This window comes from Talpa europaea (assembly GCF_964194135.1).
Source record: "Talpa europaea genome assembly, chromosome: 16".
NCBI classification, from domain to species: domain Eukaryota; kingdom Metazoa; phylum Chordata; class Mammalia; order Eulipotyphla; family Talpidae; genus Talpa; species Talpa europaea.
The window spans coordinates 45146927-45268640 of NC_140084.1; the positions used below are offsets into that span (position 1 = coordinate 45146927).

Below are 121714 nucleotides of genomic sequence, written 5' to 3' on the forward strand. Positions count from 1 at the left end.
GTGGGGGCGGCTGGCGGGCGCCCTCTTTCTTCCAGGGAGTTGGCAGTTGGGGAGACCCCGCCTCCCGCCCCACCAATCCCGGCCCGGGCTGGCGTCGCCAGGAGGCGTGGCCGGGCTGGGCGGGGCCCACCAAAAAGGCGGGCAGCGGGAGGAGCGCTGATTGGCCGGCACTTTGGCGCGGGCGGCTGTTACCAGGTGGCGAGGCGCGAGGCGCAGAGGGCGCGGCGCTGGGAACGCGGGCTGCTCCCGGACGCGCGTGCGCACAGCCACCTGCTCCGTGCGCTGTCCCCAGCACCCTTTGGCGGGAACTGCTGGGGGGCGTGGCCTGCCCTCAGGAGCCTCAGAACTCTCCTCAGCCGGCCTCGCGCTCCGAAGCCTCGCCCAGGCGACCCGCGCCCACCCCACACCGGGTCGCGAACGTGGCAGCCGGGGCCCCCGGGGGCTCGCGCGCGCAGCCCGACTCCCCGCACCGCCGCGAGCCGCTGTCTGATCCTGCTCCCCGGCGTGGGATTGGCGTGAAACCAGAAGGGGGGCCTCGCGCCACTGTGCACGTCCGGAGGCGGGTGCTGGAGGCCCAGGGAAGTGGGGCGGGGACCTCGCGGGCTCTAGCCGGCAGGAGGGGAGCCCTGGCCTCCCCTCAGGGCTTTCGGGGCAACAAGAGGGCCGGGGTGCCCCTCATGCAGCTCTGGGGGCGAGGGCGGGTCAGCAGAGCCAAGGGTTTGGGGCTGAGGTGGGGCCTGGTTTGAGGGATCCAGGCTCAAGTTTGAGGTACAGAAGCTTTGTTTGAGCTGTGTTGGGGACCTCAAGTCCGGGGTCTCAAGGTAGGATCTAGGCTCTTGGGCTTCGTGTCTGTGTATAACGGAATCTGAGAGACTTGGGTTTTGTGACTGAAAATATTCCTCTTGGAATCCAAATCGCCGCATCTGGAGATCTAGACGTCGTCGTTTTGCCTTCTGGAGTATCGTGGGGGCTGAGGGGGGCTTCTGATTTGGGCAGATTGAAGCCTCTGGATAGAGTTGGAGTCTAGAATCTCAATGTAGAGTGGGAGGTAGGAGATTTAGGGTGTGGGGTCAGTTTGGGGGTTTGAGTATCAAGTTGTGGAGCCTGGACTCCCCACACCCAGTATTTTAGAGTCTGGGTCTGAGAGGCACATGTGAGATGAGATTTGGGGCAGAGAATCTGAAGTGACAGTTTGGGGGGTCTAGAAGTCTTTGTTTTAGGATGTGAGGTAAATTTGGGGGAATTGAGGCTTGCTTTGGGGAAACTTGGATTTCTCATTTCAGGATTTTAGTTTCAGTGTTAAGGTTTGTGATCTGTGACCCTATGTTTGGGGTCATTTGGGGATCAGAAGTTGACTGTTGGTGGCATCTAGAATCTCATTTAGGGTTTAGGTTTGGGAATATCCCTTTTGGGGTTCTAGGACCTTTAGGTGTTTGGACTCATCATTTTCATATCTTACTGTCAGGGTTTACAGATCCCACGCCACAGTTGTCAGGCCTGGTGGTCTCTATTTCACAGTCTGACATACTGAGGCCAAAGTTCTGAAGTTGAAATTGGGGGATTTAGTTTTAGGTCATGATTTAAAAAAAAAAAGATTTATTTATTTATGCATACAAGAGCTGGAGTACAGGCCAGAGATGCGGGGGGGTGAGAGGGGTCACCAGAGACAGCGGGGAACAGAACAGGCAGATTGACTGAAGTACACTGCTGAGGGGAGCAGCGGGCGAGTCAGGAGAGGTCTGCTGCGCCATGTGGGTTGCTCCCTGGCGGGCCGGGGAAACTCATGCTGCAGAGGCTGCGGATTGCTTCATAGTGCGATGCTTAACCCCCTGCGCCAGCAGGGAGGCCCCCAGGTGATGATTTTAGGGCACACATTTACAGTTTGGGATTGATGGGCTTCAGTTTCAGTGGTCATGGTTTAATCTGGCCTCTGCTCCTGTATTTGTCGGGGTTTGGGCCTCGTCAGGATCTCAGGATGTTCTCAGGAACACTAGGTGGGAAATGATGCCCAGGCTGCCCATTCCTCTTGGAACCTCAGAAGTCACTAATAATTCTCTTTCCCTCTTTTCAGATGTGGGGTTCCAGCAGACTCTTGTATTCCCCTGAATGGCCCAGAGCCAGCCCCCTGAGTCCCAATGACAGGTAAGGGCTCTCCCCAGCCCGTCTCCCTATCGGCTCCACTTACCCTGGTTGAATAGTACTAACAGTGTTCACTGAGCAGTTATTGTTTGCCAGAGTCTGCAAAGCCTTTTGTTTGCATGGTATCTTCTAATCCTTCCACAACTCCAGGAAGTAGGAGTGAATATTGCCAGCATTTTCAAGATGAGATAACGCTGAGATGGTTGGTGAAGATAATCTCTAAGCCCTTGCAGGCTTTGATTCTAAGTTTCTGATATGTCCTTTCTCCCTTTCTTTTATTTACATAGTCAGTCATTCAGCCACCTAGCACTTACCAAGTGTCAGGAATTTTAGAAAGGGGATTTTCACAGCAGATTGAGAGTTCAATCAGATTTCTCCCTTCCTTCAATGTCTGGATAAAGAAAACAAAGCCAGACTTCATCTTAACCTCTGTCACCTCCCCCTGGTGACTTTGTGTCCATCCATCCATCTTTCCTTCATTTTTAACTCCAAAGTTAAGCATCTGCTTTGTTCAGGTTCTCTACTTAGGTACTGTGCTCAGAAGGAGCACCATGAAAAAAAAGAAGAATGCCCTCCCCTCTGGAAGCCTGGAGATCACCAATACTGCATCTGTTGCCCCCCTTTCTAGATTTGGATTTGTTGTATTAAATAAAAATGCTTAACTGCAATGAACAGACACCTGTTCATGCTAAAACTGGCTTAAGCATAAAACAGAATCCTTTTTTTTTTTTTTTTTAAAGAGGCACGTATTTTATTTATTTATTTATTTGTTTGTTGGTTTGTTTTTGTTTATACATGCACTGGGTACAGTCAGAAGCGCAGGAGGGTGAGAGAATTCACCCGAGCCAGAGCGGGGAGCAGAGCAGGCAGAAGGACTGAAGTACACTGCTGAGGGGAGCAGCGGGCGGCAGGAGAGGTCTGCGCGCCATGCGGGACCCTCCTCCGGTGGCCGGGGAGCAGCCGGGGATCGAACTGGCGCCGCAGAGGCCACGGGCAGCTTCGCAACCCAGCGCTCAACCGCTGCGCCACCGGGGAGGCCCAAAACAGAATCCTTTTATAATTTATAATTTGAATCCTTTCAGCAAAAAATTCAGGGCCATTTGGCTTGGCTGGTTCCAGGGTGGGGGTTAAATGATGGTGCCAGGAATCTATCTCTCCTTGGCTCTGCTGTTGGCTGTGTTGGCTTCCTTCTCAAGCAGGCTTTGGCTTTGTGGAGACAAGATGGCCCCCAGCAGCCCCAGGTCCATATCCTGCCAACCCCAGCAGTAGGGATCTCTTTCCCAGATCCACTGAATCTGCTTGACCAAACCCACTGATCTGGGTTGGGTGCCCCCTAGTGGAATGGGAGACAAGGGTCATCCTCTCCTGGATTGAGAGTCGGGGGAGGGGTGGTTTACAAAGGAAAATTGAAGTACTGTAGTCAGAAAATATGGGGTTAGATGTTGGTCAACCAAAACAATACTTATCAACCCCAGCCTTCCAATATAATACTTCCACCTCTTTGTCCAACATTGCTTATTCCTAAGTCGTTCTGACGGATGACTGTCCACCTTGCCAGTTGCTGTGCTAAACACCTTCCAGACAAGATCAAACTTTCTAGCCATCTCCATTTTATAAATGACAGAAAAATAGACTCAGATTTGAAAGTATTTGCCCAAAGTCAACAGCCAGTGGCAGAGCTGGGATATCAGTCCAGGTCTGTCTGCTTCCAAAGCTGATGCTTATAACCAGCCATTATGCTGACTCTTGGGGTTGCCTCCTGCTTTGTCCCACTTAGGGGCTGCCCCAATTCTTAAATTCTTAAGCATGTTTAAGCAAATTAGGAGCTGGTTTTCCTATTTGTGGTATGAGAAATGCGGGCCAGCTCTTGGATAAAAAGGGACTAGGGAGAGTTTGGGCTGATTAGCCCTGGGAAGAGGAAGAGGAATCAGAGTCATTTGCCCTTTCAAAGCCAGAAGGCCTTCACAAGGTGGAAGGAGCCCTCATTAATGCCATCATTATTTTGTCGAGCACCTGCTAAGTGCCAGGCATTACTGGAAGAGCTAGGGGGTGCAGCCAGGTCTCCATTGTGACTTCTGTGACTGTCGGCAGTTTTAGCTTCTTGGTCCCTTTTCTCCATTTAAAAATCATAGTTTAGGGAGCCTCCCCGGTGGCACAGTGGGTTGAGCGCCACACTGTGACGCTGTCTGTCAGCCTTGGCATTGTGGGATTGATCCCCGCCGGCCAGTGAGACTCCCACATGGTGAAGCAGACCTCTCCTGTCTGGCCCACTGCTCCCCTCAGCAGTGTATTTCTTCAGTCTTCCTATTCTGTTCCCCGCTCTGTCTCTGGTGAATCCTCTCACCCTCCCACGCCTCTGGCCTGTACCCCAGCTCTTGTATAAAATAAATAAATAAATCTTTAAAAAAATAAAAATAAAAATCATAGTTTAGGGCTTCCCTGGCAGTGCAAGGGGTTAAGCACCACACTATGAAGTAATCTGCAGCCTCTGAAGCACGAGTACGATCCCCGGCAGCCAGAGAGCAACCCACATGGAGAAGCAGACCCCTCCTGCTCACACACTGCTCCCTTCAGCAGTATATTTCAGTCTGTCTGCCTGTTCTGTTCCCCGCTCTGTCTCCAGTGAATCCTCTCACCACCACCCCCATCTCTGGCCTGTGCCCCAGCTCTAGTATTCATAAATAAATCTTAAAAAAAATAAAAATAAATAAAAATCATAGTTTATGGCAGCATCAGCGTATGATGAATATACTAATTGGATTAGATTCCTGTTTTTCTCTTCTGATTTTAAAGAAATTGAAACATTCTCATGAGCCCCTAAAAGTATCAGAGGCCCTAGGAACTATGCTCACTGTGCCTGAGATATAGCAATAAATAAAAAAGACAATCCCTGCCCTTGTGGAGTTTATAATAAAGAAAGATGTCAGATGCTGATAAGCAATAGGAGGCTGTGACAAAGAACGTAGTCTGAAAAGGCCTCTCTCTGAGGAGGTAACATTTAAGCACAGTGCTGAGTGGCAAAAAAGAAGCCAACTGTGTAAAGACCCAGGCAAAAGAACATTCCAGGAGCAGGAATAGTAAAGGCCCTGCAGCAAACACAAACCTGTCCATTTAGAGAAACAGAACCAGGACTGGACCTGTTGCCTGCAGACCTACAGGGCACAGCTGGGTTTAGTGGGAAAAAATGATAGAGACTGGGGCCTCCCCAGTGGCGCAGCAGTTGAGCGCTGGGCTGCGAAGCTGTCCGCAGCCTCTGCAGCACCGGTTTGATCCCCGGCCACCGGCGAGGGTCCCACATGGTGCGCAGACCTCCCCTGCCGCCCGTTTAAAAAAAAAAAAGAGAGACTGTTGGGAAAAAAATTGGCTAAAACCAGAACCATCCAGCAAGGGGTCACCCGTGGGAAGGAGTGCTGACTCCTGGGGGCCTGTGGGTGCAGTCCAGGTCACACCTATTTTATTCGGGACTGCTGTCTGGAAATGCCAGGATTTCGATTCCTAGTCACCCTTTTTTTCCTTTAACTTCTTCCTCTTGAACTTCTGTGTTTGCACAGCAGTTCCCCTTGATGCTTTGCAAAACCCAAAGTAAACATCTAGGGACTTCGGTGGGTATGATTCCCTTTTTCTCAGACACAGTCAATCAGCATCTTGAACTTAAAGAGAACTGGACTGACACTTTCTGCCTTGCTTTGTGTGTTATTTCTCACTGGGGCTTCAAGGGACTCCTCTAGAACAGAAGGAAAGTGGTAAATAAAAGACCTGGACACAGAGGTCAGCCTACTCAATTTTCCCCCAAGGACAGAATTCTGTTCCTCAAAGTCATGGTTTCCACCAGGAGGGGACTAGAGACCACTTGATTCTTTTTTTCTTTCACTCAATGACTAGTATGTACAGCCTCCGGGGTCATAGCAGGCTTGAGGGGAGGTGCTACTAATGTCATTCCCTGCAAGGAGCTCTTTAATGGCTTCCCCTTGGTCTTAAGATAAAGGCAAAGCTCTTCTGTACTAAGAGCCGACAAAACCCTCCCTCATCTGACCCCTCTCTCTTTCTCCAGCCCCATCTCACCCCAAGGACTCCTTGTCCCTTGCTCCAGAAACTCTGGCCTTATTTTTTTTTAATTCCCCATGCTCCCTGGTGCTACGGGGCCTTCACCTCTGACATGTTCTCTTCCCTCTGCCACTGATCCCTCAGAACAGGTTCTGGCCAAGTCCACCTCCTCAGGGAAGACCCCATTACATCACAGCCCCTTATGACAACCTTGTGTATCACCACCAACCTTCCTCCTTTGCCCCATCAGGGCCAGCTTCATGGGGTGCAACCCAGGCCGTCACGGGCCTTATGCTTAAAGAGTCTGGTGCTTCGTTTATTGCTCTGCTCTCACCATCCTGAAGTCCTTAATTTTTGAACAAGGGGCCCCCCATTTTCATTTGATCCTGGCCCACCTTGCAATTTTGTTTGTGTGTGACAATTTGAGAATAATGGCATTATCCCTGACTAGACGATGAGCTCTGATGGGGCTGTATTTCTTATACTTTTATCCCTGTCACCTATCAGTTCCCAGCACGTAGAAGTGCCCAACGAGTAACTGCCGAATGAGTAAATGAGAAAGTATCTTTGGGGCTTCAGGATTGGGTTAGAGAGCTAAGTGTGTCTCCCACACGACCCTCTATCTCCTCAAAGGAGACTGACTCCTCACCCTCCCCATGGCATCCACACCAGAACTGGCAAAGAGGACTCCTGCGGGTGTGAGCAGGGGCTGCGTGTAGAGTAGAGTAAATGCACGAAATAAAGAGCGTGCTTGTGTCTGGTCCGATGCAACGGACACAAAGCGCCGTGGGCACTCAGAGTGGGGGAGGAAGGTGAGGAGGCCAGGGGAGACTTCCTGGGCACATGGCAGTGAACTGGGCCCTGAAGGAAGGAGAGACGAGGGTTGGGGGAGACAGACGTGGTGGGCATTCCCAGGGGAGCAGCATGAGCAGTGCAGTGGCATGTAATCTGGGAGAATCCAACTCTGTGTGTGTCCATCTGGTAGGAGCGTTGGGTGGAGGTACATGCGCATGGATAGATAATGAATTATGAATTCAAGGCCCCGGAAATTCTACAGCTGCCGAGGAGTCAGCTTCTTTCATGCCCTTGTTGAGTCTTTCCTTTAGCAAATATGCATTGATTTCCTTAAATGGACCAGACCCTGGGGTAATAGAGATACTGTGGTGCCCCGCCCAGTGGACAGCCCAGTGCAGGAACCACTTGGCGGGCCTTAGCAGAGGTAGCTCACTGTCCTGTGGAGTTCGACTCCGCTGGTGAGAGACGCCAAGAAAGTAAGAGATGAGAACAGAATGGTCGGCCAGGCCAGGCCAGCAGGGGCTTTGTCAGCCACATTGAAGGTTTGAAACTGATCCTTAATAATGAATGACATCAAGAGGTTTGAAGTGCTCTTTAGACAACCAATGTGTCAGGCTCAGTGTGGCTGAGTTTATACACACTAGTGTGTTTAGTCTGTTTGATCATCTCTGAGCCTGAGGAAATGAGAGAAACTGATCAGATTTGCGTCAGATAACATCTTCAACTTCAGTAGACCCTGATATTTTTCCTTCCTTGCTTTCTACCAGATCACCCTGACTGGAGTAGAGTATGGCTCTACTCCATGCCTCTGAGGCTGGGGCGGGATGGAGGGAGTGGACTAGGACGAGAAACATGGACTTGGGCCTGGGTGGTGGTGTTAGGGGGATGGGACTGGAGGCACAATGGACAAGGTTTGATGACTGACTGGGTAAGCGGCTAAGGGAGAGCAGTGAGTCCAGCCTGGGATTCTGGCTGGGGTAGGCAGTGTTCCGAGATGAGGATGCTGAGAACAGGAGGTTTGGGAGTCAGAGGCCAAATACCACGTTGAATGTTCGAACCCAAACCAGCCTTTTCCCTAACAACAGGAAGCAGAGAAAGAATCACACCAGCAAACTGCAAGAGCTGGCACTGCTGCTCCCTATGGCCCTGAAGAATGGCACCAAGAAGCTCACCAAGGTATGGGGACTGAAGGAGGGGGGGCGATTGGGGAAACACGCAAGATGCCAGGCAGAGGTTACCGTTTGGGGAGTCAAACGGCCATGGGCTTGAGCTCCCCGGCTGCATACCTGCAGAGCTCTGGGCAGGCCCCTCTGCGTAGCTCTTGAGTCTCAGTTGTCTTATCTGTAAAACAGAGAAAAATAACTGTCACTTCCCAGAGATACTGTGAAGTCAGAATGACACAATAGCCATGACTGGCCCTGAATAAATGTCACTTGCTGCCTGGGTCCCTTGTTTTGTGACTCGTAGGAGTCCTCTCCAGAGGTGAGAGTAGATGAAGCTCTATGCTTGTCCCCGTGGCTACTTAGATGTATCTTCCTGCCGAGCCATCACCCTGCTCCCAGGGGAACACCTGGATAGGAGACTCAGCGGTCTGGAAGGCTGGCGTGCTCTTGTTTTGCTGTATTTCTTCTCACTCACTTATTCATTCATCAACCATTTGTGGGGAGATTATTGGCTATCAGAAATTTGTGGTCACAACAAGGGGAGGCAAAGAATTCTTGGGTATCTCTTACAGAGCCCTCTGAGAGGGGGGCCTGCTCTGAGATGACCCCCAGTTGCCTTCTCCGCAAAGCCTTTACACCAGCAACAGTAACCAACGAACGTGTCACGTCACCTCCCAGTTTGCAGTCGTCAGCCCAGGGAGCCCCAACCATGCGCCAAGCATGTTGTTGGAGATAATAAGCCAAAAAAACAGTGTTTGCTTTCGAAAAACCCACAGTCTGGTTATCAACATTTAGAGGAGGTCCCCACGTAATCCCTCGAGAACCTGGTGACGGGGGTCTTGGGCGAACATTGACTAAGCATTTCTGGAGCAACTGATGTGTCAGGCTCTGTGCTGGGCATTTTCACACACATTTATTTCATCCCAATAATGGTCCTTTCTGCTTTCTTTGACTGGGAAGCCGGGGAGAGCCCCATGGGATCTGGTCTCCCTCCTCCCATCTTCCCTCTCTCGGAGCCCCTCAATAAAATGGCTTGACCCTTAAAAAAAAATCTTCTCCTCCTGAATATCCTCATTCCCAGTGCACAAGTGAGAAAACTGAGGCTGGAGGAAGTCACATGACCTGCCCCCAGTAAGTGGCAGAGGGGCCCAGGTCCTCTAACTAACAGAGGCTCAGCTGTCCCGTGAGTCCCTGAATGACAGGAAGACGCGCCCTCCTGTGGATTGGGGCATGTCGGTGACATCCTTTCTGATGTGGGGATCCAGCTCAATCCCAAACCTCCCTCCTGGCGCTCCCCCCTCACCTCCATCCAGGCCAGCGCCTTTCATTCTTTGGGCTACTTTTTTTTTTTTTTTTTTTTAATTTACACAAGCACTGGGTACAGTCAGAAGCATGGGAGGGTGAGAGAACTCACCAGAGCCAGAGCGGGGAACAGAGCAGGCAGAAGGACCGAAGTACACTGCTGAGGGGAGCAGCGGGCGGCAGGAGTGGTCTGCATGCCATGTGGGACCCTCGCCGGTGGCCCAGGATCAAACCGGTGCTGCAGAGGCTGAGGACAGCCTCACAGAGCTGTGCTCAACCACCTGTACCACCAGGGAGGCCTCTGGTCTCATTTTAATTGCTGCTTCAGAGCACCCTTTGCAGATACCAAGTCTCATTTCAGAGTCTCTCGTGACACTCCTTTATTCATAGTGCTGCTCACGCAGCAGGTGACTTGGGTGACATGTGAATTTATTAAAGTCTGTTGTCCCGAGTAGACTATGAGCCACACAGGTGACCCCAATAGGCTGCATCCCGCTCCGTACCTGGTCCTGTGTGAGCTGCAGTCTCTTTAGCGTAGCCTCTCAGGACCAGTTCAGTTGGCATTTGGTGGCCAGGTGGTGATGCCCGCAGCAGCAGAAGGCCCCATGCCCACTGCCAAGGCATCATCCCTTTGCCATCCCTGCTAGGCTGCCTCTTGACTCCGTGTGCTTGGGACACAGAGGTCAGTGGGCCACAACAGTCTCCACCCTCACCTCATTCCCGGTCAGCGGCGAGTATCCTGTGTGAGCAGAAGATTAGGTGGCAGTGTGGGGGGAACAGGTCCAGGGCATTACAGGTGCGTTGAGAAGGGACACCTGCCCCAGCCTGGCAAGAGGGGTGGGGGCTGGAGAGCTTCTGCAGGGGAGAGCACTTTGCCGAGGTGCTGAGGCTCAGAGGAGGAGAAGCCAGTGAGGGGAACTAGGAGAGAGGAGGGAAGCCAGGCACACCTGGCTTCAGATCCCAGCTGTGCCACTTCCTCTGTCACCAGCGAGCATCCCTTCCCCACGTGGGGCCTCAGTTCCCGCCATCACGGGCCCAAGGAGGCCTGGACAGCGGAAGAGGGACTCTGCGGGGGGATGGCTGTGGTCCAGGAGCCTTTCGCTCTCTGGTGTCAGCGGCCTCACACCTGGGCCCTGCTCCCGTGCTCACTCTGCCTTTCTTTTGGGAGTAGAAGGAGATTCTGCTGCATGTCCTGCACTACATCCACTTCCTCCAGAGGAACATCGATGTGGCCAAGGCCTTGCTCAAAATCTACACCACCGATGGGGACAGTACACTTCGGGGTAAGTAGGTTCAGGCGACGCTTCCCAGTGCCTGCTCGAGCAAAGTATTGTTCTGGCTGTCAGGGACACTAAGTGCCTCACGGGAGGCCCTCCCAGACCTCCCAGCTGGTGCAGGGGACAAAGTCAGGAACTTGGAGATGTCTGGGAAGACTGGCAGGAAGGAGCTGGGCCTTCGAGGATGTTGGAAGAGGGAATCCTGCTAGGCAGAAGCATCTGGCCGAGCAAGAGCCCGCAGGAGGGAAAACACATGGGATTGTGGGCAGGCAGCTTGGTGTGCCTGGAGGCACTGCACTGAGACTGCACAAGGGCTCTAGGGCCAGGTCTGGGCTCAGACACCTGACCTCTGTGGGCCTCGCTTCTTCCTCTGCAAAACCGAGCCAGTGCCAGGACTTCTGTTTGTCGTGAGGGTCCAGAGTGGACACGTGTTGTGACATGTGCGTGGCACGTGCAGGTCTTCCTGTGCTAGGCAGCTGTCATCATTACTGGTGTGGGAAACCCACGGCAAGAGCCAGACAGGTCAGGCACGAGCCCCTGCCCGGGGGAGAGGAGGTAGAAGGAGATGAAGATGAGTCTTACTGAAGGACTGTCAGCCCCAGGAAAGCCAGGGTTTTTGTTTTGTTTTTTTTTTAAGGGATCCTGGCCTCTAGTGTGGGGGCTGGTTATTAAGTGAGGACCGAGAGTCGGGGAGATCATGAAGATACTTATCAGAGTGTTTGGGACAGGAGGCCATGAGGCCCAGTCTAGCACTGTAGCTGAGGATGTGGGCAGAAGTAGGTATGCTTGGGATGTGAACTGAGAGCCTGGGGGAGACGCCCTGGGCCACCCCAGGGTGGGCAGTGGAGCCCTCACTGTCTCAAGGCAGGCAGGAGGAGTGGGCTTGGGATGGGGAAGCATCAAGTCTGTCTTTCCTCTTAGCTGAAAACAGAATGGCTCAGGGAAACCCCAAGTTTTCGTTTATACTTTTGCTGCCTGGCTTTGCAACCTCAGATAAGTCCAATCTCCTCCCAGGGCCTCAGTTTCCACATTTGTAAAATCAGCCTGGGGACCATGGCTGGCCACCCACTTGGGGCTGGGAGGCACTGTCGGCAAGGCAGGCGTCTGGACGGCATAAGGCTGAGGGCGCCTGACCTGTCTCCTCCGTCCTGCAGGAGGAGGGCTGGCTTGGAACCCAGCGGCCGGACCCGCAAGGCAAAGACACTCCACTCCATTGAGCACCCCACACTCTCGGAAGTCCTCTCTGCAGGGAGCCTGCCGGAAACCTCAGAAGAAGTGGTGGCCCTGGGAGTCAGGTACAAGCTGCCCGAGGCGGCAGACTGGGCAGCAGGGGGGAACAGGAGACTGTCGATGATGGTGATGCCACATGCCCCCCAGCCTTCACAGTGAGCCAGCCTGGGTTTCTCTCCTGGCCCCTCCTCACCAGCTGAGGCCCCGGGGGTCACTCCATCCCTGAGCTGCGTCCTCTGGGAATGGAGTTCCCGCCACCAGGCAGTCTGAGGCATAAGAGCCTGTGTACATCCCACTGACGCAATGCCCAAGCAGACAGACACGCGGTCAGCACGCAGTCGCAGTCGATGGAAGCCGCCCTCCTACGCAGCCGTCCCTGCGGGGCCAGGGCATGGCGGGGAGCCTGGGGGAGTGGAAAGACCCACATGTGGAAGGCAAGAGTCCTAGGGGCAGCCTCAGCCTCATGACTGGGCCTTTTCCTTCATGGGCTTCAGTCTCCATGTCTAAAACGGGACTTGGATGTAGTCACCGATCTCCAGCCCTGCTGCGCGCCTGCGTCATCAGCACGCTGTAGGAAATGCCCGACGCCCAGAAAGCCAGGCCCACCGGTCTGGGCTGGTGCCCGGGGGTCAGCCTCTTTTCAAGACTCACAGGGGTTGCTAACATGTGGTCAGGGGAAGGGAGCACCCGACTCGGTGATCTCTCACTATGGACCCAGCTCACCTGGGAGGGCTGGTGAGTGACCAGGACAGGCAAAGGTTTGGAACAGAGCCTTGGAACCAGAGAAAGAGAAAAAACACACACCCACGCACGTACATCTCGTCTTCTGGGCATGCTTAGGCGCCCAGCCCTGTGTGACATTGTCTCTCTGCTCTCCAGAACGCCACAGCCGGGCCCAGAACCCCCGCCGCTATCTGGCCCCGGTTAAGCCCAAGAAGCAGGAATCCCCATACCCAGAGCAGCGAGGAGGAACTGCCTTGGGGGCCACCACCCCTCCCAGTTGCGCCTACTCCTACAGTCTCCCCCAGGCTGCATCACCTCTGCCTCCTGGCGACAGAAAGGGCGTCAGGTCCTGGCTGACGTTGCTGGATGTGGCTGAGAACAGCGTCCACTGCGGCACCTCAGGTTGGCCTCTTTCCTCACAGTTCGTGCAGCTGCTCATGTGTCTGCTGCGACTGCGGCTTCAGCTGTCCCAGGCCCAGTCCTCGTAGCTGGGGATTCAGTGTCCTGTTGGCAGGCTCTTTCCCAGTTTCCCTTCCCCTTCAGGCTCTGTTGTGGGTGTCCAAGTGGGACATGATGGGCGCTGCCCTCCTGCGCAGGCTGCCAATGACCAAACTGGGTTAGGGCCTCTCCTTGAGACTTCACTTGAAGTCATCAGAAAATCTTTCAAGATGCCTCGCCCCTGTGCAGCTTGATGAGGGGATAGCGCAAGAGGGGGTGAGCAGGTCCAATGTGCATGCAAGGTCTCAGGCCACCCTGCCCTTGCTCCCGAGCATCTCCTCCGCCCAGGCATGTGCCAGGTGCTGGCCACACTGTCCCATGTAGGAGTCACACACACACACCGCCCGGACCATCCAGAGTGATCCAGGCTTCCTGGGGCTCCAGGGCACTGTACCCAAACTGGAGACAAGGGCCTCCAGTCCTTCTCACGAGTTGTGTGACATGGGCAAATTACTTGATCAATGCCCCAGTTTACTTAACTGTGTGACAAGTAAGTAAATAATAGAGGCTCCCTTCAGCCAAGGGTGACTGAATAAGACTCTTACACCACACAGGCGTCCTCACCTTGCGTTTGTGGTTTTTAGCTGCCTTGCAGCTTCTTATAGGGGTGTGAGATTCCAGACACCTGGGGTGACTTGGGTTGGCCACAACCCAGGCCCGAAATTTTGACTAGGATGGGTTGGCGGGGAGGTGGTGGCAGGCCCTGCCCGTGAGTCTGGAGGTGACACACTCACAGGAGTGAAAGTTCTGCCTTGCTCCTTAGGCTGCTGCTGTGGAAAGAGAGCCCAGCCTGGTGGGCCTTACTCTGCCTTAGAGGACCAGCAAGGGGCTCAGAGGCTCCAGTTTCTCAACAGGACACAGCCCTTTCCCAGGTAAGGGAAACCCTAGGGCTATGAGGGGCGATGCTGAGGTATTTGGTCTGGAATGGCTGAGGGGTAGTGAGAAATGAGCTCAGTTTACCTCCTTGACTGGTGTCTGGGGAGCTGCGGGTGTAGCTCTGTAGCAGACGTCATCAACTCGGAGGGAAGCCTTGCTTCCTGTCTGCTGGACCAGGCCACAGCCTCCTCTGGGCTCCCCCTGCCCTGCCCCACCTCATCCAGCCGGTCCTCACTGGTCCAGCCACATCGAACTCATCATCCTTCACCTGCCAACTTGTTGCTTCAAGCTTTGCTTAGTGCCCACAGGCTAGGGGCCCAATGTTCTAACTAGCCTTCGAGAAACCCCCGACCCCAGTTCTTCTTGCCAACCCCTCCCCCATGAATCTTAACCTCAGCACCAGCAGACATTCTCCACTCACCACGCGACCCAGGCCCCGGCCCACGGAGCCCTGTTCCAGGCGAGCCTGTTTCCCTGTCCACCCGGAAGACCCTACCTATTCTTTAGGGCAAGTTCAGAGCCGACCTCCCTCCTGCCCTGCCCACCTTTCCCCCCAAAACAGCACTGGCCCTCTCACCAGCTTCTCATCGCCGCCTTGAGGGCTGCTCTCAGCTGCTTCAGTCTTCTGCCCCCAGTGGCCAGCATAGGGGAGCGCCCTCTGGGCTCACACAGCGGTTCCCAGCCCCTTGAATCCCGCCTCTTGCAGACAGAAGCTGGTGTTCGACTCCAGTGAGGAAGCGGACAAGGAGGACCCCAACGCCGACCCTTGGCTTCCTGCCTGGACCCGAGAGGACAGCCCGCACGGTGACTGAAACTCCCTCCTCATCGGCTGGTGTGGGGCCTCTTTGGTAGCGTCCTTCTGAGGATTCCCCGGAAAGGGGGATTGGGGAGGCCCAGGTGCCTGCTAAGCGCACGGCGTGCCCACGTCACGGAGCCACGGCGCACACCACTTCTCGGCCGCCACTCTCTGTTGAGCCTGGCCTTACCCCAGAGCTCCAGGCGGCTGCTGCCGGTCTTTGGGTCTGGCGCGCTGTGATACACTGATTTCTTTGGCGGGGAGTTTCCCCCTCACAACACCAGGCGTCTCAGTCTCCTCTACCGAGGGCTCAAAGTGAGGAATTGACAAAAATGAGGATAGTTACCTCATCCCGGCGTCTGGCACTGTCTCCCAGTATCAGCTTCATATTAGAGGGGAGAGGACAGTCTCCGACTATACCCCGAAGCCTGATGTGTGCTTTTTAGGGAGTCCACTGGCCTTGGAGCCACCCCAGATTGACGACTATAGTGTAACAGGCCACCTGAGCGAGATCCTGGGCCTCAGCCCTTCCCTCTTCAGCTCCCTGGGGAAAATGCTGCCTGAACAGATCTTGGAGGACGACACCGAGTACCTGACTCAAGGTGAACGTCCATGGCTGGCCCGACCCTTGGCTCCCTCAGAAAACTCGTGGTAACACGCACCGTGTCGGGCAATGTGGAATCCCAGGGGTGAGCCCATCAGGCCCTTGGTCCAGAAGCCCACAGCTTAGTGGGGGAGCCACCCTAGGCCCCACGTGGAAGCCACATGGGGAGCCCCCTCCTGCCCAGATTGGAGGTACCCAGGAGACCTGGCCTGTGCATTTGGCTTGAACAGGGCAGGAGATCCCAAAGCAGAAAGCCAGAGCAGGCCCCAGCAGGCGGGATGCACCAGAGGCAGGCGCATGAGAGGCCCCTCCCCGCCAGCCACCCCTCTGCTCTCCCTCCCCACAGCGCTCTTTGAGGAAGTGCTGTTAGAGCCTGTGGCTTCGCCTTTGGCCAGCATGCTCGAGGAGCCACGGAAGGTAGGCCTCTGCCCACCCCCTACCCCTCACTCCAGGACACGCCCATCCTCTTGCCACGCACAAGCCCACAGGCCTGAGCCCCTCGTCCACCTCAAGCTGGCCAGCGGCTCCCGGCACCCCCACGCCCCATCCGTCACTTGCGCTCCTCAGGCTCCCAGGTGCCTGTCCACCCTCCATGCTGTGCTGTCTTCTGCACACATGCTGCTGCCAGCCCCCTGCCCTGTGCTGGGTCCTCGGTGAACTGGACACAAGGATTAATGCTTGAGGCGACCAGGTGTCCCCGAGACACTACACCGCTCAGAGGGGCCAGGGCTCTCAAGACCCCATTTTACAGATGAGGAAACTCACAGCAGAGGGAGCCCGGGAGCCTCAGGGGGACGGACCTCCCAGGCCTCTGGGCTGACCTCCGTAGCCACCCTCTGAGGGAGACCAATCATCTGAGGGGGAGGCAGCCCCAGCTCTGGCCCCCCAAAGTGTGTGTTAGTCCTCCCACTTCAGTGAATGACCGAACTGACGGTAGAGACAAAAGCAGGCCTCCCAGCGGGCTCTCGGGCTCTCGGGCGTGGAGGCCACTACTGTTCTGTGGATGAAATTGATGTTCAGAGGAGTGAGACTTGCCCAGGCCTCATGGCTGTGGGGAAGGATAAACCTACAGGAGAAAAGACAGCGCCCCAGAGCAGGATGCAGGGGGCCTGGGCCCCACCATCTCCCACCTGTGGGGACTGGGGAACATTTGCTTGAAATGTCCAGGTGTGTCTGGGTGAGGCCGCCCGGCTTGGTGAAGCTCACGTTACACCAAGGACGGCAGAGTGGGGGCGTGAGGCGGTGAGCAGGGGCACTGCTGCCCCCTCATCCCCTCCCAACTCTCCCCTTCACCCCAGGACAAACCCTCTGAGGCCCCCGAAGACGCGCCCGGCCCCCACGGCCTGTGCCCGTCCTCCGTGTCGCTGGACCACTGCTACCTCCCGCTGAGTGGCAACGGCAGGGCGCCCGCCAGCCCCAGCTCCGCGGACACAGACCCGGAGTCGGTATGGAGGCAGGAGGCGAGAGGAGGCCGGGCCCCAGACGCGGGTTCCGCCTCTCCCGCCCCCTCTCACCTCTGTCCCCCACCCAGGACGCCCAGGCCGACCCCAAGGGCCTGCTGTCCTCCAGTGACGACGGCGACTACACGTGGACCCCCAGCCGCCGGGCCCCCGCCCTGGCCACAGTCGGGAGAAAGGCCCGCAAGGGCCGGGGCCCTGTGAAGCCCAAGGAGAGCAAGGCCGCCGCCGGCCCCACCCAGATGAAGAAAAAGTGCGTCAACGGCTTCATCATGTTCTGCAGGATGAACCGGAAGCAGTATATCCGGTGGGTGGGGGTCCCCTCGGCCTGCGGGCCCTGCCTGCCCTGTGGGCCCTGACGCATGCGCCCTTAGGGAGCAGCCACGACCCCCAGGCGCGGTCTCCCCCAGCACCTGGCCCGGCCAGGTGCCTCATCAGACCTGAGAAGGCAACAGGGAAACCCAGCCCAGGCTGCAGGAAAAGGGAATGCATTGGCTGATGTACCTTGAAAGATGAGGGGTGTGGTGGTTTAATACTGGGGTGAGGGCTGGACGCGCCGGAGTATTTGGTAGACGGTGGAGAACAGGAAAAGGGGGGTGACTGCATGCACTGCTCGGAGGTGCCCCAGGTGCAGAGGTTTGTTGCCGCTAAGAAGGATTTGGGGCTTTTTAAAATAACCTTTTGGTGGGCTTTTCTATGACTGGGGGAGCCGGACTCTACCTGTTGTGATTTGCTGGGACGTTAGGTTTTGGGGCCTCCCGCACAGGTGTTCAGGGGGTAGATGGCGTCAGATGTGGTCCCTGGGCCGGGGGCTGTGTCTGCCATCTTTGTCCCTCCCTGCCCGGCTCTGAGAGAGCCTCGGTGCACAGGGGTGCGGGCGCCAGAGCCAGGCACCCTGCGGCTTCTCCTGACCCCGCCCCTCCCCCTCCAGAGCCTGCCCTGGTACTGCGTCCACTGCTGCCACCAAGGAGCTGGCCCAGCTCTGGCGGGTGATGACCCAGCAGGAGCGGAGACCCTACTGGTGAGAAGCCCGCGCGGCCGGGGAGAGAGGCCCTGCCGGCCTCTGGCCCAGGCTCCCCAGGCTGGGCGTGGGTGGGCGCTTTGGGCGTCAGAAACTGGTGCGAGAGCTGGGGGGGGCGTGGGGTGGAAAAGGGCTGTACCTGTAGCTCCAAAGGACAGACAGCTTCATGCGGGACGTGGGCCCCCGCGGGCCTCCACTTCCCCCACCGCCTGGGCCGCAGGGAGCTCCTCAGCAGGAAACTGGGCCTTGGCGCCGGGGGCTTGGCCGCACCTCTTCCGCCTCCCCGCCCAGCCATCCAGCCTGGCCCGACACAGGTGCCAGGTGCTCACTGACCTCCCAGGAGGGCGGGGCCCTTGGCCGAGTCCACGTGTGGCCGGGGGAGCTTCCCGAAGGGCGGCTGGTCAGCCCAGACCCGGGCCAGCGCCGGGGCCAGAGGGGCAGCCAGTGAGGGCCCCTCCCGCCGCCTCTGTCCCCAGCATCAAGGCGCGCAGATTCAGCCGCCAGCACAACCGCATCGTGAAGCAGGAGAGCTCCGGCAGCGAGGACGAGGACTGGGAGCCCCCCAAGCCCTTCTACCAGCTTCTGGCGGAGAAGGCCCGCAGCGCCCCGAAGCCAGCCCTGCCGCCGCCTGCCCCCCGGGTCTGAGGGCTGCCGGCCTGGTGCTCCCACTGCACGGCAGCTCCTGTTCTGCCCTGAGCCTGTGACAACAGGCTGTGCCCCCCCCACCCCGGCCTCACCCCTGCTGGGCCTCACCCCTCTGGGTGATGCCGGCGGGGACTGGCTGACCCCAAGCCTTCCCCGTTCGCCCGCGAGCGCCGCGGGGAGGGCAGGTTGGTAAGGGCTCCCTCGCCCGTCCTCCCCACAGCCGGGAGTCAGATGGTCCCGGTGCTGTTCTCACCCTCCTCTGCTCCCGCCCCTTCTCTGTATAGGTTATTGTTTTCAAAATAAAGCACGTGGAGCCTGGTTCCCAGCAGGAGAGGTCAAGATTGCTCCCCAGGTCCCTCAGCCCCGGGGCTGACTGCAACCTGGATCCTGAGTCCCAGGCCACAGCCCCCCCCCCTCCCCCAGGCACCTCGGCCCGGTTCCCTCTGCCGCTGGGAAGGTGACCTGCCCCCGGAGGCCCTAGTTAGCAGTTAACTTTATTTTAATTGAAATGGAGACGTAACACGTCCTAGAAAAATAAAGATTTTGGGTACAAACTAGACGTGGGCCAGGGCTCCCCCTGGGGTGAGGGATCTTTGGTCTGGGGCCAGACGCAGTCGGGAGGGCTTCAGTCCGGGGGGAGGTAAGGGCACGCCGCCCGGGCCCCCACGCTGCACCCCTTTCAGCAGGAAGGGCCCGGCTGGGGGGCGTCCGTCGGGAGGACAGACGACGGACGGCCCCCCCAGCCCGGGATTCCAGGCACTTCTGAGAACACTGAGGGTGGGAGCTATTAATAGTGTTTTGGGGAGGGCGAGGGAGGGGGCTCCAGGGGGCAGGATCTCAGCTCACAGCTAGTACCAGGTTGAGGGGGGCGGAGGCCCCAGAGCCAGGACCCGCCAGATCTCCCGCCTGTGCGGGGCGCAGAGCGAGGGAAGGGCTGTAACAGGAGGCCTCTGGGCCAGAGGGGTGGTGCCCCAGCACCTCAAGGGAGCGGAGCGGCTGAGCACCTGCGGCGCGTGGGCTCCGAGGCAGCGTCCTGTCCCCCCCACCCCCCGCGAGCACCATCGTCAGCAGACGGGCCGAGGCCCGGGCTCACAGTTCCAAGGGCTCTTCCACCGGCACCGACTGGAGCTGGGTCAGGACCTTGGTCTCGGCTTCCAGCCCCTCGTCCACCTCGCCCCCCGCCGTGGCGCCCAGGAGCAGCCCCTCCGGGTCGGGGTCGGGCAGCCTCAGCACAGTGTGGGGGGCCTGCGTCCCCAGCCCCTTCTCCGCTTCGAGCAGCCCCTCTGTGCCCGCGCTCAGTTCCAGCCCCGCCGGCCAGATGGGCACGGCCGCGGGCGACAGCATGAGCCCCTCGGCGGGCGGCGCCGGGAAGGCGGGCAGGAGGCCGGCGGAGTCCGGGGAGAAGGGCAGGCTGGCGGGGGCCGGGGCGGCGGGGGCGGGCGGCGGCTGCGGTGGAGACTGCGCGGACAGCGGCCCCAGGGCGTGGGCCTCGGGGAGCGCGGGGCTGGGGGCCACCGGGAGGGCCCCTTCGGGCACGGAGACAGCCGTCTCTGGCTTCAGAGGCAGGGCCAGGCCGGGCGTGGGCGGCAGGACCTGGGAGACCAGCATGCTGGTGGGGAAGGTGGCGGTGAGGATGATCTTGCCCTGCTGCACGGCCACCCCCGTCACGATGGGGCTGCCCGACACGGGGTTGGCGAGGAGGAAGTTCCCTGTGGGGAGAGACGGCTGGGGGTCAGCTGGCCAGGAGAGAAGAGGCCAGCGAGCCGCTGTGGAAGGGCGGGCCCTGGAGTGATTCTCTCTGGACCCTGAGGGCCCACCTTGCACGGACCCGCCGGGGGGTGAGCGCCCTCCCTGAGACAACTGCCCCCCGCCCCGCCCAGCCCACACCCCAGCCAGAGAGACAGGGGTACTACCTGGGGCAGTGGCCGAAGGCAGCTGCAGGGCGGTCACGCCCACCCCGGAGTTGATCAGGTGCACGTTGGCAGGGCCCGCCGCGGCGGCCACCTTCACGGGGCTGCCCGGCCCAGCTGCCAAGAGCTGCAGTGGCCCCACAGCCTGGGGCAGGGTCACCACCTGAGAGGTGGGCACCACCTGGGGCAGGTTCAACAGCGGGGAGGTAGGGCCCAGGCTGGCAGGGTACCCAGGGGGGGGGGACAGGGGCACCACCTGTGGAGCAGCCACAGAAGGCACTGGTCCCGGGGGCAGAGGAAAGGTGGAGGCGGGTGGGGGGCCAGGCACCACCTGGGGCAGAGGCCCGGGCACCTCTTCTCCAGCCGGCCCTGAGGCAGCCACCTGGGCCCCCTTGGTTTCTGGGGCCTCACGCTGAGCCTCCTCTAGCCGAACCTCCCCTGTCTGAGGGTCCAGGACCAGGGAGGTCTTGCCCTCGCTCACCCCCTGCGGACTGGGCTGTGGCGGAGGGGCGCCCCCACCCCCCGCGAGCAGCAGGGGGCCCAGGCTGGAGGCCTCGCTCAGGGCCAGGCTGTTGATGATGACGGGGCTCCCGTTGAGGAGCACCGCGGAGGAGTTGCCGGCGGCCAGGAAGCTCCCGTTCACCAAGATGGAGGAGGAGGCCGGGCAGGGGGCAGGAGGGGCGGCCCCGGCCAGGAATATGGAGCCCTGCGCGGGGGCGTCGGGAGCCACCGGGGCCACCCCCCTCTCCAGGTCCTCGGGGCTGCGGCTCGACTCATCCTCAGTAGTGGGGTTTCCATCCGATTCGCTGGCCGGAGAAAGCATCGAAAATTGAGGTCCTGGAAGCTGCGCCTCCGCGGCCAGCGCCATGCCCAGAGGGCCGCACGGGGAGCCCAGGCTGACCCCGCCGCCCCCCTTCCCCAGTCTGCACTTCAGCGCACGACTGCGGGGGGCAGAAAACCAGCTTCCTCGGTGCACCCCCGGAGCCCGGGTGGGAGGTTCTGCAAACCTGGTTCTGATATCGCTGCCTTAGGGCCACAGCTGGCGCCCGGGGCGGGGGGGGGGGTGCAGAGGCCCTTCTTTCCCGCCCCCCTGGCCTGGGGGACCCAGCGGCGGAGACGCGACCCCCCGAGGCGCCGGGTCGGGCTGAGCGCGGGAGAGCTGGGAGGCGGCCGCCGCGCCCTCCCCCGGGGGCAGGGACGGAGCGGGAGGCCGGCGGCTCGGGTGGGAGGGGAAGGGCTTGGGTTACAGGGAAACCGGAGCCGGCGAAGGTTCACGTTTCACAACAAAGACAGACGCCGGGCCACGCCGCCGGGCCTGGGGGTGGGGTGGGGGTTAGGGCGAGTAACGGTCCGGGCAGGGCCTGGGCGCCCGGGGGGCCCCAAGAAACCCCCGGCGGGGTGGGGACGGCGGCCGCGCCCCCGTTCCGCGGCGCGTCCCCCGCGGCCTCCCCCGCCGCCGTGGCCGCGCGCGCGGACGGGGTCCGGGCCGGCGCCTCCAGGGGCGCGGGGCGCGGGGCCCCGGCCTCGGCCTCGGCGGGAGGGGCCGGGATGTCGGGCAGAGGCCCGGGCCCGAGCCCGGACCCTCGGGGGCGCCGGGGGAGCCGGGCGCGCGGGCGGCGGCAGCGGGCGCCCGCGGGGCCCCCGTCCCGGGAGAGGCCGCCCTCGCGCCCCGGCGCCCTCACCTCTTGCAGGGCGCGCCGCCGCCGCCGCCCCCGGTCCGGTCGCGCTGCCGCCGGTTCTTGAACCAGTTGCTGACCTGCGTGAGCGAGAGGCCGGTGAGCGCGGCCAGGCGGCGCTTCTCGTCGGGCGTCGGGTAGCGGTTGCCGCGGTAGCAGGCCTTGAGCGCGGCGCGCGAGCGCTCCTTGAAGCAGTACACGGTCTCCTCGCCGTCCCAGATGGTCTTGGGCAGCGGGAACTTCTTGCGCAGCCGGTACTTGTCCACGGCGCCCAGCGCGCGGCCGCGGGCCCGCTCGGCCTCGTGGTAGCGCGCGCGCAGGTACAGGTCCTGCAGGAAGGCGTGGTGCGCGGCGGGGAACGGGCGGCTCTCGAGCAGCCGGTACAGCTCCGCGTACTCGCCGCGCTGGAAGGCCACGAGCGCCCGGGCGCGCAGCAGCGGGTCGCTGCCACGTAGGCGCTCGGCCGGGGGCAGCGCGCCCAGGAAGCGGCTCAGGCGGCCGGCGTGGCCCGCCTGGAGCAGCGCCTCGCACACGCAGGCCACCTGCTCCGGCGAGAAGCGCAGGCCCGCGGGCGGCGCGGCGGCGGCCTCGGGGGGCGACCCCGCGGCGCCCGGGGACCCCGCGCCCTCCGCCGCGTCGCCCGCCCCGGCCCCGGCCGCGGCCGCCTCACCCTCGGCCGCCTGCAGCGTGCGCAGGAGCCGCCGCGCCTCCGCCTCCTCCTCCTCGGCCGCCGCCGCGGCCGCCTCCCCGCCGGCCGCCGGCCCCGCGCTCGGCTCGGCGGGCGAGGTAGCCATGTTCTCGCAACTTTGGGAAGTTCCTCCCTCCCCCTCCCCCTCCCGCGGGCTCCCCCCGGCCCCCTCCCCGCCCGCGCCCCCGCGCCGCCCCCCCGCGCCGCCCGCTGCTCGCCCCCGGCCGACCCCGCGGCTCCCCGCCGCTGCCAGCCCGGCGCTCCGCCCGGGGCCCGGCCCGGCGCCCCGCGCGCCCGGCCCCCGCGGTCGTGGTGCTGCCTTTGTTTTCCCTCCGCCCGGCCGCGCGCCCCGCCCCGCGCGCCCCGCTCAGGGCCTCAGTCTCCCCATCGGGACAGCGGGGAAGGTAACGGGCCGCCCGCGGGGCCCCGGGCGCGAAGCCGCCCCCGCCCCGAGACGGAGCTCCCGCACGCCCCCGTCGGCCGCGTCCTCGGCGGGGCCCCCCCCCCGCCCCATCGCGGCCCGCGCTCCGCCCCTCGGAATTCCCGGCTCCCCGGGGGGCGGGCCTGGCGGGGCGAAGGGGCGGGGCCCGCGCTGGAAAGTTTACAGCAACTTTTCTTGGGCGTGAGCCCCGGAACGGATGCGCGTGGCCCGCGCAGGCGCAGTGCAGGAGGACGGCCGCGCGCGCCGGCCCAGCCCCCTCTTCCCGGCGGGCGGGGGGCACAGCTGGGCCGCAGCTGGAAGGGGGAGGAGCCGCCCGGGCGCCCCCTCGCCGCCTCGCATTGGTCGGATGTCGAAGCCCAGCCCCGCCCCGCCCCGCCCCGCCCCTGCGGCGCCCGCGCGCTCGCGCCCGGCCATTGGCCCCCCCCGCCCGCGGCCCCGCCCCCTGGGCGGCCTCCCCGCCGCGGCGGCCCCGACGCCGGAGTCCGGGCCTTGGCTGACAAGGGGGCTCTTTATTCGCGAGGGCCGGGGGTGGGGTACCAGGTGGGGGGAAAACAATAAATACCGAGGAATGTTGGGGGTCTCAGTGCATCCAAAACGTGGACCGGGGTGCCGGGGCCCGTCAGCGGGGCTGAGGCCAGGCCAATAAATACCCGCCCCGCGGGGCGGGCGGGGCGGCCGCGCCCGAGAGCCGCGTCGGGGGGGCGGGCGCGCGGCGCGGGCTGCACAAGCAGAGGCCCCGCGGCGGCGGCGGGCGGAGCGCCCCGGGAGAGCTCGAAGCCGGCGAGCCGCGGAGCGGGCGCGTGGAGGTGAGCGACGGGCGGCCGAGCCCCGGCCCGGGCCTCCTCCGCGGCGCGGCCCAGCGCTGGCGCCCCCCGCCCGGGGGCTGCGGCGCCCCGGCCACACGCCTCTCGCGCCCGGCTCCGCGCGCCCCGCCCTCCCCGGCCGCCTGGCGCGCGCCCGGATCACAGGGCGGGGGCTGCGGCGGGAGCGGGGGCCGGAGCCGGAGCCGGCGCCGCCAGGGCTTTCTGGGCCGGGCCCGGGTGACCCGACCTCCGGCGGGACCCGAGCGGGGCTCTAGGGGTCAGGGGGCGAAGGAGGCTCCCCGGAGGTGCCAGACTGGGGCGAGTTGGTCGGCGCTGGCCGCCAGCCCAGCGCAGCCCACGGCGGCGGCACCAGCCAGCGCAGCGGCGAACAGCAGCAGGGAACGCGCCTCCGGTAGGCCAGGCTTAGGGACCTGCGGGCGAGGGGGCGGGGTCAGCGCGACGGCGGCCCCCGATTGGCTCCCGGGCCTCGCCCCGCCCACGCCCTCCAGCCTTCCTGTGCCCGCCCCGCCTCCCGGGCCGCTCTGGTTGGTTGGCTCCCAGGCCTCCAGTCTTCTCCCAACTCCTCATTGGCTGCCTCCTCACTGTGTTGATTGGCTGCCCGAGCGCCCCCCCTTCCCGCGGCCAGCCCAGCCCCGCAGGGGTGCGCTAAGCGGAGGCGGCTCCCGGCGCGTGGGGCGAAGCGGGGGCGCCGCGGCGGGCGGGCGGGCGTGAGCAGCCGGACGTACCCTGGCAGGGAGCAGCAGGTGGCGGCGGTGCATGGGGCCTGACCCCACCAGCGGGCATTGGCCCAGAGCCACGGCCGGGGGGCCATCTAGCTGGAGAGAGAAGGGACAGGTGACCCGATCGGAGCCCAGCCCGGCCCGGACGCCCTAGGCGGGGTCGGGAGGAGAGAGACAGCGAGGGGAGTGGAGGTCGGGGAGAGAATCTAGGGAGATCCCGCAAGGGATCTGGTGAAAAAGCCTCAGCCGAAAGATCTGGTAGCAGGGTAGCTGAGTGGTGGGTGTCTGCCGCTTGGAACCCCGAAGAGGCGGGGTGAGCCCTAAACCTGGACGGGTAGATGGGGAGGTACAGGCTCTGCAGAGGGGGCAGCAAGCTTAATGAACGGGAAAAAGAGGGGTCTTACATGGGAAGGTGGATCCGTGGCCCGGGGTGTGGGGACCCCCGTGACAGCTGGAAGGAGAAGAGAGAGGCGTAGGGCGCGTGGAGGGACGGAGGTGGCGCGGCGTGCCCCAGCCTGGGCCCCTGGCCCGCCCCCAGGTGTCCACACACACCCGCAGGCCCACCGCCCCTTGGCGCCCCAGGAACAGGAGGCGGACAGGAGACTCGCCTGCAGCTCCCTCAGCCTGCAGCGACTCCATCTGCTCCTGCAGCTGTCGGATGTGCTCCTCCAGATCTCGGTTCCTTGCCTGGGCCTCCCGGAGTTGACTGCGGGAAGGTAAGGATGTGAGCCCCTGGGCATCCTGACTAGAAGCAGACAGGCCAAGTGCCCTCATCCCCAGCCAGACCTGGCAAAGTTCTGGTTAGCAATGCGGATGGCCTCCAGCTCCTGGCTCAGGCTTTGCCGGGTAAACACCTCCTCCTCCAGGGCCTCCTGGAGATCTCCCTGCATCACCTCTGCCTCCTCCACCAACGGGATGGCCACCTGGATGATCTCTGGAGCCACCTCTTGCACGGCCTTGGGAATGGTCTCCAGAACTGCGGCTTCAGCCTGCTCTTGGGGACCAGGCTTAGGGCTGCCTGTAGCTTCTGCAGCACTGGACACCTGCACATAGGTCCCAGGCCTGGCATCCTCCCTCGACCTCTAGGTCTTTCTGGAATCCCCACAGCTCCTGCAATGATCCAAGTCCCCTCCCTCCCGCACCCCAGTCTCCCCGGGGCTCTGGCCTTTAGGCAGCTCCCTTCCCACCCTCCTTCCAAAGGGCTTTCCCAAGACACTTCAGTTAAGCCTGCCTGCCCAGCTTACCATCTTTCTAGCCTCTGTGCCTTCAGGGGAGAAGGCCTGCTGCACAGAGGGCCCTGTTGGCAGGGCCCCACCCTCTCCACCCCAGCAAGGACAGTTTGACTTCACTACCCTCCTTTCAGGCTCAAGAACACAGTAGCTGGTTCCCACCGCAGGGCCTTGACCCTTGAGGTTCTCTCTGCTGACCCCTGGGCATTTTCCTTCCCCTTCTAGGCCTCCTGTAGGGTTCCCCTCCTCGTAGAGTCCCCTACACACACACACTCACTCATTCACTCCCTCCCTGCCCTGCAGAAGTAACTTGTCTTATATGTTTTTTGTTTCCTGTGGAGTAAGCTCTCAGAGGGCTTAACAGTCCACGGCACATCCCAGAAGCCTTTGCCTTTTCTCCTGGACTCTGCCCTGACTGACCCTCTCCTCCAAGGACTCACTGTCTCCTCCAGCGGGGACACCATGGGCTCCAGGCTGGGCATCTGCCCAGGTGGCTCGAGCATGGGCTCGGCCTTAGGTTTGGCCTCAGGCTGGACCTCCAGTTCCATGGGCGTGGGGCCTGGGACCTCATCATCCCTGGGAAAGGCAGAAGGTGAGCGAACAGAGACCCAGCCCCACCACAGAGGCTGTGACCCCCCTGGGGCTCTGAGCCATAGCTCCCGGGCAGCCAGACCCTAGGCCATGGCTTGAGAGGGAGAGGGGCAGAGAGTGAGGGGCACAGATTTCCTCTTGTCAGGGGAAGGCCTGCCTCTCACATGGCCTCAGGCCCCAAGGTGCTGCCTTCTCTGCACCTGCTGCAGGAATGTGGGGTCCAGACACCCATGTTCTGAGGTCCATTTCCCCTCCTCCATGTGACCTTTGCAGACCTCTCTCCTTAGGCCCTCAGGACAGCATGCCCCCCTCACCCCAACTGCTGGAGGGAGACACCGCCCCAGGACTGAAATCGCAGTCCCCCCTCCAACCCAGCCACCCTCCCGTGGAAATGTGTCAAGGACCTGAGGGTGGGGGACAGGTGCCAGCCAGACACACCCCGCGGCAGGTCCCCAGCATGGGCTCAGCAGAGGAGGGGTTAAGTGAGCCTGAGCCGGTGTGAGGAGACTGGGCCAGGCTCTCTTGCAGTTCATTCACGATGAGAAATGACGGCAGCAATCCTTGTCTGGTGCAGAACAGGTGGGAATCCAGCCCGTTCTCACAGTTAGCGTGTGTGTGCATGCAGGAGGGGGGCCACAGCTGCCAGTGGGCTTCCTCTACCGTTACCTGTATTTTCTAATTTATCTGTGACAAGCAATCTATTACTTGTATAATTAATGTTCTTGAAAGGCTTTGTGGTTACATGAGTGATTCAGCAAATTAGTATTCTTTTCACATTGACTTAAAAAGCCTCCACTTCTCACTTTCCAAGAGTCTGAGCTCTCATCACTGTACTGAAGCCTAAGTGGGAAGATTCTGGAAGGCCAAATCCGAAGTTCTAAGGTTTTTCACATAAATCTAAAATCTCAAGGTATTATGGCCTGAGATTTTAAGGTCTGACAAATCTGAACTCCTAAAAGTCTTTGGTCTCAAGACCATAAACTTCAAGTTTCATCCTGCAGTTCTAGGGGACCCAAGTGTGCCAGGAGGCAGGACCCCTGAGCAAGCTCCCAGGACTCTGGAGGCCACACCCCACACCCATAGGCAGCACTTACCGGAGGGCCATGCAGGAGTAAGAGAAGCCCACAAAAGGTAGATGGACTCCTAGCGGCATGCCTTCCCGCATGTCTGACAGCGTCTCCTACACGGGGGAAGCACAGGCCTGGGGTGACCAGCCTGGCCCCTCCCCTCTTTCAGGTTTGGCTGAAATGCCCCCCTGCCAACCTAGCTTGGGCCTATCTACAATGGCCCTTTCATCATTTTTCCTATTGAATCCTGCTACTTCAGGGCACTAGCCACAGTATCTTTATATGTATCTCTACACGGTGGGTAGATGAGGGCAGAGCCAGGACACATGACCTGGTGCGTGTGCTTCCCCAGGAGTGCCCAACATAAGGGCACTCAGGCTGAGTGAGTACTCGGACAGCTTGACCAACAGTTGAGAGAGAGAGAATGGCCTAAGGAAGAGAGCTTCCTCTAGCCTCTCATCTTTCCAGCCCAGATATCCCCTCCTCCAGGAAGCCCTCCAGGACCTTCCATTGGGGGCATCATTGTCTGAGGACAAGGGTGTGTCCCCCACTGCACTGCGAGTCTAGGTCACTGCTGGGTTCCCAGGCCTGGGAAGGCGCACAGCAGGTGCTCTAGGGAAGGAAGGATTTCAGAATTTCTCCTGGTAGGCACTATTCTGACCCCGACTTTAAGCTGGTGGGATGGGGGGCGGAAACCCTCTGCTGAACAGTAATTGTCGGTACCTACCCCGCCCCCGCTCACCATGGCAGTGAGCCCGTCCTCCACCAAATCAAAGTTGCACGTGTCCGTGGCACCCTCGAAATCCGGTGCAAAGGGGGGCACGCTGTCTCGGAGACTGTCCCAGTCAAGACCAAAGAAAAAGGGATGCTTTCGGAAATCATCTGCTCCTTGCCTGCCCAGCCGCGTCTCGGGGGGACACAGTAGTCGCTGGATGAGGTCGCGAGCCTCCTCTGGGACCCCTGCGTCGGCCAGCGGTAGAGACAGGTGCTCCTGCTCGGAAAGTGAGGGATGTTGACCTGGGAGCACACTCGCCGAGAGCAACCAGGGGTTCCTGGAGCCACCCTCACCTTGTAGTGCACGATCTTGCCATAGGTCTCCGCCTTGGAGTCGGCATAGAAGGGCGTCTGGCCGTAGAACATTTCATAGGCGAACACACCTAGGGCCCACCAGTCACACTCGGGCCCGTAGCAGCCTGCCCCGGGCCCGCCGCCCACGGCCTGCAGGATCTCGGGGGACAGGTAGTCCGGGGTGCCGACAGCCACCAGCGACCGCACCTGAGCCAACAGCACGGGAGCTGAACTTGGCCCCGCCCCTCCAAACTTGGCCCCACCCCTTTCCTAGCCCCGCCCCAGGGGCTTAGTCCCGCCACCTGCCTGTCCTAACCCTGCCCACCCAGACACACCTGGAGCCCCTCCTCGTCCCTCCAAACCGAGCCCCGCTCCCACACCAGCGCGGCCGCGCCTCAGCCCTGGCCCCACACGCTGCATCTCCCGGCCCCGCCTGCTCCCCCTCCTCGTCGGGGGCCGCGGGGCCGCGGCGGGGCGCCAGCTCACCGTTCCGTCCGCGCGCAATTTGAGACAGGAGCCGAAATCCGCCAAGCGGATGTGGCCGCAGCAGTCCAGCAGGATGTTGTCGGGCTTGATGTCCCTGCGCAGAGCGGGGAGGGGAGGGCGGGGGGAATAAGGGGCCTGCCGCCCACCCCCTCGCCGGGCCCCACCCCCTCGCAGCACCCCCTCAGGCCCCGCCCGCGAGCGCCGCCCCTCCTCCAAGTCCCGCCCCTCCAGGTACCTCACCGAGGGTTTGCCCCCTTCGGGGATTCTGGTGTTCAACCCCACTCCTCCGGTCCTGTCCCCAGTGCGCCCCAACCCACGAGGCCCCTCTCTGGGCCCCGCCCCGCAGCCCCGCACTGCGCACCTGTGCACATAGCCCAGTCGGTGCACCGAGTCTATGGCCAAGACAATCTCTGCCAGGTAGAAGCGCGCCATCTCGGCCGGGATCCGCTCCCCAAACTTGCTCAGCAGCGTTAGCAGGTCCCCGCCCACGTAGTACTCCATGACCAGGTACTGGGAGGGGGCGCGTCATTGTGGGGTCTGCAGCCCCCCGAGGCGCCCAAAGCTGATGGCCGGAGACTCCCGGAGATGCCCCAGCCCTGGGCAGAGACCCGCAGCCGCAGCCCCAGGAGGACAGAAGGTATCTCCAGGGCCAAATCGGAGCTCCCCTCCCGAAGAAACCCCAGTTCTCCCAGGATACCGCGGAAAGAGGCTCACTCCCGAGAGAGAGAGAGAGAGAGAGAGAGAGAGAGACAGAGAGAGAGACAGAGAGAGAGAGAGACAGAGAGAGAGAGAGAACCAGAAGCCTCCCCGGGCCAGCGCAGGCCCGGCAGGAACGCGCTGCCCAGGGACCCCTCCCGTGGGCTAGGTAAGTCTACTCCGCTCCGGGCACGAGACTCGAGGACGACAGCGGCCTCTGAGCACCGTCCCCCGGCACGGCCGGGGAAAAGCCGACTGGGACATCTCCCCGCCCCGACCCCTCGCTGACTCTCCCGAGGCGCTGGAGGCAGCCCGCAGCCCGCCCCCTGCCCGCCCGCTGCCCCCTGCCCGCCCCCTGCCCGCCCGCTGCCCGCCTCGCCAGCCGCTGCGGAGCTGGCCCAGGGCCCCGAGGGGCTCACCAGGTAATTTTCGTCCTGAAAGGCGAAGTGCAGCTGCGTGATCCAGCGCTGGTCCCCGTTCACCAACACGTCCCTCTCTTCACGGAAGCAAGACACCTGGGGGGCACCCGGAGGCCTGAAGCGGGTAGTGGGGGGCGGGGCGGGCGCCTTGCACAGTCAGACCCGGCCCTCACCTCGCCTCTCTTCAGCATGTCCCACTTATTCATGATCTTCATGGCGTACACCTGCCCCGTCTGCTTCATCTTCACCACGGCTACCTGAAGGCCGAAACGGGGTGACCAGCGCCGAGGCGCAGGCGGTGGGCCCGGGACTCGCCGGGCTGGACTCCGCCCCTAGCCCCGCCCCGAGGCGGCCCTCCCAGGCCCCGCCCGTCGACCGCGAGCCCCGCGGTTCTAAACTCATTCATCAATTTCTAAAGCCCCGCCCCAAACGCCTAAGTCCCGCCCCAAATGAATAAGCCCCGCCCACTGCCAGTGAAGTCGCGTCTCCGCCCACTGAGGAGCTCAGGGCTCACCTCACTGAACGCCCCGCGTCCGATCACCTTCAGAATCTCAAAGTCATCCCTCTGCAGTCGAGCCTCCTTAAGCCTGGCCGCGATGGGATCCACTGGGGCGGGGGAGGTGAGCACCGAGTGTCACCGGGACGGCCGCCAGGCGGGGGAGTCCCACCTTCTGCCTCCTCTCCTGCCCCTCGGTTTCACCTTAGCACTGACTCCCAGGGCTTCCCCGCACAGTGTGAGGTCCTGGACACCCCAAACTGCCCCACGGCAAAGTGAGGTGGGATGCCCGGGAGTCCCTTTTAGGATAGGCATTGCGCCAGCTGGCTCTGGGGGCGCAGGCTGGAGAAGGGGTATCAAGTTTGCAGGAGGGAGGCCCTGAAGAGCAGAGGGAGAAGAAACCAGGCCTCGTTCTTAGAGCTCCCTGGGCTTCCGGTGAGCCCCCCACTGCCTGTGACAGAGAGCCAACCCCCACCCCAGGGTCTCATCTTGTCCCCGGCTGCAGGCGGCAAGTGGCTTCATCCAGGGCCTGGAGGTTCTGATGTGGGCAGCCCTGGACCGCAGTGGGAGAGAGACCACCCCTGCTTTGGGGGAAATGCAGGTGGTTCTGAGACAAAGGGGGAGACAAAGTCGGGTGCCCACTTCGGGGCTCAGTTCAAGTGTCCTCCCGACCCTGGGTGGGGGGCTTTACCCCTTATTTACAGGCGGGGATCACAGCAGAGACAGGTGAGGTCATTTGCCCGAGGTCCTGGCTGGGAACGTTAAGAGGACTGTTTGGGAAGGGGAGGCTGGGGTGGAGCAGGACACTCAGGGGCCTGGGGAGAGGGAGGCCTGGCCCTCCCCCAGGGGGTGGAAGAAGCTGGGGTGCTAGCAGGCAAGATGGAGAGAGGGAAGGGGCTGAGTAGGAACGAGGGGAGGCAGCGGGTGATGGAGGAGAGGAGCCCCCACAGGACTGGGGTTCAGGGAGAGTGGGCCAGCAGGGACGCACCAGCCCTGGCCCGGGATGGGGGAGGGAGGAGAGCGCCAAGACATTGAGCCCTTTTAAGGCAGCGGGAACCCGGGCCCCCTCCGCCTCCCGGGCAGCCTGCAGGGGAGGGGCCGCAGGACGCTGCCAGGCCAGAAAAGGAGAGCTCCTTAAGGGACAGCCAGACCCCTGCCCCCGCCCCGGGGCTCAGTTTACCCAGCCCTCCCAGCCGCAGGCATCCTCGGCCAAAAGGGGCCTGAGCGAGTTGCCCACGGCGGGGGGAGGTGGGGAGAAGGTTCTTCCAGAGGCCGAGTGCCAGGCCCCGGGCCTCCACCTTCCCATCTTCAAAATGGGAGCAGGGAGCCTGCGGGGCCTGGCTCAGAGAGGGCCTTAAGGAAAGAGGGAGAAGGTGGAGACAGGCAGCTCTGGGTAGAGGGCCAGGGCCGCACGCCACCCGGGACCACGGGCAAGCCACGCGGGGGCAGAGCAGTGGGGGTGTCGGAGGCCCAGAGCCCAGAGGGGCCGGTGTCCTGGCCAGGAGCGGGGGAGGCAGCCAGGGCCAGAGGCCGAGAGCTAGCATTTTCCCTCCGGACTTGTCTCCAGGGGCCAACGGGGCCAGAAGGGGCTTGGCAGGAGAGCTGGAAGGTTGGAGGCCTGAAGAACTAGGTCTGGGGGCCTCGGGGCCCCAGCGCTAACTCAGGTCGACTAGTAGCGACCAACACTGGGGATGGGGGAGCATACCCAGGCCCTTCCAGTTCCCCCTCCATCCAGGGGCCAAGGGGAGCTGGCCGAGGGCGCCTGCCTGCGGGCTGGTCCTGCAGGGCCGGCCTGAGTCACTGCCCTCCTAGCGCCTGGGCACCTGTTGGGCCAGCTGGAGAGGCTGGCGCCGAGCACCTGCTTGTCGGCTGCGCCCCTGGCAGCTGCCCCTTGCTGCCCCTCCCTGCTTGCCCCTGTGCTCTGGGAAACCAGGGGGGAGGCCCATCCGGTGGGGGGACTGCTGAGAGGGCCCCCTGATGTCTCCACGCATCAACTGAGTAAGGGGTGCAGGGAACTTTGGGAGCCATCCGGTCTAGCCCAGCCCGGGCTCCCCGCTCTGGCTCTGAGTGTGGCTGCCCCGGCCTTCACTGACCTCTCTCTGCCCTGACAGGGTGGCACAGGGGTAGGGGTGTGCCACCCTGAGATCCAGGCCCCAGCTCTGGGCCCCCGAAGGGAAGGCTCTCCCCATGTCCATTCTGTCCCCCAACGGTCAGCCCGCATGCCCAGCCCTATCTGTTGGCTCGGTCCTGCTACCACCCCTCAATCTGGGGAAGCCCATGCAGACAGGCACTCACCCCACTGCAAGAAGTCGGCCACGTACTTGTCCTGGGCCAGATCCGAGGCGCCCAGCTCCTGGTGGACGCCCAGGAGAAGGTCGAGCAGGGGCTCCAGCCCCAGGAAGCCGGGGTCCAGTGCCAGCTGCCGGAGCCGCCGCAGCCGCACCTCGGCTGACATGTCGGCCAGACAGCACCATGGCCCCTCCCCGGGCCCGGGGCGCAAGGTCCTCCTGTCACGGGGCCTGGCGGGCTGGGTCCAGGCCCACGGGCCCTGGTCTCATGTCCGGCTGTTCCTGGCCCTCCCGAGCCTCTCTGGGCGCTTCTCTGCTGGCTGCTGAGGCCTCCTCTCCTTATCCCCACCCCTCGGTCCGGCCCCCTCCCGCCTCCCAACCTTAACCCCTCACAAACCAGGCCCCCCAACTCCCTCCTCCCAGGGCCCCTCAGGCGCTTCGGTGTGACATGGGGGTGGAGAATGTCAACTGCACCCCTCCATAAAAAGGCGAAGCCAAGCGAAAAGCCACAGGTGTGACAGATGACAAAGGAGCCTCCCATTCCCCAGAGGGGGCCAATCGAGGTTGCATGCAAACACCCCTCCCAAGCCCTGAACTCGGGGGGAGGAGGGACCGGTGGGGCCTGGAAAGGGGGGCAGGGGCCAGGACAGCTTCACGGGGTGACTCAGCCACGGGTTCAGGCTTCCGATGGTTTAAATTTAGCCCGCAGGCCCTCTGCTCTGCGCTGACCTTTTTTTGGCAGGAGGTGGGGAAGGGGTGGTGAGAGAAGGGAGGCCCTCAGGAGCCAGGAGCCAGGGTGACCCGCTAGCCAAAGCATGGGGGAGGCAGGGAGCCCCCAAAATAGCTCGCTGGCCCCTGGCGGCATAGCCACATTCCTGCCCGGGCTAGGATTAGAACTAGAAACATTTCGGGGGGTGGAGGGCGGTGCAGGGACACCACTCCCTGCGCCTCCGGGCCAGCCAGGAGGGTTGTGTGTTCTCGCCAGGGTGGACAGTTCTCCCGAGGGTCCCAGGGTCTCCAGCCGGCTCTGGACACCTGGGTCTGGCCGAGTCAGCTCAGACTCGGGGTCTGCCCGGGGGACCCCATGTGGATGGGTTCCTGAATGTCCCTGATATGGATAATTTGGGCACTTTCACAAACTGCAAACTCCAGCTCAGGACTCTGACGAGGGGGTCCTGGCAGCCCTCTTCCCTGTAGATCTTGGGGGGCCCTTGGGACACTGTTCTGGCAATAGGGCCCGCTGGGGCTGGTGGGTGCCCCAGCCATGTGCCTTGGGCTGCCCCTCCCTCCTTAGTTTTTTTCTACTAAAAGGGGGTGCAGAGGGGGCGGTTTGGGGGAGGCAGGGCCCAGTATTCGTGTGGTCAAAATGGATGGGTTCTAAGCCTGCAGCGATGCGCGCACAACCCCTCCACACCTCTGCAGAGGGAACAGACGCTGTGAAAACAGGGAACTTTAGTATAAATAAAAGGTCTTGGGGCCAGGGAGGGGCCCCGAGGGGCTTCCATAATTTAACACTCTTCAAAAGCACAAACAATAGCAGGGTGGGTGGCCCACCCCCCAAGGCCACTGGACACCGCAGGGGCCTGTGGAAGTGGGTCTCTTGGGAAGCAACCAGTCACATGCTGGGGACAGGGATGAGCTAACACTGACATTTCAGGGGAAGGGGTCATTGTACTTGGCAGTCCCCATGTCTGGGGGACCCTCTGCCCCCCCAAATTTGTGCAGGGCGGGGGACCGGAGCAGTCCATCTGTCATGGTTAGTCTTGTGAATACGTTGATCCATGAGGTCAGCAGGGAGGGTTACGGCTAGGAGGCTGGGGCGCGGGGCGTGAGACCCCGACGTCCATGACTTCACACCACTGTGCCGCTGGGGGAGTTGCCTGGTTGGGAGGAGATGCCCTGGGGAAGATGAAAGGGGAGATGGAGGGTTAGAGACCACCCAGGGCTGCCAGTCCCACAGAGGAGCCAGCCCGGAGTCCCCAGGCTGCTGCCACCTTGGCCTTGCCCTTGGGTCCACCCCAGACCCCCAGACCGAGGTCCCTCCTCAAGGCTGAGGGGCTCAGCTCAGCTGGCCTCCCTGTCCCAGCAGTCGGCGCTCACGGGTGATGATGAAAGGCCTCAGGTGGTCCTGAGCAGGGGGTGGGGTGGGGTAGAGGTGGGGGGGCAGGAGAGACTGGGGTCCCACCTGACTGGGGGGGTCCTGAGACTCTGGCGGGGGGTAGGGGGCGATCACTCAGGACAGTCCTACCTCTACCACTGACTTGCTGGGTGACCTGGACCAGCTTCCTTCCCCTGTCTGGGCCTCGGACTCCTCATCTGTGAACTAGCGAGATAGAGGGGTCTCCTTCAGGACCTGCCCCACTCTCCAGCCCCCACGCCCCTGCCTCTGAGGCGCTGCGGCGGCGCTCCAGCTCTAGGGACTCGGACCCTGTGGCTCCCAAACCCCCTTCCGGGGCACAGCTCGAGGCCCTCGGACCCGGCACCCTAGCACCTGAACCGGAGCCCGAGGAGCTGAGCAGCTGAGACCACAGCTCCCCACTCACGGTGGCCTGCCCTCGCCTGGGGACGCGCCCTGACCCTTCTGCACCCAGGGGGTGCAGCCACGCAGCGGCCATCCTAAAGCCTCCCTGTGCTAAGAGGTGAGAGCGGGCAGCGACCTGTCCAGCGTCGCACAGGAGCAGAAGCCCGGGCTGGATCCCACAGCCCCGGCGCGACACGCGGGCTGGATGCGGGGACCCAGCTCACGGCTGACCAGACACCGAACCGTCCTCAAAAAGCCTCAGCAGCGGAAAACCCCGTTCGCCACAAAAACGCAGGCTTGACTTCAAGCGGCAAGCCGCGAGCCCCGGCGCGGCCTGAGGGCTGGAGGGCTGGCCGCGGCCGCACCTCGCCCGTGTCTCCCCCGCCCACCCCCTCTCAGCGGGCGCGCCCAAGGGCCCCGAAGCCTGTCACTGCATCTCGGGGGGCCCGGCCGCGAGGAATTCCGTCTTCCTCGTCCCCAGAGGCCAGGTCGCGCCAGCGACACCCCCTCTTCCCGGCTCGCGGCGGGCGGGCGCGGGGCTACTCACTGCCTTGCCCGGCCGGGCCCAGGTGCAGATGAGGCCCTCCTGGCAGGCGGTGATGATGCAGTCCTCCAGGAACAGGAGGACCGTCAGCCGCTCCTGGGCGATCTTCTTGCACACCAGGGGCTCGAGCAGCGGCACCTCGTGGATGCGCGGGCACAGCGCGGTGCCCAGCACCTTGGCCGGGTCCAGGCGGCTGCGGGGCGCGGGGCCGCTGGGCTTGTCCCCGCCGCCCCCGCCGCCGCCGCCGCCGCCGCCGCCGCCCCGGCTGATGTTGCCCAGGCTGTGGTAGCGCTTGTGCTCCTTCTCCGCGCCCCGGTCCCGCCGCTCCTGCAGCGTGAGCGTGGCAAAGCGGCCGATGCTGAAGGGCGTGCCGGGCTCCGGGGTGGCGCTGGGGCCGCCCGCCTTGCCGCTGCCCGCGGGGTGCGGGAGGCTGTTGGAGCGAGACAGTGAGCGGGGCAGGGGGCCGGGCCCGGGCTCGCCACCCCGGGAGCTGCTGCCGGCGGCGGGCGGCGTGGCGCCAGGCGTGCCCGGGAGGGTGCGGGTGCGGGCCAGCGGCGGGTGCGGGTAGAGCACGTCTTCGGTGAGGTCCCACAGGCAGAACTGCGTGTCCTGGCCGGCCGAGCCGAAGCGGTAGGTGATGGAGCCGGCTTTGGGCAGTGGGGAGAGCGGGGCGCCCCCGCCCGAGCCCGTGCCCCCGGCCTCGGGCTCCTCCTCCTCCTCCTCCTCCTCGCCACTCCGGTCCCCATCGCCACTGGCCGCCGAGGCCTCCTCGGCCCTCGTGGTGTAGGGGTCGAAGGCCACGGCGTTGACCCAGGACTTGTGGCCGTGGCCGCGGGCCACCACCCGGCCCTCCGTGAAGGACCACACGGTGACCAGGTCATCCTCGCCGCCCGTCACGACGTAGCGCCCGTCGGGGCTCCAGCACACGCAGAGCAGGCCCCCAAAGTAGCTCTTCATGAGCCCGCGCAGGAGCATGGAGTCGAAGTGGAAGACGCGCAGGCAGCCATCCTGGCTCACGCAGGCCAGGTGCCGGCCGTCGGGCGAGAAGGCGAACTCGTTGAGGGGCCCCTCGCCCACCGCCCACTTGGCCAGTGGGTTGCGGGGTGCCTTGCTCTTGGCAGCGTAGACGGCGAAGCCCTCGCCCTGCTTCAGCAGGCTGTACTGGGGCGGGGCCGAGGCGCACGGGTGGCTGACGTTGTACAGGTACAGGTGGCCGCTGGCGTGGGAGGCCAGGAACAGGCTCTCGGACTGGGGCAGCCACTTCAGGTAAGTCACCTTGGTCTTGTCAATCAGCCGCTGCCAGGGAGACAAGGGCGTTGGGAGAAGGCAACGCACCCCTGGAGACCTCCCCCCACACCAGTCCCCAAGGCCTACGCCCCTGGACAGGAGCTCCCCCATGAGGAAACCAGCCACAGGGCCGACAGGTCAGGAAGGGGGAACGCGGGCGGCAGGGCTGTCTCTGCGCGCCAGGGCTGGCAGGCAGCAGGCGGCATTTCCGGGACGCGTGCGGGAGAAGCGCCCCCTGCACGTGCCACCTCTGCTCCTCTTCCTCTTACCTTACCTCACAGCCTTCCACACAGCCTGTGGGCCTGAGCTCTTCTCACCCACCTCCCTCAACCACGGGCCCCAGCCGCCATCGACCCGGCAGCAGCGGCTCGTGCCCAAGCTCGGCTCTCTGCTCGGGAGCACCAGACACAAGCGTCGCTGCAAGGCAGCCCTGCTCCCGCCTCCACAGCCAGGGGGCCAGAGCGAACACAGCCCTAAAGCCCTTGGGTGGCGGGCACTCTTCATAAAGAACCAAGTCCTCCCAACCACGTAAGGCACTGCTCATTCTTGGGAGGACTGCGAGAAGCAGCCCGTCGTTTCTGTTCTGGGGCTCACACGAGCGGGGGAGACAGACTCTGACTGCCAGTCTTTCCCCTGCTCACAGGCCCGACATGACCCTCCCGGACACTTCTGAGGACTCACCTGCTAGTCGCCCCGTCAATAACTAACCGCCCCGGCCCCAGCGCCTCTCTGCCTCCTGCATCAGGGCTCCACGCCGAACGTGCTTCCCCTGCCAACTTGCCTCACCTCCCTCAGGTCTTGACTCCACTGTCACCTCCTAGCGAGGATGTCCCTGACCACGTATTTCAGCCTCGCCAAGCACTGCCTGCTGAGGTTCTCACCATGGCCCGCACTGCCCTCACACAGCACAGCACCCACAGCAGTCAGCTCACGTGCCAGCATCTGCCTGGCCAGAGAGACGGACGCGCCAGGGGCAGGCCCTGGGCCCAGTCGCCGAGAGGCGCTGCCTGCGGCGCACAGAACTTTCCACGCTCCTTAAAGGTTCAGTGCGTGGAAGACCCCATGCATCTTTCACCCCGTCACTGTTCCACTCAATCCCTCCAGCCGGCCACAAATTCCGCACATGCGGAATCCCTCCTCGGAATGCAGAGGACGAGACACGGGTGAGCCCTGCTCACGCTCAGGCGGTTTGCCCGCAGCTCCTTCTGTGCCCAGCCCGCCCAGGACTGAGCGGTTTGTGTGTGTGAGTTTACACAGTCCTGTGAGGCAGGGAGGAGAGTCCCATTTTGCAGAGGAGGAAAACTGAGGCTCCAAGAGGAACCATCAGCAAAGCCACATGCTAAGTAAAGGCTACAGCAAAGAGCTGAATCTGGTGCCCACAGGGCCCAGAATTTGAAGGGCAAGAGTTCTGGCTTCAAACAAGCCCCAACTAGTGACGAGCCTCAGTTCGCTCATCTGCAAAACAGGTCTCCCAACCCGTTGCCATGTTTCATCAACCTGTGGCCGATGAGAACGCCCGGAGCGACGTGTGCAGCGCGAGGTCTAGCGCACCAGCGGCCGTCACCTCATCCCACAGAGCTGTCAGTCCGGCCCCCGTCTCTCCCTCAGCCTGCCCCCCTCAAGTCTACACTCCTCCCCAGGCAGCTGCAGTCCCGTGCAAACTGCATGCGGGCGGGTGGCCGGGGGTGGCTGGACTGAGGGGCAGTTTGGGCCCTGGGGGCCCACAATCACCTCTTCGTTGAATAGCTTGCTGGTGTCCTTCTTGATGAGATCCAGATACTGCACCTGGCCGGCTGAGAACCCCACCAGCAGGGAGATGGTCTCCGTGGCGGCAGTGAACTGGTTGAAGTCGTGGCAGGTGGGCTGGGTGCCCTTATAGATCCGCTTGTCAATTGGCTTGTTGAGGTCAATGGACTTGAGTGATGGGAGAAAAAGGAGTTAACAGCTTCTACCACCAAGAGGAAGGAAGAGGGTGTTGAGGTTGGGGGAAACCGCTAAGAGGAAGCGGGGTTAGATCCCTGAGGGAAGTGGGTAGGTAGGTGGGTGAGTGGGGAGGGAGAGGGCAACCACAGACAGGAAGGGAGACCCAAATCACAGAGAGGAAAAAAATCAGACAAGAAGGACTCCCCCCCACTCCCCTCCTGAATGAAACCAGTCGCCCCAAAGTTGGACTCCCAATTTCAGGGACACCTCTGCCTACAGTATCAACGTTTAGGGTGCCCAGCCATGGGCTCTTTTCAGTCCTGCCTTGCAACCTCAGCAACCCCCCTGGGGCTCAGCACAATATTCTGAACCCTCCCCAAATCTCAGAGTCACCCAAATCCCCAGAACTCTAAAGACCACAATCCCAAGACTCTCTTCACTTTGGAGCTCCTAAATCTCAGGAGCCCATCATAGTTAAGGGATCCATTAAACTTCACAGCACCCTCCCCCCGCCCCCCAGACACACACATTTTAGGGCCCTTCATCACCTCTGGGGCTCTCGGGATCCCCATCACAAATCAACATTAACTCTAGGGGTCCCATTCCCGCTGGCACCTTCATCACTTTAGACACCCTGAGAATGTCCCCGCTGGACTGTCATCACCTCAGTTTCCCATGAATCAGAGATTTTCATTACCTTCAGAACCCCAGTTTTCTCTAGGGTCCCACTCACCAGGCTACCCAAGTCTCAAGACCCCCCCCAGCACCTCCAGACTGCAGTACCCCTGGGTTGTCCATCACCTCTGAGCCTGCATCACCTGAGACTTCCCAACAGCTGCAGAATGCCTGCCGCCCGGAACCTGGGTGCATTCCATACCCTCTGAGTCCCCATCACCTCCAGAAAACTGACCACCCCAGGTATGCATAACCGGGGGTTCTCACATGACCTGAAGGTTTCCCGTCACCTCTAGGTCGCCAGCACCCCAGGGGTCTCCCATCACCTTTTAGAACCCCGCCTTTCTTACGAGAACTCTGCCGAGCCCGCCCCGCCCCCCATGTCCATCATCTACAGGATGCCCACCTCGGGCCCTATTTCAATTCCGGGGCTTCCCCATCACGCCCGGCTCCCCTAAGGATCCCCACCCTCTCAGCAACCAGGGCCCCACGATGCAGGCCGCTCACCCGCTGGCTCCCGCGGCGGCAGCAGCCCGGGTAGAAATAGAGCTCGCGGCCCAAGTTGAAGCAGACGCGGTCTCCTCCCGCACCCAGCCCGGCGGGCGTGGCGGGTGGCTCCCCGGTCCCGGCGCCGTCGGGCTCCCCGAGGCGCACGAGGCTGAGGCGCACGGCGGGCAGCGCGGGACCGGGACCGGGGCCTGCGGGCGGCGGGGACGGCGCGGAGCCCGCGGCGCCGGGGCCGGCGGCGGAGGCAGGGCCGGGCGGGGGCTGCGGCGGCTGGGGCGGCGCCGGGGTCTGGGCAGAAGCCGGCCCCGACCTGCGAGAGGCGCCGTCGCCGGGGAGCAGTTTGTAGAAGCCCTCGCGGGTGCGGAACTGCGACTTGATCTCCGCGCAGTCCCCCATGACGGCGCCGGGGCCCGAGCCGCCCTCCGAGCCTCCCGCCGCCATCTTGGGCGCCCCCCCCCCCACCGGGCCCCGCGGCTGCCGGACCGCCGCCCGCCGCCGGGCCCCCTGCCGGAAGCCGCGAGCCCGCACCGGAAGGGGTGGGGTCGTCGCCTGGGCGACGCCTCTTCGATTGGCAACGGAGTCCGGAGGCGGGACGAGCCACGGCCGTCGCTCGGGTAACGGAACGGGTGCTGTGGGCGGGGCGAAGAGGTGGGCGCGGCCTTCGTAGCTGGGACCGCACGGTGATTGGCTGCGGGGGCGGGGCCCGCAGTGGAAAGGGGGCGTGGCCACTTGAGAGCCCAATTCCCTGGCAACGGCGCCTTGGGAACCGTTTGCCTAGCAACGCCAGGACCCTCAAGAGGTCAAGTCCATTTCTTGTCCTTGCCATACGTCGTGGATGATCCCAGGTGACCCCAGCGCCTCCTTACAATAGTCACCCTATTGATCTCCATTGTTTCCCACGGCTATCTTACAAGTCCTCGCCCCACGGCATCTTCAGTTATGCCTGCCCACCCTTGGCCACCCCACCCCGCAATCCCGCTGATCCCCAGTGTTTCCATAGAACTCCAAGGGTTTCATCTGATCCACTACCCATAAATGCTAGCGCCAAACGTCTCCACTTTTTCCACTAGCCCTGGCTGGGGGGAGATATGTGTAAGGAGTTGGTTGTGAGAGATGTGGCTGAAGAGAGAATCCGGATCACGGTTTAACTTTGCCCTGAGAGCATTAGGGAGCCACAGAGGGAGGGGAGGCCCCTCATCATATTTGTGCTTCAGAAAGAGCTGTCCAGATGCCAAGTGGAGTGTAGAGGAGTAGACAGGAGTCTGGGGGACCAGAGACAAGTCGGCAGGGCAAGGAGTTTGGTTGAAGCAGGGCTTTGCAGAGGGAGGAAGGAAATGAGGAAATCGGGTGACAGAATGCAAAGACAGGGGGGGGGGACCGGAAACGGGGTGAAGGGAAGTAGTACCAATCTGAAAACCCCCAGGTCTGCAGCCTGGTCACAGTCCCTCGCACATCACACCCTCTTGCCCTTGGGTCTTTGCAAGTGCGGTTCCCCCTGGAATGCCCTTCCTCACTCTGTTCTTGACCACCCAAGAGTCAGCTCAGAGCTCTCAGTCTTCCGCACTCCCCTTTTTGGGTGCTCACTGCCTGGGGGGGCCTCCTGTATCCTGTGAGCCTTGGGAAAGCAAAGCTGGGGCTGCGTGGTCACCTCTGTGTCCCAATCACAGGGCTGGGCTGTCGATAGTTGCTTGATAACTGAGTGAATGAATAAGTGACGTAACTGGGCGAGATGGGGCCCAGGAAGGCCCGTGTTCCCAGCAGAGTCCAACCGCCCTGCCTTGGGGAATTTCTCACAGAGGTGGTGAACAAATGAATGAAGCACTCCCGTAAGTGCCATGGGGAAGCTTTATTTAGAGCATCTTTCTTCCTCTTCAAACCCTGTCCTCCAGGGGCAGAAAGCAAACCAACAGTGAAAAAAATAACGTGACTACGTATAAGGGAAAACGCACTATCTACCAGCTGGGGGAAGCGGGGCGGGGTCCTCAGTCATCCAGTTCCTCCTCATCATCTTCCTCCTCATCTTCCTCCTCTTCCTCTGCTGCAGCCAGGGCCTCCTCCTGGGCAGCCTTGAGGGCCTGCTCTTCCTCCACTGTGGGGTCATTCATCTCTGTGATGTCCAGACCGCTGGGGTACTCTTGCTGAACAGGGGCCGGCAGGGGTGGGTTGAAATTTTCCGGACTGTACTTGTGGCCCCAGCCGATGTAGATGTTCTCAAACTTCCTGGGGGATGGAGGGCAGGGAGGGCAGAGAAACAATGGGAAATGCTCCTTCAAAGGCCCAAGCTTAGACTTTGATGAAGGGTGAGACCCTATCATGTGCGACAGGAACTGAGCTGGAGGGAATTAGGTTTAGTGAAATAAGTCACTCATATGTGGTAGGCAGAGAAAACAAAGGGGTGAACCAATTAAAACAAAAATAAACCTTTTGGAGGGCCTCCCTGGTGGTGCAGGGGTTAAAGTCAGAGCTATCAAGCTATTGCCAGCCACTGCAGCATGAGTTCGAACCCTGGCCAGGGAGCTGACCCACAGGCGTAGCAGACCTCTCCTGTCTCACTTGCTGCTCCCCTCAGCAGTGTATTTCAGTAGATCTGCCTGTTCTGCTCCCCACTCTGTCTCTGGTGAATCCTCTCGCCCCCTGCATCTCTGGCCTGTACCCCAGCTTTTGTATGCATAAATAATCTTTAAAAAGAATAAAAAGTGGGCCTCCCCGTTGGCGCAGCGGTTGAGCGCTGGGTTGCGAAGCTGCCCGCGGCCTCTGCGGCGCCGGTTCAATCCCCGGCTGCTCCCCGGCCACCAGAGGAGGGTCCCACATGGCGCGCAGACCTCTCCTGCCACCCGCTGCTCCCCTCAGCAGTGTACTTCGGTCCTTCTGCCTGCTCTGCTCCCCGCTCTGGCTCTGGTGAATTCTCTCACCCTCCCGCGCTTCTGACTGTACCCAGTGCATGTATAAACAAAACAAACAAGCAAACAAATAAATAAAAACATGCCTCTATTAAAAAAAAATCTTTAAAAAAAAAAAAAGAATAAAAAGTGGGCCTCCCTGGTGGCGCAGTGGTTGAGCACTTGGCTGTGAAGCTGCCCGCAGCCTCTGCAGCACCGGTTCGATCCCCGGCCACCGGCGAGGGTCCCACATGGCGCGCAGACCTCTCCTGCCGCCCGCTGCTCCCCTCAGCAGTGTACTTCGGTCCTTCTGCCTGCTCTGCTCCCCGCTCTGGCTCTGGTGAATTCTCTCACCCTCCCACGCTTCTGACTGTACCCAGTGCTTGTATGAATAAATAAATAAATCTTAAGAATAAAAAGTTTAAAAAAAAATAAACCTTTTGGACTCTAAGACCAATCCATGGTGACTGGTGACCAGAGCGGTAAATGGGGTGAGAGCGGACAAGAGTATGGTGAAGGAGAGAAATGGACTTTGAGTAGAGTACTGACTGGAGGAGAGACACACTGGATATTCAACGAGGCACTCCTGAAACTTATGTAATGTTATAATGCGATGTCATTTCAATGGAAAAAAAAATAAAAGATGGAATGACAGCAAAGCTGTGGGTGGTAGGGTGAAGGGTGCCCCCTCCAGAAGTCTCTGTTCACCTGTTCACATGCAAGATTTAATGTACAGCTACTACGTTCTAAACCTTGTCTACAGCTGCCCTGGCCAACAGCGTGGGGCAGGACTGACCCCTTGAATCATGTGACCACGATTTGTGTGACCAAGAAGTGGAATTTCTGATTTGATTTCCTTTTCTCAGCTCATGTGTGATTACTTTAAAAAAAAAAAAAGTTTTACTTATTTATGCATGCAAGAATTGGGGTACAGGCCAGGGGTGTAGGGGGTGAGAGGATTCTCCAGAGACAGAGTAGGGAGCAGAACAGGCAGACTGACTGAAATACACTGCTGAGGGGAGCAGCGGGCAAGCCAGGAGAGGTCTGCTGCGCCATGTGGGCAGCTCCCTGGCTGGGGATCTAACTCATGCTGCAGTGGCTGCTGAGAGCTTTATAGGTTGCATCTTAATTCCTTGCACCACCGGGGAGACCCCTGATTACTTCTTTGACCCATTGGGTATTGAGGATTTGGCATTTTAATTTCTACATGTTGTGGATTCCCCAAATTTCCTTCTGCTCTGGATTTCTTGTTTTATCACAGAGGACATCTGTTGTATGATCTGTCCTTTGAGACTTGAGTTAGGGTCTGGCCCGGGACCTGTCCCGGAGAATGATGTGCCAGGAAGAATGAGGTGCATTCTGCTGTGTGACAAGGTCCCACCCTTCCTCAGAGTCCGGGCTGGGACCTTTGGAATGGAGTAGAGACACACTTTGATGTTCAACGAGGCATGCCTGAGACTTACACAACGTCCCTGGGGAGCAGTTGGCTTTGACTTTGTTTTCACAGCCCTGCTATTCCTGAGGGAACAGTTCCCCTCCAAGTCTCCCTCAGAGCCTTCCTGGGAAGCCTCACCCACCCCTGCCGGCCTTGGTTTCTGTGGCCCTTCAACCAGCAGCCTCACTCAGCTGAGGTTGTGCTTGCTGGGAAGGCAGAATCTCAGGCTCTACCCCTGAGTCCTGCATCCCAAACTCCTGCTCTAGCCAGTTCCCCAGGTGAAAATGGCCCAGTCAGCTCTGGTCTGGAATGCCCTTCTGCCCGCTTCCCCAATTCTTTCTCTCTTTGCCCCAAGATTTCAGATTAAGACTTCTTTTTCCTAGAATCCCCTTGAGCCAGTCGAGACTGCCAGTGGCCTCCTCAGTCTCTCTGGTGCCCTTGCCTCAGTCTGTAACAGGATATTTGGTGAGGGAGGGGGATCTTAGTGGGACATTCGGGGGAAGGAGGTAGGGGTATCTAGAGAGTGAGCACCTATCCTTTCTCCTCTGCCTGCTTCCGTGCACATGACCCATATCTGCCTTTTTCACAAAAGGCCTGGGCAAAAGGTAACATTTAAGATCTTTATCGAGAGAACAGCGGATGAGGGGCCTCCCTGATGGCACAAGGGGTTAAGTCTCAGCACTATGAAGCTATAGGCAGATCCCCGGCCAGGGAGCTACCCACATGGCACAGCAGACCTCTCCTGTCTCCCCGCTGCACCCCTCAGCAGTGTAATTCAGTCAATCCACCTGTTCTGCTCCCCACTCTGTCTCTGGTGAATCCTCTTACCCCCTGCATCTCTGGCCTGTACCCCAGCTCTTGTATGCATAAATAAAAAAAAACTTTTTAAAAAGAAAATAGTGGATGAATGAATGCACGATGGGCAATTGAGTAGTGGGTGGGTGAGGGCAGAGCTACAAATTTGGTTCTTTTGCTGTCAGAGGGACGTTGGCAAGTAAGTGTGACGAGAAGACGGGGTTGGCAAAGGCAAGCGTGCCTACTTCTGGAGGTGAAAAAACAATAATTTCCAAGAAACTATTATGTGGTTAAAGCACCAAGATGACATGAAATCCCACCTAGACCCCAGGTGTTGTAGCCAACACCAGGCAGGTTCATCTTTGGGATGGAAAAGAAAAATCTAGGAGAAAGCGTCATGCCATCTGGTGGACAGAGCTGGGAAGTGCATCCCCCGTGGCTGAGGACCGCGCCCTCTAGCGGTGGAACACAAAGACCGGGACGCGCCCGGGGCGGGAGCCAGGACTGGTGTGTGGCTGCAGGGGCAGCGTGTAGGGAGGTGTTCAGGGGCTACTTCCCCCTGGCAGTCTTTTGGGAGCAAGTCGTTGGGGTGGGGGGAGTCCTAGTGGGAGGATTTCTGCTTCCGAGAGAGAGGACTTCTCAAATTGGTGGGGAGCTAGGGAAGGAATTAACTTCCTCAGATACCCCCGCCAGGGTCACCCCAAAGGAGACTGCTCACCAGCTCCCTGACCCATGCAGCAGGGAACCCTGGGCTAGGGCTGGAGATTCAGCTTTGAATTTTTCAAGTGCTGTGTGACCCTGGGTCTGTTCCTTTCCCTCTCTGATCCTTCATTTTGTCATCTCGGTCTGGTATTTTTCCTTTAAGCCTCAGTGGAACCCCTGGTAGCTGAGTGAGAGCCTCATCCCTGGGCTCTTCCTGAAGGGGGTCCTCCAAATCTCAGCCCCCCTGGTAAGCTACCCACCCAGTCTGGCTCTGAAGAAGCAGGGGCTTCTTCAGTTAGGAGGGACGAGGAGACCTACTTGCCAGTGGCGTAGGCATAGGCCCCCGGCCAAAGATTGGAGCGCACGACAGCCAAGGAGTACTGCGGGGAGAGGCTGCAGGACAGACGAGCGGTCCAGGGTGACAGATGCATGATTTCTGCGGGATTGGAGAGGGGCAGCAGGTGAGAGATCGCTTGGGGGCATGGCCCCTCAAGAAGAGAGGGGGGGGGGGGAGGCAAGGAAGGGAGCAAAGAGGGAGGCTCGGAGGAGCCTGAGGGAACTGTGGCAACTGACAGCGTCAACTTCAGTGTCTGAACCCTGGCTCTGGAACATTCTCTTTCTGTGTGGGCCCCAGGAAGCCACCTCACCTGTCTGTGCCTGAGGGCCTGCCCCCAGGAAACGGGGCTCTTTAACTTACCTCCCTTGCAAGGTGGCAGTGAGCCCTGGGGTCCTGAGGTGGGGCACAGCCTGATTCTCCTTCCAGGGTGCCCTTTGGCTTGGACCAGGGGGCACAGTGCAGAGCGCAGGCTCGGATCACAGAAGTCAGTTTGGAGCCGGGCTCTGTCCTCCAGGCATCAGGCCCCAACCTCAGCACACTCCTGTCCAGTCTTCTAAAATCCAGCTCAAGGCCCACCTCCCCAGGGAAGGCCTGGCGAATGAGCACTGTCCCCCAAACCCTTCTGGGGCTCAGAGGAGCAGCTCCCACATCCCGGCCACAGCCACTGCTTTGTGCGTGCGTGAGGCAGATGTGCTCCCTCAGCCCTCCAGGGAGGTGCTGGGCGATGATGACCGTCCTTGAGATGGGGGGATCGAGGCTCGTGGAGATGGCCCCCGGCAGTCTGGCTACCCCAGGGCCGGTGGTGCACAGAGGGCAGAAGAGGCTTGTTACCTGCATCTTCTGAGAGTGGTGTCAGCAGTGGGGGCCCGACCTCCTGCTCCACCTCTTCCAGGCCCTCATCGCCCTTCTCTTCCTCCTCCCCTAGCTCTTCCTCCTCCTCCGTCTTCTGCAAAGGGTTCACCCAAGTGCAACGGCCCTGGAGGAGGGGGAAGGTCAGGCGGCACCGCCAGAGGCCCAGAGGCCCCGCGAGGGGGTGACAGGCCGGCAGGACACTGGGGAATGGCCCTTTTCTCAGGGATCCAGGTATGGGCAGGAAGACGTGGTTATCCACACATGTCGGGGAGGCGAAGGGGGATCCTGGACCAAGACAGCTGTGTGCTGAGGTGGGGGCTCCCGCCTCCTGCTGGCTGGGTGGCCCCAATGTTCATTCATTCACTCATCAGTTTACTGTATTTTTTTTAGATTTATTTATTTATTTACACAAGAACCGGGGTACAGGTCAGATGCGCAGGAGGGTGAGAAGATTCACCAGAGACAGAGTGGGGAACAGAACAGGCAGACTGATGAAAGACACTGCTGAGGGGAGCAGCGGGGGAGGCAGGAGAGGTCTGCTCGCTATGTGGCACCCTCGCCGGCCAGCCGGGATCGAACCTGCGCTGCAGAGGCTGCGGAGAGCTTCACAGCACAGCGCTCAACCGCCTGCGCCACCAGGGGAGGCCCTTCTGTATATTTTAAAGAGCACCTACTATGCAGAGACACTACTGGAAGGACTAGGGATACAGCCTTGAGAAGCAAGAACCCCAAATCTCTGTCCTGGTGGGGCTGACCTTCAGCAGCCCATATGATCCCGTTAGCTCATCAGATCTGAGCCAATGAAATGGGGGTGTCATGGGTGCCTCTCACTCATGCTGATTTGTCATTGGTTCACATGAGATACAGAAAAGCCCACAAGTAGGTTGACTAGGAATGAATGGACTCAAGCGTGCTGCCTGTAGCCAGCTTCCGTTTCATCCACTGAGATATGGGAACGAGAGCTGCACCTGTCTCAAAGGAATTACTTGGATTAAAAAAAAACATTGTAGAATCAATAGATGTTAGTTGAATGAATAAAAAAAATCTTAGACATAGCAGATGCTGCTTTTAATGCAGAAATGAAAGAATATCAGGGCCTCCCTGCTGGCCTAGGGGTTAAGTCTCAGCACTGTCACCCCTACAACCTGAGTTCAATCCTGGCCAGGCAGCTAACCCTCAGCCACAGCAGACCTCGCCTGTCTCGCCCGCTGCTCCCTCAGCAGTGTATTTCAGTAGATCCGCCAGTTCTGCTCCCCCCTGTGTCTCTGGTGAATCCTCTCCCCCTCCCTACCCCTACCCCTCCCAGCACTTCTGGCCTACACCCCAGTTCTTCTATAAAAATAAATAAACATTAAAAAAATACATTCTGTAGGGCCTCCCCTGGTGGTGCAGGTGGTTGAGTGCTGCGCTGTGAAGCTCTCCGCAGCCTCTGCAGCGCAGGTTCGATCCTGGCCGTCCAGCGAGGGTCCCACATGGCGCAGCAGACCTCTCCTGTCTCGCCTGCTGCTCCCCTCAGCAGTGTATTTCATCAGTCTGCCTGTTCTGCTCCCCGCCCTGTCTCTGGTGAGTCCTCTTGCCCTCCCGCGCATCTGGCCTGTGCCCCGGGTTCTAGTATAAATAATAACTAAATCTTTAAAAAAAAAATACATTCTGCAAAGTTAAAAAAACAAGAATACCAAGTTCAGACATATTAAACATTGGGTGAGTGCAGCTCCACAATCTTTCACCCACGATTCAAAATGTGAAAAATTCTAAAAACCAATTTTTTTCCCATCTGTCCGGCGGCCTGAACTGAGGCCGGGGATGTTCTCCTGCCGCAGAAAGAAGGGGGCCCTGGAGCTGGGCTGCAACCCCCTCCTCCCGGACGCGCTGGGGCGTACAGGGCAGGTACACCAGGTGGCCCTTTTTAAAATCTGGAAAATTCTGAATTCCCGAATGCATCCGGCCTGCATCAAAGCTTCCTGACAGAGGACTGCCTGCCTGCCGGCCCCTGCCGGGGGATGGCGGGCGGGAGGGGGACCCGGGGCGGGAGGGGGGGGGAACCCCCGGCCCTGACACCTCACCTGCGGCAGGATGTGCTGCTCGTGGTGCACCCAGTTGGCCATGGAGTCCACCAGCTCGAGCACCGGGATGCCCTCGAAGTCGGGGTTCTCCTCGTAGGCGTCGCGGCCCACGCCGCCCTCCTCCTCCTCGTCTCCCTCCTCCTCGCCGAACTGGTAGAAGCCGAGCGGGCTGACGTGCGTGGCCGCCGAGATGCGCGCGATCTGGGCACGCAGGTAGTTGGCCTCGGTGCCCGGGAAGGGCGGGTAGCTGGCGACCGGCGCGTCCAGGAAGCCGGTGAAGAACTTGCGGATCTTGCGCGCCTGCACGATCTGCAGCGGCGTCACGTGCGGCAGCCGCGTCCAGGGCCGGCCCGGCTCGTTGCACACGAAGTACAGGTACTTGTTGGCGCCGCTGCGGCTCTCCTCGCGCGGGATCACGGGCGGCGGCTTCCACGCGGGCTTGGGGGTCACGTCCGGGGCCTTCTCCTCGTCCTCCTCGCCCTCCTCCTCGTCCTGGGCCTCCAGCGCGTCGCCGCCCTCCGCCAGCTCCTCCAGCTCCTCCTCCTCGGCCTCCTCCTCGCCCTCCCGGAACTCCACCTCGGCCACCAGGTAGCTGCGGCTCAGCCCCAGGATCTTGCCCCAGAAGCGGCAGGTGAGGATGGGCTGCTGCTCCGCCAGCTGCTTCAGGGCCAGGAAGATGCGGAAGCTCTCGTCGGAGCTCAGGCCCACCCCGGCCTGCTCGAAGTAGAAGGCCGTCTCCATGACGTTGGGCACCGGTGTCTCGGTCTGCGGGGGGCGGAGGGGAGGGAAGGCCGCTGGAGCCTGCTCCCTACCGGGCTCTTCTGGCCTCAGGAGTGCGGAGACGGGTCTCCCCGGTGGCGCAGACCCACCCAACCTACGGTGCTGTCCACAGCCTCTGCAGCACGAGTTCGATCCCCAGCCAGGGAGGAGACCCACATGGTGCAGCAGACCTCTCCTGGCTCCCCGCTGCTCCCCTCAGTGGATCTGCCTGTTCTGCTCCCCACTCTCTCTGGTGAATCCTCTCACCCCCCATCTCTGGCTTACACCCCAGCTCTTATATGCATAAATAAATAAATCTTTATTTTAAAAAAAAAAAAGAGCGCAGACACTGGGCCTCCCCAGTGGCACAAGGGGTTAAGATGCAACCTCTGAAGCTGTCCACAGCCTCTGCCACTAAGTTCCATCCTGGATCAGGGAGCTGCCCGCGTGGGACAGCAGACCTCTCCTGTCTCCCTGCTGCTCCCCTCAGCAGTGTATTTCAGTCAAACTGCCTGTTCTGCTCCCCACTTTGTCTCTGGTGAATCCTCTCACCCCCCCACACACACACACCTCTGGCCTATACCTCAGCTCTTGTATGCATAAATAAATAGATCTTTAAAAAAAATAAATGGGGGCCTCCCCAGTGGTGCAGCGGTTGAGTGCTGGGTTGCGAAGCTGCCCGCAGCCTCTGCAGTGTTGGTTCCATCCCCAGCAGCCAGCGAGGGTCCCGCATGGCACACAGACCTCTCCTGCTGCACCGGCTGCTCCCCTCAGCAGTGTATTTCATCAGTCTGCCTGTTCTGTTCCCCCCTCTGGCTCTGGTGAATCCTCTCACCCTCCCGCGCTTCTGACTGTGCCTAGTGCTTGTGTAAATAAATAAATAAATCTTTTTTAAAAATTAAAAAAAAAAGTGAAGAATTGTTTCAAAAAAAAAAAAATAGCAACTGCATTGCAGAGTCCTTTCAGGGACAAAATGCGACCCTTCTAGGGGGCCTGGGAGGGTCAGAATCATTACAGGACATCCTTAAGGAAAGGGGCGCCAAGCAGCGAGAGCACATTTCCCTGCCAGTCATGGAATTACATAGTCTGAATGTCGCTGGGGCACGGTGGGTGAGTCTTAATGGGTGGGTCTCAACTTACAAAAGGGGAAACTGAAGGAAGGGATAAGGATCAATTTAGTGTCGAGGCACTGAGTGTCAGAGAAAATGACCCCCAAAATGAGTTATTTTCTGGAGGCAGCCTGCAGACTCAGCTGTCTGAAAAAGCAACTGAGTTGCTTTTCCTCAGCTTCAAATCTTTCCACGCTGCCCCAGTGGAAAGGCGGGGCCCTGAGCCTAGTGTTCCAGGCCCTCTGTGGCCAGGTTCCCAGTCCACTAGACTGAAATGGCCAGTGTTTGGGGTGCTGCCCTGCTCTGTCCCCCCCAGCCTCCCGCACAGGCATGGCCCATCCTGCCCCACGGGCTCGCTCACCACTTCCTCCTCCATTTCCTGTTCGCCTTCACCCGGGCTGCCAGTCCGGATGAACAGCGCCTTCTGCCTCTCGGCCATCTCGTAGGTGGGCTGCATCTCAGGGTCATCCCGCAGGGTGTCCAGCTTGGGGTGGAACCACTCCGCCTGCGAGGTGCGGTTCAGCGACTCCAGGAGGGACAACGGGTCCTCCGGCCGCTGGTTCAGGATCTTGGTCAGCAGGTTCACCAGGTGCTCGTACCTACCTCCCCGGAGGGAGTGGGAGTAGGGGACACGGCCCACTCAGTCTATTGAGCTGGGTGCTGGGTGCCTGCTCCTCTGGCTGGCACTGGGGACACAGAGGAGAAAGGTCCCTGCCCCAGTGGAGCTGACATCCTGATGGTGGAGAGAGGCATTAACTGAGTAGGCAAAAGAGACTGTTAGTGCTGGCAATTTCTACAGAGACAAATATAGCAAGAAATACCAGGGATAAGGGGCCTCCCTGGTGGCGCAAGGGGTTGGGGTGCAACCAATGGAGATATCTGCAGCCATTGCGGCACGAGTTCGATCCCCGGCCAGGGAGATACCCACATGGCGCAGCAGACCTCTCCTGTCTCACCCACTGCTCCCCTTCGCAGTGTGTTTCGGTCAATCTGCCTGTTCTGCTCCCCACTCTGTCTCTGGTGAATCCTCTCACGCCCCCACATCTCTGGCCTGTACCGCAGCTCTTTTATGCATAAATAAATCTTAAAAAAAAAAACAAAAAAGAAATACCACGGATAGTATTTGAGATGGGGAAGATCTCATCAAGGTCACATTTAAGCTGAAATCTGCTTGAAGCCGAGGGGCAAGCCATGCAGCTAATGGGGGGAAATGTGTTTCATTCCAAGGGAACAATGTGTGCACATGTCCTGAGACATTTTATGAGTGTAATCTTGATACCAAAATCTCAAGAAAACTAGGAGGAAGGACAATTCCACTCCTGTCTCATTTTACCAAAATATAGATGCCGAGGGCCTTTCTGGTGGCCTTGGGGTTAAGTCTCAGCGCTATTACCACTAAGGCCTTAGTTTGATCCTGGGCCAGAGAGCTACCCTCATGGCGCAGCAGACCTCTCCTGTCTCCCTGCTGCTCCCCTCAGCAGTGTATTTCAGTAGATCCCCCTGTTCTGCTCCCCACTCTGTCTCTGGTGAATCCTCTCACCACCCTGCACCTCTGGCCTATACCCCAGCTCTTGTAGGCATAAGGAAAATATAAAAATAAATCTAAAAAAAAAAAATATATATATATATAAAACACCCAGTCATGATTTTTAGAAATCTAGGAAACTAAGAACGGAAAGTAATTCTTCATGATCTTATAAAGGGGCGAGTTCCAGTGACCTAACATAGCAGTTAAAGATGGGCTGTTTCCTCCGTGAGTTGGGACTGAGGGTGCCTCCCTTCACCACGTCTGGAGGTCCCAGCCGACGTGATTTGACATGAAAATAGAAAGAAAAGGTCAAAGGGCTGGGGAGATGCAGAGCTGCCAGGTGAGTCGATGATCAGATCGGGAATGATGGGCAAAGTCTGGGGCTGAGGGTGTGCCTGGCGTGTTGGGTGGGACGGTGAGGTTGGTGTGGCTGAGTGGAGTGAGGAAGGGGTGGGGAGGTGACTGCAGCGATCATTCCTAATAGCTTCCATTTGCTTGAGCCAAACACCATGCCCGGCACCTGGAGCAGTGCTGAATTCTCACCACAGCCACACAGACACCTGAGGGAAATGCTGAGCCCATTCTCCAGATGAGGAAAGTGAGGTTTAAAAAAGTTGTGTATTTCGTCAGTCTGCCTGTTCTGTTCCCCGCTCTGTCCCTGGTGAATCCTCTCACCCTCCCATGCGTCTGGCCTGTATCCCAGTTCTTGTATAAATAAATAAATAAATAAATAAATCTTTTTAAAAGAGTTGTGATCGCGAGGTTAGACAGGATAGCACAACCGGGATCTGAAACCAGGTTGGTGTGATTTGTAAACAAGTACATTTAGCCCTCAGTGGTGTGGAGACCCTTTGGCACCGTTTAGAGGTGGTAGAGGCCGTGCCTGAATTGGGGTGGGTAAGCAAAGGTGGGACTTCGGTCTGAGCTTTTCCACAAGGGCTAGCACTGCTGAGGAAGAGGTTCATTTTGACTTGACTTTAGGATCTGAGTCTGAAGCTGGCTAGAGAAGAAGTCGGAGCTGGCAGGGGCTGAATGATAAGGGGTTTGGAGGCTTGGAAGGCCCTGAACCTTCCCCTGGGCGCCAGGGAGCCATGGCAGACTGAGCATGGGCAGGATAGTCAGCTTGTGCTTCACCAACACGTTACTTCTCCAACCTCATCGTCCACCCGGAGCTGGTCACACCAGCCTCCTTCAGGTCCCTTGTCAAATGTCACCTCTGCAGACACCTCCCTTGGCCTCGGGCTACTGAGCCTTAGGCTCCCTGTCTCCCTTACCCTGCCGTAGCATTTCCCACCCTGTCATTCATTACATTTAATGTCCGCCCTCACAGCAGCATGTGAGCTTTGTGAGGATGTGACAGGGGCTGAGAGGTGTGCTGGGGCTGCAGCTGAGTGTCCCAGAGAGTGTGCTCCCCACTCAGGGATAGCGGAAGACAGGGCTTCAAGCTGGAACCTGGCCATGACCACATACATCCCTGTTATCGTGGACAAAGGCCCCAACTTGCCCAGCTTTCCAGTTTCTTGATCCGTCAATGGGGTAGCGGTGTGATTTCGGTTGGGGAAAGAAGGTGTTAACTGTTAAGTGCCCACAGAAGGCTTGTGGGTACAAAGAAATGCTGCCTATTATCAGCATTTAGCCCGACTCCTTAGTCTGAGCTAGAGGCTCCCAGAGTAGTGGCCAGTTCCACCAGGTTTAATGAGGGCCCGAGCCAAGGGCGACTGGGGGTGGTGGGGATAGCCCTGCCTGAGCCTGGTCCCATCCCAGCCCACCCCACCTTGCCCCTCCTCACAGACTGAGGTCGCAGTTGACGCTGGTCTGCAAGAGGTAGGCCTTGGCGTTCTGCACCGCCAGCTCCCGAGGCTCAGGCTCGGGCATCTCCACGCTGTAGGGCATGAAGCCCAGCTCAGAGGGCGAGAACTGGAGGTCAGGGTCATCCTTCACATAGGGCCCGTGCTGGGCGTCCTCGAGGACGTGCGGTTCCCGCCCGTGGTACAGGCCGAACTGGTCCCAGTGCTCGGGCGGCAAGTCCTGGTAGGTGGACTCCAGGTGCTCGAAGAAGCTGCCTTGGCGGAGGCGCAGCTGCTGCAGCATCTGGCTGGCGTTCTGGGTGATGTCTTTCCCGAATTCCTCCAGGTACGGCTGGGACCGTCTCCCCAGCTCCACACCCAAGGGCTCCTCGGCCCCCAGCAGCACGTCTTCCGGCGGGAGCGCGTCCGAGGGCTCGGGCGGGGGCCGGCCGTCGTCGTCCTCCGGCGGCCAGCGCGGGAGGCCAGTCTGGTTCAGCAGGAACTCCCGGCTGCCCGGCTGCCCCCAGGTGTCCAGCAGGAGTTCCCGCTCCTCTTCGGCGGCCGGGGGCTGGGCCGGGCCGGGCTCCACGCCGCGCCCCTCGGAGAGCTGGGTGCTCCTCCGGGCGGAGAGCTGCTCGGGCGGGGGCTCGGGGTCGGGCGGCGGGTCCGCCATGGCGGGCGAGGGGCCGCGGGCCGAGGAGGGCGTGCAGACCGGCCGGCCAGAGGGCTCGGCGGGTCTCGGGGACCCGGGCGGGCCGTTACCAGGGGCGGCGCGGGCCCCCGGGCTCCGCGCAGGCGCCGGCGCAGCCCCGCGCCCTCGGGCCTTGGCCGAGCACCCCGCCCGCCCCAGCACCCCGCCCGCCCGCCCGCCCGCCCGCTGCCCGCGCCGCCCCGGAGGGTGGCAGAGAGGATGCGGCAGCCACGCCCCAGACCCGCGATCTGCTTTAATTTTCTAGAAGGCAAACCGCCCCGGCCACCCCGCCCGCCCTCTCCGCGCCGCCCCGCCCCGTCAGCTGTTCCCCTTGGTCTCGGCGTCGCCGGCCTCCTCGGCAGCCGGGCTGGGCGTCTTCACCGCGTCCTCCGCGGCGGGCGCGAGCGTCTGGGGGCTCGGCTCCTCCTTCGCCGTCAGCCCGCTCGCCGCTGCCTCCTGGTGGCGACAGGAGGACGAGGGCGCGGGTCAGGGGAGCGCGGCCCCGCCCGCCTCCCGGGGCTGCGCCTCCCCGCCGGCCCGCGCCCACCGCCACCGCCTCCGGGCACCAGGCGCGCACGCTTCGCCGACCCCGGCGCCCTGCTGGCTCTGAGGCGGCTGTGCCTACCTTAGACGGGGGGCCCTCGAGACTGGAGTCCAGCAGGGCCGCTTCGGTGAGCCCCGAGTCGTCGTCCATGCTGATAAAGATGGCTGGGGTCTCGCCCTCCGGCCCCTCCTCCCGGAAATCTATGGCTTCCTCGGGCTGGGGAGGGCCTGGCCGGACTGAGGCGGAGGATGTCGAGGACGCGCCCCCGCCCCCGGGCTTCAGCTTCTGTTCCTCCTCCAGCTGCCGCTTTAAGGCCTTCTCCTGGGCGAGCCGCAGGCCGATGAGGTCCTGAGGGGGCCGGGGAGCGGGAGCGGGGGCGGGGGCCGGGGCCGGGGCCGGGGCCAGGGCCAGGGGCTCCAGGTCGTCCTGGGGCGGGGAGGGGGCACAGAGGAGCTCAGAGGTGGAAGGTGGCCAGGACAGGGCTGCTCTCAGAGGATGGTGGGAAGGCCAGCGAGGTGGGCACAGAAGTAAGGGCACTGTTCCCCCTGCCACCCTCTTTCAGCAGGAGATGCCAGGCAGACAGGTGGCAGGCGGGGGAGGGGGGAGGGGGAGGGGGGGCCTGATGGCAGGATGGGTGGCCCTCACCTCTTCCAGGGGCCCAGCAGGCGCCTCCTTAGTCTCTGGTTCCTGCTTGCCGGTGGCCTCCAGGATGGTCATGATGGAGTTGGGGATGTGTGCTTGCTGGGGGAACAGCAGGATGGGGCGCTATGCACAGTGCTGGTCCAGAGCTATGGACACCCCAGATTCCTGGCCCTTTACCCGTGGTGGTGCTGGGCTCCCCCTCTGCCCACCCCCATCCATCCAGTCCCCTAAGGCTGAACCCTGGGGCCACCCCACCACTGGGGTACCTGATGGGGGGTGAAGGAGCGGACGTGGGCCAGCAGGGGCTCCCGGAGCTCGGGACACTTGTCAAAGACGGCACTCAGCTGCTGGGGCGGCAGCTGCAGGATCACCTGGAAGCTCTGGGGCTTGGTGCGCTGACAGCACTTGATGAAGCCCTCCCACACCTTGGGGTACTTCCACACCTGGGCAGGGTGGGGAGGTAGCGGTCACCAGGCAGGCAGGAGGGGGCCCTGCAGGACCCCAGACCCCCACCATTCACCCTCTGGGCTACACAGCCCTGACTTCCCTCCAGAGGACAGTCTTCTCTTCCTGGTCCCAGTGGCTGAGACCCAAAGGCAACTTGGGCAAAGGGGAGACAAGTGAGTGGCTCTGCCAGGAAGCGTTCCTGGCCCAGGAATACTTTGCGAGCAGGGCACAGCTAATTCACACAGCTGCCTAGAGGGGGCAGCAGCAGCCCTGCTGAACAAGGTGGGCACCAGGAGGTGCAGGGAAGTGTCTAGGGTCACGGGTACCAAGGGCAGAATAGAGACTTGAACCCAGACCTGAATCTGCTTTAACCTCAAAGACCGTGGTGCTGCCAGCGGCGACCTGGGGCTGAACCCAGCCAGGGGTTGAGGTTGGGTCAGCGCCCCACCAGGCGTCTGGACCTCAGGCGTCCAGCTCCTCCCGGAACACACACCCATCCAGGCGCTCTGGTGCACGTCCTGGCCAGGCGGGGCCAAGGGGGATGCGCACCCACCCCCAACCCCCTCCCATCAGGCTGCTGCCCTGGAGCTGCGGCCACGCGGCGTGGCCAGGAGACAGGCTGGCGGCTGTTGGCAGTGCTTGCTCTCCTCTCCCTGGCTCCTTGGGGGTGCGTAGGGGCAAGCCGGCTGGATGAGCCCCGGGTTCTGCCTCAAGTCTACCTTCTGTCCTACGCCCCTGCCTGGGGTCGGCGGGCGGGGCAGGTTACCTGCTTCATGATGAGGCGGGACAGGATGTTCATGACGAAGCCCCCCAGGCGGGGGTACATGGTCAGGGACTGGATGACGGTCCTCATGAGCAGCATGGGCAGGGGGCTCTGCTCCATCAGCTGCTGCATCACCACGGCCAGCACCTCCGACGTGTACACGTTCCGCTCCGCAAAGCACAGGTTGGTGGCTGCGAGGAGGCGGAGAGTGGGCCTGTCCTCTCTGCCACGCTGCCCCGGGGCGTAGGCACCCCACCTCCCTAGAGCACCTCGGTCCCAAGGCTGCATGCGAGCCTCACTTCGGGAGACCCCCTGCACTCAGCAGCAGGTCTCTTTCTGAGGGGCCCTGGTGGCTGGTCCTGGGAAAGCCCAGGGGCAGGGTCCGAGGGAAACACCTCGGTTCCCGAGAGCCTGGTGCTGGAGTGGGAGGACGCGGCCCTGTCTCTCTAGGCACAATCCTTGCAGAGACCGAGAGGAAAGACATGCCGCCGACCCTGGGGACCCCGGTGGCTTGACGAGGGCAGCAGGGCACCTCCACCCCTACCAGACGGAAGGCTACTGACTCCCATTAAGACGCCAGGGGGACAGAAGGCTCTGGCTGAGAGCAGGCTGCCCCAGACGTCCCCCGCACCAGGGCACAGGGCTGGCACAGGCCTAGGGTTATGTGGGGGGGCACAGTCAGCAGAATAGTAAGGAAGGGAGGGCTGAGAGGAGAAAGCCGGGTGGGCAGTGTGTTCCCAGCTGGAAGCCCAGCAGCAGGAGGGCCGGTACACATGAGCCCCCGCGAAGGCAGGCTGTGGGGCTGCTCCCTCAGCAGCAGGTTGTGGAAGCCAGAAACCAGGAGGTTACCCATGCTCTGACCCACTGTTAGTGGGGAAAGCCTGGAACTCCTCTGAAACCCCTCTTCACCAAACACCACTTGCCATGTGAGTCTGAACCAGGAAGTCTTTATTGAGCCAGAAGAGAGGCCCCCAATCCTTGAGAGGCTAATGGAAAACAGGGTGGGCCTTCTAAGGAAGGGGTGGGGCGCCTATAAGGAAGAGGGGGCGGGTAGAGGCACTGCAGGTGGACTGGGGCAGGGGAGAGGGGAAGGCAGGTGTGGGCCAAAGGGCTGCTGGAGTGTGGGGAAAGGGAGGACAGTGCCAGAGAGCACCCGCCAGAAGGACAGGAAGCGGACAGGGGCTGCTGCTCCTCAGATGGTTGCTGGCCCTGCCTGCTCTGCTACGAGACCCCAAATCAGCCCTCTCCTCCGCCTCAGCTCAGCCCCAGCCCCTCCTGGCCAGGAATCCTCTCTCCGCTCAGGGCCTGAGGAGTCTTTAGAAAGCCCAAGTCTCCCTCCCAGAGGTCCTGAAGAACTCAAGTCCAACCCCCACCATGGCCTTTGGGACGATGTGGCCGGGCAGTTTCCTAATGGTTCCAGTCTGACCTCATTTCCTGACCAGGCCCCCTCCTCAAGCCACAGAGGAGGCTGATACAGCTCTACTGCTTCAGAACTAGGCCATGCTAGAACATTCCTTAGCTTCTGCAAAGTTCTTCCTTTCTGCAGGGTTGTGTCTCTTCAATACCTCACCCCTATACTCATCTTTCTAGAGTCTCAGCTTGTGTCCCTCCTCCAGGAAGGGCTCTCCCTGATTTCCCACACAAGGGAGAGTCAGATAGCCCTCCACCCCTGCCCCTGGTGCCTGTGTCCCAGCCCTGCTCACTCTGGATTGTTACTGTCTGGGGGTAGACTGTGACCCTGGGAAGGCAGGACCAGGGCTACCTCCACCCCGATAATGCACCAGCTCCACTTCACACTGAGCAAAGGTGCTCGGGACACTCTTTCTGGACCAGATCACTGGGGCAGGCCTAGTTGTTGAAACAGCAACAGGTATAGGAGCGAATGCCACGACTTCTGTGAAGGGCCTGGTGAGTGAGCAGTGTGCAAACAGGCCTGGGCTTCGGGTATGGAGCGCCTAGCTGAGTAGGCGTAGCAGGCAGTCAGGGACCCAGAGCCGCAGGGCAGAGCAGTGCACTGCGGGCAGCCGGCCCGGACCCATGGAGACCAGCCGAAGGGCTGCTGAGAGTGGGGAGGCCATGCGGGAAGCACAGTGGCTTCCAAAGGCCAGGCCTGGCCCAGGTCTCCAGGGCCCGGCAACTGGTGCCCAGGCGGCTGTGGCCAGGCCCATTCTCTCCCTGGATCTTGTTTCCCCAAGAAAGATCAGGGCTAAATCTGGGCCCAGGGTCACGGGGGTCTACGAACTCCCTGAAATTGTACACAAAGCCGTGTGAAGGTCTCATCACCCTCAGGCGTGGGCCTGTGGTGCTCCTGAGGTTGCCGGAGGAGCTCGGGGTGAGAGACCACCCTCCTGGACCTCCAGCCTCGCTGCCCTCCCACCAGAGCCTTAGTGCCTCCCCGGCTGGGTGTGGACATCATATTTCATAAGCTTTTCTCTTGATCTAAGAATTTCTAAGAGAATTCACTGAGGAAGGTGAGGGCAGAAGTCAGTGAGGAGCCATCTCAGGCTAGACAGGAAGCCAAGCGGCCAGGAGGGACCCCCACCCAGCCAGTTACAGGAGAGGGGGAGTCAAAAGGCAGTTGCCCTCCCAGGGGGCGGGGGCAGCGCTTTGCAGAGCTAAGGGGTGAGACCTTCCCAGGTGCCCTGCGCAGTGGGACATGGCCAAGCCGGGCCCACCAGCAGCGTCATTTTCCCACTAAATCACTTAGCTTTTGTGTGGCCCCAAGCAAGGTTTCTAACCTCTCCGAAACCTCCATCCTATTTACGAGACGGAAGCCAGCATACTCGCAGGCACCAGGAGGCGTGGATCTGTGGGCGGGCCTGTGCGGTGGCCATGGTAAACGCTCTCTGTCCCGGCAGCCCACCCCGCGGGAGTGCTCCTGCCTCAGCTCGGCCTGACTGTGTCTGTGCCCACCCAGCAGCCGCCTGGGTGCTCCCAGCAGCTCCCCAGTGGCGACTCTGCCCCTTCTGGGTTGTGGGCTCTGCTTCCTTCTGCGCCTCAGGTGAGGTAGTGGGGGGGTTCCCCCTTTTCTTGAGGATTGCTCTGAGCCAACACAAAGTAGGTGCATCTGTTCCTCAGAGGACGGGAGGGAAAGGACGGGGGCAGTGGGGTATGTGCAGGGCTGCGGGTGGCAGATGCCAGCAGGGGCACATGGGTGACGGAGGTTCTCGTGGGTCCGCAGCAGCAGGGCACTCAAGGGGCGGGGGTGCCTCACCTTTGATGATGGACTTCATGTCACACTTCACAGAGTCGATGTTGTGTAGCGCGATCAGCAGCTCTCCGGGGTTCAGGGGAGACAAGGCCGAGTTGCCTTCACCTGCAGAGGGAGGCGTGGGGGTGGGGGCAGACAGCAGAGAGGCCCAAGTGAAGAAATGGGTATGAGTCCCCCAAGTAGGGGGCGGGCGGTGACTGGAGACCAGGTATCTGCTTCGATGGGCTCGTGGGCTCAGGGGAAGAGAGCAGGGAAGAGATGAACACAGAGGCAGAGGCCCCCTCACAGCCAAGGTCTCCATCCGCCTCCTGTGCCCCCGCAGCCTCCGCCCTCTCTGGAGGCCAGGACCCAGCAGTCCCAAGCGCACGGCACTTGCGTCACAGGACCAGCCGGCGGCCGGCTCGGGCCCTGCAGGGACTGAAGCGTGCACTGGAGGGCCCCCACTGCCTCCCCAGCTCCTGCCACTGGGGGAGAGGCTGAAGACCCCACCCTGTATCACTGGGTAGTTTTACTAAGCTGAAATATTTTTGACCACGCCCCTTGCCCATTACCCAAGGGCACAGGCGGTCACTGAGGGCAGGAGAGTGGCTGGGGCAGAGGGCAGAGGCTTATGGATTGAGACCCCAGCTCCAGTTTCACCCTCACCCATCGCCCCAAAGCCAGGAGGGTGGCCTGGGCGCTTTGGGACAGATGCTCAGTCACAGCCAAGCCAGGATGGTGGCCCAGGGAGCTGACATCCCTTTCTCCCGGAAGATTCATCACGTGTCCCCCCCATTCTGTACATCAGGGACCCCTTCCTCCTTCCTGCCCTGGCCACCAGAGCTGGGGTCTCCTGGGGGAGTCAGGGAATAGGGAGCCAAAAGAGAGGGAGATTGAGGGCCAGGGCCCAGCAGCCCGGGGCGGAGAGCACTGCACCTACCGTGCTGGGTGCCCAGCAGGCGGTTGAAGACCTCCTTGACCACGATGGGGTTGAGTTTGATGAGTTTGGGCAGGGCCTGGATGACCTCTTTCTACAAGGGGAGGGCAGGGAACGTCAGCCATGTCCCCCCTCCAGACCAGCTGTCCCAGCTGCTCGCCCACGGAGGTGTGGCATGATCCAGCTCGCCGACTCCCCTGCGGGCGCAGTGTCCTCCTCCTGGGAGACGAGCCGACGGGGGCTCCTCCAGAAGCAGAGTGGGCAGCGAAGCCCAGCTGCGTCCTACGTGCTGGACCTCAGGATGGGGGTGTGTGTGTGGGGGATCCTCCCTGACAAATCGGAAACTCGCAGGAGGGGGCAGGCTTGAGGTCTTGGAGAAGGCCGGAGCAGGTGAGACTGGGCCGGTCTAACCGGCGAGGTGCTCCCCAGCGGCTGCGCAGCACCCATGCTGCCTCCTGCCCAGCCCACCCTGCAGGGTTCTGCCAGAGGGGAGCCCACCCCATACCTTCTCCAGCCCATTGAGCACCGGGATGAGGAAGCGGACGTCAGGCAGCCGCTTGTGGTAGAGGTCCCGAACCCGCTTCACCAGCTCCGGGGAAGGTGGGACTGCAGGCAAATGAGGCAGCGGGGTGAGGGTGAGCCCGAGAGGTGGGGAAAGGCGGGTCGGGGGTGGGATCTTTGGTCCTTGGCCTCTCAAATACTGTGAGCAAGACTGATCCAGGTGGAGAAACCAAGGCCCAGGAGTGGGGAGCCCTCCCACTGGGTCAAACATCTGGGAACCCAGCAGCAGGGAGCCTCAGGTCCTGAGCACGGGCAGTGGGGAAGCTGGTGGAGGAGGAAAAGGGATGAGCTGGGGGAAAAGGGGTGCTGGGGCACCTTTGTCCGTGAGGCTGTGCAGACATCGTGTGACCAGTGTCTCTGCCCCCTTGGGGCAGTTTTCCACCAGCAGGAGCAGCTCTGGCGAGTTCATGCCCATTCCTCGGATCTGGAGGTAGAGACAGGCTGGAAGGGAAGGCAAGGGGGAGGGGCCGGCGGGCATGGAGGGGAGAGGCGCAGGTGTGCACTCCAGAGGGCAGCCAGCCATGGGCTCAAGGTGGCTGGGGGATGCTGGGGCTCTGGGTAAGACCCGGTGACAGAGGGCGCAGGGCTTAGGAGTTCTGACGGCGATAAGAAAAACACTACAGCCACATGAGGTGACAACTGTAACTGCCTGGCGGTAACTGGTCACACAAATACATACAAATCGGCCCGCCTATACCTCAGCCAATGACAGTGTCACGGGGCAATTCTACTTCATTTAAATGGAGGGTGGGAGACAATGACTGGTGACAGGGTTCAGAGAACGTGGGGAAAGCAGGGGAAGGTGGGCGACGGGGCGGACAGAGGCCTTCGTCTCCTGTGCCCACCCTCTCGCAGAGGCTGACCCCAGCTCCAGGCCTCGCCCGAGGCCTCCTAGTAGGCCACCGGGCTGCTCCGGACTCAGAGCTAACCTGACCCTCCCCCAAGCCCAAGCCGATTCCTCAGACAACACTAGCCTGGCTTCTGCAGGCCTCAGCGCCCCAGCCCACCCCCTTCCCGGACTGTCGGTGCCCCCGCCTGCCTGCTGCCACCCACATGCCTTCCAAGGCCAGATGCAAGGAGCCACACCTTCCTGTGCCCAGAAACGTCTACAGTAGCGAGCGAGTCTTTGCCCTCAGGAGCTCACATGGGAACGGGATCTGCCTCCTCACCAGCCTGCTCCCCTCACATCTCGGAGGGGGGACACCCTTGAATCTGGGTGGCAGGTACCTGGGGATGGGCCTACCCCTGCTCGCCTTTTGTTACGATGGAAATTTTCCATAATAAAAAATGTCAAGGACAGAGAGATACAAAGTGATTTCAAATCCAGCTACAAATCAGAAGGGGCAGACACCCCAAGCTTCAGATGCTGATTTACCACTGGGCTGCTTCTCATCTCACATGGGCAACCCTGTGGCTCAGGCTCCAGAGAGAAGATGGAGGGGCTCAGACAGGGGAAAGTCAGCTCATCCTTATCTTTCCAATTTTGACTGAAGGGGTCCAAGTTCACACGGTGAGAAAGTGGGAGGGGGAATGTGAACCCCACTATCCAATGCCAGGCTCTGAACTGCGGGGCTACCCTGTTATCATCCCACGTGCCGTGATGTGTGGAAACCCCCCAAACACAGGAAAGCGTCGGAGCTGGGGACGCAGCCTGCCCATGGTGGGCAGAGCCTGGAAGGCCTGGGGGGCCTCACCGGCTGCTCAATGACCCTGAGCACTGTGCGCTTGATGTCCGCGATGGCCTCAGTGTACACGGCCGCCAGCTCGTGGATCAGCTTGTGGTTCTGAGGCAGGAGGGCCAGATAGAGGTACAGGCACTGCTTCACAGTCTCCTCCGTCCAGGGCGCTGCCACCTCTGCCAGGGCAGGGGTGAAGATCAGGCGGGCCCCCCACTCCAGGGCCTGTCCCCTCGAAGGGGCGGGCAGAGAAGGGAGTGAGCCTGGGGAGAGGTTTTCCTGGGGCAGGAAACCCCCTTCAGGGGAACGGGATGGGCCTCAACAGCTCCCTAACAGTCTCAGCCCTGCATTCCCACCTCAGCTCCAACCTGAACTGCAACACAGCCAGAGGGGTCTCAGTACTGCCCCGTGCCCTGGGAACCCTTCACCTGACTCCCCTGCCAGGCCCTGCCCAACAGTCCCCCGGGGGCTCCCCATGCTGCTCCTCTGCCATAAGGCTGCTGTAAAACTCCGCCTGCGTCTGCCCTGAAACCAAAAGAGCTGTGCCCCCCGCCACAGCCTGTACCTTCCAACTGAAGGGTCTGTTGTCTGGTGGCTGGGGCTCCTCACAGCAATTCTGGGGAACCTAGGTTGTGCTTAGGAACAGGCCCTCCAGGACCCCCATACTGGCTAGATCCCCTGGCCCTGGCCTCTCCACCCACTGACTGTGGCTGTGACTGTCCGCCTTCCCCGGGGGCTAGACAGGGCTCAGCTCCGATCCAGCTTTGGCCCCAGGGTGGCGCCCAGAGCCCAGGATCCCGAGGGTGCTCAGCACACAGCTGATGAACCTGCACCAAACCTGTGTCCTTGTCTGCTCCAAACAGCACAGAGGGCGGGTTGGGATGGACCAAAAGCTGCAGGTAATTCAGGGCAAATTTCTCCACATACTCTCGTAGCTGTTCCTTCTCGTACATTCGCTTGATGAACAGCAGGGCCTGGGAGCGCACCTGAGGACAGAGAGGCGGATGGTGGAGGGCGGGTGCAGCAGTGTGCTGACAAGCCCAGCGGGAGAAGGGCTCCTGCAGAGCCACCCGAGGCGTGAGTCCTTAGGAGAGGGCCCAGGCTCAGCCCAGGGCCCGCATCACCTCACCGCTGCCTGCTCAGCCCCAGCTCTTAGCGTTTCTCTCTTGCTTGCTATGCTCCAAATAGAACAGGCTGCCTCAGTTCCTCCGAGTGATACACAAAGGCCCCTTCCACCACCAGCACCGCCCCATCTTGTTTGGCTCCCACAGCCCCTGCTGGTGCCTGGAAAGGGCTGGCTGGGTGGGGCTTTGTCCCCAGCAGCACCAGGGCTGGAGAGCCTGTGGGGACATTCCGTTAAACAGACACGAGGCACCAGGAAGAACGTGGTGAAAGGCCAGGGCAGGACAGGCCAGGGGCCCTGAAGTGGGCATTACTCCTGCTCCAGAGCACATGCATCACGCACAGTCCAAGTCCTGGCTCGCCCGCACCCTCTCCCACAGCCTTCCCTCAGCCACCTCCCCACCCACTCCACTGCTCAGGCTCTCTCCTCAAGGGTGCTGAGGCTGAAGGGGTGCCGTGCCACTGCCACCACACACGCTGGGGCCTCGCAGCCCGACAGTCCTGCTGGCTGCCTGCGGGTCAGCGGCTTCCAGATGCAGCACAGCACGGATGCTGGGAGGGACTCCCCAACATGTGGGTGTGGAACACGGGTGAAAAGAGCACTGCTCTTGCTGGGACGGCGTGTGTGTGTGTATTCTAAGCAGGTACGTGCCACCAAAAATGGAAAAACCACCACCAAGAACCCAGCTGGACAGGCGTTAAGCCTAAAAAGAAACTTTCAGGGGTACGTGGACGAGACGGGGCTGGTGTCCCGGGACAGAGGAGACTGCAAACTGCAGGCTGAGCGCACAGATCCGCCGCGGGGGGTCACCTTGTCCTTCTCGTGGGAGCTGAGGTCCAGCAGCACATGCAGGTACTGGAACTGGCGTGACGGGCGCTTGAAGATCAGGTCTCGGAGAGTAGACATGCCCAGGTAGGTGCGACTCTGCGCAGGAGACAGGGCGCTCAGGCAGCTGCAGCATGCCCTGGGGGTGGCTCCCGCCTGCCCCTGCAGACCCTCGAGGCAGGGCCCTGTCCCCCCACCCCTCAGGTCCCGGGACGCAGGGCAGCACTCTGGCTGCACCAGGGGTTGGCAGGGAGGGAGGTTGCTGCTCACCTCGTCCTCACAGTACTTGCGTATGACCTCCAGGGCGCTCTCGGTGATGAGGGGTGCCTCCAGCACCACCTTGGTGAAGATCCTGGGGCGGGGAGGGTAGTTATAGGAGGGGCTGCAGGAGGACACCACTTCCCAGCTCTGCTGCCTTGCAGGAGTGCAGAGCCAGCAGAGTCCTCCCTCAGAAAGAGCTCCATCAGGGCCTCCCTGGTGGCGCAGGCAGTTAAGTACAGCGCTGTGAGGCTGTCCGCAGCCTCTGCAGTACCGGTTCCATCCCTGCCGGCCTCGGAGCAACCCACATGGTGGGCAGACCTCTCTTGTCTCGCCCACTGCTCCCCTCAGCAGTGTATTTCGTCAGTCTGCCTGTTCTGTTCCTCTCTGTCTCTGGTGAATCCTCTCACCCTCCCACGCATCTGGCCTATACCCGGTTCTTGTATACATATAATACAATCTTCAAAAAAAAAAGAGCTCCATCAAGGCCCTGGCGACAACTCTGGAGGCAAACCCTGCCAGCTGGGCACCCTGGGCAGTCTACCTCTCTGCAACTCAGTGTCTCCCCCTTTGTCAAATGGGAGTCCTAACTGCTCATCTACTACAGTAATGGGGGGAGTGACGGGAGTGGGGGAGGTATTTATTTTTGATGTGGTGGCCACAAAAGGACACTCTGAGGTAATATGAGCTGAGGGTGGCGGCAGGAGTTACCTGCACAAAGGAAGGAGCGGGGAGAGGTGGAGAAAACATGCCCTGAACTTGGCATGTTCAAGAACAGAAACAGAAGGCCAGTGTGGCTTCAGTTTGGGGCAGTAAGGAGCAAAGGAGCAAAGAAAAGGCTAAAGAGATTGGAAGGGATTGGATCACAGAAGGTCCCACCAGGCCATTGTTAAGGGGGCTGCGTTTTACCCCACGAGTTATGGAGAATCACCGAGGGTTAGTTCAGTGGGGAAGTAAAAAGACAGGAATGACATTTTTAAATGTTACCAGGCTGCTGGCTGAAGAATGGATGAGCTGGAGGCTGAGAACAGTGAGGAAGTAACAGACTAACTCAGGAAGGAGGACGGGAGAGGAGTTCGCCTCCAAACCACCTCCAAAGCAGGCTGACGGGGCGGGGGCGGGAGAAGTGGGGAGACACCCAGGGAGCCAGGCCCAGGCCCTCAGAAGCCACGCTGCGCACCTCCAGCGCACGAGAAAGAAGTGACGAACGGGATGGGAGCGTGAAGAACGGACTCGGTGGTGAAGAGGAGGGAGGTCAGAAAGGAAAGGCAGGACACGGGCGGGGGCTCCTGGGGACAGAAGCAGACGGGGCGGCCCCTCACCCATCCTTCTGGTCTGGCTTCTCCTGCAGTCCAGACAGCAGGCGGATGAGGCAATCCTCGTACTTGTCCAGGGCGCCCGAGGCCAGGTAAGCGTTGTACTCCTGGTAGAGCCAGGCGAAGGCCAGGTCCAGGCGGGCCCGCACGTCCTCCAGGATGAAAGACAGGACCTCCGCCTTCAGGCCCGCGTCAAATTGCGTCACCAGGCTGGCCAGGATCTTTATACGCACCTGACAGGAGCGCAAGTGTGTGTCAGCGAGTGGGGGCAGCCCTGGGCACCCCACGATGGAGTTCTGTGACGACTCCTGCCCAGTCTCAGGGATCCCCAGTGCAGACCTGGGGCTAAGTGAGGAAGGCAAGCTGAAGAATGTTATGCCCAGCAAGTTCCACTTGTGTGGGGGGAAAAAATGGAACGAAAAGGGAGGTCAATCAATCATTGCAATATACAGTGAGCTTCTAGGAGTGGCGCCTACACGTGTAAACACAGGAAGGTCTGGAAAGACCTGACTCGAATGCGTGTTGCCCCCCCCGCAGCCGTCCCGGTCTCAGGGATGTCGTATCCATGCCTCTGCCGCCTCACCCCTGTGCAGAACTGACACTGTCGACCCCCTTACACAGAGGACAGGACGGAGGCTTGAGAAGAGATTGGCCTAAGGCCAGGGGCTAGGAGTCAGGCTGGGATTTGAGGGAGGCAGCTGGAGGGGGGACTAGAAGGGTGGGCTGGAAGGACGGGCACACCTGGGCTGCCCCGCTGCAGGCCACGGCCTTCTCAGCCCGCAGGATCCGCTTCACAGCTCCCAGCTTCATGGCCTCAACCTGGGCATCCGTCAGAGGCTTCAGCACATCACTCAGGCGGAAGATTTTCTTGCGCCCCCCAGCACCCGCCAGCCTACAAGGGAGAGCAGTAATGGGGACAGTGACGGGGACAGGGATGGGGAGCGCCCTTCCTGGAGCCCAGGAGCGCTCGCTGACGCCTACCCCAGGCCACAGGCTCGCGGCCCCTCTCTGATGTCCCTGACTGAGGCCCACAGGTCACAGGGCAATGACAAGGGAGAGGGTGCATTTCTGATCCTGTGAGGGGTGTCCAGGGGAGGCTTCTGCAGAGACAACATGCCAGTGGAGATGTGACTGAAGCCTGGTAACGAGACACACAACACTGGGGGGGGGGTGAACATTCCAAACAGAACAGAACCCAAAGTGGGGACCTGCTTGGCTGTTCAAAGACCACCAGGAGGCCAGCGTGGCAGCAGTGAGAGCCAGGGGGATGGGGAGCTTGGTGGTGCAGCAGAACAGGTGCAGCCTGTTGCCAGGCCTGCGTGGGGTTGGGGCAGGACAGGCCTCGTCTCATCTGAGAGAAAGTAATGAGGATGGTGATGGTGACAGTTGGTAGCACTCGGCACAGTCAGGAAATCTTGCCAGAAGCTGGACATCATGGTCACTTCAACCCCAAGAGTCATCTAACTGAGCCAACCAGAACCATACCCCTTCAGTCCCTGGCGAGAAATACTCTCATCCCAGTGCTAGCACAGGGGCACTGTTACATGAACCAGCTAAGGCTGGGGGCTCCGGCCTGGCTCCAGATTCAGAGCCTCACCCTGACCTCCTGTCTCTCTCAGACATGCACACTCCGCAGCCCTCCGCCAGCCAGGACTCACCGGGGCTGGGTGACGGGGATGATGGGCTCTGGCCTCCTCTTGGCCTGGGGAGCCTCTTCCTCCAGAGTGGACATGGAGCCCAGGGAGCCCACCACAGAGATGGCCTGGCCCTGGGCTGACAGGCGCCGTTTGATCAGGACGCTCTCGGGCTTCACTACCTTCTCCTCCTTGGGCTCCTCTTTGCACTGTTTGGTCTGCTCCACACCTAGGGGAGCCGGCAGGCAGCGGGCACGTCAGCCCCCACCCCAGCCCAGCACCTGTTGAGCACCAGGCCTTCCACTAAGGCTCGTGAGCAGAAGCCCAGAGCCCGCACCGCACTGCACCTGCTGGAGGCGCTCGCCGCCTGACCCGACACTCTGCTGGAAATGCCACTCACAGCTCGTGGAAGAGCAAAGGAAACACGACATGCTATTTCCAGCCAAAGCCAACCCGTGGCCCGGCCTGGTCAGAACCCGAGGCAAATGAACGCATGCGTGCATCAAACACATGTCATGGCGGCTCCAGTCACGACAGCACACAGGCCCAGCAACAACAGTGCGGACAAACAGATGGTGGGCTCATCCACAAAACAGAATATAACCAAGGAATAAAATAAAAAAACAAACCAAATGACTGGTTCACACGACACGGATGAGTCTCAAAAACGTCTGCTGAGCAAAAGCAGCGGACTCTCCGTGGCCCCGCAGATGTGAACTTCAAGCCCGGGCAAGACCTATGTGCAGGGACAGAAGTCCACAGAGTGGCTGTCCCTGGGGGCGGGACGGCGAGTGCGACCGGGAAGGAGAAGAGTGGGGAAACAGCCCACATCTCCCTCTGGGGGGTTATGGGGTGGGCTTGCTCGCCCTGTGAAACCTGGGTAAGGTGAGCGCTTGAGTCACCTGCTTCACTACGTGCAAGTTTTACCTGAGTCGTCTGCTGGGCTGGGAAGACGGCGAGGCTCAGAGTGGTTAAGTAACTTGACCAGCATCACACAGCTACTAAGTGTCTGACACTGGTCCATCTCAGACCTCAAACCCAGGCCTGTTGGATTTCCAAGCCGAGGGCCCCGCAACATGGAGCATAAAACACATCTACGGGGCCTGTGATAATCTACGCCCAGATCTCATGTGATCTTCGTCTGTGCTACCCTAGGGAGACCCAGCAGGCACAGAGCCGACGGCGGCCCAGGTCAGCCATGCACGATACCCACCCGGCCCGAGTCCTGCAGCCGTCATCTGTGTGGCCATGAGCCGAGCCAGGTGCTTGATCTGGGCTTCCGTGCCCGCCGACTCCACCGGGGTGTAGATGGCTTGGAAGGAGGCCGGCATGGCCTCGGGCAGGTATACCATGCTGATGAGGACCTGCGGAATGCCCAGAGTCAGGAGCCTGTCCAGAGGTCCATGCTGAGGGACTGTGTGACTTACACCTGGGCCTGCTCTTGCGGAGCTCAGGCTCCTGGGGCCACCAGAGAGAACAGGAATAATGGGGTGGTGTGTTGCAGGAAGAGCAGTGAAGGGGGCCACAAGACACATCAGGACGGCCAGGGACAGTGCTGGCTCCCTGGAGAAGTGCCTCTCCTGAGAACTGAGAAGCAGGCAAGAATCACACTCACATAGGGTTAAGTCTTGCAGGGGGTTGGGGAGAGGTACTCCCGCACGGGGACAGCACAGGGGGCACCTGCCCGGGGTGGAAGGAGGTGCAGCCAAGAGTGATGTGGACAGGAAATTGACTTACACAAATAAATGAGTGTCCTAGCAGAGCACATCCCTATCTGTCAAGAATTGGTAGCAAAATTTTAATTCTGTACATGCCTGGAACTTTATATGCATATTGTAAATAACAGAGTAACCAGAACAGCAAGATGGGATTACAGCAAATCAACATGGGTGGGGTGGCACTTAGGTGGACACTTGGATCCTTAAATGCTTACACTGGGAAAAAAGACTGAAAACTAGCAAGCTTACAACTCGGGGGTAAAACAGTCAGTGAATAGCAGGCAAGAAATGAAACAGAAAGGTGGTGAGAGGGCATGAACCCAACTGCGAGCCGGCACAGACCGTCCACACTCCCGCGGGTCTATGGGAGGAGAGAGGACACGGTACCAGGGACAGAGGGCGCATCACGACAGAGGCAGCAGGAACTACGAAAACAAGAGTCCTGTGAAGGATATCATGCCCGTGATGGGAAAAGGATGATTTCCAGAGTGTGGCGAGGATACAGATACGGGGGGGGGGGGGGGGTTATGGGAGTCAGAGAGGCCCAGGGTTAGCTGAGTTTACCTTTTATCTGGAAGAGCCACCGCGGGGACCTGAGCAGGGGCCCCACACCCTGTGGTCAGAAAGACCCCTCTGCTGCCCAGAGCCAGTGCGAAGGGCTCAGGGAAGCGGGCAGGGCCTGGATGGTCAGGGGCGTGGGAACAGAGAAAGGGTGAGGATGGGGGCAAGGAGTTTCAGGCCTGGGGCTCACCACAGGGATCTGAGCTGGAGAGAAATTTCATCTCCCTCCTGACTAAAACTCCATTCCTTCTGCCCGACCACTAAGCTCCCTGAAGCCTCCAGGTGGAGAGAAGGCAGACTAGGGGCGACTGCAGGGGATGGGGGAAGAGGCACTCTCCCAGAGCACCCAACGGGAAGGTCTGGGCCCTGCTACTGTCAGATGACTGATGTGCTACACCCCAGTCCTACACGAAACTCAAAGCAAGCCAGGGATTCACTTTGGAGCAGGACAGCTTTGAGAACCTGAGGACCCTGCTGGCCACCACGATCCAGCAGCTAATTCACCCTGCAGTTAACAGACCTGCCCCTTCAAAGGAGAGGATTGAGTCCAGGAAAGAGGCGGTGGTGAGAAGTGACCTCCTGAAAGCAGAGAAAGGGCTACCCAAGGTCGCAAAGCCCTCAGGACCACGTCCACCCAGCTCTGAGGACGGAGGACACGTGATGTCAGCCAGGGAGGCCCACGCTGTGGAGCAGAGCAGGGAGACGACCCGCAAGCACGCCTTCCTGTCTGGGGAAACAGCCCCTACCCATCCTCACCAGATTGGCCACGTTGTCAGGTGTCAGCAGAGGCTGCAGGAACTCTGCGGTGATGTCCGTGTCCGACTGGCCAGAAATCTGGGCAGAAGCCTTTGAGGTCCCTGATGGGCCTGGTTCCAAGTCCTTGTCCTCGTCATCTTCCCCGAGGTTGGGCTCTGGGGTAAAGAAACAAGCTGTGGCTCTGCACAGAGCAGCACCCGCCCACCCCCTGGGAGGGCCTGCCCCAGGTGCCTCCACGCATAGGAGCAAGCACTGGGATGGACAAGGCCTGGGCTGCAGCCCGGCTCTGCCCTTGAACGCCACATGACCCAGGGTGACCACCAGCCTCCCTCTGGGCCTCCGTTCTCCTTGTGTGGAATGTCAGAAAGCCGCCATGGCCCGGCTACCACACTGAGCTCCCAGGAGACCAAAAGGTCAACTTATGATTTCACAGAGCTTTCACCGTTTAGTGAAATACTGCTCGACCGCACCAGGAATCAGGAAAATGAAAAACCACCTAGTGAGAAGGAACCATTGCCCGCGTGACTGACAGAAAGCAAGAAGGCTGGGAGTGACCATAGGTAGCAGGGAGGCGGCCCGTGGGAAGGGAAACTGGCAGAGCCTCTGGAAGAGCAAGCTGCTAGTCGAGCAAAAAGTAAAGCGTGCACACTTCTCTGGCATGTGCAGAGCAAGTTCACCTCGCGCTTATCTACCCCGAAATCTCAGAGATCAGCGAATGCAAAATGTACAAAGAACATTTTGGGTCTGTGCAGCTAGAAGGTCGCTGGTCGTACAGAGAAACGGCACGGACAGGCTGGGTGAACACAAGCACGGCAGCACCAGCCCAGGGGGAAATCTGGTCAGCCAGTCTTCCAGCAAAGGTTCATGCAGCTCTGCGTCTTACAGAAGTGAGAGACCCGTATGTTCAACATGGTGACAGTCAAATACAAAAAGCTAAGAATGGGCTGAATGTTACACAATCTCTTAAGAAAGCTCGCCATGTGCATGTGGAAGAGCTGACAGCCCTGCACTAACGCAAGGTATCCACGATTCAATCACAAGAGGCTGAACAAGCCAAAAGAACAGGCACCGGATCTGCAAACAGATATACACATCTATGATGATGCTTGGGCTGCCTCCAATAGGTGCAAAACCCAAATATGAATCCAGGAAGCCATCTGTAACCCGATGATTTGCTGAGGCTGGTAAAGCAGGGTAACTGGCACTCACAAGCGGCTGAAGTCGGGACACCACTGCAGCTTTAGGGACAGCATTTTAGCAACAGTTACCAAGGAGTAACAGGCACCCAATGCAATGGGCACATGGTGTCCTCAGGTCTTGATTTCTGAAGTTATTTCCTACTTAAAAAGAAACCAAGCTCCCTGGAGAAATGGCTGGTCCCATGGCTAGGGCAGGGACAGTGCAGGTGCACCTAGAACCATCTTGTTACACCAAAAAATAAAAACTGTTCAGAAACATGGGGCACAGTAAATGGACATGGGAACCAGCCCAAAGACTCCCGCTGGCAAGTGTGAGGCAATCTGAGCACCAAAATGAGCAGCAGTGAGCGTGTAACCCAGAAAGTAAGAACCCACAGTCCATGCCATGAATAAAACAGGGAGGAAAAAGAACCCCCTCCTACAGGGGAGCAGCAGCTAATGCAGCCCTTTTACCTTAAAGAAGTCAGGTGGCTACCCTCTTAACCCTGTGATCCAAGTTCCCATGCCCAATCAGGCAAACTGATGCAAGGTTGGGGCACCCCTTCTGCTGTGATCCTACAGAAGTGCACCACCTGAACCCAGCCCGGTGACCAGAGCAGACAGACCCTAACAGAGGGACATTCTACCAAAGAGTCAGCCCCTGACGAAGGCGAGGCCAAGGAACAGAAGGAGGTGGGACCCTCTCGGGAGCCGGATGGGACGACTGTAAGCGAATTTGAACCTCGCCTTGGGAAAAGAACGCAGGACTCTCTGGTACTATTCTTGTAACTTGTCTGCAAGTTCGAAACTACTTCTAGATAGTTTAAAGGAATACAAAAATGAACTCGATGGGCAAAAACCAACTTCATGCACAAGTCCTCTGCACCCCCAGCCCCACCTTGAGGGAACTGTTCTGGGGCTGGACGCCGTGAGCACTGCTGCGCCCCTCAACCCATGCTTCAGAGGGACACGAATGGAGTGTCCATCAACAGGGTCTGGCAAAAGCGGTGCCTGTGCACCTGTACTGCTATAGCCCCTTTAAAGGAAGGGAGCAGCCTTCCCCTTGCAGATACAGAAAGCTCCGAGGCCCTCACTGAGCGCAGAGGCACTGCTGCTTGCGTTTGATTATGAAGAAAAAAGAGATGCCTATTGCACTCTCTAGATCGAAATTAATTCCTTATTTTTTTAAGGGGGCGGGGGGACGGACTGATTCTTTCACAGATTTTCTAGGAATAGACAAGTGATCAAAAAAATTTCTTTGGAGCAAGAAAGGCTGCTCTGGTTGACACTAATGGCAAATAACACAATCACCAAAAACCACTTTAGAAAGTAAGCCCACTTAGCAATGCTGCCAGAGAAGGAGAACTCTACACATACAAGGCTTTTCTGAAAGAAAATACATTAATATTTGGGGACTCGTTACTTTTGGGGAGAGGGATAAGAGGGAGATCATTTTCATTTTATTATTTTCTGTGTAATTTAGAGAACTTCTAAATTTTTAGTTTTGTACTGAGTTGTATTTTTACACTTATCACAATATGTCATCTTACTTATGCAACGTAATTTACAATATAATGTGACTTTGAACGCAGGGCGCTTCTGGCTGTAAATAGACATTTTAAACGGCCTGCCCAGCCCCGCCAGGCCTTCTCAGCTCACCCAGCTTCATCTTCTTGAGCGTGGAATCCGAGTCATCTCGGGGCCGCTTGCGGGCATCCTTGCCGCTGGGCATGTTGCGGGCGATCTCCGCCTGGGGAGTGCCCAGGTCCACCAGCAGGGTGGTGATCTGGGCCTGGAACTCCAGGGAGGCTGGGTGCTTCAGCACACTCAACAGGTGCAACTTGAGGTTCTTGCGCACGCTGCTCACCTGAGATTTGGCCAGCGTCGGGGGCAGGTTGGCTGTGAGGAAAAGAGGCAGAAGCTTGGGACTGTGGGCAAACCTCTGGGGCCCCTGCAGGTTTGACTTCCCAACTCCCACCTCGGTCAGTGGTCTTGCAGGCATCAGCTAGGGAGGTCCTTGGCCTCAGATGCGCTACATGGCCTCTCCAGCTGACCCTTCAGCCCTGCAGAGCCCTCCACCGGTACTAGTCACCCTCCTTACAAAGAAAACAACTCACCCTCCCTAATACTAAACAGAAAGTCTCATCTCCTTTCCTGTCTGGCCTGGAAATTCCAAATGCCCCCCGGGGAAGGCTATGCTCACCACCTTCACCTGGAGACTGGCCCAGCTGAACTGCCGCCACAGTTCGTCGCTGGTCTCCCTGCCACCAGAAAGACTTTCTACTGCCTAGCAGTCACCTTGACGAGCCAGCCTCCCCTGGTCCAGAGGGAAAGAGGATGCCTGTAATTGTGCCCGCACAGTATCTGTCCCCCCTTCCTCGGCCAGTAACACTCCCATTCTCCTCTGAGGGAACCACCCTGGCTCCATTCTCAGTCCAAGTGGGCGAGAGCCCGGGCCAGTAAGAACACTTCAATCCCGTGGCCACTGTGATTGGTTCAGAGACAAGCTTGTAATCTCTCCTCAGCCAATCGGAAACAATGAACGCCAGCCCTTGGACTTTTGCAGCGACCACTGGGAAGGAAACACTCTCTTTCCTTTGGGGTTGCCAAGTGCATGGAATGCAAGTCCGGAGCTACCAAGGCCATCTTCACTGTCCCAAAGAAGGAGACAGAGAATGCAGCCAACATAGAGAAAATAACAGCCAAGCGCTGGAGACAGTCATGACCTGCGCACGTGCGCACCCTGACCCACCCATTCAGTGCTCATACATGCGAAGGGGTAGAGAAAATAGTAGAATGAAGCATCATGCACTCATCCTCACGTACCTGGGCACGTCTCTCCTCCCTGCTCTTCAGGGGAAGGGGAAAGGCTGGACGATCTGAAAGTATCTTAGGCATGATCCTGTCTCACCTCCTCACACCCGAACTGAAGTGAAAAAGCCAGTTCTGACCCAGGTTTCTGTCCCTTGAAACCTTTAGATTCTGGTCTATCCTAGAGGACGCCTCCTTGGGCCCACGACCTACTAGGCTGATGGACGCCCTGGGCCCGCCCAACTCACAATTCCTCAGGAGGAAGCAGATGCCAGTGGAGAGGGAAAGCTAGGGCGGGGCAAGACAAGGTGGAGCAGCCAACCTACCGTGCAGGGTTTCGTAGGCCTGGATCACCTCGGACATGAACATGGGTCTCTGGCGGGCGATATTGGCGAGGGCACCCAGGGCTGTGGTCAAGTTGATGGAAGAGATGGCAGGGTGCACCATGAACTTGAGCAGCTGCTCCAAGGCCGCCTTGCCCTCTTCCCACAGCACATCTGAGAGGAAAAAGAGATTCACCTAGTAGCAGCCTTTTTACCAGGCCGCCAGGTAGAGCAACTTTAGGGCCCAAAGGCTTGTTAAACCACAGCACTCTGTCAGTTCCCAAAGGCCAACCCCCAGCAACACGGACGCACAGCTTTCATGTTCTCTGTGAGAGCTTTCATATTCTCTGTGCAAACACACGCTTTCAAATTACTGAAATAGTGAATAAAAAACCACCTAAATGTCCACCAACAGAGACAGCTTAGTGGGAAGTGGTGGAAGCACACTATGGACTATTGTGTGGCAGCCAAGCACGATGCTGGCAGGGAAAGAAGGGAACTTAAAATATTGTTACTAAACTTAAGAGGTTGTTAAACAACATATAAGAAGAGCTATTATGTGTGGGGTTGCTGACTACGACAAACATATTAAATCACAAATGCTCACCTACCCCCTTAATCTAGATGCCATAATTATGCCCCCCAAATTTACCATCGAGGAAACTACCTCAGAGAGAACAGGTCACCTGCCCAACGGCAGAGAGACTCAGACGCAAACACTAATGTCAAAGCCTCGCAGCAGACGATAAAGCGCAGGCCTGTCTTTGTAAACAACAAAAACAATCCAACAAACTCAAAAACTAGCAACATGTACAAGCAAAAGCCTATCTCTGCATAGGGAAGGTCTGGGGGGAAAAAAGCTCTGAGGAGTGTCCATCCTGGGAAGCAGGGCGGGGACAGGTGCTTTCCCGTCACATCTGGCTACACTTATTGCTCGACACGCTCTAGGTTATAGTATATGTCATACTATATGTAGTTTGCAGTTGAGAAAACCGTAAAGCTAGCCAGCATGTCAGAGCTCACATGCTCACGGAACCTCACTACAAACCCACAGTGTCACCTCCGCTTCAGGAAATAAAATGAAGTTCAGAGAAGAAACGTGCCCAGGATCCCATAATGGGCCTAAAATTTCCAGAAATTGGGCCTCCCTGCTGGTGCAAGGAGTTAAGTGTCAGCAGTAGGAAGCTATCATCGGCCACTGCAGCATGAGTTTGATCCCCAGCCAGGGAGCTGACCCATATGGCGCAGCAGATCTCTCCTGTCTTCCCGCAGCAGTGTATTTCTGTGGATCTGCCTGTTGTGGTCCCCATTCTGTCTATGGTGAATCCTCTTACCCCCCTCACCTCTGGCCTGTACCCCAGCTCTTGTATATATAAATGAATCTTTAAAAAAAAAAATTTCAGAAATGGAAAACCAAGAAGAGGGGTGGGTAGAAGGGCAGGGGGAGGAGGTGGTTCCGTGACGGACCAACTGTGGGCCGCAGCACTCACTGTACTGGATGTAAGGGTGGTCGCGGGGGATGCGGTCCAGGCTGATGTCATGCTCGTGGCGTCGGGGCACCTCTGAGTCAGCCATGCGGGGCGACAGGGTGACGATGAGGCCCTCCACAAACTTGATGGCGTGGGTGCGGATGCCGTCGTTGTCCGAGTCCAGCAGCAGGATAATGTCCGCAGCCATGGCCGACACCATGTCCCAGCAGGCCTCCTGGAGCTCGCTGATGACCCGTGACTTCACCATCCACTGGGAGTGGCCAGGAGGAATGGACAGATGCAGAGATGGAGACGAGTCAGCACCAACCACACTGCCCGGAGGCCCAGAGACCCATAGACGATGACTACTCTTATTGGGGAAACATTCACTGAGTCAAACCACCCAGCCCTGTGCTAGTGAAACCGAGGCCTGGACCCAGGTTTGGGTAAGTGTCATAGACCATGACAACCCAGCGTGACAAAGGCTCAAATCTCAAAGACAAAGGTAAAAGAGCGCTAGCCTCACAGGTGCTGGCCGAGGTTAACCAGACACATCTGTGTCGTCGTACTGATGAGCATCATGGGCTCGTGCCTTCCTGTCCTTACAGCACCCTCCACGGCTCGTGACTGGTGTTTCTGTGGTATCTGGATTAGTCTCTCTCTCACAGCTGTGAGCACCATGGGAAGACGGAGTCAGCCCATCTTGGCCATGGAGAAGCACGCTGACCACATCAATGGACAGCAGGATGGAAGGCTGGGTGGCTGAGCGATTCCCTGACCACTAGACCTTAGGACCCACAGACCAACAGCACATCTTGCCCGTAAAGAGCTTGATTTGACCCTGGTTTTAAACTCTACCAGATGCGCCTGTAAATGCGACCCATTAGGCCAGGAAGTCTCCAGGTGGGGCGGGCACGCTCACCTGCAGGGCCACTTTGTAGAGCTGGGTCATGGTGAGGATGGCCTTCTTCACCACGTTCACGTTCTCGTCCCTCAAGAGCATGTTGAGATTTGCGATCAGTTTCAGCAGCAACTCAATGTCTCGCTTGCTGGGAGATGGAGGGAAAAAAACAAGGTCAAGGTGGCCTTCAGGCAGGTGATGAGAGCCTGAGAACAGGAGATCAGGGAGTTAAGGGTGAGTGTGTCTGGGAGACTGGACTGGGCTGGGCAGAGGCAGGAACGTACCTGTCACATTCACCAGCACAACTGGAAGCCAAGAATAAGGCCCAGCACCCTCGGAGACAGCCAGCAGGAGCCCAAGGTCTAGGCTGGCCCTACAAACCCTCCTGCTCTATTTTTAGGCACTACTGCCCACACCACGGGCAGCAGAGTCAGAAGATGGGGTAACTTTGTCTTGCTCAGAATATTACCTACCTCAAGGGTAGTTATAAAAGCTGCAACAGTACAGCGAGTGCTTACAACAGTGTAGAAAGCACTAAACAGCAGCCGTCACTATTTTCAAGCACTGTGCTGAATGTAATCTCTGGATTTGGTTACAATTTTGTTTATCTGAGCCTGAGGGCTCTGAAAGTGGGGACCCCTCACCATCTGCGCACTCGCAGAGTCTCGCTTTTTGCTGAAGGAAATAACGAAAGGCCTTCAGGAAGTGGGTGTTCACTGGATAAAGTTCATGAAGGCCACACTCCGCTCAGAACACGTGTCATTCACGATACCTTATGATCTGACATGAAGTGTCAGTTTCATCAATCAAAATACATGCAGCTCAGGGTGGAGGCAGGGATAGAGCGGTTTCACTCATGGCTCTGCTCCCACAGCTGACGCGAGGGCCTGGCATGGAGCGGGCACGTGGCACTGTGGCACCCGGTGTGTAGATGGGGCTTTTGCAAACTCCCGGGAAAAGGTGGGAACTGAGAATTTAGGCTCTGGCATCACAGACATGGGTTAAAGTCCCAGCAGCATCGGGTACTGGCTGTGTGACCTTAAGAAACTCATGTCACCTCTCTGAGCCTCATTTTCTCTCATTTTATGGGTCATAGTGTTATTCTGAGGAACAAGTAACAAAGTAGGTGAGGGAGTCAGTGCCTGAGAAATAGAAATATTCATTAAGCAGGGGCTTTTTTAATCCCCTTCCAGTCACAAAGCATCCAGCAAAGGTTTAAATAACAAATGAGCAAATGATTTCACCCTAACAAGCCACGTTATCACCCTGAGCCGCAGTTTCCTTGCCATAAAAAGGACAGAGCATCTCCGTGCCCAAAGGGCTGGAGGACAAGCAATGCAGAGGACTTAACCCAGTGCCTGGCAGGGGAAGCACTCCTCCTGGTTACAATTACAATTCTTCTAAGAGCCCTGTTATCGCAAAGATGTGTTCGGGCCCTCTCGGCCGACACCAGTCCAGGCCTAGGGTTCAGTGGTCCATGAGACAGAAAATTCCTGCCCTGATGGAGCTGGCAATTTTGCAGGGGAAGAGAAGCATCCAGATCACCCCAGTTATCGACACCATAAAGAACAGCACTGACAGGGTGCCAGAGCCATGGGGCGCTGCCAGCTGCTGACACAGCCAGGGGGTCGCTGAGGAAGACCACCAGGAAAGTGAGGGTGCCAGTCAGGTGGCTGCCTGGGGTGTGTCCCTTGCAGGCACAGCAGGTGGAGAGGTGAAGTCACAGTGTTAAGGAACAACAGGGAAGTCAGAGGCCAGCAGTGAAGATCCAAGAGGTGGTAGGGCCGGGGGTTTGGGTGTGCCCTAGTGGGGTGCAGGTCCGCGGAGGCTGAGGGACACTGGAGCAGGAGTGCTTGGGCGCCATGTGCCAGGGAAGGGACAGTGTTTCCTGTCGGGGGAAATAATTTAGAACTAGATGGTGAACGTGGTAAAAGTCATGTGTATGTGAGCCTTACCGAAATTAAACAAAAGAAAAGAGTGGAGGCAGGGAGGCCAGACTGGCCTCTAAAGCCCACCAGGCAGGAGGCATCGGGGGCTCAGACCCATGTAACAGCAGGGAAGTGTCCAGAAAGTGGTCACATGCTTAGTTTTGAAGGGAAAGGTGACAGTCCTTCCGGAGGACCTATCTGTGAAGTGTGAGAGAAGCAGAGGAACTCTAAAGAGATTCCAGGATCGCAACCTTATCACAATTTGCCAGGGAGTCAGGATGCACAAGAGAGAGAACGGGCCTAAGTAGTGGGGAACGGGGCTCTCAGGCCAGGCCTGGAGCTGTGGAGGCCGATTCCACTGGCGGTGCTCCCAGGAGCTCCCCACGCTCCCCATACCATGCCTCCTCAATGAAGCCAATGACAAATTTCCGCACTTCGATCGACTTGTCTGCTTGGAAAGCGATGATCTCCTGCCAAGGTCAGAAGAAGCCAGGTCAGCGCCACACCAGGATCCACCCTCACCCTGCAACCCAGCCCTCTTGTCTCCAGTTCATCACTCACATCCAGAAAGTTGTCCAGGAGAGTGGGGTCTTTGTTGATGATCAGTTCCTGGACCTGGGAGGAACACACACCTTAAAGCAAGGTTCCGCGAGACAGACAGCACGGCGGGCAGACACCTTCCGCTCCAGTCCTGCTTCTGCCACGCCCTGCGCAGCCCCAAAGAGCCTCCCCTCTCTGGGCCTCAGCTCGCTCTTCTCTAACTAGGGTTTCAGGGCCCACTGCGAGGCCTCAGCACAGGGCCCCGTGAAGAGCAAGTGTGCACATGACACACAGAGCTAAAGCCCGATGGCATACTGCAGGACGCCTTGCTGAGACTCGGCAGTCTCTTCCCCTCGCTCTCCTCCCACCCCCACCACCGAGCCCCATCCGGCAGGAGCTTGTGACCGTGAGCACCTGTACCTGCCAGGCTCTTTGGAGCAAGCCCTTCTGTGAGCAGACATGCCCAGCGCTGGCATAGGCCCACTCCAGCAGCCAACGTGCCTTACTGAAGGCTCTGCAGCCACGTCACAGGGTAACCGCCAGCACACCACCGTGCTGCTGACGCGGAGTCGGTACCCAAGAGCTGGGGATCTCAGCCTCACCCTGAACTCACCTGCCTCCTGCTCTGAACCACAGCCAGCATTCCCCCGGCTCCCCACATCTTCTTCTGCTCTTGCTCAAGTTCCGGTGCCCTGTCTGAGACCTCCACTCCCACCTGGCCTCATTCTCTTGGTCTTATCCTCCAGGCCTCAGCTCAGATGGCCCCTTCTCCAGAAAGTCCGCCCTGACTCCCCTTTCCCCCTGCACCCCAGCTGGGTCAGGAGTCCCCTCTGGGCTCCCATAGGCCCTAGGCTCCTCCATGCTTCCTCCCTTTGGGCCCCCCTTTCTGGTGACTTACAGCTTCTGCCCACTGCACAGAACCCTGGCAGAGAGGAAATACAAGCATGGGATTTGGAGTTGGGGCCCAGCAGCCAAGTCCCAATTCAGTCAGCTCCCAGCAGAGAGAGCCTGGTCTCTGAGACTTTGTCTCTATACAGGAGTGAAACCACCCCAACCCATGGAGCTTTAGTGAGAGCGCCTGCCTAACCGTCTGAGCACTGGGCAGGCACATACCCAGGGCTTAAACATGGACACCAATGCGTTACCAGCATCTTCCTTCTCACAGGTTCCCACAACCCCACCCTGCTCAGCTCGCCCAGCCCTCACCTGCTTGAGTACTGTGATCTTCGAGTCATTGGTGATCAGTGCTGCCTGGTTCAGGAGATCCACCACCTGGCGGGAGGGGGAAGGCGGTGATGGGGCTACCGCGTCAGCCTGGCCCCCCTGAGCTTCAGGGCTCTCCACCTGGGCGTGGGCCACCCAGAGATGGGGGCTGTCCCTCCCTCCTCTGCACCCTTCTCTCCACGCTCACTCTCTCTGAGGTGGTCATGCCATCGATGCCCGGCCCCTCTTCTTGTGTGAAAAACTGGGACGCCACGCTCCGGCGAGTGACGCTATCCCCACTGCTGCCCGCCATGGCTGCTGTCCAGGATGCCCTGGAGGAGAGGATGGATCAGCTCTAGGACCCGGGGTTGAGCTGGACCTTCACCCCAGGATTCACCAAGGAGCCTCCCTCCCCGCCTGTCCTGGCCATATTAGGTCTGCCGAAGACACTCCCCACTCTACGGTCTGTGTATGTGGGGTTTGTCATCTGGGGGAGCCCCACGTCTCCCTGGTCAACCACCAGCCTCCCCTCCAGTGCTGCACACACCGCGGGCTGATGGCAAACACCCGCTGGCTGGCTGAACCAACACACAGCAGCCACCTCGCAGGCCGCAGCACCGCCTGTGTCTCTGCCTGGCTGCGCTCTGCTTGGGCCCCAAAGCAAGCTTTCTGGCAGAGCTCTGAGGACGGCAGGCAGTCCACACAGCAGAAAAGATCGAAACTCTCAGTATTTTCTGGACTGCTCTTCCTTAAAGGAGAAGAAGGGAAGACTTTTGGGCATCTCTCCCAAAGTCACACAGGCAATGTTATAAAACCAGGATATCAATCATAGCGCTATTTCTAATAGCAAGAAAATAGCATAAACCAACGTTAAAAATAGATTTAAAAAGGACTATTAACGTTCCCAAATAGGGAGATGTGCTGAAAAATTATACATCACATCCCTGTTGTGTTCTTCTCTTCCACGGACTTTATTACCACAAGCTACATATTGGTAAGTTCTATGAGGGGAGAGATGTGTGTGCCTGCACCTGCCCATTGGTTAGCTTTTTTATATCCTTTGCCTGGAACAGTGCTTGCCACCTAGGAAGTGCTCCATAAATATAAGCTGAGGGAGTGCCAAAAGGCTTCCCTAATCACTGGGCTCAGTACCTCTGCCCTTTGCCCCTAAAATGCTTGAGAAAAATAATAGCTAATATTATCAAGCGTGTGACACACGCTGGGCACAATTCTAATACACATATCAATCCATTTCAGTCTCACATCTACTCTTCAACAAAAAAGGGAAAACTTGGGCCTCCCTGGTGGCGAGAGGTTGTCTCAGCACTATCAAGCTATCGCCAGCTACTGTGGCATGAGTTCGATCCCCGGCCAGGGAGCTGATCCACATGGCTCAGCAGACCACTCCTGTCTCGCCCGCTGATCCTCTCAGCAGTGTATTTCAGTAGATCCTCCTGTTCTTCTTCCCACTGTCTCTGGTGAATCCTCTCATCCCTTGCACTTCTGGCCTACACCCCAGTTCTTGAATGCATAATAAAAATAATTTTTTTTTTAAAAAGGGGGATTAGGGAGGATCTAGTTTTAATTTCCAATTCACAACAAAATTTGAAGGTCAGAGAGTTCAAGCTACCAGAGCAAAGGCTCACAGCCTGGGAGATGTAAAGCGAGCGCCCCCGCTGCAGCACCTGCGCTGCTCACCACCATCACAGTGCCCATCTGAAGGGGGTCCTTCTGTTAGGGGGAAAAGGATGTCCTAGGACCCACAGCCAGGAACCCATTCAAAATCGGGGCTGCTCTATAACACTTCTCCACCCCTGCTCTGTTCTTGCATCCCAAGGGGCGTGGTGCGAGCACACTGCTGGCCCCATCAGAACAGAAGCACCCCTTCTGATGACCCTTTTCACTCCTCTCATCTCAAATACGTTGGGATCCACCCAAATCATTTCTTTCCCCCTCTTTGTGACTGTGTCCCTTTTCAGTTAAGGTAGATACATGTAGCCCCCTCTTTTTGAAGCATGCAATGAAAGCTTCCAGCCTGTTTTCACTTACTACGTTCACTTACTATATGTGTGGGGATGCTCCTGCCCCCCCCCACCATTCCTTTTTAGAATTGCATAGCATTTTATTACGCAGCTGTACCCTGATTTTTCAGACTGTCTCCCTGTTGAAGAACATTTGGGGTGTTTATAGTCTTTGCTACTACCAACCATCACTGCTTCCCCTTCCCTCCTGGGGTACCACTGTCCCCCTCTCACCTAGGAGTCTGAATACTCCCCTCATCTACAGAGTCGCCCCAGCAGTTATCTTTCATTCAGTGAACATTAACTGGGTGTCTTCTGAGCGGCCGGCGGCCAGCACACGTCCAGTCCGGGCCCCGTGGGGCTCACGGTCCCAGATACAGTCAAACCTCACAAATAAAGGTGTGAGAACGAATCAGCCCACACGTGATAGGAAGGGAAAGAACGGGGCCTATGAGAGCGTTCAGCAGGAGGATTTCGGGATGGAGGGCGGGAAAGGAGGGCCTGGCAGGGGAAGTGACGTTGCAGCGGGGACCCGAAAGATGAATGGGAGCTAGCCGGGCAGAAGGGGCGAAAGGATGCTGCGGGCGGAGGGGGCGGCTTGTGCAAAAATCCTAAGGCGGGAAGGCGCATGGCGAGTTTGAGGACCCCGAAGGCCGGTGCAGCAGTGCGAAGTGGGGAATGTGCAAAGAGGCAGAGCCGAGGCCGGCGGGGCCGACGCGCCTGGGGGCCACGTTGGAACTTTGCCCTGAGGGCGCTGGGGAGCCACGAGAGGGTCCTGGGCAGGAAAGAAAGTGGGGTACCGAACGTCACTGCTCCCCCCTCCTCGCAGCGCCCCCCCTCCCCGCCAGCGCCCTGCCTCTTCAGGGTCCTTCCCCCCCAGGCCCCCACGCCGCCCCCGCTCACCGCGGCTCGGGCCTCCGTCCCCCTCGCGCCCCCTCAGCAGCGCCTCTTCGCAGACGCCGCCGCCGCCATCTTCCGTCCCCCGCCGCGACACTGCGCACGCGCCCCTCCCACAGGACCGCCGGGAAATGGAGTCCACGCCGGGGCCAGGCCTGGGCCCAGCCTCGGCCGCGTGAGCCGCCTTCTGCCCGCCCCCGGACGAAGCCCGAGCGGCCCTTCATTTCCGGCCTTCGAGCGCTATGCCTTCTGGGAAATGCAGTCCCGCTAGAGGCACCGGGCTGAGGGGCGCGGGGGCTTCTGGGAAATGGAGTTCCCGGTGGCTCCGAGTCCCTGGACGGCTGGGGGCGGAGAGCGCGGCGAGGCGGGGCGCTGAAGCCCCGGGTTTTGGAGGTGGTCTGTCGCCCTAGCGGGGTCTCAGCGGAGGCCCCGATCCCCTCCACCTTTGAACCTGACCCTTTACACAGTGTGGAGCATCTCCAGCCGTCAGACGCTTCATTCTTCCCACCCGTCCAGGGCGACAGGGCTCTTGAGGGTGCCTCGTCGGTCCTTAGAGGGGCAGAACGGGGCCCCCGGGGCCAAGCGCGCCCTGAGCCCCCCTTCTTCGGTGGCGGCGACACCGAACTCTGGCTGTTTGTCTTCTCCTGTCGAAAAGATGTCCCCGGCATCGAAGGGCCCACAGTCCCGCCCCGCGGCCCCGGGACCAGCAGCGTCTCCCCGCGGCGCCCGGGGCCGCGGGCTGGGGCGCCCGTCGCCCGAGGTCTGTCTCCTCGCAATCCCGCAGGGGGCGCCTCAGCCCGAGCGCGCCGCCCCGGGGAGGCGGGAGGGGAGCCCGGGGCGGGCGAGGGCGGGGTGGGGGGTGTCCCAGCTATAAAGCGTGGCCGCCTCCCGCGGCGCCCGGGACGGCTGAGACCCGGGGCGGTCGGACGGACGGGCGCCGGTCGAACTCGGGCCGCGCGGGCTGAGAGATCCGGAGCGCTCGGTTCCCCCCCACCCCGGACCGGAGCGGGGGCGGGTGGGGGCGCAGGCCCGGGGGATGCTGGGCTCGGTGAAGATGGAGGCCCATGACCTGGCCGAGTGGAGCTACTACCCGGAGGCGGGCGAGGTGTGTCCTCGGGGACGGCGGAGCGGGAAGTGGGGGGCAGGAATCACGTTGCGGGCTTATATGCGGGCTAGGACCGGGGTGTGGGCTCAAATGGGGGCCCCAACTAGAGTGGAGGAGTTGGAGAACTAGAGACACGGAGACCAGGTGTAGCAGTGAGGGGAGGGGGACAGGGCATGGGAGCGTGGTCTAGGCAGGCTAGTCCGAATGGGAGTCCGGAAATTTTAGGCAAAGGGTCGGTTCATAAGCCGGAAGGTGAGGACTGGGAACCCCAAAATCCAAGGGATTGAAATGAACAAACCAAAGATAAGAATCAGAGCTCCAGAATAGCTGGGGGATTAGGACATGGGGTTCAGAATGGGGGTAGAGGTGAAATAAGAGATGGGAGAGGGAAGTCATTATTTAGGGGAGTTCAAGGTGGGAGCTCAGTGTGAGATTAGTGTTAAAGATGGAGGGCTTCTGGGGTAGCAATCAGAATTCGGATTCAGGAGTATGGATCAGAGGTAATCCAAGAGGGTGGGGGCTGTTGCTCAGAGATGAGACAGAGGTGCTGGGTGATGAAGCTTGGTTTGGGGAGTCTGAAATAACAGGTGGGTTAGAGTTGGGGATCAGATAGACGGGAGCCCAGATGGGGTCACAGTTGGGTGGGTCCCTGAGAGCTGGAGACACGGCAACAGCTTTGGCAGAAGAGAGACACTCTCTCCACCCCGCCTTCCCTTACACATGACCCTCACCCCTCTGGGCTGAACTTCAGGGGTTTAATTGTTATTAGAGACCCTCAGCAGGGATTCTTGGTGGTGGAGGCCAGAGGGTTTCAGATTTCTCACCTCCCCCCCTTTCCTTCAAGCAATTTCTAGTAATTGTTAATGTCCTCACCAGTCCCATCTCAGACCGGACCACCCAGTGTAGGGGGAGGGGGGCTATCTTAATTCCCTAAACCCAGCAGACGGAAAGTCCTTCCTAAGTCTAATTCCCACTCCTCTTGCTGCAAGGATTTATTGGCTGGTGCCCTCTCTAGTTAACTTTGTGAGGCTGGCCGGGGTGGGGGTGTTATAGGGCAGCTAACAGGGGGTGTGGTGGGGGGGGCTAGTTGGAGGGTTATGGGGGTCCAGACACTTGGCTCCCAACCTGCAAGGGAACTGTGGGCTTGAAGTGGGGGTTTGAAGCTGGAATAGCTGTGTTCTCCAAGGAGGCTGAACTCTGTGGGGGCTCCAGCATGCCTGAATCTGGGGTTTGAAGCTGTAGGTTGGGACTGCTGGATCCCCAGGCCTGCGGGGCTTGGCCAGGTGCCCAGCAGGGGCCAGTCCTGGGGCTGTGGAGGTGTGAGGTGCAGGTGGGGTGGGGCAGGCTGAGCTGAGGAAGAGGTTGCCAGTGTGGAGAGGTGGAGGTAGGGCCACCAGAAGTGTCTGTTGTACCTTGAGGGAATCAGAGACTTAGACTGGGAGGTGTGGGCAGTGGGGGGGCTCCTAGGGAGTGGAAATCCCAATTGGGACATGAGTAAAAAGAACTAACTGCAAATCCATGTTGGGGAGCACATCTTAAGGGATAGTTGGTGGGGGTCTAACATGGAGAAGTCATGATTTGGGGCAGTCTGAAGTTTGGGAGATAATTTGTCTGGAGATGATGTCAGAAATTGAGGGTGCTGGGGGTCATGTTTTGGGAGAATCGACATCTGGGAGACTGAAATGGAAATACTAGTTTGAGGGGCTCTCCAGCCTTCCCGTCAGGGGAGCAACCTCCTCTTGGGTCAGAACAATGGGGCGAGAAACATCTGCGTGCTCCTCAGCCCTGAGGAATAGGGTCCCCGCTGCTGCTTCTGGCCCACCGTGCCCTCCTGCTGGGGCGATGCTGACACCCCCAGGCCAGCTTCCTGTCTGAAAGGAAATTGGAGAGTTACCGTGCTGGGGCATCCCCACTGGCTGATGCAACTGCTCCCCCACTTTAGAGATGGAAAATCTGGAGCCTGTGGAGTCTTGGGGAGGTTGCTGGGTTGCTGGGCTCCTGGACGGAGGCTGAAACCAGGCTTCTCACTTCACACTGCCTCTCTGCTCCCTGTCACACCCTCCTCCAGAGACAATAAGGAAATGAAAGAGGAGAAATTCCAGCCTCCTGGGGTGGGGGTGCAGGTCCCCTGAGGGCTTCCCCCCAATCTCGGCCCCACCCTGGCAGGGGAGATCCGGCTCACACCCGGACACTGGGGGTTCATCCCAGCCCCGGGCGTGGGAAAGCCAAGGGTGGATTAGGGCAGCTGAAGTGCCTGAGGTCAGACCTCAAGGAGGACTTCCTGGTGGGTGGAGAGCCAGAAAAAGAGGGCCCTGGGGTCTGAGCTGGAGAAATGGGGGGAGGGGGCTGCAATGAGATTTAGAAACTCTGGATCTTCATGAATCCATCATCTCCCTGTAGGACCCTCTTCCCTTATTGTGGGAGGGGGCGGAGCTGGTGGGTGGGGGGACCAATGTGGGGTGGGGGGAGTAACTGGTGCAGAGATGGTGATACTGAGTGAGGGAAGGAGATACAAAGAATTGCTTCACCCAAGGAGAGATTGGGGGGGCGTGGAGAGAGATGGCGGGGAGGCTTGAGAAGAGTGGAGTAGAGAAAGGCAGAAGCAGAGACAGGTGCTGAGGAGGGAATAAAGAAGGGGAAGGGTGGAGACAGACAATATGGGGCTGGAGGGAGAGGACAGGAGAGAGACGGGGCTCAGGAGGTTCAGGAGGAGAGAAAGATGGGGGGAGAGACCAGGAGCGAAAAGAAAGCATGAAAGAGATCATGAGTAGAGACAGGGAGATAGCAGAGGAGAGAGACAAGGGGAAGGGGCGAGAAGAGAGACACAGTGGCAGCTGGATGAGGGAGGGAGAGAAAGAGCGGAGAGCGGAATGCAGGAGAGAGATCCTGAGACAGAGATGGATGGACACAGCGCCAACAGGGAGATTCCAGACACATTCCAGGAGTTACCTGGAGACCTGTCTACCTGGCCCTGACTTCCTGGGTAACCCTGGCAATCCCCTTTTCTCTCTGGATCTTGGGCTCTGCGGACACTTGCAGTGAAAGGGGGCCCACGATAGCCCTGACCTGCAAGAGTGCCACCCCCATGCCACTGGACTCTGGGGGGAGGGAGCAGAGCAGACAGGGGAAGTGGATCCTTGAAGGAGGGAAGATGAAAGACAGTGACAGAGAGAAAGAGACATTTCCTTGGTTACCTTGTTCACTTCCTGCTCGGCCGGCAGTCCCATGAGGGTAGGTGTTTCAGTCTGTCCGGGTCACTGTTTTTATAGCATGATTCAGAATCTCAGTCTCGAGCCAGGCTGCCAGGGTTTACAATCCCAGTTCTGCCCCTTCCTTGCTGTGTGACGCAAGCACACCCTCTGGGCTCAGCTCCCTAGGCTGAAAAATGGGCACCATAAGAATCCCCCCAGACTCCCGCTGGTGTGATCCTAAGAATCACAGGGGCCTCTCCTGTGAAGGGCTGGACTAGTACCTGGCGCAGAGAAGGAAGCCAATATCTGTTAAATATTTGAGAGAATATGTAGAGGCTATTTCGGGAGACATAGGCCTGTCTGCTGTATTTCACTGGGCCGGGAGACATGTTTTTCTCTCTATTTGATCATTTTTAAAAATGGAATCGGTTTCATTGTCCAGGGTGTGCAGGAATTATAACTGGCAGCTAGTTTTCCCCCTCACTGATCACAAAATCCCACTGCATTTTAGGGTGATGTCTGAGATGTGATGATATGCAATAAGTACGGGGTATATTCCGTTGAGATGGGATTTCTGGTATTCGACATTTTGACCCATTAAAAACCAATTTTAAAATCTAAAAAAAATGGATAGATAATATCAGGTAGATTAGATAAACTAGCTATTTTCTTTTTCAACCCCCCCCCCAGCTCTTTACACGCTTATAAATTTTTTTTAACTTTTTTTTAAAAGATTATTTATGCATACAAGAGCTGGGTACAGGCCAGAGGTGGGGGGGGGGGGTGAGAGGATTCACCAGAGACAGAGTGGGGAACAGAACAGGCAGATTGACCCAAGTACACTGCTGAGGGGAGCAGGGGGTGAGTCAGGAGAGGTCTGCTGCGCCACGTGGGTTTCTCCCTGGCAGGCCAGGGATCGAACTCGCACTGTAGAGGCTACAAATTGCTTCATAGTGTGGCGCTTAACCCCTTGCGCCACCAGGGAGGCCCTCTTAGAAATTATGGAGGACAACCCCAAGATTTGTTGTGCACATGGGTTATGTCTAGTCACAGTTGCCAAATAAAATTGAGAAAGTATTCAAATATGTATTAATTCATTTTAAAGTAGCAACCCCATTATTAATACAAAGAATGCGTTTGCATTATAATAACTATTTCAAAACATTTAGGGAGAGGCCTGGCTAACCTCTTGTACGCCTGCTAGTATAGGACACAGCAGGGAGTCCAAGCGCTGCCATGTCACATGGCAGGTAACCTCTGGAAAACTCCACTGTAGACTCATGGGAGGAGAAGAGCGAACAAAGCTAATAATACCCTCACCGTTTTGTGAAAATACTTTGGACCTCACAGACAAGCTAGAAAAGTCTTGGCGACTCCCCAGCGTGTCCTGGACCATGCTCAGAACCCCTTAGAGAATGAGCTCCAGTATCTGGGAGCATGGGGGGGGCCGGGTGGGGATAGGGGTGCATGGCGAAGGGGAAGAGAGAGAGACTTTAGGAGACAGCGATGTACCCAGAGAGGGAAGGATGGAAGAGCCTCAAGACCCAGCCGGGCCTTGGAGACTTGGTGACGCCCCCCCACAATCTCTCTTTCTCCCTGCAGGTCTACTCTCCAGTGACTCCAGTGCCCACCATGGCCCCCCTCAACTCCTACATGACCCTGAACCCTCTGAGTTCCCCCTACCCCCCTGGGGGGCTCCCTGCCTCCCCACTGCCCTCCGGACCCCTGGCGCCCCCGGCCCCCACAGCGCCCCTGGGGCCAACCTTCCCAGGCCTGGGTGCCAGCAGCGGTGGAGGCAGCAGCTCAGGGTACGGGGCCCCGGGGCCAGGGCTGGTGCACGGGAAGGAGATGCCGAAAGGGTACCGGCGGCCCCTGGCGCACGCCAAGCCGCCATATTCCTACATCTCGCTCATCACCATGGCCATCCAGCAGGCGCCCGGCAAGATGCTCACCCTGAGCGAGATCTACCAGTGGATCATGGACCTCTTCCCCTACTACCGGGAGAACCAGCAGCGCTGGCAGAACTCCATCCGCCACTCGCTCTCCTTCAACGACTGCTTCGTCAAGGTCGCCCGTTCCCCAGACAAGCCCGGCAAGGGCTCCTACTGGGCGCTGCACCCCAGCTCAGGTAACATGTTCGAGAACGGGTGCTACCTGCGCCGCCAGAAGCGCTTCAAGCTGGAGGAGAAGGTGAAGAAAGGGGCCAGCGGGACCGCCACCACCAGGGGCGCCATAGGGTCTGCCGCCCCGGCTGCCCCGGTCGCCTCTGCGCCCCAACCTCCGCCCCCCGAACCTGAGGCCCAGGGTGCGGAAGAGGTAGGGGCTCTGGACTGCGCCTCCCCGCCCTCCTCGACCCCCTATTTCCCTGGCCTGGAACTCCCCGGGGAGCTGAAGCTGGATGCGCCCTACAACTTCAACCACCCCTTCTCCATCAACAACCTGATGTCGGAACAGACGCCCGCGCCTCCCAAACTGGACGTGGGATTTGCGGGCTTCGGGGCCGAGGGCGGCGAGCCCGGGGGCTACTACCAGGGCCTCTATTCCCGCTCTCTGCTGAATGCATCCTAGCAGGGTGGGGCGCAAGGGCTTGGGGTATGGCTGGAGCCCACACCACCGCCTCGTGGAGCCTGAACCTACAGGTTACACTTGGCTCGTCCCATCGGTTAACATCTTGGTTGGCCTATTACTGTGATCTCTGTGGGCATTGCACGGGTCCATGGGGGACTGTGATTATGGCCATTGGCATCTCAGTGGGCCCATTGGGTATGGCCAAGACTACCACGTTGACTGATGTTACAGGTTGAGCCATTGGGAGTCTGATGGCTGCCATCTTGGTTGGCCCCTTGAGCTCTGTGATGGACATCCTCTTGACTCACCCTTTGGGTGTGATGGTGATACTTTTTCTATTACATGTTCTTTGGCCCATTGGGCCCTGTGATCACTTTTTGGGTGGACTTCTTGGCACCAAAGTCAGCCACCATCCTGCAGAACATTTTTTGGTTTGTTGGGTGCTGTGATGGCCGCCATCTTGGTTGGCTTACATAAGCAGTGTACCGTGTGCACCATGACAGCCCCCACAACCCTACAACGAGGTGTGGGCCACGTGTCTCCTGGGTGTGAGTGAGTGGGGCATGGAGACGAGACTGCTCTGGAGTTTTCTCTGGAGCCCATCCCCCTGGTCTGGTCCAGGAGAAACCAGAAAGGACTGGTGAAGGTGTGGGGAATTTCTACTGAAGTCTAGTTCTTGCCTGGGACGCGGGATACTGGCTGTGTTTGACCATTAAAGGCACCATTTCTGCCTCTTCCTGAATGTCTCCTTTCCTTGGCGGGTGGGCCCTGTGGGGCTTAACACCTGATTTCTGTTCCCTGGTCCCCTTTCCTTCCTACCCCCCAGGGCTGGCTGCCCCTGGGGGAGGGGCTGGGGGAGCCATCGACCTGACCTTTGGCTCTTTGCTGTCCCTGACCCCAAGGACAGTTTGCTTACAGATAGCAGCCCCCGCAGCAGGGGAGCCAGGGCAGCGGGGGAGGTGGCGCCGCAGTGACCAAGGCCATCTCCCCACCTCCACTGCCCGGACACACACCTCTAGCTCCCCAGCTCCGGAAGCCTAGGGGCTACTCAAGTTTTGGGGAGGTGTTCATTGAAAAAGACGGTGTATGTGCTAGAGCTTCTCTGTGTGTGTTTGTGTGTGCGTGTGTGTCTGGTTTTGGTGTGTTTCTCTTTCATGCCTCTCCCCAGAGCCCTCTGGGTCTCACACTGAGAGGTGTGTGTCTCTGCAGGTCACTTGGTCTGCGTGCTGCTGCCTCAGTCTCTGTGTGGTTGGGTCTGCATTGCGTGAGTGTGCGTGTGATGGTCCATGTCGAGTCTGCGTGACTTCCACATGGGTCTGCGTTGTATGTGTGCCTGCGTCCGTGGAGCTATAGTTGCGGTTCACGTCGACCTAACAGTTGGCATCTGTATTTGCCAGGCCCAGCATGTTGCTGTGTCATGTCTGCATCCACCTCGAGCCTGTGTGGGGAACCCCCAGGCTCTGGGGTGCGGGGAGGAAGCGGTTCCTTCAGTTGCCAGGGGGCCTCTGGGGTGGGCTCTGGGTGTCTTCCTTCAGGTCCTCCTGAGGCCCCGGATCCGCACTCTACCCCCTGCGGTTGGGAGAGCCTGGCTTTCCAGAAGCACAATTGTGTACGTCACACCGGTGCTTCACAGAGGACACTGAGGCCCCGAATGGGAAGGGACTGGGCCTGGGTCACAGCCGGGTAGGCTGGTCTGGTGCTGCCTCTTGCTCAGTTTGCAGGTGCCCTTCGTGGCCATTGAAGCGCCAGCCGCCCTGTCATGGAGGTGGCCACGGTCTGCACGCAGGCACTGCGCCTCCCAGTTCTCTGCATCCATTTCTCCGCCTGCTAGTGTCCTCGCTCTGGGTCACTCTGTCCCTAGCCGCTCTCTGCCCCTGTCTCAGACCGCGCTCTCACCCTCTGTCTCCTGTGGTCTGTCTTGTGCTCTCTTTCTTACTCTAGATTATTGCTTTGACTCCATCGACACCCCCGTCCCCTGCACCCATGGGTGTCCCCCCTTGCCTCGGGGACTCTGACCTCATCTGTTGAGGTCTGTCGCCCCCTACTCCTCCTCCTCCGGCCCCCCTCTCCCGGCTTCCTGAGTTTCCACCTCTACCTGCCACCTCGCAGGCCTGTTTCTGCGGCTGTGCCGGCCCTGCCCGCCTGCCCGCCGTCCGCGTGTCACCCCCGCCCCTGCCTTGCTGGCTCCCTGTCCTTCCCACCAGCCTGGCTGTCCTGGGCCGGCCAGGGAATTCCTCCTGGTTCCTGGAAAAAACAACTGGGGCCGAGAGAAAGGCCCTCAGTCTCCCCGGGCGCCCGCCCCCCTCCCTCGGGCCTGGGGGTCTCTCCCGGAGTCAGCCGGCCCGAGGCAGGAAGCCCTGCGGTTTCTGGCTTCTCCCAGGCGGCCTCCGGATCTGGCCCCCGCCCCCCGGCCAACAGCCCAAATATTATTCCGCAGGAGGAGTCGGTGGCAGCGGGAGGAGGCCCAGGCTGAAAGAGGCTTTCAGGGCGGCCAGGCCTGGGGCTTCCTGTCCCCAGGCTCGGGCCTCAGGCCGCCCCAGTGGGGACCTCAGGTGGCCGGAGGGGCGGGGTGTTGTTCTAGGGTCCTGGGGGAGGGTGGGGCCATCCGCCGGGGTGTCTGGTGGCCACTGGCTCGGCTGGCGTGGGCAGGTGTGACCCCCACCCCAGGGACAGCCGGCTGATGTCCAGTGTGGAAAAGTACCACAGCGAGACGTGGGACGCATGGACAGACAGGCGGACGCCAGGGATCAGGGATGGAGGGGTAGCCTTGGGGACATGGAGAGGCCTGGACTGGGACAGCTGGGCCTGGACTCCGCCTGTGGGCCTGAGGTGACAGATGGACCAGGGGCCAAGGCGGGGGGCTCCTGGGTGGGGAAACAGGACCCAACAGTGGGCAAAGGGCATCAGAAGACTTGAGATGATATTGATGATGATGATGATGGCGGCAGTGATGAAATCAACAACTGCAGCAACAATAATAGTAGTGACAGCCGCCCACTGGGTTCCACCAGGTGTCCACATTGTACGAGCCCCTCGCACAACCGCCTGACCCATCATTGCGTTATTGGTGCAACTGAGGCCCGAGGAGGTGAAGCGACTTCAAGTTCACGTCGGGAGTAAGTGGGGCGCTAGGACCTGGGCCCAGGCAGCCTGAGCCAGAGTCCTGCCCTGGGTCACAGGGCTCCTGAGAGCATGGCAGGAGCCCAGGGGTCCCAATCCCTCCCGCCTGCTCCCCGCCACTAGCTGCTGCAGCGGAAGGTGGGGCGGCCCCAGATCCAGCCGCAGCCCAGGGGGTCTCCGAGCGTGTCCCGTGGGGGCGCGCCGCGGTTGTCCGCACGTCAGCGGCCGGCTTCTGTGCCCGGGACGTGTCTGGTCAGTGTGTTAGTGCGTGTCGTGTGTGCGCTTGTCAGTCTGCGTCAGTCTGTCGCGGGGTGTACGTGGGTGTTGCTGTGCCTGAGATGTGTGCGTGTCCCTGTCCATCTGTCCTTGTCTCCTGCCTATCGGTCACCGTGTCCTGAGTCTGTCGCGGTGTCCGTCACAGTGCGTCTCTGTTACTGGCCCCGTGTGTCACCGTGTCTGTCCCCCGATGTGTCACCAGCTCCCTAGGTGTCACCGTGTTACTCACTGCCCAGGCCGCAGGTGGGCGTGTCGGCCCGCTGGTGCCAGCGCTGGGGCCCAGCCCATCCCACCGTCGCCTGCTGTGGGCCAGGCTGCCCTGTTTGCAATGCCTGCCCCAGGTAAACACCAAGATCCGGAACCGAGGGCCACCTCCTTCCCCTCCACTCCCTGTCCCTCAACCTGCCCTGGAGTGGGCTGGATCAGGGCACCACAGGCGGGGCCCCCAAACTGCAGAGGCACCCCCCACCACCACCCCTGTGCTGCTCATGGTCACCAGCCTCCTCAGGCCCCCAGCGTTGGCCCAGCCCAGTCTGTCGGCCTCCCTCTGGGTGTCTCCTGGTTTCCTTCTGGTCCTTTCTGCCCTTACTCTCCTCGGGGGTTTCTCTGCAGCTCTGCCTTCCTCTGGAAGGCCCCCTTATTCCCGGCTCTGACTCTTTCTCCCTTCCCAGTGAGGTCAGCTCGGCGCTCCAGCCCCGTCAGTGCTCCAGCCCCGGCCCCGGCGCCGGCAGACTGCCCCTGCCACTTGCTTACCACCTCTGCCCCTCTCTCGGTCTCTCTCTCACACTTTGTAAGTTTCTCTCCATCTGTCACTGTGTCCCCGGCCTTGGCCACTCCTCTGAGGGTCTCTGAGCCCCCAGCCCCCACCGGAACAGACCTGTGCCATGCCTGGGGGGCAGAAGCGCATGGCCCCTGGCCCCCGCCCGCTGGTGTATATATAACGATATATATACATATTATTTATATCTGCACCCGGGCAGCAGGGGCAGACACTGGGGCCTTTGTGTAGCCGCTGCCCGCTGCCTGCCCGCCTGCCACTCCTCTCCCTTCGTCCCTGCCGCCCGCCCGCCTCCACTCCCCCCCACAGAAAGGTTCCTGTGGGGCCTGCCAGCTTCCTCTGCCTGAGGTGTGAGTGGGCACGCCACGGGCGAGGCGGACAGGGGGGCCTGGGGGATTTTTCCAGCCCCAGGGAAGCTTTCGGGGTGGGAGGGCCTTCTCACTTCAAGTGCTGTCTGACTCTCTGGGGCTGGTGTCTTTGGGGCTCCCCAGGTCCTTATCTGGCGCATCCCGGGGACTCTGACACCCCTCGGATGCCACGCAGACCTCTCTGACGGTTTGTGTCTTGTTCGCTCAGACCCACACACAGTCACTAAGGGGTCTGTCGGGCCCTGGACGCAGAGAAACGAGATGCTGTCCGATCCAGCACATTCGTTGCCAAGTCCGTCTCATTTGCTCCCTCCTTTCCTCGGTGCTGGAAACCCACCGCCCATTTTGTTAAACAAAGTCCAAAGTCCTTCTCACAGCCTAGCCCCCTCCCCCAAGCTCCCACACAGCCTCTCTGACCTCACAACCCCCCCACCCCCCGCCATAGCTGCATGGGCCACCTGGCTGCTTCTGGAACAGACCCAGCAGGCTCCCACCTCAGGGCCTTTGCACATACTATTCCTTTGGGTTGCTCCTCACTGCCTAGCGTCCTTTTCTCAGTGAGCCCTTTCCAACCTCCCTCTTTAAAATAGCAACCCCTGTCATTCTCGATCTCTTTCCCCCGGTCATCTTCTCTTCGCGAGACTTCCACGCCATGGACATCTCGTTTTATGGGTCTGTCTGTATCTGTCACCTGAATGTCAGCTCCATGAGAAGACCAGCTGCATTCTGCAACCCCCCCCCCCAACTCCTGTCTCAACCCGCCGACCCCCAGGGTGATGCTGGGGACACTGTGGTGATTGGCCCTGGCCCAGCCCCAGCGGGGCTCACAGTCTAGCCCTCAGGCAGTCATGAACCAGAATGTGTAGGGTTGGGATAGGGGTGTGCCAGGTCTGAGAGTCCAGAAACAGCACCCGACACAGCCTGGGGGTCTTCTTGGAGGAAGTGTCAGCTCAGCTGAGACTTGGAGGGTGAGCAGGAAAGTTGGGGCAGTCCTGTCACCGGGGACCAGGTCACCAAGACAGACCAAGTCCTGCCGTCCTTCACAGAGCTCGGCCCTTCTCCCTCATCTGAGAACTCTTGAGCTGAGCCATCTGCTTGCCCTCTGTCCCGCCTTCCCAACTCTCAGACATTCTGCCTCTCCATCTCACTCCTCTCTCGCGTCCCTTCTACGTCTCTCATGGGCCACCATCTGTGAAACCTGCCTCAGCCTGCTGACACTTCTCAAATTTCCTTTTCTGAACCCCTGTTTCCACTTCGTCTCCCTCACCTCCGAGGGTCTCTTGATCAATCTCTCCTGCCTCTCTCTGTCTTTCAGTGCACTGGGCTCTTTCCGTCTCCCTCCATACCGCCATCGTCTCCCATCTTTCCCTGAGTCTCTCTGCATCTGTCTAGTCCTTCTCAAAGCCTCTTCACCTACTCACTGATCCCCAAGTAAACCCAGAACCCCTCTATTCTGGCCCCGCCCTCGTGCTGGGGGAAGGGGGACTGAGCCAGCCCCTCACACCCACACAGGTCAGGCCTTCTGCTCTGTTAATGGTTAACCCGACCTCTATCTAGAATACACACTGGCAGGGCTGGGGGTGACTCCCCTACCCCCCACCCACCCACCCACCAGCTGTTCTTAAAGGACCAGGTGTCCTCCGGCCCCCCAACGGGGCCAAGGGCCTTGGTGTCTGGGAGCCTCTAGCGCTGAAGGATGGGGGAGGGGAGATAACCAGCGCTAGCTGGGCCTGCACAGCTGGGTCAGGGGAGGCCGCGAGATCGCCCAGGAGGGGTGCCCAGGCACCGAGCTCCATCCTGGTCTCCCTTGCCCCAGGCTTATCGCCTGGTATATTTAATCAGGGGTGGTTTTCCCAGCCCTGCCCAGAGCACAGGCTGGCAGTGCCAGGGCTGACAGAACACCTGAGGCCTGGCGGCTGGGGGAGGGGCGCAGACCCCTCTGTCCAAGAACTGGCAGGGTAAGAACAGGGGATCCTCCACAAGGGGGGCACAAAGCCCCAGGGGCCCTGATATTTGGGAGTTGGAACAGGCCAGCCTGCGAGGTGTGTGGGTGGCTCAGCGGCGACCCAGAGGCCTGACGGGTCAGGGCGGTAGGGCGCGCCACATGCAGCTGAGATCTGGGGGCCACCTTGGGTGCCGAGCTCACTGTGCTGTGCGAGGCAGGACAGTCATTCCCCGTGTCGGTCCATCCGCCGGCCTTTGCGCCCCCCCCCCCCCGCATTCCCCTCTCCTGGAACCTCCAATTCAGGGTAGCGGGGGAGGCCGCAAGACGGGGGGGTCGGCTCCCGGGCCGTCCCCTCCCCTTAACCCCTGCTCCGCCGCCGCCGGCCCAGGCCCCGCCCCGTGACGCCAGCGAGCAGGAAGTCCTGGTTAATGATCAGCCCCCCGACAGGTGCGGGGCAAGGCCGCGGGGCACATCAGAGGCGCCGCGGGGGGGGGCGCTTTTCACTCAGCTCGTCAGGGTGCCCCGGGGGGGCCACCGCGGAGGCTGAGCTCCCGACGAAGGCGCCAGAAGCCCCGTTCAGGCCGCCCAAGCGCCCGCCTCCCGCGCTCTCGGGCACCACCAGCGGGGAGGAGCGGCCACCTTGCGCCCAGGGACCTGTGCGGGTACCCCATCCTCGGAGACAACGCCCTCTCCTCGGGCAGGGCCCCCGGCAATCTGGCCGCAGTCACCTCCCAGCCGGTCCCGTCCAGGAAGCCCCCGACGCCTCTCCCCGCGCCCCTCGCGGGCGCTGAGTCTCCCACTTCCGAGGGACAGGGGACGAGCCAGAAGGGACGCTCTGATCCCCGAGCGGGCTCGCAGCGCCCCTGCCCGAGCCATCCCCTCTCCGAGCCTCAGTTCTGTCACCTGGAAAACGGGCGAGCGGCTGGACCCCGGAGCGCAGACCCGGCCCGCGGGCCGCCCGGGCGGAGGGCGCCACCTGCAGGCCACCGGGCAGCGCCCGCCCCGCGCAGGACCCGCTCCGCCCCGAAGGGGGCGCGGCCGCTCACACGACTAAGGGACCAAGAAGAAAAAAAAAAAAAAAACCATCTTTCGTTTTATTGAAGGAGGAAAAAGGGGCGGGAGGAGGGTGGGCAATAAAATGCTTTTGCTTTGTTTATAAAGAGCGAGATTTCAGGAGGCCCCTTCTCGAGGAGGAGGGAACACCTCTCCCCCAACTACAAGCAGCAGCAAAGCCAAGCCAGGGCGGGGAGAGGGAAACCAGAGGGGCCAAGGGACCCCAAGCACCCCCTGGGACACGAGCCACAAGCTTTCTCCCCCCACCCTCAACGCATCTACCCCAGGGGACCCGACTGGGATGAGGAAGGGGGTATGTACACAGGGGGGGGCGGCACTGGGCTGGGTGGGGGAGGGAATAATTTACCCGCAGCAGCGGAGGGTGGCGAGGGGCGGGGGCCAGTAGCCTGGCGGCAGTGGCGGCCTAGGGGTCCCGTTCTTTCTTAACCTTGATGTCTCCAGCAAGGATGGTGGCGATCTCGCCCTGCATGAAGGCCCAGGGGACGGAGGAGCCCACCAGCGGGCACTTGTCTCCGCTGGGGCAGTACACCTCCCCGGCGGGGCCCTGCGCCTTGATGAACTCGCGCGAGCAGGGAAAACAGAACTTGTGTCCGGGCACGGAGGGGCACTGGACGAAGTGGGTGTCTTCCAGGCGCTCCCGGCACAGGGTGCAGCACAGGGGGGCCCCCGGGGCGGCCCCCGTGCCGCTTCCACCCCCGCTGACAGCTTCTGCCCCCGCCGTGGGGCTGACTTCTGCCTCGCCGTTTCGGGCCACCAGGCGATGCTGGGCTGGAGGCTGGGCGGTGGAGGAGGCCGCGGGGCTAGCGCCCCCGGCACGCACGGAGCCCCCGCCCCCTCCAGGGTCCTTGGGGGAGTGGCCCAGGGCCTCGGCCACATTCTTCAGGGCGGCGATGGGCGAGGGCACGCCGGGGGTCTCGGCGGAGTAGGGGCCACCGGGCGCCACCCAGTGACGCTGCTGCTGCTCCTCGGTGGTCATCTTCCCCGTGGCCTCGCCCTCGGGCTCAGGGGATGCCTTGCGGCGGCGCGGCGTGGGGGCCAGGTTCCGGGACGGGGCCCGCGGGGGTGGGCCGCACAGAGCCGCCGGGGTGGGCTCCGGGTACTGCTGCGGCAGGGCCTCGGCCGGGGCCGGCTCGCGGAAGCTGCGGACGCCGTCGGTGAGCAGCTCGCCCAGCTGGCGCCACTCCCCGGAGCCGTGCCTGCGTTCATACTCGAGGTACTTGAAGCCCGAGGAGGCCAGCGCCTTGCCCGGCTCCCGCAGGGCATCGTGAAACATCTGGCGGGCCACAGCCAGGACGCCGGCGTACACGTTGCCAGAGCCGCAGGGGTATTCGGTGAAGAGCTTCAGCTCGAACTCGTAGCCCGGCGGGCGCGCAGTGGCGTCGAAGGCGAACACCCGCCCCACCAGCCCGTGATCCTTCTTGAAGCGGACGTTGAAGGGGGCGCAGGCGGACAGCGCCAGCAGCTGCTCCCGCACCGCCTTGGGGCGCCCGTGCCACTCCTCCGCCCGGCCCCGCATGGCCTCGTTCAGTTCTGCCAGACAGTCCGCGTTCCTCTGCTGCTTCTCCTTCTCGAAATCCGAGCCGAAGACCGGACGGGCAGGACTCAAGCCGGGCGCCAGCGTCAGGCCTCGGCTCCCCAGGCCAGACACCGCAGCTGCCAGCAGCCCGGGGGGCACCAGGCCGGGCATGGAGCCCAGCAGGGCCCTCCGCGCGCCCTCCGCCACGACGTCCTCGCGGCCCAGCCCATTGGCCAGGCGGGACCCCAGCGTGTACTCCAGGGCGGGCGACGGCAGGGGCAGGCGGCCGGGCGCCGCGGCCCTGTCGTAGCGGTCCTGGCCCGAGACGCCGCCGCCCGTCCCCGACGGCTGGGCCTGCGCCGGCGGCGGCGGCAGCTGCGAGCCCTGCGCGGCCGAGGCGGCCAGGTCCTTGGGCGCGGGGTGCTTGAGCGCGGGGGGCCCGGGCGAGCGCCCCTCGGGGAGCACGTGGCTGCGCTTGAGCTGGCGCGCCGCGTCGATGAGCAGCTCGATGCGATCCGCGCCCTCGAAATTCACGCAGCCGCGGCACACGGCCTCGCTGAAGTCCCACACCATGGCCCACGGCATCTTGGGCAGGTCGCACAGGTAGCACCACTGGCGGCGCGACGCCTGCACCGACGCCATCGCCCCGCGCGCCGCGGGCCCCGCGCCCCCCCCGCGCCGCCGCCGCCGCGGGCCGCCCGCGTCCCCGGAACCGCGCGCGCCGCGGCCGGGCCTCCTCCGGCGCGGCCTCCCCGCGGAGCCAGGCCCGGCCCCCTCCCCGCCCCCTGGGCCCGGAGCCTCGTTCCTCACGCCCGCCTCCGCGCGCGGGCGGGCAGAGCGCGTCGGCGCCCCCGCGCGGTCCCGGCTCCCGGCGAGGCGCGCAGCTCCGGCCCCGCGATGGGCCGCGGGCGCCGCCGCCGCCTCGGGCTCCCGCCGCCGCCGCTGCAACGGCCGCCGCCGCCTCCACCTCCTTCTGCCCCAGAGGCCGCTTCGCAGGGAAAGTTACATAACGCGCGGGCAAAGCCTTCTGGGAAATGTAGTCCCGCCGCGGCCGGCTCTTAAAGGGGACGGCGCGCGGCGGCCCCGGGCGCCGCATCGCCGCGGCTCATGCCCCCGCGGTCCTCGCCGCGCGCGGCCAGCTCGGCCGGCTCCGCGGGGCGCGGGCGCGGGCGGGGCTGGGGCACGGACGGGCAGAACTACCTCCGAGTCAGAAGTGCACGGGCGGGCCGGGCCTCCGGCGTCCGGTTGCGGCGCCGAGTCGCTGTGCAGCCCCGGGCAGGCGTCTCGGCCTCTCTGAGGCGCGCCCCCGCCCCGGGGAGGGAGCCAATGGCCGGCTCGGAAGGCGGCCGCGTCTGGGGCGGGGCGCGGGGGCCCTGATTGGACGGCTTCGGGGTGGAGAGCTGTCAACTGAGTAGCGGTGCGGCTTGTCCACTTGGCACTTCTTCCCCAGAACCTTGGGCACGAGCCTCGACGGGGCGCAGAAGCCAGAGCGAGGAGGACGCAGGCCTCGGGGCCAAGCCCCTGCCTCAGCCGCCCGACGGCTGCGGCTCGGCGGCGGCAGCGCCTCCCGCGTGCTCTGGGGCCCAAAGGGTTACAGCAGCGGGCTCGCGGCCCCCCCCCAACTGCACTACACTTCCCGAGATGCTCTTTGGGGCGAACCACCTGACGCACTTCCGCTGTCTGGGAGGTTGGGGGGGCCTCCCGGATACGCACTGTCTGTTCTTCCCTCGAAAAAACTTCTAGGGGGTTATTAGCGGTTTCTGCTTTGAGCCCGGGGTGGGGGCATCCTCCCCCTCTACTGCACCCTAATTTGGGGGAAGGCAAGGCGGTCAGGGCTGGCGAGCGCGGGAGGGGGGCTGCGGGGAGAGTTCGCAGCCGACCCCCTTTCTTCAACCTTTAGTGCTGCCTGTTAGGTCCAGCCGGGCTTTAGAGTCCCCCATGATGAGGGGCTCCCAGGCGTGAGGAACAGTGCGAGGTGGGCTGGGCGGAAGGGGAGGCAGGTTCTGACCCACATCAGCCTCTTCCTCTCTCTAGACGTGGGTAAAGCTCAAAAATATTTGAACGACTTGCCAGAGTTCCTTTCATTAGTGGCTTCCAGACTAATCAGAGGCTGCCTTGCTTCCGTCCCCACCCCCAAGCCACTGCAATCATTTAGCTCTGATTGCTACCCAAACTTCAGTCTTGGCTTCACCATCTTACTTCCCACCTGTATTATTCCTTAACATTTTGCAATTGACTCGCTGAAGGACGACTTTGGCCTCATCCTTAGCAGTGTCAACTGCATAAACATGGGTTTTATGCACTAGCCACGTTAAAAAAATTTAAACTACATGTAGGGCCATTAGCAAAGCCATCCATGTGTCACCTGAAATTGCCTGTGCAGGCCTCCCTGGTGGCATAAGGGGTTATGTCTCAGCATTATGAATCTATTGCAGCACAAATTTTGAGTTTGATCTCTGGCCAGGGAGTTGACCCACAAGGCACAGCAGACCTCTCCTGTCTCCCCCACTGCTCCCCTCAGCAGTGTAGTTCAGTGGATCCACCTGTTCTGCTCCCTACTCTGTCTCTGGTGAATCCTCTCAGGCCCTGCACCTCTGGTGTACACCTCAGCTCTGCATGCATAAATAAAATAAATCTTTAAAAATAAAATAAAATGGCTTTTGTGCTATTTAGTAAACACGAGAGTCCAGGTCTGGCCAGAGCTGGCTTCAGGTGGATTGGGTTGGCCCTGACCAGTCCAGAGCAAATCCCCAAACTTCCTAGGGAAAAAATGGGATGGGCCTCCCCGGTGGCGCAGCGGTTGAGCGCTGGGTTGCGAAGCTGCCTGCGGCCTCTGCGGCGCCGGTTCGATCCCCGGCTGCTCCCCGGCCACAGGAGGAGGATCCCACATGGCGCGCAGACCTCTCCTGCCACCCGCTGCTCCCCTCAGCAGTGTACCTCGGTCCTTCTGCCTGCTCTGCTCCCCACTCTGGCTCTGGTGAATTCTCTCACCCTCCCGCGCTTCTGACTGTACCCAGTGCATGTATAAACAAAACAAACGAATATAATAAATAAATAAAAACATGCCTCTATAAAAAAAAAAAAAGGAAAAAAATGGGAGACCCTGAGAGTCTGCCTTTAAGTGCCTTCAGGTTAAAATGCAAACATGCATAAAAATGCTCAGCAAGATGCCCAGCCCACACATAGAGCGTGCTAAGTGATTGTTGCTTTTTAAGCCTCTTCCATGGGGCAGGGGTGGGGGGGGGGGGCGGTGTTGGGCTGGGGGATGCTGAGGACACCACAGTGGTTTTGAGACTGGCTCGGGCCTTGCCCTGGCTCAGCCTGGTGACAGAAGCTGAGGTTTAATTTAAATTGATGCAAATGATGATTCAACTTATTTTTTACAACTGCTAGGGAGAGAGGGGTGTTGGGGTGGCTTTCTCCAGATCCATGGGAACTGCGACCTGATGGAGGAACAGCATCTGGCTGGAGAAGGTAAAGACACCTCAATCTCTCTGCTGGTCTTCCAGATAAGGACGATGAAGGTCCAGCATAGAACCAAGGCAGCTCCCAAGACAGCCCCCTGGCTGAGCTGGGCCCTAGTCCAAGCTGGTGGTTATCTGGTTTGTTACCAGGTACAACAGGTTTGAGAACAAGAGAACCAGCACCTGCAGGGGCAGTGAGAGGGAAATGGGCCATGAACAGATAAAGGCACTTGTTCCTTCAGCAACACTGAAAAAGCAGCACAGGATACTGGGAGGAACTGGGCAGCAGACCCCTCTTAGCCTGGGGAGGGGCCCCAGCATATTCCTGAGGAGGGGACACCTGGGCTGGTACCCCAAGGCTGTAGTAAAAATAAGTTTATTGTCATCTCGTCACCACTGGGGAGCAAGGAGTGGCTGAGCTCTGGAGGTCTGAGACCGCAGGGGAGGCAGAGGGCCCAACCTATAGCCCCCCAGTAAGAACTCCACCCCCGCTCCCTAGGGTATCCTCTATGTCCTCCAAGTTCTGATTTGTCCCGCAACCCCAACCCACTCCAAAGTCTGGATGGGGGAGGGGGTGGGAAGGCCCCCGCGGGTCATTCTCTTCAAGTCAAGACCAGGAATTGTGAGGGCAGGGGGATGTGCAGACCCGGGGTTCCCTCCGCAGTCCACAAAGGGCCTTATAAATAACATAAAGTCGATGGCTTTGAAGTCAAGGTTCAGGGAAGCAGCCAGGCAGACAGCGCTGTACTGGAGAAAGGGCTGGGGGGGGCCCATGAAGAGGCTCCCCGAGAATCAGGCACTAACTAGTACAGGGAATGGGGTGCTTGTGCCCCTGCAGCAGGGAGCCAGGGTGCAGCCGGGCTGGGGAAGGTGCGAGGCCCCCCTCCGTGGGCTAAGCTGGGGGAGGAGGCGCAGGCAGGAGCGCAGACAAGCTCAACCCCAAAGGCAGATTTCACGGAGTTTTCCATCGCCCCCGTCTCTTCCTTGTGGGAAAACCTTTCCTCCTCTTGTGTGGAGGGGAGTCAGGGGAAGGCAGTGGGGCTGGGGGTGCCCGGGGGCCCCCCTCCTCGCTCCTAGGGGCCATGATCACCCCCCTGGCTGCCACCCCGGCCCTGTCCACAACAGTAGCCACCACGGACACGGGCTCTGGGGTGGCCTCCACCTTGGGGGCGGGTGGGGGCAGCACAGCAGGTCTGGGGGATGGGGGCGGGGGCGGGGGTGGGGGCAGAGGCGGGGGCAACGGGTCGACTTGGGTTCCAGGCAGAAGGGGCAGCAGGGCGCTGAGGGCCTCGCTCAGCTTGGCCAGTCCCTGCCGGAGGGTGCCAGCCAGCTCCCGGATGGCGTTGGCCGTCTCCTGCTGGGCCCGAAGGAAGTCCAGCGAGGGCTCTGGGGCCGAGGGCACAGGCTGCGGCAGCGGAGGGAGTGGAGGGCTGGGGGGCGAGGGAGCCGCTTGGACCTGCTGTGGAGGCTGAGGTGGCGGCGGTGGAGGGGCCGGGGGCGGTGGTGACAAGGCCAGGCGGGGCAGCTGGACCGTCTTCTGGAGGGCCGGAGGGGGTGGGGACTCACGCTCCTTGGAGGGCGGGCAGCCCCCTTCCTGGGGCTTGCAGGAGGTTCGGGCCCAGGGCTCTGGGCTGCTGGAGTCCCCCTTGCTGTGGGCTGGGTTATCTGTGGAGACAGAGACATAGTCAGGTGTCTGCGCCCCAGCCATGCCCAGGGCCAGCCCTGACACAACAAAGACCAACCGCGCTTCACACAGGCCAGGCTCTGCACCGCGGAGGGGGCAAAATCCTAGCGGCCCTCACCAGCCCAGGGGGAACCAGGGTCCCGGAGACCCCAGCGGATCCAGGCAGCCCCCGTCTTATTCTAACTTAAAAGCCAACCTTCTGGAAGGCTCTGAATCATCCTGCTAGTGTCCCCCTGGCCCCACACTCAGACCCCACTGCTGGATCCTGGGGAGACCCCTGGGCCTGAAGAGAGGCGGGATGGCCCCCACAGTGGGGGACTTCAAGGGCTAAGGAGGAGCTCCCTCCAACCAGGAGAGCAGGCTTCCTGTCTCTGCTCTGCTGGCTCCCTGGCTACCCCCCGCCTGGGATCTCCCAGCCCGGCCTGAAGCTCTCCCTGCAGCCCTGTGTTCAGCGCATCGCTTCATCTTCTGGTCTCACCCCAGACTCACCAGCCCAGAACTGAGCAGCTGGCCCTCCCAGCCCGCTCCCGTGCCCCCCTCCCTGGGCCACCCCCTTCAAGACGGCTGGCAGCTCCACGCTGGTAGCCGCTGCGGCCACAAACTTCCACTCTTCTCTCTCCCAGGACACCCTCCAACACCATCGGCCTCCAAATTAATCCAACATCCTCCTCTGTGCACCTCCACGGCCGCCGCTCTGGTTCCACCACCAGCACCTCCCTCCTGGGCTGTGGCAGGTGCCCTGCCAGCCTGTTCCCCACCTGAGCCTCGGGGGCCCAACTAAATTAGCCCTCAGCTCTGCTACAAGGCGGCAGTTGCGCACCAAGAACCACCTCTCTGCTCCATGTCTATGAAACGTCCCCAGCAGGGCAGTGTCCAGAGACAGAGTAGATCAGCGGTTGCCTGGGGCCCGGCAGAGATGGGGGCGTGAGGGCCGTGAAGCCAGGGGGTGTGGGGCTTTCACTGCAGAGCACAGAGATGCTTTAAGGGGGACGGCAGTGATGGCTGCACGACCCCACGATGCCCCGAAAGTCACCGGGTGAGTGGTATAGCAACAACTGCGCTCACAAAGTTGTTGGAGAAAAATTCGAACCAGATATGGCCTTTGTCTGCTCAAAATCTTCCAGCGGCTTCTATTTGATTCAGAGACAAGGAAAGTCTCTGAGGGCCCAAGGCTCTGCACGATCTAACCTCCATCACTCCTCAGACCATCTCCTCTCTCTCACATTTCCCTCCTTTCTCTCTTTCTCATCTCTTTCCATGTTTTTCTCTCTCACTAGGTCACTTGGTTCCAGCCACACAGCCTTTTTGTTCATCCTCAAACACACTAGGACTGGTCCTGCCTCAGGGCCTTTGCACTTGCTGCTTCCGCCACCTAAAATGGTTTTTCCGTGGACACCTACCCTGGCTCCACTGCCCTCCTCCGCTCCCCAGGCTCTGCTCAAACTTGGCCTCCCTGGAAAGACCTTCCTTGCCACTGTCGCAAGCAGCTCCCGTCTCTAGCCTCCTCTCTCGTGCCCCTACCTGATTTATTGCCTGTATCTCCACCTGCCTGGGATGGATCTGTGCTCGGTGCCTGCTCCTCCTGAAGGCAGCCCCCTCAGACACTGCTCTTTTTGGAGCGCTGAGAAAAATGTCCAGCACAAAATCGTTTCCTTTCCTGAGAAAAGAACTGTGGCTTCCAGGGAAGGCAGCACTGGTGCTGGAGCAGGAGACTCTTGCTGCTCCCCGACCCCTCCCGAGGGGTGCTTTCTTCCCTCGTCCTTGCCTTGAGGCCCGTGCCCAAGCTGTCCCCTCCACCGGGATCCCTCCACCTGCTATGGCCAGGTCGCAAGTCAGTGTTCCTTCCTCAGAGAAGCCTGCCACCTGCTCCTAAAATCAGATCACCCTGTACTTCTGTCTCAAAACCAGCAGTGCCCTTGAGCCCTGAATGCAGGGCACCCAGCCTCCCTGGGCTGCAGGAGGCAGGGGAGGCTGGGAGAGCTGCTAACCAGAGCTAACACTCTCCCATGGTTAAGACACTAGCATGCTTCCCAGAAGCCCGTGAGAGAAAGTTCAAAGTGCTGGCAACCCGTGCTTAACTCTTTTCCTGGTCAGGCCCTGCGTGAGGGGGCCAAGCTCTCCTCCTACATTGTCTTACCAGGTCTTCGCGGCCCTTCTCTCAGGTAGGTGCTGTCTCTGTTGGCAACAGCCCATTCTACAGATGAGGTGGCTTGAGGCCCAGAGGGTGGCACAGAGCTGGGCGATGGAAGAGGAGGAATTTGAACCTGGACAGTCCCAGGGTACAGAGCTTTTTGCACTACCCCTTGACCAGGGGGCTGTGGGCAGGAGGGGAGCCAGTATCCCTCAGAAGGGGACTAGAAATTGAAGCTGCTTGGAGTCCCTCCGGTGTCATCATCAAGGATACCTCCAGCTGCCCCAGACCCTGTTGCTGGCCTTCAATTACAGCAGTTCCTTTATTACACAGAGGATAATCCCCCTGTGAGATTCTAATCAAGGATGCTTTCAGGATAGCGCTGCCTCAGGGCCTTTGCACCTGCTCTTTTCGCTGGCTAGAGTACTCTTCCCTAGCTATCCATAGCTCCATCTCCCTTTTCAGTTTTCTGCTCAAATTCCACTTCCTCAGAGAAGCCCTCCCTGACAACCCTATCTGTAAATCACTTCCCTATGAATGTTTTATTTTTCCTTCCTAGTTTTTCTCACCTCCTGGTATATGATTTGTTTGGGGAGTTACTTGTTTATCTTCTTGTCTCCTAGAACTGGAATGCCGGCTCCATAAGAGGAATTGTCTGTTTTGCGACTGTTTTTCCAGCGCCTGCCACAGTGCGTGCCTTGGCATGGGTGCTCAGTATTTGTTGAGTCAGTGAATGAGGGAAGGAAGGGGTTGTAGAGCTTTTGAAAAAATAAACTGCCATCTCTGCTCTGGTTCAATGGGTCCGTTTCACGGCTACGAACACAGAAGTTTGATTCATATTGAGAACACAAACCCCCAGTGATTGTGTCTCTCTCCTGGTTAAGACACTAGCATGCCTCTCAGATGCCCTCAAGATAAAGTTCAAAGTGCTGACCTTCACTTACAAACCACGCGTGCTCTAATTCTGGCATGACCATTAAATCTCAGTCAATAGTAACTGTTACTGCCAGACCATCAATAGCCTGGTAGTTGAGTTAGGTATCTGGGCTGTGTGCTGGACACAACCTGTATTCCAGTCCCACTGTGACCTTGGGTGGGTGAATGAACCTCTCTGATTCCAAGATCCTGAGCTGCCTTAGTTGATCATGTCCATGCCCCTCCCTTTTCTCAAGCCCTCCCCAAGGCACTCCAAGTAAAATTCAAACTCCTTGCCTCAAGCTAAAGGCCTTGCGTGGGCTGATCTTTGCTGACCTCTAGGACCTCATCTCAAAATATTTCCTTACTTCAATTTTTCCACTCTCCTTCCCTCTCACTGCCCCAATGGGCAAACTTTTCTCAGCTTCCTAAATTGGCTAAACTTTCTTTTTCTTTTTTTTTTTTTTTTAAAGATTTATTTATTTATTTATACAAGCACTGGATACAGTCAGAAGCGCAGGAGGGTGAGCGAATTCACCAGAGCCAGAGCAGGGAGCACAACAGGCAGACTGACGAAGTTCACTGCTGAGGGGACAGCAGATGGGGATTGAACCGGTGCTGCAGAGGCTGTGGGCAGCTTCGCAGCCCAGCGCTCAACCGCTGCGTCACCAGGGAGGCCCAGTTAAGCTTTCTTGTCATCCAAGTCACTACACTACTATTTCTTCTAGATTTCCCACTTTTTCATCCCTACTCTTTGCATCTACGTGCTGACATTGCCTCCTCCAGGAAGCCTTCCCTGACTTTCCAGGCTTGGTCAGGCGTACCCTCAGGACCCCTACAGCTCAGGTCTACTGCTCTGAATCATCACTGTCTTGCATGTATCTGTGCCCTCCCCCTACTGGACCGGGAGCCCCAGGAGGGCAGGGATGAGGTGATGTCAGTCATCACTGTGTCCCCAACGCTGCCCAGCAACACAGGGCAGGTGCCCTGATAACAGCTGTAGAAGAAATCACCTGGGGTCAAGGCTAAGTGAGAAGTCTTGGTACTCAGCTCTCCTACCTCAGGGAAAGTCACCAAACCTCCCTAATGTTTGATTTATAAAATGGTCAAACGGCAGGTACCTCACAGCACCGGTTACCAAATCAAGAAATAAATGAGTCCAGAATTCAGAAGCTGCCCTCCTAAGCACTGCGTGCTTATCAACTCACTCAATCTTCACAACTCCTGCGGTGAGGACTATTTTCTCTCTCCATTCCACAGAGGCAGCACCTGAACTGCAGTACCGGACTCAAAATGACACCGCTGAGCGGCAGCGCTGAGCCTGGCGCCCAGACAGCCCGCCTCCAGAGTCCCTGGGATCCCACCCGGGCCTCAGAGATCTGGGTTCCATTTCTGCCTCTGACAGTCACGAGCGGTGCGCGGGCTGCAAGCCATTCCACTTTCCTGACCCTCACTTTCCCCAGGTGTCAACGTGGAAGACGCGGCCGCCACGGGAGGCCTGGATGAGGCGCAATGAGGGCTTGGAACAGCGCCAGCCCGCCGGGCACACAGCGCTCGCTCGGTGATGGTTCGCGCTTGCTCAGGTGCCAGGGAAGGGACTCACCTGCCCGTCGGTCCTCCCTGCGGTCTTCCAACAACACATAGCGCTGAGCGCAGGCACTCGGGGCCGGCGGCTGCGAGGAAGCGGCCGCGGGGGGCTGTTCGGCCCCTGCACCGGCTCCCGGCCCCGCCACACCCGGCCCCAGGATGGCAAAGATGGTCTCCTCCTCCGCGGAGAAGGCGTCCTCGGCTGCAGGCCCGGCGCCCTGCGTGGAGTGCGGCACGCGGGCCAGCTTCTCCTTGGTGCGGCGCTTGAAGTCGTTCCACCGCTTCTGCACCTCCTGGCCGGTGCGTTTCCAGCTGGTGATGCCGTTGATCTTGGCGGCGATGCCGTCCCACACGCGCCGCCGCTCGGCCACGCTCACCCGACGGCTCTGCGCGCCGTACAGCTGCGGGTAGTGGGCGCGGACCTCACGGATCAGGATCTGGTTCTCCTCGAACGAGAAGCGCGGCTTGCGCAGCCGGGTGGTCTCTTCCGCCTCGCCCGCCGCCGCCGCCGAGGCCATGGCGCCCCCCGACGCCGCCGTCCGGCCGCCTGGCGCATGGGGGGCGCCGGCGCTGCGGGCACAGGGCGCACGGCGCTGGCGGGGATCCGGCGTCCCCGCGCCGCCCGCCCCCCCCCCCGCCGCCCCGACACCGGCTAGGTCCCCCCGGCCCGGGGCGGGGTGAAGGGCGGACGGGGGGCGCCGCGCCGCCGGGGGGCCGCGAGCGCCTATTAATAGCTGACTCCGCCGGGCGCTCGTCTGGGGCGTCGGGCGCAAAGTGCCTCGCCGAGGAGTTGCTGGAAATCGGGGGAGGGTCTCGAGAGGTGGGGGGATGAGGAAGAGCGGAACAAGAGGGGGTGTCCGCAGGAGTTAAAGCAGAATGGGGGCATGGGAACGCGAAATGGGAGCATGGGGGTGTCTCGGAGGTCGCGGGGAAGGGGAGGCGAGGCGAGGGGACGCCGAAGGGGGCTGCAGCAGGGAGTCCGAGCACAGGCGCGCGCCGGGGGTGCCGCGGCAACGGGACGCCGCTGAGGCCGATGTTTCTGGGGGTCCCCAGAGGGGATTCCGGGAATAATGGTGAGTTGGGGGTTCCGAGGACAGCGGAGGCGCCGGGACTATGAAATACTAGGGGATCGGGGTCTGCGGGGATTGGGGGAGTTCTGGGAATTGCCAGGAATTAAGGGGGGTTTCAGGGGTAGTGGGGATCCTGCACGAGGAGGGGACAACGGAGGTTACGGGGGACTCTGGGAAGAGTGAGGGGAGCCGAGGGGGGCACCGAGTCGGGCCGCGAGTCACTCACCGGCGCAGCCGCAGCCCCCGCCTGCCCGTCGGTCAAGGCTCGGGCTTCTGCGGCCTCTTCCCTCCGCCCCCCGCCTCGCTCCCTCCCGACCCGGGGCCCCGCCCCCGACCGCTCAGCGACCAAGGCGCAGGCGCACCTGCTCCCCGCCGGCCCCCAACGCCCTGACCGCCGGGCTTTCACGCCCCTCCCACGGCGCAAGCGCAGAAGCGCCCTCTGCCGGCCTCCAGGAGCGGGCCCCAGGTGCGCAGGCGCAAAGCTAGCTCTGCGCTCGCGCCCCCCGCCTTTTCATGCCGCGACGGCGCACGCGCGAAACTCGGCCCCACGCTTGCGTGCTCCCGGCGCCCGGCTCGCGGGGGTACCCGCGCCTCCGGCCCGGCGCGGGCGTAGCGGTCCTTGGAGGAGGCGGGAGAGACGCTCGAGAGCTGGAACCGAGCGGCGTTCCCCCTTTCGGACTGCCTGCCCGTCTGCCCAGCCCCCTAACTATCCACGTGTCTTTCTTCGGGAGCTACGGGAGGGAGGCGGCTCTGGAGGGAAGCGCTTCGTTTCCTTGACAACGGCGTGGGAGGGGTGTGGGGGACGTGAGAAAGCGGGTTGCCACCCCCTCAGACCCGCCCCAGTGCGGGGTGGCTCCGGATCTGCGAACCCTGCAGGGGCGGGGCACCCCGGGGATACTCCGCCCCGGGCGGGGTGCGGTTACCACGACAACGCATCCACCTTCCAACCTTCCAGCCTTGGCCGTCCCTCCAGCACGCACAGCTTTACGTCATGGCGCAGGGAGAGGGAGTTTCTCGGTGGGTAAGGAGGGGGATCCTGGCGCCAGTGAGACTTGAAGCAAATGTGCGGAGGCAGGTATGAATGGAGACTGCACTGGGTGAGCCGAAGGCAGGGTGATTGGGTGAAGCTGGGCCGAGACATTGTGGGTCAGCATCCCGCAGCATCCTCAAGGTCACTAACAAAGGTGCTTCATTCGTCTATTCAACAACTATTGACCGCCTGCATGGTCTCAGATGCAGAGAACAGGAAAGACAAAAATCTATGCCCTCATGAGCTCACCTTGGGAGAATCAGACGACTAATAAAAAAGACATTAAGTGAAGAAGTGATGTATATGATGAAGAAAACGGAAGTAGGAGCAGGGTTGGGGAAGATGGCTGTTGTGCATGTGCCTGTAGTTTTAAAATAAGGTGGCTTTGGGAGGCTCCCTGGAAAGGGAAGACTTGGGTGCGGACCAGGAGGTGAGGGAGGAAGTACAGCCAGAGCTGGGTCTTGCCTGCTTTATTCTAGGAACAGGGAGAGAAGGGTGGGCTGGGGTGGAGGGAGCCACATCCAGAGTAAGGACTTTGGCTTTCACATGAGGTGACAGCCATGGGGGGTCCTGAGCAGAGGAAGGTTTGTTTGGACTCTGGTATTTAATATAATTCCTTTAGGGGCCTCCCTGGTGGCCTAGGGTTAAGTTCCAGTGCTGTCACCACTGAGTTAGATCCCTGGCCAGGGAGCTGACGCACATGGCGTGGCAGACCTCTCCTGTCTCCCTGCTGCTCCCCTCAGCAGTGGATTTCAGTCATTCTGCCTGTTCTGCTCCCCTGTCTCTGGTGAATCCTCTCACCACCACCCTCCCCACACCTCTAGACTACACCCCAATTCTTCTACACAAAAATGAAAATAAAATTTAAAAAAAGAATTCCTTTGGGAACTGATTTGAAGGAGCAAGTTTGGAAGCCGGGTGCCCAGTGAGGTGGGGCCACTAATGGCTGAGGTGGGGGGTGGGTGGGGGGGTGGTAGCTCTCAGAGGTCAAGGTCTGGGGGTGGGAGTCAAGAAGCCTTTCTAGGGCATTATTTTTGCAACTGTGTGTCTTGACCCACTGGTAGGTGCCCCAAATAATTATTGCAACTAGGAGTCAATAGACAAACCAAATAGAACAGAGTAGCATTCAACAGTGGAACCAAATAGAGCAGAAGCAGCATGTGCTGAGATAGGGGCTCACCTGCAGGAATTTTGGTTTCAGTTCTGGAAGCTCAGAGATGATGGAGACACACCTCAAGGGTAGTAGGAATTGCTTGGCCCAGGAGCCAGCTTGCCTGGGTCCAGCTGCCCCCTTCCTGGGTGGCAACCTATGCGCCTATTCTGAGCCCGGGAACTGTGCTCTGACCTGAGTGCTCTCCATCTGTGTGGCTCTCCCTGGGTTCTGGGTTCCTGGAGGGGGACAAAAAAAGGAGATGAAGGAGGCTCTGGAGTATGAGCAGCCCTTCAGCATCTGGCCTCAAAGCACCCACGCCTGCAGGGCCCCATCACCTCCCCTCGAGCTCTCTGTCCCTAGTCTTCTCTGGAGCCACATGCAGGCTGGGACGCAGCTCTGCTCTCAGCCCACAGCTGAGACCGCAGCTGCATCCCTCCCATCCCCATCTCTGACGTCACTGTCTTCCCTCTCTGTGCCTCTCTGCTCTCTCTTTGCGATCATTTGCTATTGAGATTTGCTATTGAGGTAACACTGGTTTCTAGCATTTTCTCAGTGCCAGGTGTGCGGCATTACAACTTTTTTAAAAAAGATTTTTTTTTTTGTATTTATGCATACAAGAACTGGGGGATGGGTCAGAGGTGCAGGAGGTGAGAGGATTCACCAGAGACAGAGCGGGGAGCAGACCAGCACCCAACTCCTAGGCCCCCATGAGATGTGCTTTCTCTAGTGGGTTATGACTCACAGGAGGGGAACCCCTCCTTCCAGAGCCGGCATGAGCACAAGGCAGACGAGACAGGGAGTGGGGCCCTATAGGAGGGGGGTGCCCATCTGGCTGAAACAGGGAGAACAGCAGACAGCACAGCACCCACCTTTTGGAAAAGGACCTAGGCGCAGAAGTCCTGAGGGTGTTTGCTTCTCTGTACTCTCGGCAGTCAGACGTGGATTTCAGAGACTGAGAAAGCACCACACAGGTCAAGTTCTCATGGAGGTCTGCAGGATTCAGATTCCAAGTCTCTGGCCCCCTTGGGTGTGGGAGGTGAGAGGATTCACCAGAGACAGAGTAGGGAGCAGAACAGGCGAATTGGCTGAAGTACACTGCTGAGGGGAGCAGCGGGTAGAGGTGATAGCACTGAGACTTAACCCCCACGCCACCAGGGAGGCCCCGATCTTACCTGTCACTTAGCTGGCTGGCTGCCTGCTCCTTCCCATGGCTGCCAGGGGTCAGTTCCGCCTCAGGGCCTGGGAAGGCTGTGTCCGCCACCTGAATACCCTCCCCTCCCCCACACCCTCAGGTCCCTCAATTCTTTGGACTCTGCTCCTGCCAGAATTATCAGCTCCATGAGGGCAGGGGGTCTCCTCTGCTTTGCTTAGGCCAGCGCCTGAACAAGGTAGTGCTCGCTATTCATGGAACAATAGAGCAAAAGCAGCCCTAATATTACAGGCAACATTTCACGTACAATTGTGTCTCCCTGGGGCAGAGGCCTTCCTTTTCATGACCTCTCCAGCAGGCTCTGGGAGTCCAAGTTTAAGAGCTCCCACAAAGTTGCTGTTCGGCTGGGATGGGCCCCTTGGACAAAGCTAGAGGAAGGGCCAGAAAGGGAATCTGGGGTCAAGGTAGAAGCTGGAGAGACTTGGGGAACCAGATCACCGTGACCCATGTGGGAGGATGTCTGGAGGAAGCCCAGGGCCCCTCTGCTGTGCTTCCTGTTCCCCATGGTGTGGGTGGCATGTGCCAGGCCCCTGGCCAGTCTGCCCCCAACCCCCAGCCTCCTGGGCGGGGCCAGGTGAGAAGACAAACATTCTGGGTGATTGCAAAGATAACCAGAAACGCTCTTTATTCAGCAGCCCCCAGTCCCCTGGGGCCCCTGAGCCCTGAGTTGTTTGGCAACTTAAAATCCGACTGGGGCCACTTCTTTGCCCCTAAAATAAAATCTAGGCAGGTGCCATTTCCATCCGGGCACTAAGGCCCCTTTCCGTGCTGAGCTTCCTTCACTTAACAGCTGGAGGATGAAAAAATAAAGGAGGAAAAAAACCAACCTGGAGCAAACGTTCGTGATTTGGGGGCGGTGGGTGGGAGGTGGCCCGCTGGAGCCCTCTCAGAGGGGGGGAAGCATCCTCAGTGATGTGGGTGCTTTGCGGGTGGGGGTGTGAAGGGGCGCGGGCAGCGGGAATGAACAAGGGGAAAAACAAGCGGAGAGAGGTGAAGGGTGTCCGCTCAACCCAAGTCTGCACCCTGAGATAGGCCTGCTTGCGAAGACCGGGGTGCCCTTGCCGTGCGCCCCTCCCTCCGCCAATTCCTGGCGGACCGATGCGGGAGCTGGGAGGATCCGGCTGTCCAAGATGCCACGGCGGGTCTGCGGGCAGAGAAGCCGGACCGGGTCTGCAGCCCGTCTGGACGTCCTTGTGCCCGATGCGCCGAGTCGGCCGTGTTCCCTGTCGCCAGGTCCTCAGCGTGGGCCTGGGGGAGCCCAGTGGGGTGTGTAGGTCCAAGGAGTCTTGGATTCCACAAGGAATGGACACCCCCCCCCCACCAAGGGGGCTGGGGAGTCAAAGGGGCAGGGCTGGTGTCACCAGCGGGCCCAGAAGGTCTAGGGATCCCAGGGCTGGGCAGCCCCAGGGGGTGGAGGTCCGGCTGCAGCAAGAATCCAGGCACCCCCAGGACAGAGCCCCGGGGTCAAAGTCCGAGAGGCAGGGTGGTCTGGCTCCCCAGCAGCGTCCATTGTCAGGATCCAGCCTCCATGGAGCTCTGGCTGCTGGGTGAGTTGAGGGGAGAGTCCGGGAACTTGGTAGGGACTGAAGCAGGAGGGTTTGGGGCGGGGTATGGGGGTGGCAGCCCCAGGCCTCAGCGCTTGACCTTGCGGCCAGCTGAATTTCGCCCGCTGCGGCGGTAGAGGGACTGCTGGCCACCGTTGAGCGGGCAGTACTTGAGCGTGTGGGCCTGGCCGCCCGTGGCCCCGCACAGGGGACACACGTAGTGCCGCAGGATGGGACACGTCACCACGCCCTCCGGGGTCTTCAGCCGGTGCGAGGAGTAGACGTGACGAGACTCCCCGTTGTGCTTGCAGAAATTGCACAGGGTGCCCAGGGTCCTGCTGGCCCCCGGCTCTGCTGGCCCTGATTCCTGCCCTGGTGGGGGCCCAGGGTTGGGCCCCCCCATCTCCGGGGCCTCCAGCCTTTGCCCCCAGCTCCGGCTCAGCGCCAGCACCACCTGGTTCAGGTTGAAGTAGTCCTTCCACATGTCGAAGGGCAGAAGCTGCATGGCACCCAGGGGTGGGCGGTGGGTAGCTACTGAGAAGCCAGAGCCAGGGGCGGGTGGATGGGAGCAGCAGGTTGTTTTCTGGAGCAGAGAGGAACTGTACCCCCCCCCCCTTTTATACCTCAAAGACCCTCTAAGCAAAGGTGGAGCTTAGGATTTAAAGGGCCCACTCCCTAATGGTGACTCCCATTTTTTTTTTTTTTTAAGATTTATTTATTTATTTATACAAGCACTGGGTACAGTCAGAAGTGCAGGAGGGTGAGAGAATTCACCAGAGCCAGAGCGGGGAGCAGAGCAGGCAGAAGGACCGAAGTACACTGCTGAGGGGAGCAGCGGGCGGCAGGAGGGGTCTGCGCGCCATGTGGGACCCTCACCCGGCAGCCGGGGATCAAACCGGCGCTGCAGAGGCTGCGGGCAGCTTCGCAACCCAGTGCTCAACCGCCGCGCCACCAGGGAGGCCCAACTCCCATTTGACTGTAATGCCGTATGGGGATCTGGAAGGAGGTCAGCCCCTGGGCACCTGCTCTGCCCAAGGTGCTCCATGACCTCCACAAAAGGCCTGTCCCCCTCCCTGAGCCTCAGTGTCCCTGTCTGTTCAGTAAGTTTCCATGTCTACAAGTGCCCCCCACCCCCACCCTCCCTTACTCTAAGGCTGGGGGCCTGCTCCCTCCAGATCCCACAGGGCCCTTCCTAGTGATATCAGAGGGGGAAACTCATTGGCCCAGAGTCACATATCACGCAAGTGGGAGAGCCAGGATTCTAAGCCAGGTTTGCAGGACTCCCCAAATATGTGCTTCCTCTCTCTCTTCTGAATAAAGACCCAGTTTTTCATCATGTCCTGAACTAAGAGCCATTTATCCAGCACATCGTTATTCCATACAGGCTACCGCATTCAATGCTACATAAAACATGATCTCTGGAGGGGATGGGCACAGTCATTTCCATTTTATAGAGAAGTATTCGAGGCCCAGAGAGGTTGAGGTATATACTCAAGGTCACACAGCAGGGCAATGGCATTCTTGAATTTACACCCAGGTCTGGCGCCAGTAACTTAGGAGCAAGCTTGGCACAGTTTCACTTAGGATGCCCGTACCCTGGCCCTGGGCATCCTCCCAAACCATATTCCTCAGCTCCAAGACCAAGCGAACACCTGGCTTCCTGCCCACACCACCTCCAGGAAGTCTTCCTCCGCTATTGTTCCATTGTTTTCTTGAACACTCAATGCACAGCCATCAGACCCCTTGAGTTGGGCCCTGGAAACTCAACAAGGACCTTGACTTCTTTGTGTCTGTTTGGTGAGTAACTGATCCAAAGGGAAATGACGAGCAAATGAAAACACCATGAACCCTCAAGAACTGATTACCTTGGGCCTCCCTGGTGGCACAGGCAGTTGAGCACAGCGCCGTGAAGCTGTTCACAGCCTCTGCAGTGCCAGTTTGATCCCCACTGGCCTCGGAGCAACTCTCGGAGCAACATGGCGAGCAGACGTCTCCTGTCTTGCCCGCTACTCCCCTCAGCAGCATATTTCGTCAGCCTGCCTGTTCTGTTCCCCGCTCTGTCTCTGGTGAATCCTTTCACCCTCTCGCGCATCTGGCCTGTACCCCGGTTCTTGTATAAATAAAATAAACCTTAAAAAAAAAAAAAACAACCGATTACCTACAGACAGGGACACATTGAGAGAGGCTGGGCTGGGGGAGGTGACCTGGAAGCTGAGCCCACAAATTAGAATCTTCCAGGAAGAGGAAGACCAGATACTAAAGCCTTAAAGTCTGGGGACCACAGGAAGCCTGGGGTGGTGAGAACAGAGGGAGGGTCCCAAGATGAGCTGGGTGGTAGGGCGAGAATTCCATCAGACGGTGGCTCTCTCCCCCTTGGGATGTTTTGGAAATGGAGTGGGCCTTTGGGGTTTGCTGCAGTGATTGGTGGTGAGACTAGAGACTAGGACCAGGGATGCCAGCTTGTCTCAACAGTTCCTACCACCAGGTTCTGGCCTGCCCCCTACTTAACATTCTAGTGCCCCACTGGCCATCGTGCACATAGAAAAACCCATCCTGTGGACCTGAGCCTAGATCCTTGCTGGGTTTTATATCTAAATGGGAAGCGCTTCTCCCATATGTATAGCTGCACTGACTTTTCCTGGAATGCAATGCTGTGTCCATCACAGTCTGCCTGTCCTCGGTTATGCTGGGAACTTTCCCCAAGCTGCTGACTCTTTCTAGAAGGCACCTCACCCCAGGCAGTGCTGACCACGGCAACCATCCAGTCAACGCTCCGTTGGGGAGTGTGGTGTAGACGCTAGTATCTGCCCAGTGAGATATGTTGAGCTGTGTCTGAGATTGTCTACATGGAAGCAGATGATTGTTTTATCATACATACCTGACTTTTTTTTTCTCCTTCGTTACTCAGTTAAGACACGATATTGATTTTTGAAAATAAAAGCTGTGCGTTAGTGGGCTAGATTTCCTGTGTGTTTCATGTCAGAATACTAGGGCATTTCAAACTGTTATATAAAGTGTGTGTTGGATCTCATGGGATTAAGGACTAGTGATGTAGGCCAAGGTCAGCCCATTGGCCAAATTGTCTCCTCCTCCAGGAAGCCCTCCGGAGCCCCAGGCTGGGTCAGCCAACTCTCCTGGGCGATGCCATCCCAGCCTGCCTACTCTAGTACTGACTGAGAATTGGTCTGTTTCTTTCCCTCTGGACTATGAGCCCCAAGGGCAGAGCTGTATTAAGGGTGTTCCCACACCCTTTATGGTTCTCCTATCCCTTATCCTTCATCCCTTCCCTGAGCTAGGTATCATTGTTATTCCTGATTTACAAAGGCAGCACCTGTTCAGAGAGGTTCAGTCACTTTCTATGGTCACACAGGCGGCAGGCAGCCGACTGTACTCCAGCCTGGGTCCGCTATGTCCAGCGTCTTTGCCCTACACTGTTGCCTTAGATAGCCTCAATAAATACTCATCAATGGAATGAACAAATAAGTGAATACATGTAAGAGCTACAAGGGGTCTCCCGGGTCGCCTGGACCAGCTCACCCCACTTTGTTATTTTACAGATGTGGAAGATCAGAAGAATTCACATTTCAGTCTCTCAAAACCCCGGTTCCTGGCCAAGGTCCCATATTCACATGCACACCAAGCACTTCCTAGAAACCTGTTAGGAAAAGCACAGGCATGTGCATGTGCATGTGATGGGCTGTGAGGTTCTCTGCCTGTTCACCTCCCCAAGGAGGCTAGGTGGATCTCTGTCGCATGAGGCTGGGGACACTGGGCCAGGCAGCAGGATGACTTGAGCACTCACCCCCCACATTTTAGGAGGTGGACAATACCGTGGCTTGCCATCAGTGCTCAGCCCCAGGTTCAAGCTTTGTTCTGCCACCCACACGCTGAGCAGTCCTGGATTTACTGCTTAGCTTCTCCAAGCCTTGGTTTCCCCACCTGTCAAGTGAGCACGAGGCCAGCACACTTGCCCAAAGCAAGGACTCTGACTGTGGTTGTACATAGCACAGAACCTGGCGTGGGATGTTTCATTAAATGTTAATTAATAAAAAGAAAAAAGAATAAAAATGTTAAATCATAGTTAAGATACAATGAATTCAATTCCCTTAAGGACACTAACTGAGCATCTCTTGGTCCCTGGCCCAGGTCCCCAGAATCATGAACCTGCCCAGCTCTGACACGCTGGCCTCTGCCTGTGCC

General features: G+C 59.9%; 10 protein-coding genes across 12 annotated transcripts; 2 read left to right on the forward strand and 8 right to left on the reverse strand.

Moving 5' to 3' along the window:
* Window positions 1-2071: 2071 nt before the first annotated feature.
* Window positions 2072-18597, forward strand: MEIOSIN (meiosis initiator; the record flags this gene model as incomplete). The annotated part of the gene is made up of 13 exons (XM_084256952.1): window positions 2072-2142; window positions 8064-8154; window positions 10615-10726; window positions 11875-12015; window positions 12830-13075; window positions 13935-14043; window positions 14754-14851; window positions 15290-15445; window positions 15794-15864; window positions 16746-16907; window positions 16979-17211; window positions 17836-17925; window positions 18402-18597. The coding sequence occupies 13 exons, from the start codon at window positions 2072-2074 to the stop codon at window positions 18568-18570; spliced, it is 1749 nt and encodes a 582-aa protein (XP_084113078.1). The 3' UTR covers window positions 18571-18597.
* Window positions 18598-19659: 1062 nt separating this feature from the next.
* Window positions 19660-22950, reverse strand: SIX5 (SIX homeobox 5; the record flags this gene model as incomplete). The annotated part of the gene is made up of 3 exons (XM_084257680.1): window positions 19660-20279; window positions 20484-21286; window positions 22163-22950. 3 exons carry the CDS (start codon window positions 22948-22950, stop codon window positions 19660-19662), a joined length of 2211 nt encoding a protein of 736 aa, XP_084113806.1.
* Window positions 22951-24090: 1140 nt separating this feature from the next.
* Window positions 24091-33336, reverse strand: DMPK (DM1 protein kinase; the record flags this gene model as incomplete). 2 transcript variants are annotated; one of them, XM_084257712.1, is made up of 15 exons in its annotated part: window positions 24091-24520; window positions 24836-24921; window positions 25234-25280; window positions 25438-25535; window positions 25616-25752; window positions 26499-26634; window positions 27744-27829; window positions 28444-28707; window positions 28785-28991; window positions 29271-29364; window positions 29632-29780; window positions 30386-30481; window positions 30559-30642; window positions 30900-30991; window positions 33177-33336. In XM_084257712.1, 15 exons carry the CDS (start codon window positions 33334-33336, stop codon window positions 24361-24363), a joined length of 1896 nt encoding a protein of 631 aa, XP_084113838.1. In that variant the 3' UTR covers window positions 24091-24360. The 2 variants fall into 2 exon arrangements, with proteins under 2 accessions (XP_084113838.1, XP_084113837.1); XM_084257711.1 differs by having other exon boundaries at window positions 25616-25818.
* A 1684-nt stretch (window positions 33337-35020) lies between these two features.
* Window positions 35021-41067, reverse strand: DMWD (DM1 locus, WD repeat containing; the record flags this gene model as incomplete). Of its 2 annotated transcripts, XM_084256599.1 has the most annotated exons (5): window positions 35021-35068; window positions 35418-35492; window positions 36238-37530; window positions 39253-39435; window positions 40627-41067. In XM_084256599.1, 5 exons carry the CDS (start codon window positions 41065-41067, stop codon window positions 35021-35023), a joined length of 2040 nt encoding a protein of 679 aa, XP_084112725.1. The 2 variants fall into 2 exon arrangements, with proteins under 2 accessions (XP_084112725.1, XP_084112726.1); XM_084256600.1 differs by lacking the exon at window positions 35418-35492.
* Window positions 41068-42608: 1541 nt separating this feature from the next.
* On the reverse strand, window positions 42609-55545 carry RSPH6A (radial spoke head 6 homolog A; the record flags this gene model as incomplete). The annotated part of the gene is made up of 6 exons (XM_084256953.1): window positions 42609-42846; window positions 46756-46873; window positions 47606-47750; window positions 49690-50454; window positions 51919-52156; window positions 54875-55545. The coding sequence occupies 6 exons, from the start codon at window positions 55543-55545 to the stop codon at window positions 42609-42611; spliced, it is 2175 nt and encodes a 724-aa protein (XP_084113079.1).
* Window positions 55546-55874: 329 nt separating this feature from the next.
* Window positions 55875-83183, reverse strand: SYMPK (symplekin scaffold protein). Its single transcript, XM_084257713.1, has 26 exons — window positions 83076-83183; window positions 82871-82936; window positions 81686-81739; window positions 81521-81594; window positions 79218-79344; window positions 78317-78566; window positions 76830-77000; window positions 75352-75591; window positions 72515-72669; window positions 70693-70843; window positions 69504-69708; window positions 68587-68737; window positions 67852-68078; window positions 66542-66623; window positions 66257-66370; window positions 65162-65309; window positions 64342-64502; window positions 62963-63071; window positions 62592-62692; window positions 62090-62180; window positions 61174-61275; window positions 57963-58150; window positions 57016-57192; window positions 56753-56848; window positions 56189-56533; window positions 55875-56019 (listed from the first exon to the last, which is right to left on the reverse strand). Exons 1-26 carry the CDS (start codon window positions 83178-83180, stop codon window positions 55882-55884), a joined length of 3828 nt encoding a protein of 1275 aa, XP_084113839.1. The 5' UTR covers window positions 83181-83183; the 3' UTR covers window positions 55875-55881.
* A 3638-nt stretch (window positions 83184-86821) lies between these two features.
* Window positions 86822-92649, forward strand: FOXA3 (forkhead box A3; the record flags this gene model as incomplete). Its single annotated transcript, XM_084256601.1, has 2 exons — window positions 86822-86890; window positions 91684-92649. 2 exons carry the CDS (start codon window positions 86822-86824, stop codon window positions 92647-92649), a joined length of 1035 nt encoding a protein of 344 aa, XP_084112727.1.
* A 7964-nt stretch (window positions 92650-100613) lies between these two features.
* Window positions 100614-102380, reverse strand: IRF2BP1 (interferon regulatory factor 2 binding protein 1; the record flags this gene model as incomplete). The annotated part of the gene is made up of 1 exon (XM_084257681.1): window positions 100614-102380. Exon 1 carries the CDS (start codon window positions 102366-102368, stop codon window positions 100614-100616), a length of 1755 nt encoding a protein of 584 aa, XP_084113807.1. The 5' UTR covers window positions 102369-102380.
* A 3762-nt stretch (window positions 102381-106142) lies between these two features.
* On the reverse strand, window positions 106143-112025 carry MYPOP (Myb related transcription factor, partner of profilin; the record flags this gene model as incomplete). Its single annotated transcript, XM_084257923.1, has 2 exons — window positions 106143-106855; window positions 111524-112025. The coding sequence occupies 2 exons, from the start codon at window positions 112023-112025 to the stop codon at window positions 106143-106145; spliced, it is 1215 nt and encodes a 404-aa protein (XP_084114049.1).
* A 5571-nt stretch (window positions 112026-117596) lies between these two features.
* On the reverse strand, window positions 117597-118019 carry NANOS2 (nanos C2HC-type zinc finger 2; the record flags this gene model as incomplete). Its single annotated transcript, XM_084256685.1, has 1 exon — window positions 117597-118019. One exon carries the CDS (start codon window positions 118017-118019, stop codon window positions 117603-117605), a length of 417 nt encoding a protein of 138 aa, XP_084112811.1. The 3' UTR covers window positions 117597-117602.
* Window positions 118020-121714: the final 3695 nt, after the last annotated feature.

Excerpts from the sequence above, each read along its gene's own strand:
- SYMPK (XM_084257713.1), bottom strand. The coding sequence starts at position 83,180 with ATGGCGGGCAGCAGTGGGGATAGCGTCACTCGCCGGAGCGTGGCGTCC. Across the intron at positions 75,592-76,829 it reads GGCCTACGAAACCCTGCACG|CCAACCTGCCCCCGACGCTG; the intron begins GTAGGTTGGCTG and ends TTTTCCTCACAG. Across the intron at positions 63,072-64,341 it reads TCAGGGTCATTGAGCAGCCG|ATCCGAGGAATGGGCATGAA; the intron begins GTGAGGCCCCCC and ends CTCTACCTCCAG.